General features: G+C 34.1%; 1 pseudogene; it reads right to left on the reverse strand.

Annotated features, from left to right (window-relative positions):
• Positions 1–30,951: 30,951 nt before the first annotated feature.
• LOC124986346 (high mobility group protein B1-like) lies at positions 30,952–95,485 on the reverse strand (annotated as a pseudogene).
• Positions 95,486–144,179: the final 48,694 nt, after the last annotated feature.

The raw sequence follows: 144,179 nt of genomic DNA on the forward strand, positions 1-144,179 counted from the left end.
GAGGAAGAATTTTTCTTACTCCAAATGAACAATAGGAGGCATTTCACACTTAGATATTTTCAGCACTCAGCAGAAAAACAAGCTACATAAAACAGGATTTCCAAAATCATTCCCAAAATGCAAAACTATTCTCTTTAGTGATAGCATTTGGATTCTGATGATGCATTTTAAAATTTATCTATTCTCAATGTCTTATGCACAATCTTTCATCATACACACATAATTATAAAACATGGATATTTCCACAAATAATTACAAAATAATAAAGCAAAAATATTTCAGGATGTTAGCAATAAACTAAAGAGACAAAATATAAGGACAAGAATTACAGGTAAGGGAAAATCTTCAGTATATTTAACACTTAAGAAAAATATCAGAAAATAAAACATCAACAAGATACAGCACAGTGGTGGTACTACACATAACAAGTGCCCTGAACATCAGAAATGACATTTTGACAGCTACTAGGTTCCCAAAGAACAGAAGTTATCGTTATCTTTGAACAACATTAGGTTTGAATCATATCTTCCTTGAAATACCATTGACTTAATACGGTGGCTACATTTATGAAGAAACTTCACAATTCAGCGTGCCTACACATTGCAGAAATAATAATGTCTGTGGGAAATCCAGTCAGCCTTAAACATGAAATTGCAAAGTAAGGATAATGATAAAATATTTGATGGAGAAAATGATACAAATTGAAAATTTTATGACAGTTACTGACAAGTTCAAAAACAGATCCACACCATGTTTCTTACATCTCCTGACATGGCCAGACACAGGACCTTTCCATTTTGCCCCTCACTGACTTTATATTCAGTACTCATGACTTCTTTACTAAGGTTAGAACTGCTTGCCCCTTCAAACTAGCTAGGCACAGATAAACATATCCTATTCAATTATCAGGCTTAGAAAACAACCCTGAGTGTAAAGCACAGCATCCACAACTAGTTTACCCTTCCCTATCAACGTGTCAAAGGCAAGAACCACTCTGCTGAGACACTTGAATCTTCACATCTGATCTGCTCCTTCCATTGCAATAACAATCATATACTTACAAATTATTTGATCCTTTTAGCACTAAAATCTGAGATTTATTGGGCAGAAACAGGATGGTACTCTTTGTAGAGATAATTCTTTCTCATTACTGAACCAGAACTGTCTCAGGACTCTTCAAATGACTTGTGAGATTTTCCCGCCGTGCTGCTAGGAAGAGGTTCTAATTCTGACTCGGTGCTATCTTCAGTGTTCCTTCAACCGGATCCAGGTGTTCTTTCCCAACCTAGGGTATTTTCCTTACACTTGTGTACAGATCATTCCCCGGTTAAATACCTGAGGGGAATCCTAGGCAGCTCTTTGGAATTCTCCTTGAAGATTTCTTCTTTCAGTATTTTCTCTGCAACCCCTCGCTTATCTCCATGGATTCTGTCTGTTTCACTCAGGAAGACTCCAGGCTCTGCTTCATTTTCTTCTACTTGAACCCCAGCCTGGAAACTCTTTCAAGGCAAAAAGCTGGGCAATTGTAAGGCTTACCTTGTATGTTTCTCACCACCAAGGAATCACTGGTCTTTTTGCCTGAAATTCAATGTCTTGAAATCATTGTACAATGCATGTTGCCTGTTTTTTATTAAATTGTTCCACGTGGATAGGTAAATCTAATCTCTGTTACTGAGAATATTTCAATCAGTTTTCCTTTTCAGGTACACACAAAAAAGTTTTAGGAATCAATATTCTTTTGGATATTAGCAAGTCCATTCTGCCTTGGTATTTTTTTCATACACTCAATTAGATGTTTTTAGTATATTTTTTCAGGATTTCTATTGTTATTCATGAGTTTTGTAATTAGTTCACCATTACTGGAAGCAGAATTCTACTGGAAGCAGAATTCCTACTGTGCAGTGAATATTTCACCTTTTCTTTTTTTGTACTGGGGATTGAACTCAGGGTCACTCAACTACTGAGCCATATCCCCATCCCTTTTTTGTATTTTCTTTAAAGACAGGGTCTCAATGAGTTGCTTAGGCCCTCACTATGTTGCTGAGGATGGACTTTTTTTTTAAATTTATTTTTATTGTAAACAAATGGGACACATGTTGTTTCTGTTTGTACATGGAGTAACAGCATACCATTTGTGTAATCATACATTTACATAGGGTAATGTTGTTTGATTCATTCTGTTATTTTTTCCTTCCCCCCACCCCTCCCACCCCTCTTTTCCCTCTATACAGTCCCTCCTTCCTCCATTCTTGCCCCCCTCCCATCCCCCATTATGTGTCATCATCCGCTTATCAGTGAGATCATTCTTCCTTTGTTTTTTTGAGATTGGCTTATCTCACTTAGCATGATATTCTCCAATTACATCCATTTGCCTGCAAATGCCATAATTTTATCTTTCTTTATAGCTGAGTAATATTCCATTGTATATATATACCACAGTTTCTTTATCCATTCATCAATTGAAGGACTATCTAGGTTGGTTCCACAGTCTTGCTATTGTGAATTGAGCAGCTATGAACATTGATGTGGCTGTATCTCTGTAGTATGCTGATTTTAAGTCCTTTGGGTATAGGCCGAGGAGTGGGATAGCTGGGTCAAATGGTGGGTCCATTCCAAGTTTTCTAAGGAATCTCCACACTGCTTTCCAGAGTGACTGTACTAATTTACATCCCCACCAGCAATGTATGAGTGTACCTTTTCCCCACATCCTCTCCAACACCTATTGTTGCTTGTATTCTTGATAATTGCCATTCTAATTGGGGTGAGATGGAATCTTAGTGTAGTTTTGATTTGCATTTCTCTTATTACTAAAGATGGTGAACATTTTTTCATATGTTTATTGATTGCTTGTACATCTTCTTCTGTGAAGCGTCTGTTCATATCCTTAGCCCATTTGTTGGTTGGGTTGTTTGTATTCTTCGTGTAGAGTTTTTTGAGTTCTTTATATATTCTGGAAATTAGTGCTCGATGTGAAGTATGAGTGGCAAAGATATTCTCCCACTCTGTAGGCTCTTTCTTTGCATTGCTGATAGTTTCCTTTGCTGAGAGAAAGCTATTTAGTTTGAATCTACCCCAGTTATTGATTCTTGCTTTTATTTCTTGTGCTATGGGAGTCCTGTTAAGGAAGTCTGATCCTAAGCCAACAAGTTGAAGATTTGGACCTACTTTTTCTTCTATAAGATGCAGGGTCTCTGGTCTGCTTTCAAGGTCCTTGATCCATTGTGAGTTGATTTTTGTGCAGGGTGAAAGATAGGGGTTTAGTTTCATTCTGTTGCATATGGATTTCCAGTTTTCCCAGCACCATTTGTTGAAGAGGCTATCTTTTCTCCATTGCATATTTTTGGCACCTTTGTCTAGTACGAGAAAATTGTATTTATTTGGGTTTGTGTCCGTGTCCTCTATTCTGCACCATTGATCTTCCTGTCTATTTTGGTGCCAATACCATGCCATTTTTGTTACTATTGCTTTGTAGTATAGTTGAAGTTCTGGTATTGCAATACCCCCTGTTTCATTGTTCCTGCTAAGGATTGTTTTAGCTATTCTGGGTTTCTTATTCTTCCAGATGAATTTCATGATTGCTTGCTCTATTTCTGTAAGGTACATCATTGGGATTTTAATTGGAATTGCATTGAATCTGTATAGCCCTTTTGGTAGTATGACCATTTTGACAATATTAACTCTGCCTATCCAAGGACATGGGAGATCTTTCCATCTTCTAAGGTCTTCCTCAATTTCTTTCTTCAATGTTTTGTAGTTTTCATTGTAGAGATCTTTTACCTCTTTGGTTAGATTGATTCCCAAGTATTTTATTTTTTTTTGAGGCTATTGCAAATGGAGTTGTTTTCCTCATTTCCCTTTCAGCTGTTTCGTCGCTTGCGTATAAAAGTCCTTTAGATTTATGCGTGTTGATTTTATAGCCTGCTATTTTGCTGAATTCATTGATGAGGTCTAGAAGTTTTCTGGAGGAGTTTTTTGATCCTCTAAATATAGAATCATGTCATCCAGCAAATAGTGACAGCTTAAGTTCCTCTTTTCCTATTCGTATCCCTTTAATTTCTTTAGTCTGCCTAATTGCTCTGGCTAGAGTTTCGAGGACAATGTTGAATAGAAGTGGTGAAAGAGGACATTCCTGTCTTGTTCCCATTTTTAAAGGGAATGGTTTCAGTTTTTCTCCATTAAGAATGATGTTGTCATCGGCTTAGCATAAATAGCCTTTACAATGTTCAGGTATGTTACTACTATCTCTATTTTTTCTAGTGTTTTGAGCATGAAGGGGTGTTGTATTTTGTCAAACGCTTTTTCTGTGTCAATTGAAATAACCATATGATTCTTATCCTTAAGTCTATTGACATGATGGATTATGTTCATTGATCTACGGATGTTAAACCATCCTTGCATTCCAGGGATGAACCCCACTTGATCATGGTGCACAGTTTTCTTAATATGTTTTTGGATATGGTTTGCCAATATTTTGTTAAGGATCTTTGCATGTATATTCATCAAGGATATTGGTCTAAAATTTTCTTTCCTTGATGTGTCTTTTCCTGGTTTGGGTATAAGGGTGATATTAGCTTCATGATATTGTTTTTGAGAACAAAACTCAAGAATATTTGTAAATGTTCAAACATATCCAACAAGGTAATGTTTACAATGACAAGTATCCAATCAAAAATTACCAGGCATATACAACCCTAAATATATGCCTAAATTAGAAGCAAGGTTTAAAATCAACAGCCCCAGCTTCCACCTAAAAAAAAAAGTAGAAAAAGAAGATCAATGTAAGCAGAAAATAGGAACAGGAAACAATAAAGGTCAGGGAAGAAGTCAATGAAGAAGTAAACAGTTGGGAAAAAAATCAATGAAGCCCAAAGTTTGCTCATTGAGAACATCAATAAAATTGATAAACTTCTAGCCAGACTGATAGGAAAAGGAAAGAAGTTATAAATAATGATGTCTAGGAGAGAGGTGACATCACTACAGATTTTACAGATATTGAAAAGGTAATAAGAGTTGTTTGGAACCATTTTATTCTCCAAATTTGAAAATGAAAAATTCTTTAATGCCACAAGTAAAGCTTCTCTAAAAAATAAATTGCCTTACTAGCCTATATCATTAAAGAAATTTAAGTTTTAATTAAAAACTCAAAGAAATTTCCAGTTCTAGATGGTGTCATTTATAAGTTCTACCAATTCCCATTTAAGGAAGACGTGATACCAATATTTAAGCAAAATATGATACTAATTGTTTTTCAGTTTTTCCAGGAAATGGAAAAGAACTCAACTCCTTTTATGAGGGTTTCATTACCCTGATATCACCAGTGTAAAGTACACTACAAGAAAAACATATGTCACTTATGAAAAGAGATACAAATGTTCTGAACAAAATTTTAGCAAATCAAACCTGTTAATATATGTGTATAATACATTATAACCAAACATGGTTTATTTTGGGAATAAAGGTTTGCTGCACATTAAAAAAACTGGTCGATATGATTTACCATATTAACAGACTGGTAAGAGGGGGAGGACACCAAATAATGTTTTTGCAAATTACCTACTTTTAAATTGGATGGAGATCAATTTATCAATTTGCTTTTTATAAATTGCAATGCTTATGCTATGTCATATCTTAAAAATTTTGCCTAACTCAAGGTCAGTACTCTATTTTTTTCCCCAAAACTTTATAGTTTTAAATTTTATATTTATAAATGTAAATCTACGCTCCATATCAAGTTCAAATTTTACAGTGTTAGGAAAGAGCTGTGATTAATTTTTCTTGCAAATGTCTATTCAATTGTTCTATCACAACTTGTGGATAAGACTTTTGTTGTTCAGCTCTAGATATTTTTCAATATATCTGTGACTCTGTTTCTGAAGTCTCCTGTGTTTCACTGTTCTGTCTACCTGGGCCCCTACACCAGTTATCAGAACGTAACTTTATAATGAGTCTGTAAAATAAGACCATTTTGCTCTTTTCAACATTTTTTTGACTATTCTGTCTTTTGCATTTTCACACAAATTTCAGAATTTACTTGTCAATTTTTTTCAAAAAAAGCTAAGATTTTGATTTTGATTATTTGTAGATAAATTTTATTTAATCGACATCATGAGAATATTGAAACTTCCTAATGATGAGCATGGTGTATCTTTACCTTTATTTAAGTCTCATTTAATTTCCTCATCAATATTTTATTATTTTCAATGTTCAAATGTGTCATGTTTTTTTCCATATTAATGCTTAAGTATTTCATCTGTTTTGCTGTTGCAAGTGGTGCTATTTTTAATTTCAGTTTCTGATTGTTTGTTGTCAGTGCATAGAAATACAATTGATTTTTGTATATTGATCTTGGATTATGCAACATGGCTAAATTTGCTTTTTTTCCTGTTAACCATTTTCTTATTTAATTAAATTTTCTATTTCGATGTTGCTTGAAAAAAGTCAAACTTCTTCCATTCTAATAAGAAAGTCTTTTACTATTACATATGATGCTAGCCACTGATTTTTTTTATCAGTTTGAAGACAATCTCATCTATTGCTTTTTTGTGAGTTTTTGTCACAAAATATGTTGGATTTTGTCAAATTCCCCTTCTGCATCTATTAAGATAATTTGATTTTTGATTTTTTGTTCTATTTGTTTGTTCTATTCTGATGAATAATAGTAACTGAATTTCAAATAATAAACCACAACTTTCATTCCTGCAATAAAAAAAAATCATATACTTAATTGTTCTGTGAGTTTTGTCTTCAGCAGTTTCATATATTTCCATCAACTCATAAAGCACATAAAAGAACAGAAAATGACATTTAAATTGAGGCAAGTGACTTAAAGAATAAATACAATATGGAAGAAATAGGTGAATGCAAAATATGTTTTCATTGTATATTAGCACCTGGAAGATGATATAATATTCTGGGTTAAAACCATCAGAGTTTCCACTATTTCTGCTCAATTTCAAAAAATAGTGTCTAGAAGGATTATCCCTAGAAAAAAGGAATGTTTTCACATGTAGAGATAAAGAGGTAAGTTCTTACCTTTTCTTTTCCTTTCTTTTCTTTTCTTTTTTTCTTGGTATTTTTTAATTTGTTCTTTTCAGTTATATATGACAGTAGAATGCAGATGCTGACTCACAACAGGCAGTGGCAGGGGAGGGAAGGGGGATCTCACCCTTTCTTGAGTGCTACATAGTCATAAATTTTCTTTAAACAAGTCTATTTTTTGCCATCTACTCTATTTTATTGTCACCATTTAAAATATGTCTACTATGTAGAAGAGATATAAAATATACCCAAACTCTCAATATGATGTAACATAAAAAATACAGAAAGTGCCTAACTCAATTTAGAATGACAAAAGATACTTCAAAATATTCTAGCATTAAATCTGATGTCTTTGATTTTCTTTTTTTTTACAGAGACTTGCATTGTTCATGGTTTTTCTCTCATTTTAAAACATTCTTGTCCTGTTATTATTCATAGCAGCAAGTAAGACACTAGCCACATTTTCCCAATTGTCCTCCCTTAAACATTGACTTAGGGGTAGAATGTACCATCAGTTTTTTGTCACCGTGACCAAGAGAGTTGACACCAACAACTTAAAGGAGGAAAGGTTTATATGGGCTCGTGGTTTTAGAGATTCATTACATGGTCAGCTAACTCCATTGCTCTGGGCCTGAGATGAGGCATAACATGGTGACAGAAACACATGAAGTGGGAAAGCTACTCACCCCATGGCAGACAAAAGCAGAGAGAGAGATTGTGAAGAGTCAGGGCAGAATGTAATCCCAAAGGACATATCTCCAGTGACCTACTTCTTCCAATAATGCCTCACCTGCTTATAGTTATCACCCAGTAAACCATTCAAGTTATTAATACATCAAATGGATTAATCCACTGATTAGATTTTAGTTCTCATAGTTTAACAATTTCACCTTTGAACATTCCTGTATTAACTAACACAGGAGCTTTTGGAGGGACACTGCATACCAAAACCCCAACATAGACCTTGATAATAATTTCTAATTTGCAACATATAATACTCTCTATATAATAGCCATTGAATTCTTAAGTGTTTGCAAAATTCTCTATGTCATAAAAAATAAAGGAAGATTTAAACACTGTGACTGGAAGGGCTAAAGAAAGAAATAGTTGAGATTAAATTGATAGTAATACATAAATTTTGGTTTCTCAGTCTTGACAAATTTTCCAGGGTTATACAAGATGTTAATAGTAGCAAAATTCAAATAGAGGACATATAGGAATTTTCTGTGTTATTTCTGCGAGCTTTCCATAATCTAACATTACTACAAAAATCAAAATCAAACCAAAACCAGTATTAAAGCACCTATCATGTGTCTCTTTCCAAGTCAGACCTCTACCAAGTAGCTTCTTGTGAGAGACTGTATGAATGTGTCTGATTATGCTCATTGGGAGGATTCTGAGTTGGAGTGAATGGTGCCTCTCAGTGCTTCCAAAACATTGGAGCATTTGTCCATATCCACCACTGTGATTATCATTGCAGTTAGGGGTGACGCTGCTTACCTGTGGCTCCCACTGTGGTTATTACTCTGTTCAAGGGTAATGTATGACCAGTCTCCTACTCTGATGAACACTCAGCTCCTAATGTAGATGCTGTGGTATGACTATTGAACCAAAAAAAAAAAAAACATAAAAAATTTTACTGTAGGGATCAAGAGTTTCATTACCACCATTACCTGTTTCCATTCTGTATTTGACCACCTTTCATAGTTTCTCATGATTAACCTCCAGCCTTAGGATGATAAAGTCTTTTCTCACAGGCCTTGATGTCATCCAAAAATGTTTGTTTCACACATATTCAAGCTAACCAAAATTTAAGAGTCAGATGTGATTGGAAAGCCTTTAAAGCAGTTGAAAACACATTCATAGTATTGTATGATTCATGGGACATGAAAATTAATATGTTATTTATGTGGTACATAGCTCCTTTTGATTCTGTAAGTTAAAGACATTGGAGAGGGAGGAAACATTTAGAAGAATTATTTTTTTCCAAGTTGGAAGAAAAATAGCATGCAATGAAGCATTAACAATTCATTGATATACAAAGTGCTTTTGAATTTGCTAATTGTTTTCAAAGATTTACATAGTATCTAGAGAAGTATGAAGTTATGAGTAATAATAAATTTTTATGTAATTTAAAAAATTGATTTGGATCAGTGGCGCTTATTCACCAGTATGGATGTTATTGACTTTATGTAAGAGCAATAAATATTTTGTGTTTAAATTAAAATGGTGCATTATATTAATTATATATGCATTTACCCACAAACCTACTGATGCATGACATTTTGCTTACAAGAAAAGAGATGGGAGCAAGCTATGCCAGAAGCAATTATTTCTGTTGCCCTATTTCTGAAAATTTAAAAATTGTTTCAAATATAACTTAGGTCACATCAAAATTTAATTCAAATAAAGTTGTTAAGAAACCAGAAAACAGAAAATATCTTTTATCTTTTTCTTTTTTTCTTTTGTGGTTATGGGTGGTACTAAGGATTGAACCCAGGAGAGTCTACTATTGAGTTACTTCCCCACCCCCTTTTACTTTTTATTTTGAGACACGGTCTGTAAGTAACCCAAACTGGTCTGGAACTTGCAATCGTCCTGCCTCCCAAATAATTGATGTTATAAGCATACACCACCAAGACCAGCTCAGAAAATTTCTTCTCAGTATGTATGTATGAACTGCTTTGCTTCAATACCCAACATAACTGTTCACATTGATGTTGTTTTCATGAACCATAATCTCCCTTTTAAAAGGTGTATCTATATGTCATCTGTTAGAATATAGTCTTCACATATTAGAATTCAAACATTGCAGAACTCTTCAAATACAAATTAATACTTATTTTTTTCTGATTATTAATGAATAACAATCACTAAAGAAACTAAAGACTTAAAAATATTATCCCTCTCTTAATTGTTTATAAAAGAAAGAACTAATCATTGGAATGATAACAGAGGTGCCCGCAGATTACAAGGCTTTTCTGATAAAGGATAATACAATTTTGAATTGAGAGTGATAGAACCTCTACATTTTGGGACAAACCTATTAGAATATTTTTGTCAGATGTTTATCCAAAAACTGATTCTTCATAAAGTTTAATCTTTGGTCCTTACTCCTCTAGAGAGCAACCAAAGGTAAGACAAAAGTTTTTATTAGTTCAAGAGACATTTGAGAATATGTGTAATGTTCCCTTTATTGATTGAGGATTTTTTAACACATTTTCTTTGGAGGCTATCTTTTTTATTTGCAGGTATTCTATAACTCTTCATAAGTTCTGGATTTCTCAAATACACATAAGATAGAGTTCAACCAAGTCTATAGAATGGATCCATCCTTTGTTCTGAATTATGATAACAAATTCCAAAATTTAGTAGCTTTTTGGTATGCAGATTATTTAACTGACTTCCAGTCTTGACAGAAATAATTATTCCTTAGTGTTTGCTTCTGCATCTTATAGTTTGAATCAACCAATCCCGAGTTTCTCTAGCAAAGAGAAATTGTTGGAAGACTGCTACATATATGATAAAGTCTGGTATTTGTATATCTAAAGCATACCTATCAACCAAATATTCTGTGTAACTGGAGCTGAAGACCAATTTTCAAGTCTTTGTAATGAGGCACCTCCTGAAAAGATTGCAACAAATATTTATTCATTGCCTTCTATTTGATTTATATTGAGATAGGCACCATAGATATAATAATAAATAAAACTATGGAAAATTCCATATGCCTTAGTGGGTTTTACTGTTACTTGGTTAGAAATAACATTACTAAGTTATCACAAAAATCTTAAGTGTTATAAATATATGGAAAGAGTGAAAGATAGTTTCAAACAATGTAATTAGGGAAAGTTTAAAAAATATATACAACTATTTCAGTAGCAACAAAAGTATCGAATTTAAGAATCAATCCAACAAAACATTGTCAAGCCCTAGACACAGAAAAATATAAAGTAAATAAGCATGTAAATGAATAGAAAGTTTGCCAAGTTCATGGTTTCAATACTGAATATTTTAAAGATTTGTTTCTTCCCATAATAATCAACCAATTTAACATTTCTGTGTATTTTAGTATATTTTGACCAAAGCCAAGGTAAGACTATATAATAGTGGAGAAAGAACAAATTTTTCCATAAATTACCTTAATTGTTCTAGCACAATGGCATATCTATTTGAATTTTAAAAAAGCATGAAAATTGACTATTGAAAATTCACAACAGAAATGAAAGACACCTAATCCAAGAGAACATGTATTTAAAAGTGAAAATGCTAACAAAGAACTTTTGGAAGATAACATAATAGAATAATTTATTGACCAGAGAGGTTTACTTTTAATTTTTTGCTCTATATATTTTTTTAAATTTTCATGTAGAGTTGTCAAATTTAGTGAATAAAAATAATTGCATAGCCACGTGCAGTGAATACACTCTAATTCCAGCTACACTAGAGGCGAAGGCAGAAGGACCACAAGTTTGACCCAACTTGTTCCCTCCAATCCTTTCATAAGGCTCTAGTGGATTAATGAAAACTCTCATGAAATAATTCCCAAAAGACTCCATCTCTTATAATCACCAAAAATGGGACTTGAGTTTCAACACATGAATCAGGAGGACATTCAGATCATAATATGTTCCTTCTCCATTTTATATAATAAAATGCAAATCTTCAGTCATTATATTAGATCTGTTATTCTGGGCTGGAGGAGTAGCTCAGTGACAGAATATTTGCCTAACATGGACAAGATCCTGGGTTTAATTCTCAGCACCATAAAAGCAAACAATAAAACAAACCACCACAAAAACAGAAACAATCTTTTTATCCTGAAAAATATTCTGGTAAACATTTTCTAAATTTAAAGGGGCTTCCTATCATATCTTTTACATTTAAAATAAGTGACTTAGTACTGATACTCAACAGGTTAATTTTTGGGTTCTTTTAAAATTAATTGCATCTAAAATATTAATTCAATTTGATTATACATTCAAATCCCTTTAAAAGTAAATTATTTTATTCATTGAATCATTGATTTTGTTCCACATTAATTTTTCCTGAATTTTTCAGAAAATTCATTCCTTGTATTTTGATTGCTAATTCTTTAGACACTTTTTAAAATTGCATTCTGTAGTTTTCATCTGATTTTTCCTTACACACATATATGACTAGGTATAAGATTTGTCCTTGTCACATTCTGATCTGTTTTTTCTTCATTTATATCTTTCTTTATGAAAACAAATGTAAATATTTATTCTAACACTCACTTTTGATTCATTTTATTTGTTCTCTATATGATCGTACTTCCTTCTAATCCCCCTGCATGTTTTATTTTGTCATGGCTTTCAACATACTTTTATGCACTGAACTTATTTTATAAGGGAAAAAAAGGACACATTAAAACAAAATAGACATATTCTAAGATTTATTTCTAGCAAATATTTGTCAAAAAATTTTTCTTTGTTAAATTGAAATCATGTTCTGATTTCCAAGTGTTTCAAACATTTTTCATAAAGTTAAGGTCTGGGATTCTGCTTCTGTTCTTTCAACATTCAGTAAAAAGTTATATAGCAAGGACCAAGATTCACCATTATATACATTAAATGATCTCAGTTTGTTTTGGTTGTTGGGAAAATAAACCATTTCAGAGGACATAGTGTCAATGATGAGTGTCTGTCTCACTTAAATTAAGGCTCTTATTTCCATTTATCTAATAAGATTCCCAGGGAAACGTTCTGCATGATGATTGGGTTCACTCCCTGAACATGTTACAAATAAATTTCAAACTAGTTTACATAGGAATCATAATTTAAAATCTACTCTTATCTCAATAGGCTTAGAGCTTATACCAATAGGCTTAGAACTCTTAATGTCTCTAAGAACTAACTGGTTTAGTGACCTAATAAATCTGTATCCCAAAAAGTAATGGCTTCCATAACCTGTCTTTATCACTCTATTCATATTGCTTACTAATAGTGAAATTATTGAGTGGGTATGGAAAGAGAGAATCCTATTTGAAATGGTGACAAATAGGAATTTTTGTAGTATAGTTCTAGTATAACATTGGCCAATGAAATTTTCTGAATTGCAGGTAATGTGGAGAACAATGAGAGGAATTAAAATTTATTTTTACTGCATTTTACAAATTAACCAACTTTGTTTTGAGTGTAGGAAATTTTCAATGCAGGAAAATCATTGTCACTTCATTTGTATTTTCCATGAAATTGAGATGAGATTGATGCCAATATGTTAGGCTCAAGCATCATTATGAGGACCTAGTTGTTATTGGGGAAACTAAATCAAAACTTCTAGTCTGTTCCTACGATACTAGGAAAAATTTGTTCATTGGCATTTAATCAACATTGGATATCCAACATTATATTTATATTCAATTTGCTGACTTAAAAATATAAACTAATTGATTGCAGTCTTAAATTTCTAAATTGTCTTATATCTGAGACTTACCCATCATCTACTCTTTAGTTTCTCGTTCAGACATGATACGTTAGCCACCACTGTTCACATTGACTGTACAATAAAAGACCAGCTTGAACTCTCAACAGATATTCCTTTAGGAAGACATAAACTGACCATTATGGTTTATATGAACTTTTCAAACATAATTTTATTAGTAATTAAAAATATCTTATTTAACAATGTTTATGATATTTTTATAGTAAAAAATTACATAGTCAATTTCATCTGGCAAATGGAAATTAATAAATTAGTCATTTGATATATATTAGTTATATATTATATATATTAGTTATATTGATATATATTAGTTATCAAATGACTAATCGTGAATCACAGCAAAGCCTACCTAATGTGATTTAAATTCTTCTTGTCATTTTTAAAAGCCCATTTGAAAAATAATAGCTAAGGAAATAATAGAAGGAATAAAATTATGCTAGACAAAAGAAAGACTCTCCTTAGAAATACATAAGCAGCCCAAGAGCTTGTCAATCTATCACTGCAACATTAATACTACTAAAACTATGTAAATACAGCCTTCTACATTCCATCAGCCTTCTGATTACTCCTTATACTTTTCTTTAAAGTTGTTATTTAATATATTCAGTTGTCCAAATTCCCCTCAGGAACAGCAATTTTACACTTGTTTATTTTCCTGTAATATTTAGCTCATGTGTATAAGTTCAGTGACAATTTTTGTTTTGTTTATAGACAAAAGCTTTTCCATGAGATATAGCTAACTACCAACTACCTATTGCCACAAAAAGAAATGCAGTCATGGATTCACTGGAATAAATTCATGTCTTGAGGGTTTACTGACTAATGTTTAATCAAGTTTTCTTACAAATACCTGTTAAGTCTTATACACTATACTGAACCAGGTCTTTTGCTATAGATTAGTTTAGAGTAAATTGCCAAAGGTTTGTAAATAACTATTGTTATTCTCATGAGCGATTTCTATTCAGAAAAGTATTTGATTTGTGCCAAAATTTATAGAAAATGTTTTTACATAGACATTTCATGCCTATTTTGAGTACCCAGAACTGTAGTGGTCTTTTTAAAATAGGAAAATAATTGATTTCATGCTGTTGTGTGTCTATTATTGTCTGATATTAGAGTCTTTAGAAAAATAAGCAACTGATTTATAGCATATAACATTATTTCTAATGTAATTTCTCCCACTGGTGCCAATTTTAAGTCACTGATATTATGTCACTGAATAAGGAGCTCAAAAGGAAAATCACCCACTTTGGAGAGCCTATGACAGATGATAATTATAACATGCACACTATCAACTACAACAAAGTCACCAACCTAATGTTCATAATGAATGAATATGTTAAAATCTTATAAATATTTTTAAATATATGGTTTGTGTGATTAAGAATCAAAAATAGTTTTCTGTTGATAAACCCTTAGCCACGCTAATGAAGAGAAAAAGAGAGAAAACTCAAATTACTAAAATTCATTATGAAAAAGGAAATATCACAATGGACACCAATGAAAGACAGAAGATAAATAGAAACAGTTTTGCAAACTTATACTTCAATGAGACAGAAAATCTCAAAAACATTGACAAATTTCTAGAGACATATGACTGAACCCAAACTGAAGCAGGTGGACATACACAATTTAAAGAGATCAATTTCAAGCAATGAAACAAAAGACACCATCAAAAGGCTACCAGTCAAGAAAATCCAGGAACCATACAAATTCTCAGCCAAGTTCCACAAACCCTCCAAATAAGAATTAACACCAATACTCCTCAATTATTCCATGAAATAGAAAAGCAGAGAACCCTTCCGAACTCATTCTGTGAGGCTAATATCACCCTGATAACCAAAACCATCAAAGAAAGAAAGCATCAAACCAATAACTATGATAAACGTAGATGCAAAAGTTCTCAATAAAATTCTGGAAAATCACATAAAAGCATATTAAAAAGGCAGTGCAACATGATCAAGTGGGGTTCATCCCAGGGATGAAAGGTTTGTTCAACATACTGAAATCAATAAATGTAATTCATCCTATCTATAGACTTAAAGACAAGAATCATGTGACCATCTCAATAGATGCAAAAAAGCATTTGACAAAATACAGCACCCCTTCATGTTTGAAACACTAGAAAAACTAAGGATAGTAGGAACATACCTCGATATTGTAAAAACAATTGATGCTAAACTCAAGGCCAATATCATTTTAAATAGAGACAAATTGAAAGCATTCCTTCTAAAAACTGGAACAAGACAGGATGCCCTCTTTCACCTTCTATTCAACATCATCTTTGAAACTCCAGTCAGAGCAATTAAACAAAAGAAAGAAATTAAAGGAATGCAAATAGGAAAAGAAGAACTCTATCACTATCTGCCTATGACATGATTCTATACTTAGAAGACCCAAAAATTCCACCAGAAAACTTCTAGAACTAATAAGTGAATTCAGCAAAGTAGCAAGATATAAAATCAATACTCATAAATCAAATGCATTCCTATACATCAGTGATGAATCCACTGCAAAAGAAATTAGGAAAACTACCCCATTCACAACACCCTCAAAAGATTAAAACACTTGGGAATCAATCTAACAAAGTAGGTGAAAGACCACTACAATGAAAACTACAGAACACTAAAGAAAGAAATCAAAGAAGACCTTGGAAGATGGAAAGGTCTCCATGTTCTTGGATTGACAGAATTAACATTGTCAAAATGGCTGTACTACCAAAAGTGCTATATAGATTTAATACAATTCTTATTAAATCCCAATGAGAAATTACACTACATTTATGTTTGATCTATCAAAATATATAAATGCATTACACTGTCATGTAAAACATAAACAAATTTTTAAAAACCAAAAAATAAAAATAAAAATAAAAATAACACTCCCAATGACATTCTTCATAGAATTAGAAAAAGCAATCATGAAATTCATTTGGAAAAATAAGAGACCCAAAATAGTCAAAGCAATTCTTAGAAGAATTAGAAGAAGAGAAGAGTGAAACATGAGGCATCACAATACCAGATCTCAAACTATACTACAGAACCATAGTAACAAAAATGGCATGGTATTGGCACCAAAATAGACAGTAGATCAATGGTAGAGAATAGAAGAGACAGAGACAAACCCACATAAATACAGTTATCACTACTAGACAAAGTGACAAAAACATTCACTGGATAAAGGATAACCTCTGTGACAAATGGTGCTGGGAAAATTGGAAATCCACATGTAACAAACAAAATTAAACCCCTCTCAACCCTGCACAAAACTCAACTCAAAGTGGATCAAGGACTTAGGCACTAGAACAGAGATCTTTCACCTAATAGTAGTAGAGCCAAATCTTCACCATGTGGGCCTAGGATCTGACTTCCTTAACAAGACTCCCAAACTGCAAGAAGTAAAATCAAGAATCAATAAATGGTGTGGATTCAAACTAAAAAGTTTTTTCTCAGCAAAGGAAATAATCAATACTGGGAAGAGAGAACCTAGAGAATGGGAGAAAATCTTTACCACATGCACCTCAGATAGAGCACTAATCTCCAGGATATATAAAGAACTCAAAAAACTTAATATCAAAGAAAAAAACAAATAACCTGATCAATAAATGGGCCAAGGAAATGAACAGACACTTCACAGAAGAAGACATACAATCAATCGACAAATATATTTTAAAATTTTCAACATCTCTAACAGAGTAATGCAAATCAAAATGACTTTTAAGATTTCATCTTACTCTAGTCAGAATGGCAATTATTAATAATATAAGCAACAATAAATGGTAGTGAGGATGTTTTGTGGCCTGATCGACTCCACCCGAAGTTTCTCCTAAGACTCTGCTCCTGCTGTTCTCACTGCATTTCATCGTTCCAGTTTCACCATGCTGTTTCAAGTGGCAGCTGAACTTTATCTTCTATTCCACACATCCTTAGGTTGACATAAAATGGTGACATAATCTCAAAATATAGATGTTCAGAGGCGGGTTTGCTGAGGGTGAGGACAAATGATGCCTACCCTACTTAGCCTTACCCAGTGTGCTTACCCAGGCATCGGAGATCGAGCTCTGAAGGCATGGATCTAATTTTATTTAGGGTTGCACAGGACATATGTAGGCACATTATCCAATCAGGGTAACATGCTTGTTAAAGTATCAGAGTCAGCCTATAGGTGAACTATACATGGAGAGTCCAGGTAGTGTAAACAAACAAGCATGCCTAAGCAATTCTGCCCAGCAACAGGTCTGAGACAAAGGACTGGGAATGGCAAGCTCCTGCACACAGCATGAGGCAAGGCAGCGTGGGAGAGCTCACATCACAGCTTTCTGAGATGCTTGACAGAATGAGGCCTCCCCTCAGTTCAAACTCAGCCGCAGCAACTGCAAAGACCTTCATTCCATGGCGAGTCTTCACCATTACCTCAGTTTCTCTGTTCAGATTGTTTGGCTTACTTAGACCACGGTGTCAGTGACTGCTGTCAGATAAGATTGAAATGTTCCCTACAACAAAACTGACAGTACCCTAAAATCTAGTGACAGGTGAACACTGAGATCCACAGTCAAAAGATCCTGACCTGGGGCTGCAGCCAAAGGAGAAATACCAAAATGGTCTTTCTGATGAATTGCTGGAGTGAAATTCCAGCAAAACAATTGTGTGAAAAGTAGAATGAGTGTGGCAAACTCCTGGGGTTCAATGCTAGAGGGCTTTAGGGGGACCCCACACTCTTGTGTTGTTCCTCTACAAACCACCAGGTTCTCAAAGTGAAGAGCCATGACAGACTCCCTAACAGTTTTTCTAGGGGAGGAAAGAAGCAAATATTTTAAAAATGTGTCCAGACTGCTACCCCTAATCAAATCTTACTGACAACTAAAAGCCTTCACCAGAGTCTTATCCTACCTGGAGTTGGACATGTACCCAACTCCAGCTCCCTCTGTCCTTCCCACTTCACTTAAGAGAGAGGGCAAAGGGAATTGAGAAATTTTCATAGAGAACATGACCTAGGGCCACAAGTCCAATAAGAGATTGAGATTTAATTATAAGGTTGCATAAAGCTTGCCGTTACCATCACAGTAACAAGGTTAAAAGAGTTGGAAGTTACCGACCCTAGAAAAGGAGAATATCTTAGGAAACCCAAAGACAAAGGGAAAAAAGTTCAAAATAGAAGTTCACATGGAATACTTAATTACTTCAGACTCTATTAATCAATACATCAAGTCTGGCTTTCAAAACTCCAAAAAATTACATTAGACAAAGAAAAAAAAAAAAAAACACAGTTTATAAAGAAAAATGCAAATATCAAAACCAGACTTACATATAACATATTTTACTATCATTTGACAAACTATTGAAAAGAATAATGATTGATATGTTAAGAGTTCTGAAGGAAAAGCTAGACAATATGGAATAACAGGTAAATAATGAATAAGGATTGAAGGAAAAATAAAAAATAACCTAAGAAATAATTTAAAGGAAAAGGTTCTATATTCACACACTATACCTCAGTGAAGAAGGTTTAGATGGGGTCATGAGTGGATTGAGTGTGGTTGAGAAAAGAATCATGAAGGCTGGGGTTGTAGTTCAGGTAGAGTGCTTGAGGTTCCATCCTCAACACCACATACAAATAAATAAATTAAATTAAATATTACATCAAAAAAAATATTGTGTCCACCTACAACTTAAAAAAATTTTAAAAAAGAGAATCATGAGTCAGAAGATATGTCAAAAGAAACACTCCACACTGAATTAAAAGACAATAAGAAATTAGGTCAAATTATACTCAAAGATTATAATAAAAATATGATCAAATCCTACTCGCATTTTTTCATAATATGTATGCTCGAGAAAGAATATAAACTCCCCAAATTGTGAGGTAATTATAAGAGACATGATGCATATGTGTAATTATCATAACAGAAGCAAATGAGACAGGGAAGTGGAACACATGAATTATTAGGAGCAAAATTGAGCTCTTACTATTCCTTCAACGCAAACTGAAACAAAAAAAAATGAAACCAAACTAAAAGTATGGTAAGAAGCAAATTAAGTTACACTTCATTATAGTACTTAAACAAGGAACACTGACAAAATGGAAAATACAATATACTCTATCTTTCATTCTCCAACTTCTTCTTTAGAGTAGAATAGCTCTTAAAATCATCTGATTTCTTCAACACTGGAAATATCATCAAATTGCCTTTTAGAATCACTGCTGAATGTCAGAGCCCTGTTATTACTCAAACATATGCATTTTGTAAGAAATATAAATAGGATTTAATCATATTTTTATTATTATAATCTTTGCTTATTTATGAGGGCAATTAATTTCATAATGGTCAATGCCTAGCCTAGAAAAAGTGTAAAAGATAGAGTCAAACCAACCTGTTCCACCATTGAGTGTCCCCTGGACTTATTTATATTAGTTCCAAACATGCTACATCTCACATTCGTTTTGGTAGAACATTTGACCTTCCTTAGTAATCTTCACACATGCTATTTGCTGAAAGGCCTTGCAAAGTCTGGTTTATATACAAGTTTAATATTTCACTGAGATTTCCCAGTATGTATTTCAATTTCAAAATAGTTTAGATAGTCTTTAAATGCTCCTTTCCAGTCACAATGAAGCAACTTGCATCAGATCAACCTTTGTGAAAGAAGCATTAGAATTGTTAAAATAATTTTTTAAAATCAGTTGTTTCTGAAGGCACAGAAGAGCTGCAAAGAGGCCAGGTTTGAGGTACCAATATCCTAGAAATAAGGGGAACACATTGACTTGAGAATAACCTTCTAATGTCATAGAGAAGAATACATTGGATATGACTTGTGCATCCTATCTCAACCTAAGCAGCTTAGGCCAAGATGCCAAGAAAACAAGAAGAAAGTGATAGTTTGGAGGCAGTGAAGCTGAGTTGAGAGTTCAGCATTCTTATGTAGACTGGGCAAATAAAACAAAAGGAGTTCAGATCTTAAGGTACTGAGTTGAGTCCAATATCTAGGATTTGAGGGGATATTATCACAAAGAAAGGCAAAAAGGACCACAAAACAAAACAAAAAAACTTTGATGGGATTCAATATTGAGTGTTTCATTTCACCACAAGGAACTTGATAGTTTGAAAACAGTGGAAAAGAGGCTGAGGAGTCATTCAGAGGAAGCTTATTAGAAGCTGAAAAGTTAGAACTTTATCTGTCTTGTAGCTGAAGATAATGTATCAGTACAGAAGGGCTCTGGTAAACCCCAGAGCTTTCATAGAGCTGAGTAAAGGACTACATCCATGGTGAAAAAGTAAGTTAAGATTAGAACAATATCACAAAGAATGAAAGAGGTTTTGTTGTTGTTTTACTGAACTTAATTTACATATAGTAAAATTCACCTTTTTTTTATATGCACAGTTTCAGGACTTTAGATAAACATATGTGTTATATAATCCCACTTTCATCAAAATACTTTTCATCACCCCAGTTTACTCTTCCATTTTAGTCCCTCACCTGGTCAGCCCTGGGCAACCACTGATCTATTTCCTTTATTATTTCTGCCTCTTCCAGAGTTTAATGGGAGAGCAATTATGGAGGTTTTCCAGTCAAGTCTGGCTTCATTGACATGATATTTTTCTTTTGAGACTCATTCATGCTGCTGGGCTGGGGATTTAGCTAATTGGTAGAGTGCTTGCCTAGTGGGTTTGATTCAAAGCACCGCAAAAAAAAAAAAGTCCTAAATAAGAGAGGTTTAGGTGTAGCTCAGCATAAGAGCACTAAAGCACCTTTCTGGCCTGTGAAATTTTGAGTTTGACTCTAGCATTGGAAAGAAAGGAGAGAAACACATCCACGTAGATACTTGTGTCAGCGGTCTCCTTCCTTTAGTCACTGCTTGAGTGTATCAACATTTTATTATTTAATCATGTTGATGAAAACTAATGTTTTTGAGGAAACATTATTAAAATGACCCCTAAATATGATTTCATACAGGCCTTTGTGCAGATATTTAGTAACAGTTCTCTTGGGAATATATCAAGCATTGAGTTTACTAGGGTCATGTAGCAGGTATTCATGTTCTAAGAAATTTGCCAAGTATGGTGGTACACTGCTGTAATGCCAGATACTCAGAAGGCTGAGGCAGGAGGATCACAATTTGGAGGTGAATCTGGATAACTAAATGAGACCCTGTCTTAAAATGTCAAATAAAATAGCAGGGAATGTAGATGTAATTTGGTGGTACAGTGTTCCTGGATTCAACTCCCAGAAGAAAAAGAAGGAAGGAAGGGAGAAAGGAGACAGAGAGAGAGAGAGAGAGAGAGAGAGAGAGAGAGAGAGAGGAAGAAAGGAAGGAAGGAAGGAAGGAAAGACAGAAAGGTAGGAAGGAAGGAAGGAAGGAAGGAGGGAAAGAAGGAAGGAAGGAAGGAAAGACAGGAAGGAAGGAAAGACTGGAAGGAAGGAAGGAAAGGAAAAGAAAAGGAGAGAAGAGAAGAGGAGGTGAAGGGAGGAGAGAGGAGGGGAGGAGACTGGTGGCAAGAGGAGAAAGAAGAAGAGGAGGAGGAGGAGGCAGAAGAAGAGGAAGATGAGGGAGGGAGGGAGGGAAGGAAGATGGCAACTCAGGTTTTTTCCCAAAGTGGGTGTACATGGTTATGCCATTTTGCATTTGACCAGCTTTTTACTTAGCTCTTCAGTTACTTGAAAGTCTGCATTTCTCATCTTCTCAAACATTTGGTGGTGTCAGTCTCTCCAATTCAGCAAATCTAGTGAGCACATTTCAATAGCCATCATGCCTTAAATTTACCTTTTCCAAATAACTAATAGTGTTTGGATCTTATCATGGACTCACTGGTCATGATAAATATGCATTGGTGAAGTTTTTATTCATTTATAGAAAAAAGTCAAATGTTTTATTGGGTTGTTTTGCTACTGAGTTATAAAAGAATTGTATGTATTTTGGAATCCAGCCACTTGCCAGATAAGTGTTTTGCAAATATTTTTTTCTGTCTCCTTATATTTTCATTTTCTTAATATTATCACCCAAAGATAACTTTAAATTTTGGTGAATTTCAGTATACTGATTTTTCCCTTTAATGTTTGTGACTTTAGCTAAGAAATAGAGTTAAAGAAGTATTATTTCCTTGTATTGAATTCCAAAGGTTTTTTTTTAAACCTATGATAAAACTTACGTTAACTTTTGTATAACAAAAAATAACAATGGAGGTTCATTTGTTTGTCAGAGGATGCTCAAAGGTCCCAGCACTATTTGTTGAAAATATTATCTTTACTGAATTGTGCTTTATTTAAATATTAGTTGAAAATTGACTATAATATGTCAGGGTTTAATTTTAGACTTCCTAATCTATTCTCCTGATCTACGTCAAAATGTACAATAGTGCATTATCATGATTATTACAGCTTTGTATTAAAATTTGAAATCAAATAGTTGAGTCCTCCCACTATGTTCAAAGGAAAACTATAATTAAAACTACAGTTAGATTTCTCTCCACACCTACACAAATAGTTGCTTTTTAAATCATCAATTTCAAACATTGGTGAGAATTTCAAGTAACTAAATGTCTTAAAACTTCCAATAGAATTGCATATTTACTCAACAGCTTATAAAATTGTATAGAAGTAGCTGTTAAGGATAAACATGCATAAATCACATGCCTTAGCAATTATACTTCCATGTGATAACACTTAACTTGATACAAAGCAATATTTTATGAACAGTAGGTCATAATTGCTGATGAAAACTATAGATTAATATTAATAAATGCACTCAATCTAGATAACTTGAATCACATCAATATAATATTACTCAAATAAGCAAGATGCAAAGGAAAATATACAATTATAAAAGCTTGTCTATCATTTTAGAGGTCAAGGTAAGACCTAGTATGGATAGGAGGTAAAATAGTGACCAGGGAGGTACTGAGGAATTTCTGAGTTAGTATTATATTTCTAGGTACAAATGCTAATTACATGAGTGTATTTATCTTTTAAATATGTATTGAAATATAGGCTTATGATTCATGTACTTTTCTGTATATATGTGAATTTCATAAGTTTTATTATATAAAAAATTTCAGCCTTAATTTAACAGAATATAAAACCATCATAATAAATGTAGTACCTGAGAAACATAAAAAGTTTCTATAATAATATCCTTTTGCATTTTCAAAATAAAACAATTCTTGAATTATATGCTTCTGTATGAAATAAAATTTTCAAAAACTTTGTTTTTTTAGATTCAATCATTAGAAACAAGGCAATCATTCCACATGATTTAATGGAAGTTGAGAGTCACCTTTACATTGATGTTACAAAATACCTGAGAAAAGCAACTTAAAGAAGGAGAGATTTATTTGGACTCTTAGTTTCAGAGATTTTAGTCCATAGTTAGTTGGTTTCATTGTTTCTGGACCTGTGACAAGGCACACCATCATGGTAGAAGTATGTGGTAGAAAAAAGTTACTCACTTCATGGCAGCTGGAAATCATAGCATAAAGAAGGAGGGAATTAGGGACAAGATATTCTTTTTCAGGGTTTGTCCTCAGTGACCCACTTTGTTCAACTAGTATCCACCACCTGCAAAGAGTGCCATCAAATTATGAGTGCATCAGTGAATTAATTCACCGATGAGGTTATAGCTCTCATGACCCCATAACTTCCCAAGTGTCTCACCACTGGAGATTCCTGAATTGGGGACCAAGACTTCAATACCTGAGTCTTTGGTGGACAATCCAGATCTAAACCATAACAGGAATGTAATATTGAAAATAAGGGCAAACTTTACAATATCCTGTTTATGGAAACCTACCATCCTAATTTAGATGTCATTACTTGATGTACATGTAAGTTAAATCAATATTTAGAAAACTTTACCTATAAAGGACAGATGAATATTTTAGACTTTCCAGGTCATATGGTCTCTACCACAATTACTCAGTTCTGCTGTCATAGAGTCACTGTATCCAGAAATGTCAGGTAAATAGTTGAGCATGACTGACTTCCAATAAAACTTTATTATAGACACAGAAATTTGAATTTTCTGTCACAAAATATTATTCTGCTGTTATAAAATAATGACTCTTTTTAAAGGAAATAATAAAAGTTTATTCTGAGTTAAATAAGAATAACTACAGCCTGAAACAGATTAAAGTTACTGTAGTAACCTGTTTTACTGTAGAAAAGTTTTCATAAACCTTTATAGTAAAAAAAAAGTCATAAATGAATTCATTTTACTAATCACATTGGTGGAAGCATCAGGTAGGTGGGTCACAGTGAGGTGCAGAAAGCTGTCTATAGGTTCCACATGTTGTCTATAGTATTCTTAGCCTTAGGGTTAGTGGGGGCATTAGGTCTGATAAGCTTAGCAATACATTTTGATAAGCTTATATCTTAGTAATCAGAATGTTAATTTAGGTACAAAAGTTAAAGCAAATGGTTAATAAAGGACTTAAGATAGCCAAAGATAATTCTGGCTCTCAACCTATAGTATTCTGCCTCTCCATAATCATGATATATTAGTCAGCCAAGGTTAAGCAGTCTGCAAGACTTTAATATAGAAGGAGATTGTTCAGAGAGATTTATTTCACAGTTCCCTCTGTTAGCCAAGCATCATGCTCTCTGCATATTGAGACCAAATAGTCTTTTAGGTTGCACCAAGCTAGGAATGTCATCTTTTGCACTCAAAAAAGATGAGGCTGAGTAGGAAGAAAAGTAGTCTTCTTCTTAAGGAAGAAGTATGTGGATCTAATTAATGCCATTGTCCATCATGATTATGTTCTGAGTTTCCTCTTTTTCTATTCTTTGCATCTGATATAATATTTACATACAAAATATTATGGCAGTATTAGGCCTAAATGTATGATAATCAACTACACAGGATATCCTAGAGAAGAAAATGTAGTAGGAGAGGGAAATGAACATCCTAACCAATCAATATATCATGGGCATATATTATCAAACTCTTTGAGCAGATTGACAGTATATTTTCCCTCTTTATCTATAGTTATCTGTACTTATAAAATATTTTGTTGGCATTTGCTTTAGCCAACTTTTTCCCTGCTGTGACTAAATGACCTGACCATCACAACTGTAGAGGAATTAAGAGTTTCTTTGAGGGTTCACGGTTTCAGAGATCTAAATCCATAGAAAGACGGTTCCATTCCTTGGGGCCCAAGGTGAGGCAGAACATCACCACAGAAGAGCATGGCATAGGGAAGCAGCTCACATCTTTAGGAAGCAGAGAGAATCTCCACTCGCTAGACACAAATATATATACCCCCAAAGTCATGCTCCAATTCCTACTTCCTCCAGTCACACCCTACCTGCCTCCAGTTACCATTCAGTTAATCAGGGATCAAGTCACTGACTAGATTAAGACTCTCAAAATCTAATCATTTCTCCTCTGAACCTTCTTACATTGTCTCACACATGAGCTTTTGGGGGAGACCTCACATCCAAACCATAATAGCATTCAATTCTAATTATTTTCTCCATAGATAAAGCTTCATGTGATGTGCCTAATTTTAATTCCAAGAAAGTTTTGGTCTTTAATACAAAAATTATTATCACTCTGATCTGCAAACAATTTGATTCACCATATTATTTTGTTCTTATACCAGATTCTAGTCTGGGGAAGTACATGAGTGGTCACGTTACGGAAAAGTCAGGTAATAAAAGTGTCATTTTGCATTATTTCCCAACAAAATTGTTTTCTCACCATGTACCTATTATTAGTAATAAGGATGGAGACAAAAGGACAGACTTTGAGAAATTCCACAGATGTTTGGGCATAATGAAACCTCATTTCTAAGTTCACAATCAGACAAGGAAATGTTACTCTAATAGAAGTCATTTTCCAATACTGTCTATCTGCTGTCCTTGGCAAAATATGAGTATGGCTTAGTATTTTTTCCAGTTCTGGCTAGCTGTATTACAGGTTTATTAAAGACTCTATTAATCTGGGAATATGGACCCTTCAGAGTCCAGGGATAAAAGTTCCATGAATCATTTTCCATGATTGATGCTTTCTGTAAAATTCCCATAGGTCATTAGCCCTAGTCTGTGCACTAAGAAGTCTGGCCATTGTCCAGACTAGTTTAGATTCCATCTATATTAATATTGTTAATAATTCTTGTTAAAGTTCAATCTCCTTTTAACATTTTAGTTCTGAAGTAGTACTCCATGGTTTGTCTAGTGGTTTACTTCCTCCATTTATGTGATACATAATCTTTTAAAAGTGTTTGCTATTCTTTTCTCTCTTTTTAACAAAAAATTACCTTTAATATGTCCTTCTATTTGAAAGTGAATTCTTTCAAAGAAATATCTTGTTTTATTTATAGCAAATTCTGCATGTTCTAAAATTTCCAGTCTAGTACTTTTAGCTCCAATGAGGTCTCTTTTTATTCTAGTATTTGGCTAATTTTGAAAAATGCACCATAGATGTTGTTGACACTGGAAAATTAAATCAGGTTTTGTCAGTCTAAATCTTGGAATTTTCTTTGTCTAAATGTACCAAAGAATGAGAGAATTATTTTCTGGGAATGGTGTAAAATCCAAATATTTTCCAATTTAAAGAATCAGTTTCATTGAGGTAAGAGGTTTGGATAAGCAGTCACAGCAAAATCATGTTTAATGAGAAACAATCATTATTTGTAGTTTCACTAAAATCATCAAGTATAACACTGTTCTAATTATTTAAGAAAATATACCAAGGCAAATTTCAAATATCTAAAAATTTTAGATAAAGGTTTAGAATCTAAAAGGTCAATACAAAGGTATTCAAGGTATAAAAAATATGTTCTGACATAATGAGTATCAGGAGAAGAGTTGTTAGAAGCATTTATAAGTTCATTTAATTGTGGTTATTGATTGCTGCTATACTCAATGATGAGTATCACCCAATTTTTCTAAAGTCCAAGAGGGTATGTCCTGTGAAGTTGTTGTCACAAATTTAACATGAAAAATATAAATACAAGAGTTTATACCTTGAAGTTTTCTGGCATAGGAGGTATTTAGTAGTACCTGATATGGTTCTTTTTGCTGATGTTGAAGCGAGTCTTGGATGTGGTATGTATGATTTCCAATACATAAATTCACCTGGTTTTCATTCCCATTTATTCAATCTTTTGTCTTCTGGAAGCTAGTGACTGAAAGAATCTGGATTTCATTGTTAAAATGAGTTTTATCTCTTCCATAGGCAATGGGTATCAACTGAAAGCACTGGTTCAGTTTTATTGTTAGGAGTTGTATATATACAGAATTTTGACTGGTACCAGGTACAAAGTTAAAAAGTTGAAAAATACATGAATAAAAAGAAAGGAAAATACAAGACAAGAACCCAAGAAGAACAAACTTCCAGTTTGTATAATAGCTTTTAACCCAAAACAATTAGTGTTCTATACTAATACCATTTTCTCCCCCAAGGTAATCAAAGGAAAAGCCAGTTGTTAATGAGCTTAGTTTTATAGGGAAACTGTATTTAAGGGAAGAAACTTGTGGATGGCAAAATAAAAACTTAGAATAGCCAGAGTTAAGGACCTGATAAACTTTCACAAATGACAAAGAAATTTTTTTTAGTTCATAATAATTTAACATTAGAGTTATAACTGATAACATATTCTGAGACATAAGATTTCTAGGATCTCATAAAACTGTGGAACATATACCAATAGTGCATTTATATAAAAATAGGTCTAATAAGTGTCTTTTGGACTTCTAGGGATACTCTGGAAATCCCAAAGCTGGACAAAAAAGGTTTAATTATGAAACATATCAAATGTATCAAAACTTTAAAACATTTAATTGAACAAGATCATTATAAAACAAAACTAAGGTGATAAAGCAAAAAAAAATATGCTTTTAAGACATGAAGCAAAAGAAACAATAGAATCTCTGTTTTTTAACCAAATTACCTAAAAAACTGAAGAAAAAACTATTACAATTAGGAGCAGACCAATGAAACTCTTCTGTCTGTTAAACATGGGGTCAAACTTCAGTTTTGCACCAACTTATCTTTGATATCTCTTCAGTCTTTAGAAAAATCTGTAAATAATTTTGATCAACTTGATTTCACATAAAATCTTCCCCTAGTTCCATTCCTTTATTAAACCCTTTTATAATGTTCTCAAAATTTTCACAGCTTGTCCAAACCTTTAGTTATAACTCTTTTCTATTTTAGAACCACAGTTATCTTAAGGACAAAAAAAGTAACCAGCTTTTTCAACACATTCTCACATTCTTTGTGTATGAAGCACATCTAATTTGTCTAATTTTGCTCACATATAGAATATTTTCCTTTATATTGTTAATTTTGATTAGCGACCCTTAAAAATATTGTAGACTGATAATTTTTACAAGCATGCACTTTCTTATAACACTCTTGTTAGGTGTGGAGATAGATTTCAATAATTTAACTTTTTTTCCTTTTATGTCATATAAAAGTAAAATGTCTAATTACATAGACCTTAAACTGAAGAATTGATAATTTAATATTCAAGTTAATTGAAAATAATCTAGACAGCCAACAAATACTGCTGAATTTTATATAACTTAAGATTGCAAGTTACTGAAAAATACTTTTGAAGCTCTGAGGAACTCATTTAGAAATGTTTACATTTACCTTGCTTATCCTTTTTTAAACAATTGTCTGAGTTGCTCACAGAAATTTTGAGACTTTAAACAAAGCTAGCCATCAATCAACTTGTCACTGAATGAAACTCCAAGGCAGTCCTGGAGAGGGGAATCTGCAACTCAGGATACGTGGAGATCTTGACAAACATCGCAGAATTTAAGGACACGAAAGATAGAAGAGCAAACAGGGATCTGGTTAGGAAAGCACAGGTTATCCTGAGTGAGAAGTGTCACCTCAAAAAGACTGTTGATCAGGTTACTTTTTCCATAACCCTAAGTAATCTTCAATACAACATTTGTACTTCCTAAAGTTTGATTCTCAGTGAAAACAAAGTAGAAATTCACATTTCAAAGACACAGAACTTAACTTGAACACCATTGAGAAGGGCATAAATAAAGGCTTAGTGCAAGGTAAAAAGTTAAAATGTGAAGCTTGTTATACAGACTCCCCTTCCTATCTTTCCTTTTAGTTAGTTTAAAAACTAACCAGCAGAGAGGGAGACACCCTTATATGGAAATTGATTTTATAAAGGGTCAGTAAGTCATGTGATGGGGAACTGTGTCCTTTGATAAGTCCTTCAAACCTAACTTATTTTCTAATCAGATGAAGCTGTCAATGAGAAGAGCAACAAGCATCTTCTGTGCTCACCCAACCTGGGGAAAGCCTCCTTGAGCTTTCTCATACTTTCCCTTCCTGCAGGTTCCAGTAATTATAGGTCTTGCTGTAGGCTTTGAAACATTTCTCCTTGTTGAGAGAAGGAAATCTGTGCATTGAATTTTTAAGAAACCCCTATCAAGAAGATGGGACAAACAAAAAGGCAGAATAAAACCCTCTTAAAATATTATGCAAGTGGATAAAGAAAATGTGGTATATATACACAATGGAGTTCTACTCAGTCAAAAAGAATGATATGTGGCACTTGCTGGTAACTGGATGGAACTGGAGAACATGACAGCAAGTGAAATACACCAGACTTAGAGAGTCAAGGTTGCAATATTACTAATATATTGGAAGCTAAAGAGTATATGTGGAAGCTAAAGAGCAAAAATAAGGAATAAAAAAAAGAAGGATTTCATGAGAATGGAAGAGAAATCAACGGAGTAGATGGGGAAGGAGGGAAAGACGCCTTGAGGAAGTACTGTGGAACAAAATTGATCAAATCATGCTTTGTTCATATATGAACATAACATAATGAATCACACTTTCACATATAATTAAATGCAGTAATTAAAAAAATAATAATAGAAGGAAGACTAGTAAAGTAGATGAAAGGGACCCATGGGGGAAGAAGGGAGTTACTGGGGATAAGATTATGTTATGTGTAGGTGTAACCAAGTCACAATGAATCCAACTATTATGTACAGAACTATTAGGTAGCTAGTCAGTCACAAACGAGTGGGTGGGTGATGGACAACACAGGGGGTAATGTACAGGGAATTCATCACACATGTACACCAAAGAGAATCCATAGGTCACAGGAGTGGGGATCACAGGGAACCTTATCAAACCAGACAAACACCTGGAAAATGGGAGCTCGCACACCAAACCTCCCCCATTCATAATTAATTATAACCTCTTAAGGGAACTATTGTCTAAAGATCCTGTCCCACCCACTCCTTGTGACCAGGTTATCACCAAAACCATGTCACATACACCCCTTATGACTGGGTTGTCACAATTCTCCAAAGGAACATTTGCTGAAGACTCAAGGGGGTAATATACCACTTAAGGGGATATGAGAGAATACAGTAAGAACAAAAGAACTAAAATTTCTTAGAAACATCAGACTCTAAAAGGGCCACATTGTTGTTCCCGGAGTTGGCCTGTTTGGTGAACATCAGATTCTCACTCTGCTAAACACCTGCTGACTCCTCTGTGCAAGTCATCTACAATCCTTCTTACAGGATTGCAAGAACTGGTGACTGTGATCCCTGTGGCCACTGCAGCTTTGTACTCGGGTCTCCTCTACAACAAAACCATTAACTATTACAGTCCCCATGGGAGGTTAAACAGGTTATCCTGATAAGATTAAAAGGAGGACATAAACAGGAGGTGGGTAGGGGGAGCTGCAGTTTTCTATTTAGGTCACCAAAATTTTGAGAGTTGTTTTGCCAGAAATCAAATTCAGAGCATATCACATAAGCACCAAATTCTAACTGCAAGATCATCAGGGAGCTAGAGTGGCCATAGTAGATTGAAAATGTTAGCAATTTGAAAATAAATGCATATATTTTCCCAACAAATTGACAAAATAGAACAATAGTAATATAAAAAGAGCTGTACATAAATTACATTTATAACAAAGGGAATAAATTAAGGCCACCTATTTATGTAGCTATCTTTTAAATTTTTCACTTGCAAGTCTTACATGGGTTGTGGACCAATTCTTTCAGGTAAAGCAGTTCATATAGCAGCTTGGGTTTTAAAAGTCTCTTTTTTTTCCTTTTTATTTTTAAAGATCTTTTCTTTGACTCAAATGTGTTTAGGAGTGTTAACTCTTGGATATTTTCTTTTAACTATGTATGACTGGATACAGTAACAAACTTGCAAGCAAACTTGAATAATCAGCAATTTATAGAGAGAAAAAAATTAGATAGCTATAAGTTCTTACATGTTAATTCTACGACTTCAGTTTTAGGAAATATCTTGAAGGCATCTATAAGAAATTTTGAAATTGGAAATACAAAACAACCAAAATATTAAACTAGGCACTCAGAGGCAAAAGCAATTTCACCAGAAAGGTCATAAGATGTTACCCTGAGTTCAACTGCATTAAAGAGAGTGGGAGAAATCCCTTCCAAGCAAGCGTGGAGTGGACATGGGAATTTACACCAAAACTGTCCCTAGGAATTTCATGGCAGTTTATCTTGATGGGCTTGAATTAAATTCCATCACTACTGTCTCCTGGACCTATTTTCAGATCACTTCTCTTCTGATTCCAAATAATACTGAGACTAGGCAGACTTATATAAAAAAAAAAAAAACTGTGTGTTTTTTTTTGTTTGTTTGTTTTGTTTGTTTTGTTTTTTTTTTTTTCATGAAATCACTATTAGGAATGCCCAGTTTTAGAGAATATAATACAGTGGAGATCAATTAACATTTCCCACTGCATCAAAATTTTAGACATGGCTATTCAGAAGTTGTTATATATTTTATCCTTTTGTTTTATGGTCTAAGACCTTTAGTTTAAAAAAAAAAAAAAAAACAGCTTAGAAGTATCAGTTGTTGGGTGGGAGGGAGGTAAGAATGGAGGAAGGAGGGACTGTATAGAGGGGAAAGGAGGGGTGGGAGGGGTGGGAAACATAAATCCAAGTTCTCCATTTCCTTAAATACTTGCAAGTTAAGGCACTGTCATCATCAAACATAAATCCAGTTAGGGTAACAAGTGGAATTTTTCTCCAAATATTTGATCCTCATAATGGAAATGTCAGGAGAAACTAAATGTTAGCAAAAGAATGTTCTGACAGAAGGTCTGTATTTACAAAATTATCCAGCTCAGAATAAACCAAGGACTATCAACCTGAAAAGGAAGGTCCAGGTCCCAAGAAAGACTTGCCAACGACAATCCAAAGTGGCATTCCACTCAATGGGCACTAATGCCTAGCTAGCTCAACTGGTAGAAATAGACTGGTAATCTCAGTGTTGTAGAATCTAGCCCGTCTTTGGACACCAAAATTGTTTACATAAAATAATTCTGCTTTAACATAAAAAAGAAAAAAAAATTATTCAGAGCCTAATATGAGTGGCCAGGAGCCAGAAAAATGGATTCAAATTATCCTGAATGATACATTCCACAGTAAGAAGTTACATGAACTTTTATAGTAACAGAAAAAAAAGAAAGTCATACATCAATACATTTGCTATTTATATTGGTAGGAACCTCAGGCAGGTGGATTACATCAAAATGATGAAATCTCTAGGTTTCATATATTTTCTTATGGAATTCTTAGCTTTAGGGTTAATGGGGTCTAGAGTTAAGCTTAGAAATTCATTTTGAGAATATTATTAGTCACCAACATGTCATTTTGGAAGTAGAAATGAAGGTAAATGGATATTACAGGACCTAAGATAAAGATAATTTTAGCTGTCAACTTATAACATTCTATCTCAACACAGTCATGAAGTTCTAGTTAACCAAGATTAAACCATCTGCAGAATCTTTAGCATAGATGTTGGCTTTTTCAAAGTCCTTCATTTCTTAATTATATTTTGATTTTTCAAAACTGTAAAACATGTAAATTACATTATCAGCTGTGGGACAGGCAGAAACAGAAAATAGGCTGGGTCTGACCTATGAGACTTAGTTTGGTGATCCTGGATATAAATTGGCATTTTGGACCCCTTTTCTGTTGTCTATAGTGTTTTAGTGAATAAAGTGTTACAATTAACGTGATTTGGTTTTTCTCTATTCTGAGAACTTAAGTTCCATTGCCTTTAGTCAGCAAACACAAACTCAACAGAAAAAAAATCCATCCATTATTCATGTGGAGATGCTCTTATTTGAAGGTCTGCTTCCAGTCAAGAAGCTATGCATACATGATTCACTGTTCACTCAGTTATAAACCCTAAGCCAATCTCCTCTGCTGTAGTGGATGTGATTTTGATTCTGGAAACAACAAAGAACAGTTAAAATATATCTTCTCTGAAGTAAGGACTTTTAACTTTGCTCCTAAGAGGTTCTAAAATTGTTTTCATATTTTCCTATGCATGAATGCCCATTTTTTAGGAAGAGCAGATTCATCATTTTCATCAGATTTTAAGAAGGCTTATGGCTCAAGCCTATAATGTGGGAAGTGACAACTGTGAGAGCAAATGTTTTTAGAAACAGATGATAAAAAGTCGAAATTAGAGAAAAAGTATATGGATTCCAAACAATACACACAATAATGAAATTTTGCTTGTTGAGAATATGAGGGACTATAACATCTTATTAAATATCTTTTAAATGTTATCATAAAAATATTTAGTACTGTAGACATAACTAGGAATATGATTTTTCTTTTAACAGAACATCTGATTTTATCTCCCAATAGTCTATCATGGTAATAATATGAAGATCTTCTCTAGAACTTTTATTTTTAAAGCCAGATACTGTGACTTCTCATGGTAATTCCCATGGTAATTGTCTCGATGTTCATGGTAACTGTCACTGCTCTGGTTAACTCCACTGAACTAGAAATGCAGAAGCTTTAGGCAAGAACCTTGAGACTTCTATGCTCTTTCTCAAAACTATTGCATTTTTACCACAGATGGTATTTGTTTAACACACTGAAATACAACTATTGACCTCTGTTTCTTTGTCATAAGGTCGAAATCATGTTTACCGAAACACTAGGATAAGTGCACTGTAACTTTCCTCTTTCTGACTGTCTCCTCTTCCAATCAGCTGCATCTCCCATGTGTCTTCCTGATGTTGGAAATATGACTTCCCTTCATGTCCATTGCCTGCTGGCAGTGTTAGCTCTTGTGATATTTTCCCTTTCCTTTTACTTCAAAGACTCTTGGCTAGAAAGTTATAAACAAATTACAGGATGTTATCTGTTCATCCTCCAACTCAGATTTATTTTCTTAGAGAAAATTCTTTAAATGGAAAATCTTTCTTTAAATATAATTGCTTACATTAAATGTAACTATCAAGGAGATAAACTTTGAAATGCAGCTTCAAGATTACTTGTTTAGAGTAAGAAAGTCATTCTCATGATTAAAGATAAAATTCTGAGCTAGAAAGTTTTCCCTTGGCATAGCGTATCAGTGTTGCTAACATACCTCAGATTCTCCTCTATTTAATGTAATATAGAAGAAGACTTGCTTTTGAATGAAAAGTTTTTAGTTATTTCTAGTCTATCTGTTCAAATATCATACACATTTATTTTTATTTAAGTATTTCATACCACACTGATCTTCCTTTTCCTCACAGAACAGCACATAGTAGGCATCTCTCTTCAAACCACTCACTTGCAGTATAGTGTACATTATTCCATTGTGTGTGCATGCCACAAATTAGTTTACTGAGGATAATTTACATTTTTTAAAAAATTATTATGACCTGAAGGTCAATAAATAGAAACGTACAAAGTTTGGGGATTTGAGGAATTTCTTTTTATTATTAGTTTTATTTTCCTCAATTCCAGGAAATGTTGTTCTGGTTTTTGGTTAGTTTGTTTGCTTATTTCACTTTTTTTTTTTTTTTTTTGGTAAATGATCTCTTCCATTTCCTCTACTTTAGATATTAAAAACTGTCAGATTTTTAGATTCAAATTTCCATATCTTTCATTTTAATGTCCAGATCTTTTTATACTTCATTTTACAATTAAGTTATTTATTTCTGAATTCTTATGATTATTCTTGTTATTATGAAGTATTCTTAACTGATTTAAATGAAAGGGCAAAAACAGCTTTATGAAGTAGTTAGAACAATAACCTTTGTTTTACATAAAAGGAAAACTACAAAAGTATAATGCTTCCAGTGACATTTTTGTGCTTTACACTAGTTTTGGGAATCATTCTTTTGCATTCTATTTATTGTAACAATATTTTCATAGCTTTACATAAGTATGACAGGTAGCAAAGTACTGCACGTATATAATATGTGTAATGTGATGATTTTTAACACGTGCAATTGAGATGTTGCCATCATCACAATCAAGGTGGTAAAAAATAGATATGTCTAACAACTCCTGGGCCTCTTTGTGTTTTTTATTACAGAATTTGTTAATTTTTTGTTAAGAACACCAACGTGAGATCTACCTTTTTAACATTGAATAAACTTTTTTTTAGATATACATGACAGTAGAGTATATTTTGACATATTTATACAAACATGGAGTACATCTTATTCAAATTAGAATCCCAGTCTTTTGGTTGCACATGATGTGGAGATTCACTGTGGTGTATTCATATATGCATAGGAAAGTTGCGTCAAGTTCATTTCACTATCTTTCCTCTTCCTATCTGCCTCTTCCTTCATTACCCTTTGTCTACTCTACTGAACTTCTGTTCTCCCTCAGCGCTTGTTGTGTGTTAGCATCCACATATCAGAGAGAACATTGACCTTTGGATTTAGGATTAGCTTGGTTCACATAATATAATAGTCTTCCTATCTAGGCATTTTTTGGCAAATGTCATAAAGTAATTCTTTTTTATGGCTGAGTCATGTTCCATTGTGTACATATACCACATTTTCTTTATCCATTCATCTGTTGAAGGGCACCTAGGTTGTTACCATAGCTTAGCTATTGTGAATTGAGCTGCTATAAACATGGATGTGGCAGGTGTCATTATAGTATGTGGATTTGAAGTCTTTTGAACATATAACAGGGTCAAATAGTGGTTCCATTCCTAGTTTTTTGAGGAATCTTTATACTGCTTTAAAGAGTGGTTGTACCAATTTTCGGTCCCATCAGCAATGTATGAGTGTACCCTATTCACCACATCCTCACCAACATATATTGTTACTTGTATTCTTGTTTGCTGCCATTCTGATTGGAGTGAGATGAAATCTCATTTTAGTTTTAATTTGTATTTCTCTAGTTGCTAGAGATGTTGAACATTTTTTTCATATATTTGTTAACCATTTCTATTTCTTCTTCTGTGGCATCCCTGTTCAGTTCCTTTACCATTTATTTTTGATTGGGTTATTATGTTTTTATTTTTTGATGTTAAGTTTTTTGAGTTCTTTTTGCATCCTGGATATTGATGATCTATCTGACGTGCAGGTGGCAAAGATTTTCTGCCATTCCGTAGGTTCTATCTTAGTGTTTGTTTGTTTCCTTTGCTGTGAAGAAGCTTATTAGTTTGCTACCATTCCATCTATTGATTCTTGATTTTACTTCTAGCACCTTAGGAGTTTTCTTGAGGAATTCAGTTCCTAAACCAACATGATGGAGTGTTGGACCTACATTTTCTTCTAATAGGTGCACAACAAATTTGAAGTGTACAAAATTCAATTGTTAACTTTAAGTAGAACTCTAGAATATTACTGTAGCATAACTAAGTATTTAAACCTATTGAAAACTCCCTATTTCTCTTGCCCTCTAGTCCCCACTGCTACCATGAGTTTGACTATTAAAGATAATAATTTTAAGTGAAATCATGCAGTGTTTTCCCTTGTGTGACTAATTTATTTCACTTAGCATGGTGTTCTTCAGTTTCATCCATGTTGTAGCAAATTGTAAGCCTTCCTCATTAAGACTTGATAATGTCCTGTTGTATTCATATAACACATCATCTCTCTTCATTCATCCATTTATGGACACTTACTATTTCTACATCTTGAATACTGTGAATGAAGATGGGAGTGTAGATGCTTTTAGATAAATACTCAGCAGTAGGAATGTTGTATCATACAGTTTTTTAAAAATTTTTCTGAGAGACCTCTGTCTTCCACAGCTGCCACACTGACTTATTTTCCCAACAACAGTATACAGGGGTTCCAATATCTCTACTTAACTCACTCTGTATCTTTTTACTGGCCATCTAACATGTGAGGTGATATCTCGTTGGGGTTGTTTGTTTATTTTAGTGGTGCTTGGGATCGAATCTAAGGCCCAGTTCCTTCCAGGCAAGGACTCTAACACTAAGCTGTACTGCCAGTCTCATTGTAGTTTTGATTTGCATTTCCCTGACAATTCCGAATACTAGATATCTTTCCATGGAACTATTGACATCTGTATGTCTTCTTTTGAAAAATGCTGCCATTTCTTATTTCTTCTTTATTTGTTTATTTATTTTGAGTGCTAGGCATTCCTTGTGTTTTCTGTATGGTTTGCAAGTATTTTCTCCTATTCAGTAGGCTCCTTTTTATTCTGCTGGTTGTTCCTTTGCTGTTCAGAAGCTTTTCAGTTAGAAGTAGGCTTTCTTAGTTATTTTTACTTTTGGTGTCTTGTCCAAGAAACCACTGCCAAGATTGATGTCATGAAGCATTTCTATCATGGTTTCTTCTGGGAGAGTGACATTATAAGTATTATATTCTAATTCTCTAATCAATTTTGAATTGATTTTTTAGTATGGTGTGAAGTAAGGGTCTGTTTTTTTTTTTTTTTTTTTCCTACATATGGATATTCAGTTTCCCCAACATTGGTTGCAGACACTGTCCTTTCCCTATGGTATATTGGCTCCCTTCTTTAAGATCAATTAAGGAGATAACATGGATTATTTCCTGACTTTCTTTTCTGTTCCATGGCTTAGGTATACTGGTTCAATTGTAGCTTTATAATATATTTTGAAATCCTGAAGTAAAATGCTTCCAGTTTTTGTCTTCTTTCTCAAAATTGCTTCGGCTATTCTGGAGTCTTTAGAAAGATCCTGAATTTGAGGATTATTTGCCATTGGGAAAACATTCAGCCTTTGGTTTTTTTGGGATTGGCTCATTTCAATAGTGTGATATCCTCCAATTCCATCCATTAATCTGCAAATGCCATAATATTGTTCTTCTTTATGGCTGAATAATATTCCATTGTGTATATATACCACAGTTTCTTTATCCATTCATCTGTTAAAGGGCATCTAGGTTGATTTTACAATCTAGTTATTGTGAATTGAGCTGCTATAAACTTTGATGTGGCTGTGTTACAAAGATGATGATACATAATGGTGGTGGGGGTGTGGAGGGTGACAGAAGAATGGAGGAACTTTAGATTACAGTAGAGGAAAATGAGAGGGAGGAGGGGGCAGGGGTATGAAAATGGCAGAATGAGACAGATTTCATTACCCTATGTACATGTATGATTACACGAATGGTATTAATCTACATCATGCACAACCATAGCAAAGAAAAGTTGTACCCCATTTGTGTACAATGAATCAAAATGCACTCTGTAAAAATTTTTAAAAAATAATAAAAATGCCATTGGAATTTAGATAGGGATTGCATTGAATCTTTAGATCACTTTGGATGGTACATTTTTAACAATGTTTAGTCTTCAAATGTATGATCATGTGATGACTTTCCTCTTATTAGTGTATCCTTTAATTTATTTCAACAATGTCTTATAGTTTTCAGGGTACAAGTGTTTTACCTCCTGGCTAAGTTTATTGCAAATTATTTTATTTTTTTTGATTATTGTATTATTTTTTCTGCATGAGATTACTCTATTTTATGTTTTTAATTAATTCATTATGAATATATATATGTATATAATGATATTTCTTTCTGAGCTTCCTTTTTGTATATTTTATTTTTAGCATATGATAAAAGCACTGAATTTTGTATTAATTTTATATCCTTATATCCTTTATATTTTTTCATGTGTGTGTTTATTTTCTACATGCAGGATCAGGTCATCTACAAATAGAAATGTTATTTGGATTCCTTTTATCAGCCGAGTGAATTTAACTATTTTAAAGGGTCATAAACCAATGAGATTTTTACCTTGGATTCAAGGATGGTTCAACCTTCACAAGTCAATATGTGACAATACCATATTGACAAAATGAACACTAACATCACATAGTCATCTCAAAAAAGCATGTAGTCATCTGCAAAATGCAGAATAAAACACTTGAAAAATTCAGTACTCTTTAATTAAAACTAGGTGTAGAAGGAGGATAACTCAACATAATAAAGGTTTTATATGATAATTCCATCACAAGTATCATACAGAGAGAAATCGAAAACTTTTTCTTCCAGATCAGGAATAAAACAAATATATCGTTAACACTTTTATACCACAGCAATAGGTAAGTAACAGGTATAAAAGAACTTAACATTATCATTTATTCAAAATTTTATTCAGATTTTTAAAAATTTTTAATTTTCTATTTATTTGTTTACTTAATTAGAATTGCTGACACAGATATCTTAAGACTGTAAGTTTGGTATTAGGTTTATATATTTTTAAAAATGACAGTGTTTTATTCTGTTTTATAGCCATATTTGATTTAATATAGGTATTATTCTTAACTTTATGATTATCAGTTTATTTGTTCATTTATTTGTAAGAGAGAATATATAAATATTATGTATATAATACATAATATGTAATGTTTATATGAATGTCATGTTCATTTAGATATCTGATAATTTCTATTTTTTATATGAATGACATTATGATATAGATGACTATGTAATTCTCAATATATAATTTTACACTCTCACTGGCATCTTGCATTTTAATATGTGGAACCATAGTGAAAGAAGAAATTCAATTATTTTTATGCTTGATAGGTATTTTTGTAGAATTCATTGATTAAGCAATTTAAATTTGACATAGACTGTCAGAGTCGATTCCTTCTATTTTACTTTATTAGGTTGTTCTCTTAGTCTTATCTTTCTTTCCTTTTCCTTTCTCTTCTTTCTTCCCTTCTTCCTTCCAGCCTTCTTTCCCTTGCTCCTTCTTTCCTTCCTTTCTTTTTCTGAAACTGGGTTTCCCTGTGTCATCTTGACTGATCTTGAATTTCTGAGATCAAGGGAACCTCCTGCCTCAGTCTCCTAAGTACCTGCATGACTGCTATGAACTACACTGTCTTTATCTCTATGTCGTTGCTGTTGTTGTTATCATTATTTTGATATTTGTGGTACTGGGGATTGAACTCTGGGGCAGTTTAATACTGATTTACATCCCAATCCTTTCTTTTTATTATTGTTATTTTTTATAACAGACTCCTTTTTGATTCATTGTACACATATGGGGTACATCATTTCGTTTCTATGATTGTACACCATGTAGATTCATACCATTCATGTAATCATACATGTACATAAGGTAATGAAGTCTGTCTCATTCCACCATTTTTCATACCCCTGCCCCCTCTTCCCTCTCATTTCCCGCTAAGTAATCTAAAGTTCCTCCATTCTTCTGTCACCCCCACATTCCTACCCCCATTATATATCAGCATCCAATTATCAGGGAAAACATTCCACCTTAGGTTTTTTGGGATTGGTTCATTTCACTTAACATGATATTCTCCAATTTCATCCATTTATTTGCAAATGCCATAATATTATTCTTCTTTATGGCTCAATAATATTCCATTGTGTATATGTACCACAGGTTCTTTATCCATTCATTTCTGAAAGGCATACAGGTTGGTTCCACTTCTATCTATTGTGAGTTGAGCTGCTATAAACATTGATGTGGCTGTGTTACTGTAGTATGCTAATTTTAAGTCCTTTGTGTATAAACCAAAGAGTGGGATAACTGGGTCAAAAGGTAGATCCATTCCAAGTTTTCTGAGGAATCTCCACACTACTTTCCAGAGTGGCTGCACCAACTTGCAATTCCACCAGCAATGTAAAAGTGTGCCTTTTTCCCCACATCCACGCCAATATCTATTATAGTTTGAGTTCTTGATAATAGCCATTCTAATTGGAGTAAATGGAATCTTCAAGTATTTTAATTTACATTTCTCTAATTACTAGAGATGTCTAACACTTTTTCATATATTTATTAATTGCCTGTGTGTCTTCTTCTGTAAAGTGTCTGTCCAGTTCCTTGGCCCATTTATTGCTTGGGTTCTTTGTATTTTTGGTGTAAAGTTTTGTAAGTTCTTTATAAATTTTGGAGATTAGTACTCTATCTGAATTACCTGTGGAAAAGATTTTCTCCCACTCTGTGGGCTCTCTTTTCACATTATTAATTGTATCCTTTGTTGAGAAAAAGCTTTCAAGTTTGAATCTATCCCATTTATTGATTCTTGCTTTTATTTCTTGTGCTTTGGGAGTAGAGGATCCAAAAAACTCCACTAGAAAACTTCTAGAACTAATAAATAAATTCAGCAAATTAGCAGGATATAAAATCAATACATATAAATCTAATGCATTTCTATTCATAAGTGATGAATCCTCTGAAACAGAAACTAGGAAAACCACTCCATTAACAATAGCATCAAAAAAATAAAATAGTTGGGAATCAATCTAACAAAAGAGGTGAAAGACCTCTACAATGAAAACTACAGAACACTAAAGAAAGAAATTGAAGAAAACCTTAGAAGATGGAAAGATCTCCCTTATTTTTGGATAGGCAAAATTAATCTTGTCAAAATGACTATTCCACCAAAGGTGCTATACAGATTCAACGCAATTCCAATTAAAACCCCAATGACATTCCTCATAGAAATAGATAAATCAATCATGAAATTCATCTGGAAGAATAAAAGACCTCAAATATCCAAAACATCCTGAGCAGAAAAAGTGAAGTAGGAGGTAACACAATACCAGGCCTTAACTATACTACAGAGCAATAGTAACAAAAACAGCATGGTATTGGCACCAAAATAGACAGGCAGACCAATGGTAAAGAATAGAAGACACAGAGACGAACCCACCTAAATACAGTCACCTCATACTAGACAAAGGAGCCAAAAACATACAAAGGAGAAAAGATAGCCTCTTCAACAAATGGTGCTGGCAAAACTGGAAATCCATATGCAGTAAAATGTAATTAAACCTCTATTTCCCACCCTGCACAAAACTCGACTCAAAAATGGATCAAGGACTTAGGAATTAGACCAGAGACCCTGCACCAAATAGAAGACAAAGTAGGCCTGAACCTTCATCATGTTGGCTTAGGATCAGACTTCCTTAGCAAGACTCCCAGTCCTTTCTATTTCTTAATTTTTGAGATGCGACCTTCTTAAATCACTTACGGCTTCATTCAATTGCAGAGGTTGGCTTGAAACTTATGATCCTCCAGCCTTCCAATTTGCTGGAATTATAGTTGTAGACCACCTCACCCAGCTATTTTTTTTTTTATGAATTTTTTTATGATTTTTATTTAGCTTTTAATTTTTTATAGATTGCATTTTGATTCATTGTACACAAATGGGGTACATAATTTCATTTCTATGGTTGTACACAATGCAGATTCATACCATTTGTGTAATCATATATGTACATAGGGTAATGATGTCTGTCTCATTCCATCATTTTTCATACCCCCTCCCTCTCATTTTCTTCTACATATTCTAAAGTTCCCCCATTATTCTCTCATTCCCCACCCCACCCCCATTATATATTATCCTCCACTTATCAGAGAAAGCATTCGGTCTTTGGTTTTTTGGGCTTGGCTTATTTCACTTAGCGTGATATTCTCCAATTCCGTCCATTTATTTGCATATGCCATGATATTATTCTTCTTTATGGTTGAATACTATTCCATTGTGTATATATACCAGAGTTTCTTTATCCATTCATCTGTTGAAGGGCATCTAGGTTGGTTCCACAATCTAGCTATTGTGAACTGAGCTGCTATAAACATTGATGTGGCTGTGTTACTGTAGTTTGCTGATTTTAGGTCCTTTGTGTATAAACCAAGGAGTGGGATGACTGGGTCAAAAGGTGAGTCCATTCCAAGTTTTCTTAGGATTCTCCATACTGTTCCAGAGCGGCTGCTTTTTTTAAAATAATAATATTCAATACTACTTTTGTTTCCCAGGTTGTGCTTTCTTCTCTAGAAATATAATTATCCATGGTGTATTTTTTCCCCATCTTTAGGAGTATATTTCCTTCCCTCTGTTTCTTATTTTGTATACTTATATTTGTTTTATCAGTTGATTGAAACATAATGTGTTCTTGCACCACGTATGTGTGTCTGTAATCCCAGAAACGCCAAAGCCTGAGGCAGGAGAATTGCAAGTTCAAGGTCAGCCTCAGGAAGACCCTATCTCAAAATTTAAAAAATTAAAAGGACTGGGGATATAACTCAGTGGTAAATCGCCCCTGGGTTCAATTTTCTGTACCAAAACAGACAGACATATTTTCATTTTTTGAGATTCTCTTTCATTCATAGTTTTGTATATCTTATTGTTTGCAAAGAACTCATAGGTGTTTGCAAAAATATATTCTCATCTTTACTCTTTTCTTTAGTATTAAAATTATTTAAGAAACTGTTTGATATAATTTAAATGACCCACTTTTTACATTATAGTACAACAGACCTTCTGGTGAGGCGACATGGATTTCTCTACTGAACATTCACTATTTATACTCCTTCCAAGGCTATTAACATGATGATACTATTTATTTTCATTGCCACCATTCTAATATTGTTCCATTGCACGGTAGTTTTCATCTCCACACATTCATCCATCACAGGATAAATGAAGGGGTCAAATTCCCACAATATTCCTTGGGCACATCTGCCACCTTTAATTTCATTTTTCAGTTCAGGAGGGTGAGCTTAGCTCATGTTGTGTTCTTGATAGGCACAGAGTTTTTGTTCTCTGGCCTTTACTCTGAATAATGATGTTTAAACATGCCCTCACTTATTGATAATAACAATAATTTCTGAATCAACTATCCTAGGTTGCTGTCATTTTTAGTCTGAATGCATGTAATGAAATTCTTGAAAGTACAAATATTTTGTGCTATAGTAAGTTTTCATTTGTTATTTCATGAAACAAATGCTTTGAAATACATGAATAATTTAATGTACTTTATAAATTAGAGAGAATCTTACTTACTGATCATCTGTATTTATGTTGACATTTTGTTAATTTCTTCTTCTAATTTTGCATTCTTCTCTGAGAACGTAACTTGAAATTCCTGCTGTTACATAGGTTTCATGCTGTCAGGTTTTGGAAGATGTGACATTAGACATGAAGGAACTCAAGGCATCTACTTGATTCAGACATCTTTGTTCCAACTCATCAGCAAATAATTTAACTGTCATTTGTGGTACTGGTTGCCACCTCACAGTTAATTTTCATAAATATGGTCCTTTGTGTACAAAATCAAAATTCCTATAACTATTAAAATTCATATGAATTTCCCTTACTATTTCATCAAATGTTGTCAAACAGTTACAGTAACAAATGTAGTCACACGCATATGTTCACTTAGTATAATTAAGAGGATCCTGTAAGATATGCAGCCTGCTAACGATATAAAATTGTTGGAAATATGTTAGATGTATGATTGAAGGGTATGCAATTATAAATAAAAAGGAAAAATGGAATTTTTTTTTTTTACCCATGGTAGGTACTAGATCCAGGGCCTCATGCATGCTAGACAAGCACCACATGAGTTACACCCCAGTCCCAAAGAATAAAATTAAATAATACATATTAAACCCTAGAAATATAATATTAATTCCGATTCTATAAAAGAAAGTAAATCTGAAATTTTTATAATTTATTTTTAGGATTACTTTGGTAGCAATACTCTCCCCTTTATTATGTATATATATTATATATATACACATATAGTTTGTTTATTTGTTTGTTTTAGTATTGGGATTGAACTCAGGAACACTCAACCACTGAGACACATCCCTAATCCTGTTTTGTATTTTATTTAGACTCTCTCTCACTGAGCTGCTTAGCACCTTGCCTTTGATGAAGCTGTCTTTGAACTTGCGATCCTTCTGCCTCAGCCTTCAGAGCACTAGCATTAAAGGTGTGCGCTACTGCACCAGGCTTCCTTTAGTATATACATTAATTAGTTGATTTTCACATAAGAAATACTACATAGTTCCTGAGTGATTCAGAACATGATGAAAGCTAGACCCAAGAACAAATTCCTTAAAGTAATATTTGCTTTTCAAATTGTGTGTGTGTGTGTGTGTGTGTGTGTGTGTGAAAACATCACTGTCGGCTTCTACTCACAACTTTCTACATCTCTTTTTCAGCACAGTTGGCCTTTCTTCTACAAATCCATAATCCTATACTTGGACCCCATTTTTTATGTTTGCTAGCCTAATTTGATGAGAACTCTAGACTTAGATGGAAAAAGATGGGTGGTGAAAATTATGTTCCTTCATAGATATTGCTTTTCAAAAATATAGTGCATGGTGAGAATAAGTAGCATTATATATTTAAAGTCATGAAAGTATACTCTCTGAAACAATAGAAACTTGATCCTAATTTTAAATAAATGTTTTTGAAATGAAAGTCCCTCTTACTGGGAACATCTATCTCCACATTTGATTTCCCTTTTTCTTTCTTTTTTGGTCTTTTGGTCTTATTTTATTTTTTCATATTACAATTTAGTTAATCAATTAGTTGTTTTTGTTATTGTTCCCAAAAGGATAGAAACTTTTAAAGTTAGCAGGAAATTTAGTGGACAGTATGCAAACACCCTGGATTTGCTATTTGCATCCAGGGAGCCTTTATTACTAGTAGGCTGAGTGCTGATCATCCTCCTGGAGAAATTACTCCTTTTTGAAAGAATTAAGGATAATTTATGAAATGCATCTTGCTTTATTTTAAAGATTTATCCTTGACAATTTAATTCAATAAGATCTTCTTCTTGTTGTTGTCGGCAGGTTTTATCTAGCCCTACTCCATAATGCAGCTGATCTGAACTTTCAGGGTAATCAGGTAAACACATTTAAATGATAAAAGTCTCAGGTAGGATAAATACTCCTTATCAGAACTATTTATCCATGGGCGGTACTCTACCATGAGCTGTACTCACAATTTTACAGCTGTGAACTTGTCCCAAGGGATAAATGCATTGAAATTTCCAGTTAAAGATTAAATACTAATCTCCCAAGAGGACAACATCTATTCAGCTATTTACAACAAGGCTGTGAGTCAACACCAAACAGCTGTTCTATTTATTTTCTCATACAAGGATTCTTAACTTCATAGTCTAATGAATCAAGCTGCAGTTGATTTAGCCTTCCATTTGTGCCAAGAGTTATGCAGTTTATTTGTAACTTAGTAATTTCAGAGGACCTTGCTATTTCTTATAATACAAGTGATAAATCAATCAAAAAACAAAGTCATGATGGATGTGGATAAATTAGTCAGAGAATAACCTTAGAAAAACATGTTATTTATTCTTAAAGTAATACAAATTATTTATGAATTAATTCAGGTTAGAAGCAAAAAAATCAAATTGTGTATTTTGTGTGTGTGTGTGCGTGTGTAAAAGGTGAATGGACTCCACAGAACATCTGTTTCAATTGCTGAGCATGTCGACAGGAACTGTCTCAAGTATAACAATGTATAAAAAGACAGAAAATCACATTGGATAAGAGCAATATGACAAATACATAATGTTGAAGTCATTAGGAATGTTTCTGTGGCCTTAGAGCAATAGATGACTATGTGAACATACCTGGTAATCTTGAAATAGGTGGTCTCAGACCCACCAAATTATAGGTTTGGGTAGACCCAACAGCAATTTATTATACCATGGGTCGTATATTGGGATTTGGACAATCAGAGTCAGAAGGTAAATGCAAGCCATAGGTGCAGATGACTCGATTCCCTGCCATTCACAAGTACTTTATCAGAGTCTCTGCATGAACTCATGTCGATGACTGTTAGAATACCATGTGATCTCTGATAAAAGAGGAAAAGTGTAAGTTTGTTTAAAGGTAGAGTCAGCTCAAAGTAAGTGCAAGCTGAGAATGGTTGTTGGCTGTGTCGTTTTATTGTGGCTTTAAAAAGAATGATGATGTGAAGTCCTGATGGGCAGAGTTGTTTCACACTCAGTCTTTCACTGTATATGGGACCCATGGTTAGGAAATATATGAATTTATGGATTAGGTTGTTATGGCCTGAATTGGTGTTGCCCCCTCAAATATCTATGAGGATGTACTGACTCATGATACATCAAAATGTAACCTTATTAAGAGGTAAGTTTTTTAAAAAGGTGAGTAACAAAAATGAGACTGTTGGAGTAGGTCTAAATTCAATATGACTAGGTTCCTTAAATGAAGAGGAAGAGCCGAGTGTGGTGGTGCAGGCCTGTAATCCCAGTGACTCAGGAGGCTGAAGCAGCAGGATCACAAGTTCCACGCCAACCTCAGCGACTTGGTGAAAGCCCTGTCTTACAATAAAAAATACAAAGGGCTGAAGACCGTAAAGTGCCTCAGGGTTCAACCACCAGTACAAAACAAAACAAAACCTAACAACAACCAACTACAAAATAAAAATAAAGAGTAAGAAACACTAGGAGGTCTGTAGACACAGAGATAGATCATGTGATAAAATTAAGATGGAAGAAATCTGTAAGCCAAGGAAAGAGATTTCAGGAAAAACTAATGTATTTGCACCTTGATCTTGGATTATGTGAATGGAAAGCAAGAATGAAATTATTTCACTGCAGGTTAGAACCCACTAGTGAGTATTCATCAGAGAAGGAACACTAAACAATGAGGTTCACAATTGAAATACATTATTTTTGGGGCTGGGGAGATAGCTCAGTTGGTAGAGTGCTTGCCTTGCAAGCACAAGGCCCTGGGTTCAATCCCCAGCACCGCAAGAAATTATATCTCCATTCTTGCTTCACCAAGTTTCTTTAGATTTCTCCTTTCTTCTTACCCTCATTGAAACCTTTCTACCTTGGTAACATGTCCATTATTTCATTACTTTTCATTGCTTACATGGTATCACCCTGGCCCAAAGCATCACCCTGGCCCAAGGCATCATACAGTTTAGTCTTTACTACTTCGATCACATTAAAAATATTGATTCCATTCCTGTCTCTCTGTGGTCTTTTATTTTCCCCCTTTTTAAAAGACTCAGCAGAACCTTCTCCCTAGGGCTGCAGTAGATCTCTGCTTCCTTTCCCTGGTGAATGCATTTTTTAGGTTCATTTTGTTTGTTTTTGTTTTCTTTCACTGTACTTTCAATTCTGCACATTTTACTTTGTTCTTCCTATTACATTTTTAATGTATGTTTTGGTATTTCTTTTACCTGATGGCTCTGTGACATTCTTTCATATCTTTTTTAAATTTCTATTAATTGGGAGGTTTAGCTTTGTATCATGCCCAGTAGATATTATATTTTGGTCCTGAATGTATTATTTTCCCCTTCTTTTATTCCCAGAAAATTATACCATAACTATTTATCATATCATTTTGAAAGTTTTATTTTATTCTTTACTTTGTAAAGGTGGAATTATATATAGCAAATTTGGTAAAATTTCTAATATTTGAAATTTCTAGGGAAAAAAGAGGATAGATCTTTATTATTAATTTTTAGTTTGTTTATGATGATGTTCAAGTAAATTTTGAATTATGGTTTATAGAGGTTCTTTTCTGTTTTTTTGTTTGTTATGGGGTAATTCTTATGACTATTTTTTAAGGATAGTGGCTCCTCATTAATTTAAATTTGTTTAATTCAACATTAGTTAAGTTCATATTGATTTAAATTTGAATATTATATATACATAATTAATGGACAGACCTGTAATAGTAGTCCAAGTTAGTCTCTAAAGTTTCAGCTTTAAAAGGGGAAATAATTGAACTGCACATGTATAATTTCACTTCTCTGTAAACTGAAAATATGTTATTTTCCCAAATTATTTTACTTGCTGCTGATTTAGGATAGACTCCACCGAAACTTTGGCTTTGATATGGAGACAGATGATGGCACATACTCACCAAATAGGTGTGGGAAAATGATCACTAAGATGATGATGTTTTCTGTGGAAAATAGAGCACCTCTCAAATACAAAAGTGGCTTGAGAGAGCAGAGGAAGGATGTTGGATTTGAGTTTTGTTTGATGGGATGGGGCTGAAGAGAGGGGTTCCAACATGGCCTACCCTACCAGTCCCACTAGAAGGAGCACCTGGCCTTTTCAAATTGACTTTCCTGAATATGGGGTAGAAGGGGAAGAAGAGGATGGAATTTAACAATGTCAACATCAAGCATTAAAACAGCCAGATTCTTTATTAGTTAAGTATTTTACAAAATGATGTACACAAACTGCTTAGCTACTGGTTTTTATTGTTGTTGTTGTTGTTAATAGTATTGCATATAAAAGACTTCTTACCTCAAATTACTTGTACAAGCCATGGGAGAAAAATAAAATCTACTAGTTCAATGCATCTCAAGCCTGTTTTAGTTATAGCTGAATTGCAATTGGATAATGACAGCAACAACAAAAGAATTTTGGTTATTTCTTTGCTCTTTTCATGTTTTCTCCTGTTTCCTTCTTTGGAGATACACTATCAAAAATTCTCTTACTTAGAAAATATTAGCATAGTAGTACATGGGAAAGAAACTGTCTTAACATATAGATACAGCAAAGAGTAATTAGAAACAACAAAAATTTGAAATTCCTTAGAAATAGTCTTTAAAGACTGCATTACATCAGACCAGTTCTCCTTTTTACCTATCACATGAACTTGGAGGAAGTTTAATGAGGAAGTGTAAGTGAACTGAGTTTTTCACAGTTTTAACTAACTAGTTATATAGTTGTGACATTTTTCTACCCTTGTTCGCTACAGATATGTAGCAACCCAGAGCTAGTGGTAGTGCTAGAATGTTTTGTAAAGTTTTTCTTTCATAAATAAGACATTTCACTGCCATGTGATTAAATCCTATTATTTTCTTTTTTCTAATTTTTATTTTTACAGACTACATTTTGATTCATTGTACACAAATGGGGTACAACTTTTCATTTCTGTGATTGTACACAATGTAGTTTCACACTATTCATGTAGTCATACATGTACATAGGGTAATACTGTCTGTCTCAGTCTACTATCTTTCCTGCCCTCACTAAATCCTATTATTTTCAACACTGTTTTCATTGAAAAATCAAAAGGATGGCTAGACATTGTAAGGTTTAAAATAAATATTAACAGATTTATTCTTTTTTCATTTTCATTGTGGGTCTGATTATACTCGAATTTATTTCTTCTTCTCTCTAATGGTGCTTTGGGCTACTAATTTTAAATTCTGTGTTGCTAAATGTACTGTGGTCGCTTTCTCATCTCCAAGTTACTCTACCAAAGTATCAACCATCCCATCACTGGGAGGGTGGGTTGGGGACAAGTATTTTCTTCTGCTGCCTAATTTTCTACTACTGTTCAGTCCCCTTGAGTCCCTCTCCTCTTCACCTCTGAAAGGTGGAGTGTTCCCAGCTTCTTACTGGGTCTTCTCTCCTCTATCGATTTCATTTCTCTTGTTTAAATGTCAACTATATGCTGACATCTTCCAATATTAAAACTTAGATCACTGAAACATGATGATAAAAATACTGTTACATAAATATTTTTACAGATTTATATCATTTATTTAGTTATGGAATGCTGAATTTTTAATTGATTAGGGTTAATTTGATTGAAACTGTTTATGAATTAGCTTTAATTATGAAGTAAGTTTTTCCACCTATCTAAATACTACCAGCATAATGCATTAATATAATTTTAGCACATTTTCAATTTTGAAGATATGTCCAGTGACAAATCCCATTACTGCTGTTTAAATCAAAGAAAGACATTGAAAGGTAAATATATCAGAAGATCCAAGTAAAAAGTAGTATTTTTCTTCATTAAAATAGAACTGATATATTTAAAAAGAAATTTTTTGCCCTATTTTACATTCCCAGACAATTTGCAAAATATTTAGGGGTTCTAGTGAAATGATTAAATTTATGCCATACTAAAAGTAACTTGATTAGTGCAATTGAATAAAAGGAGATTATTAATTATAGAGTGAATTTTGATCTACAAATTTAACACAGGAATTAAGCAGTATCTTTCATTATTATTACTGTGCTTACCACAAGATATTGGATATTTATTTGGGAATACTAATTCTGTTAATATTGATTTATCAAGCTCTCCCATAAAAATTAGAATATTTGATTTTCATTTCATAATCTTTCACTGATATCAAGATAGGCTTTTAACAAATTTGATACATTAATGAATTTTAGAAAGTTTGGAGATATAGATGTAGAATTACTAAAATCATAATTTTCTTCATCATAGGAAATCAGAAATATTTTTCCTTCTAGCTAAGATGAATATTTTCATTTTGGTTTGAAATCATGAAACAAGCTGGAAATTTCCATGTGGTTTTAAAGACTGTATGAACAATGTAGAAGGAGTACATTTATTTTATAAGAAACTTTATTTTCTGGATTCCCCCTTTTCTTTGTTTGGTGCTATTATTGCTCTTAAAATTTTAGTAATGTCTTGTTAAATAATAGAATAAATACATTTTAATGTGCTATTAAATTGTATGCTTAATAATTAAATCCTGATTAACAGAGCTCATTTATGTAAAACAATTCTCAATCTCTTGTGATAATCACAATCTTTTGTGATTGGTGAGCCTACCAGGAGACAGGTGTTGGTTCCCTTTATTAGGCTGTGGTCTGTGACCAATGCAATATTTTATGCTAATTATCAAGAGATTTAGACTTCAATTGTTGATGTGACTCCTGCCCATTTTAGATCATAATTTTTCATTTAAACAACATTCTTTGGTATGGATTAAAATATTAGTTGATATGTGAATTGTGATAAACCAATCATTTTGTTGTGAAGAGCAAATAATGAAAACGTGAGCATGACACAAATTGATAAACATCATTAGTTTAAAAAAAAAAAGAAATAGTGTGCACCACAATTATCCACAATTATCAAGCTATGGAACTGGCCTAGGTTCCCTTCAAAGATGAATAAACAAAATGTGGTATAGTTACATAATGGAGTTTTATTAGGTCATAAAGAAGAATATAATTATGGTGTTTGCTGGTTAAAAGATGGAACTAGAGAACATTATACCAAGTGAAGTAAACCAGACTCAGAAAGTCAAAGGTAGAATGTTTTCTCTGATATGCAGAAACTAGTCCAAAATAAGGGTGGAAGGGAGATAGAATGTTTTGAGAAAGGGGGATTCTATCAAAATTGAAGAAAGATCAGTGGAGTACATGAAGGTGAGTGAAGGGAAGGGAAGAGGAATGGGATAAGAAAGACAGTGTAATGAATCTGACTTAAGATTCCTGTGTACATGTATGAATAGACCATAGTCAATCCCACCATTATATACATCCGCAAGACACTAAGAAACAATTATTAGTAAGTAGCAGAAAGATCAGTAGAGTAGAGGAAAGGGAACAGGGGAAGCGGGAGGGAGAACAGGAGGAAAGGGAAAGTATTAGGAACTGAATTAGAGCAAATTATAATTCATGCTTTTATAATTATGTCAAAAAGAACTCCACTGTCATGTATAACTGAAAAGAGTCAATAAAAATAAACAGTGTGCACCAAGACCTAGTTAGAGGTCTTCAATCTTAGGTCCTTTCTCACTATAATGATATTTGTCAACCGGGCATTCATAGTGAGCAATACGCATGTTCACATATAAAAGGTAATGAAATAATTCCAGCCAGAAGAGAAAGCTCTTAATTTGGAAATATTTTTACCTAAATTATTTCTTTAAAGACATTCACACACACACACACACACACACACACACACACACACACACACACGCTTCTCTTATCTTGGAGTTGAGTAGCACAAAGCCCCTTTTAGGGTTAAACCACAAACTACTGCCTGATTTCCATGCTTCTGCCTTTAAATCTCAGCACCAGATTCTCAGGCTGGACAAGGCTATTCTGTGGAATTGTTCACCTGCACATTGCACAATTGAAAGATGCTGTTGCTCTTTCTTTGTCCTGCTATGGGTTTAGACAGATGTTTCTCCAACAGGCAGTAAATTCGTAAACAAAAAAAAAAAAAAAAAAAAAAAAACACTGCCTTCTGGAGAGCGTTGTTAACAACACAGAAAGAATTAATTCAGCTTTCACTGTCAATGTAATAATAACTCAGTCTATTTTCTTTTTTTTTTGCCTAAATTCTCTTCAGTTACATTTCTGTGGATAATGGTCTTAATTACTTCCTACAATAAAAATCCTTTAGTGTACATGATCATAATGATGAAAATAATTATATAATGCATATTTCTGGTGTCATTGTACTATGTTTTATGCAACTCTGTTATATTGAAGTAATTAGAATAAACAGGTGTAATTAAATAGGGTTATAGGTAAACTATTGAATTTTTACTCTAGGCCTCTCTGAGCTTTTCAGAAAGGTCAGTTAAAATGTCCATATGCTCCTACCCATTGTTTTCAAATATTGGCACTGATGAAAAGGTGGTACAATCACTAAATTTCATGGTAAATAACAAATGTAGTGCTAATTCACATTTAACTAAAATTAAAATTAGTCTGTTCCTTCTCTGTGATGACCCACCAGGCATCAATGTAGACCTTTACCCCATAGTGGGATCCATAGTTAAGGAAGTCAGTTTTAGGGTATTCTTTTTGTGTGCAAAATAGCTGAAAGCACAATCCCTGGAATCATACTGAACTAGTTCAAACTCTAGCTTCTGCCACTTTAGGAATGTCACCACATTATCTGACCCTGGTGTTCCTTGTTTGTGAAGCTGACGTAAATAGCAGAATTTTAAGATTGTTGTATGGTTGAAATGAAATGCTGCATCCAGTCTTTTATCATTCACTGTTCCTAGTGCAAAGTAATCATTCAATTCATAGTACATGAGAGGTATTTCTTGGGCATAGGATCTTACCAACCATATTAAAGCTGTTTTATCATGTGGTGTGCATCCTCCATATGTATGGTTTCCTCAATGACTTTGGATCATAATCTTTTTCTATACCTCTGTATTTCATTAATCTTTTATCCTGTAGAAATATATTTAATATCTTCTGCATATTTCCATAGTTTTCTGTATTTTGTATTTTAGTTATCACCTCCCTGTTGGTTAATTTTCTCTCTCTTATGATATTTTGAAAAATTTTGATCAAAATGATGGTTTATGTTTTCTCTGTAAGCACACTAATCACAGGAACACATATTGTCTGAATGTATTATAAAAGTAACTAAGAATATGCTTATTGAGATGCTTAATCATTTTTATAGGGAAAATATTCTATATACTCTAATAAAAATGAGACTTTCATTCATAAGAAATGATCTAGGGTACAGATTAACTAATCATTGTGTTAGGTTTTCTGGATCTCTGGTAAATAATGTTACATAACTTATGTTCCTTTTACCCTTCTATAGATACATTGTTCATGTCTTATGATTTAGCTTATTGTCTTTTTTTCTAAAAAGAAAAAGAATATAATAAATGATACCAATATTTAAATGAGAAAGCTCACAGTCTTTCTTAATATTTTGGACTAGAAAGTACAGATCTCTGTAAAATATGTATTTGTTTAGAAGTTAGTATTTCTTGATTGACTAATGACAAAAATTGACTCATTTTTTTTCTTTTCTTCTTAGTACTACCTTGATGCAGATTCTCTTAATATGTATTTTAGAGAAACTGAGCTCTGTCCCAGCCTGTGCAGGGGGCCTTCTTGATCAAAACTAGCTCTGTCCAACAGAAATATGATGTGAATTGTTATCAATTTTAAAATTTCTCATAGACAATTTGAAAGTTAGGAAAAATTCATTTAATATTTATACTGTATTTTATTTTAAAATGATATAGTTTCATAATATATTTTACATATGAAAGGATAATTGTTCATTAGGCATTTTGTATCTTGTGTTCTAAGTCCTGGTAATGGTCAATTTGTATTGTCACCTTGATTGGAATAAGAGACGCCAATGATTAAGAGACTTTTGGGTATGTCAATGAGGTCCTGTCTAGGAATGATTGGAATGTGAGATAGTGAACTGGAGACCCTCCCTAAGTATGGGCAGCACTGCCCAAAAGGATGAAATAAAGGTAGGAGAACAAGGAAGCAGATGCAGATGCAAGCTTGGCTCTTCTTGAAAGGGTTCTTGATTGCTGCTTCCATCATCTGAGGATATCGAACTCTTGCTTCTTCACTCTTCCAAAGTGAACTCTGCTAGTGATTCTCCAGGTAGTTTCTAGAAGCCTTGTTCTTGGACTGTTGATCTTTCTTGTTCTGAGGCTTCCACCTCTCGGACTGCACAACTGCTGGTTCTTCCAACTCTCCAGCTGCAGATGACTATTGTGAGCTATCCAGCTTCTGGTCGTGTAAGCCAATCTAATAAATCTCCTTTTATAATCATACTTCCTATTGATTCTGTTCCTCTAGAGAACCCTGACTAATATAGTCCTTGAGCTCGAATGCATATTTTATGCTTAAGACATATCTTTTTTAAAAAAATTGTATTTGTTTTAATTAGTTATACATGACAGTAGAATGTACTTCGATACATCATATATAATGGAGTATAATTTCTCCTTCTTCTGTTACTGCATAGTGTAGAATCCCACTGGTCATATAGTTATATATCTGCATAGGGTAATAATTTCTTTCACTCTACTATCCTTCCTATTCCCATGCCCCTCCCCTCCTTTTAATCCCTTCTACCTAATCTAAACTAATTCTATTCTTCCCTAGTACTCCCAATCATTGTAAATTAGCATTTGCATATCAGAGAAAACATTTGGCTTTTGGTTTTTTGGTATTGACTTATTTCACTTAGCATGATATACTCCCACTCCAAACATTTACCTGCAAGTGCCATAATTTCATTCCTTTTTAAGACTGACCAATATTCTATTGTATGAACACACACACACACACACACACACACACACACACACACACACATATATATATATATATATATATATACACTATTTTTTTAATCATTCATCTGTTAAAGGGCATCTAGATTGGTTCCATAGTTTAGCTATTGTGAATTGAGCAGCTATAAACATTGATGTGGCTGCATCACTGTAGTATACTGATTTTGAGTGCTTTGGGTATAAACTGAGATGGGATAACTGGGTCAAATGGTGTTTCCATTCCAAGTTTTCTGAGGAATTTCCATACTGCTTTCCATAATGGTTGCACCAATTTGCAGTGCCACTAGCAATGTATGAGTGTACCTTTTCCCCCACATCCTTACCAACATTTATTGTTTCTTGTATTCTTGATAATTGCCATTCTGACTGGAGTGAGATGGAATCTTAGAGTGGTCTTGATTCGTATTTCTCTAATTGCTAGAGATGTTGAATATTTTTTTCTTACATTTGTTGATCCATTGTATTTTTCCTTCTGTGAAGTGTCTGTTCAGTTCCTTCGCCCATTTATTGATTGGGTTATTTGGGTCTTTTTGATAATAAGTTTTTTGAGTTCTTTGTGTATCCTGGAGATTAATGCTCTGAGGTACATGTGGTAAAGATTTTCTCCCATTCTAGGGACTCTCTCTTCACATTATTGTTTCCTTTGCTTTTTTGATTTGAATCCATTCCATTTATTAATTATTGATTTTACTTCTTGTGTTTTGTGAGTCTGGTTAAGGAAGTCTGATCCTAGGCTGACATGGTGAATATTTGGGCCCACTTTTTCTTCTGTTAGGTGCAGGGTCTCTGATTGAGTGTTTAAATAGAATACTGAATGCATTTTCACTAGGTGTGTTTGCTCTATATTTAGATTTCAAAATGCTGCAGTTGAACACATAAATTTAATTACTCAACTCTTTCCAAACATGAACAGAATTGTTCAATATCCATTCATCTTAAACTTAAATGAAATTAAAAATACTGTTTCTCAGTAACAATGACCATATCACAGCAGCTCAACAACCAAATGTGTCTAGTGGCTACCTTCTGGGCTGTACGTTTCTAGTTAAATCAATCATTAATGGGTTTAGACTATATGCCTAATACCCTGTAAAACTTGAAAAATATTTCCCTGGGTTGTTTTAGTTAAAGGTTTCTTCACTCTTAGACGGACTCATAGGTTAAACAAGTTTCTCCTAAGTATATATGATGTATACAGTAGTTTATACCTGAAAATTTTATTGCAAAATGTTGACATATTTTATCATTAAGATGTTTAAATTGTATTTCTATACCCATAGTCAAAAGAGTTATGAGAGAAATAGTTTTTCTTTAGGTTTAGTTTCTCTTTAACAAAGAAAACTGAATACTGTATTATTTTCTTTCTTTTTTCTTTCCTTTCTTCCTCCTTTATTAAATGTATTTTTGATGACTGCATAAGAGTACATAGAGAAGGTTGTCTGCATTTTTCACCTTTACCATACTCTGTTTTTTTCAATATACTGTCCAGTTTTTTTTTTCTTTTTTTAACCTTCTCTTCTCCCTCTTCCTCAACCAGCTTGTGCAGCACTCAGATTTTTGATGTTACATATGGTGCCACAATGAATAATTGCATGCATGTCTTTTTGTGTTTTTCTCAGAGTACCTTCAGTGTAATTTCCTGTATAGGGATTGCTTAGTCTAAGTGGAAATGTGAATGGAAGTTTGCTTGCTATTGCTCTTTCTTCATTAGGATTGCAACATTTTATATTCCCTTGAATTGTATAAAATCATTTGCTCACCACAAATCTAACCAAAGAACATGTTGTCAAACCTTGAGACTTTTGCCACTTTAAAGAGGAATGGTATTTCAGCGTAATTTTGCTCTTTAGTTCTCTAGTTATGAGCAGGGATAAGCATCTTTTCTTATGGTAAGTGCCACTTGCATTTCTTTTTCTGTGAAGTATCTGTCCTCTAGTCCATTTTTTAAATAGAGCTTCTAGACTTTTTCGTTAATTCCTTATAAAATAGGATTGTAAAACTTTGTGTGACCTTCTTTTTATATTGACCTTCTTCACTTATTGACAGTGTAACTCTCTTTATTGTATTTTCATCTACACGCATTTTTACACTAGAAATATTTCTACTGACATACTATAGAAGCTGGACAGAAAAGACATTGCTGCAGAATTTTTGAAGAAAAACAAAAAGGTCATCTATCAGATGTTCAGTCTCTTAGTGAACAAGATTTCTAAATAAGGGAACACAGTATCTGAAACCTTTTATTTGATTATCCTGTGATTTTGTTTTATGATACCTACAAAGGATAAGTTAACACATAGACAATGCAGGTGCGGAGTATGCTATACAGAGAAGTGACTGTTACGGTGAAGTCCCCTTCATTTTGTTTCATGTTTCACAAGAGTCTGAGCCATAACACACCCAGCAATGCCATATTCTGATACCACATGGCCTCGTGACCATGGCACAATGGGTGGATTCTTACACCTAGTAGGAGATTGGAGACTATGCAAAATTTTACATACTCAACAAATATCAATGGACATATACTGTAATTCAGGTGCTCCTCATTTCTAAATGAGAAAAATGAGACCCCAAATAACTATGCAGTTAACCAGCAACAGACTGTAGGTTCAAAGCCCTTCTATGTTTATTTCCCTATTACTTATCTGACTTATTTTAGAAATATGTTATTAGGTGATTTTTTAAGTTATTAGGCAGGGGATGGGTACAGGGGATTGAACTCGGGGACTCTCAAATACTGAACCACATCCCCAGCCCTATTTTGTATTTTATTTAGAGACAGGGTCTCACTGAGTTGCTTAGCACCTTGCCTTTGCTGAGGCTGACTTTGAATTCGTGATCCTCCAGCCTCAGCCTCCAGAGCCACTTGAATTACAGGTGTTTGCCACCGTGCCTGTTTTATTAGGTGATTTTTTTGTCATTGTGAGTATATCACACACTGTACTTTCACAAACCTAAATGCTATAGCTTACTAAAGATCCAGCATATTTTGGATGATTCATTTTTAAGATTTTTTTTCCCCAACTAATTTTTCAAAACTAGCCTAGACCTTCACAGCATCAGGATCATCTGGATTTTTGCTTACCATCTTCACATAGTGTCCTACTGCAAAGACTTCAGGAGCAATAACACATGGAACTTTCGATCACAATTCCTTCTGGAACACTTGTGAAGAACCTACCTGAGGATATTTTCTAGTTTTAAAAAATGTGTCATTTTTTTTAATTCATTTGGGAATACATCCTAAACAGCAATAAAAATGTGATATGTTAAATAGACCCAAAACATAATTGTTTATTATCACTATCAAGTATTTTGTACTGTACATAATTATATTGCTAAACTTTTATATGGCAGGCAGCACAAGAGGTTGGTTACACAGCATCACCACAAATATGTGAGAGACATGCTGTGTCATTCCTAGCCACAGGAATAAAAATAAAAAATAGCTAATAATAAAAATGAATCTAGTTTTTAGCTATTCATCTTCTACTACTCATTTTTCTTTTCTATCTTGTCCTCACTATTTTCTGGTTCAGACTATCTTTAAGCTCAAATACATGAAGAACTTTTAAAATAATAGTATTTTCAGGTAGTTTAAGCTAATTTTCATTTAAAAGGAATTTTCACTAATTTATTAAATTATAATATCAGAAAATGAATAAATCCATTGGAACAATTTACATATGTATTTATTTATTTGCTTTCAACCATATTTGTAGTCATCTTTGGGCATAAAAGATATATCTAAACATAATAAAAATAACAAGTACCACATTAAAAGTAATAATGTGAAAACACATTAACTTTACTAGTAACCTATAATTTTAAACAATATTTTCTTTAAATTACTGAATTTTTAAAAATCATCAATATGAATGAATCCTTTTTTGGTTAAATGGAAGAAAATAGGTATTGTGAAAGTTGATATTGGGAATGTAAATCATTCTTCAGTTTTTGAAGAGCAACTTAACATAGTATACCATAAATATTTGTACACCTATCCTTCAAACATATATTAATATTAGGGAGTTAATTGTACATGTCAGCTAGCATCTGTCTTCATGGATTTTTACTATACTATTCATAATACAGTGGAAAATGAAATTGTCCTAAAAGCCATAATTAAGTTAGTGTATAAATAACTTAGTGGAATCTTAGGCATGATTACAATGATAATATACATTTAAATTATTAACATGGAAAGAAATGTATGAAATATTTTCACTGAATAAAGCAGGTCTATAACATGAAGAACTTGTGCAATTAAAAACTATATTACATTTGCAAGATTATATGTGTATAGTTTGATATGTGGAATATCAACGATTGCAAGCAATTGTTTTTCTTTAGTTGGATTCCAGGAAATATTATTTTTGATATTTATTTTGTTTAGTGTTTGGGGGAACTCTTGAAAACTGTTTTATTATTAAGCTACTGTGTCTGAAATTCTAAACCATCTCCTACATTCTGCTTTGTGATGCTAGAGTTGACACTTGAAAAATCATTCTTTCTGCCAGATTCCAGCATTTCTCTGTAATCACAGAACTGACTTCATCTTGTCCTCCATCAGTAAAGCTGGCTGACATCTCTCCCTAGGAAACCTGGGTACATACTTCATGAGGATTATCTAAATTTCTAGACTCTAATAACTACAATTCCTCTCATTATTTACCCTTCAGGCCTAGGGTATATTACTTAGTGGTTATCATTTTTCACATTTGTGGCCCTTCAATGTCTTTCTACATAATTCTGCTAAATATAGTCAGTGATGTGTATGTTCTCTGCTTTTCTGTCGGGACCCTGAAAGATCAAAGAATTAATCATGTTTATAATCATAATAAAAAAACTTTTTTAAAAAAAGTTACCAGTGTGATTCCAACAAAGCATAATAAGAGAACATGGCTTAAAATCCTCCTTATCTAATAAGGCTCTACTAGGTATGAAATTTGGCAGCAGTTATTGGTGTCTGTCTCTATCACTGTGCTTTCCAAATTGCATGAACTCTCTGCTTGCCTGAGTGACTGAGGACTCTGCCTCCTTATCATGGTCCTCCCCACCCTCATTCACCACCTGTGATGTGTGTTAGGAGACATTTCACACTCAGTTGAATATCAATTGAGAAAAAAGTAAGAAATTAAGATGTAGAATATACAGCTTTGGGTGCACAGCAACATAATGGAAAGAGATATTTTCAACTTGAATGATAAAATGCCACTAATCAATGAGAAAAGTTAAGGATCTGGCAAATTAACTTTTGTAATAGAAATAATAGAAGTGTCTATACAATTTCTTTTTCAGTAAAATTAGACTTAGTTTCTATAAGGAAGTAAATATACTTGAGGTATATATGTTAAAAAAATATGCAGCCAGGCACATCATTCATATATCACTCATGTAATACCAGTGATTCAGAAGGTGGAGGCAGGAGTATCACAAGTTCGAGGTCAGCCTCAGCAATTTAACAAGGCCCTAAGCAATTCACTGAGACCGTGTCTTAAAATAAAAATAAAAAATGCTGTATGCGACTCAGTGGTAAAGCACCACTGGGTTAATCTCCAGTACCAAAGCAAACCAAACAAATAAAAAAAAATGTATTTGAACTTGTAACACAAAAGAATTTAGTAACTTTTTTCTGTATAATTATGCCATTTATTTGCTTGTTATAAAGGTGTTTGATTTTTTTTTCACAGCAATTTATTCTACCAACATTTTTTCATTGTTTATTTAGTAATAAAAATTTTTGCATGTCTCCTATATGTCGGATCCTATAACAGTCACTAAGGATTAAATCATGGACAGAAAAGGAGTGTCTGCCTCATAAGACTTAGGAATTTAATAGAAGAGACAGATATCGAGTTGTATAGTTTAGTTCAAATATAGAAGAGACAGATATCGAGTTGTATTATATTAGTTTAGTCAAAATGAATTAGATTTTCAGGATTTCTTTCCCTGATATTTTTTAGTTGAGTGTCACAAGAAATATTTTGCCTGAGCACTGCAGTCTGAGAATAAAAAGAAAATGTCTCAATCTGCTGAAGAATGTGTCTGAAATCCTACAATGAACATCATCCTACAATGAATATCACAAAATATTGATCTCTGAGGCCTAGAATGAGATAAGGATATCCACTATCAATATTCCTTTCCACAACATGTTACCATTATGTACCAGGAAAACCCATAATAATATACAGAGAAATTATTAGAATTATTCAATAGACTTAGCATAGTAATTGAATGTACAGGGAATATACAAACATTTCTCCAATTTATGTACAGCAGCAACAAATGGGAAATGAAATTTAAAATATAATATAAATTTAATATTTAAGAATCAATAGATAAAAATAAATCTAGTAAGGTATCAAGATGACTATAGTAAAACTTTAAAACTTTTGAGAAAAATCACTAAACATCTAAATAAATAGAGGAATATAACAATTGGAAGAAAATGTTTTAAGAAGTTTTCATTTTCTCAATCATACTTTTTAATTCAAGGAAAAATTTATGCAAATGCCAAGGTTTTTTAGTTCAAATTGATAAGCAGAATCTAAATGTGCATAGAATATGTAATTGTAAAGGACTGAGGCTAATAGTGAAAGTCAAAGGAAAGAGGAACAAAAGAGAAGGCAGACAAGGGAGATCAATATTCCTAAATATAAGATATGAAGCTTAGAATAAAGAAAACAGTATGATATGGGCACGAAGTTTGACAAATTGATCATTTATCAATATAAATGATCGTATAAGGTCCATTAACAGACACACATATGCACAACATCACATGATTTATGACATGGTAACAATGAATAAACTGGGGTCACTGTGAGGATCGAGATAAATAAGGGAGGGTCAAACTCACTTCTAAATACATTGTATACATCAATAGAAGCTAGTCATCAAATTATTGCAGTAACAAATTAGTCTTCTGGAATTGTGGTCATTTTGCTATTTCATTCAAAGTTATTGCTCCTATATAATGATTTTTATTTTTGAAATATAACCAACTTCTGCATTGTGACCACAGATTTCTTTTTCCAATTCTAAATTTGTTTTCACTGCCTTCAGTCCTACCTTCTCACTTTTCTCCCTGCAATACATCCTCAAGTAGCATTTTTGTACTTAAAATTTGTATTATGAAATATATGATTGCTTCTCATGCTTCTCATCCTTTGAACCAATTTCATTATCCTGTGGGTTAACTGGACCCTTATTTCTTTTGATACCGTAGGTTAACCATTTTGACAGAATCTTCTAGACACTTTATACAAGTTTGAAAATTATCTGTAGTCACAGGAATTGCTAAATTCACTGGTTAGAATATTGTGTGATCTACCTAGAGGCTCCAGATTTTAGTGGTATACAAAAGGAAACAGTCAACTTCAAGTGACAAAAACACTATCCTTAAAATATTGGAGAAGGCAAATTTGCTTTCAGATGAAGACATTGACTATGCTAATCTTTTAAACAGTTGTACTGAGCTCAAAATGCTTTTTCAATGTGGGTAAACACTGAATGCTATGTACAATGATCCAAGTTGAGCTTTATCTGCCTTCCTATATTTTAGATTGTATTTTCCTTGAGACACTTAATAATATCTAATGCATGAAATAGCAATATCAGTAGACAGTCTCTCACTGATGTAGGAATGGCCTATTCTAGTGGTTACCATGGCCACTTCAAACCATAGAAATGTAAGAAAGTGCTACTTAAAGCTCATTTCCTGCCAAGCCTGAGAATGATCATCAGAGCTGATGACTGGGCCTAAAAACAGTTCGTGAGCAAAAAGCTTTATTTTCACTCCCTGATTTCCATGACAACTAAACTGATACACATATTGATTTATCTGTTTCTCATACCTAGATGCATATAAAAATCAAATCATCTTTAAATTGGATTTAGATCTATTTCAAGATTAGTACAGTGCACATATTTCAGCACATGTATATAACTTCGAGTTTGATTTTACGTGACCAAGTATCACAACAGTGAACCTGAAAATCAGAGGGTATTGTGAAAAAAAAACACATAATTTAAGCAAGTCTTTCAGTTCACAGCATACATGATAGTTAATGCATCCAATTGATTTCTATTTTCCTTCAACCAAATTACTATTTTGTTTTACTACCCACTGAGACTGGAAATTTGAAAAGAATATATTTAAAGCAACATTCTCTTCTAACAATAGCATATTAAATACACTGCTGAAAATTAGTCTTTTATCAAAATTTCTAGTTCATTTAAGGTTTTATACTAATATTGAAATTTGACTATTTTTCCCCAAGATATATAACTTGTTTAACAAACAGTTTGGTGTTCCATTTTGTAAAAGTAATGATAGTATGATATTAATTAATTATTTGCCTCTTCTATAAGTATTCATGAATATATTTATTTGATTGTAGCTGCTAAAAATATAGAATCGTACAATTTATTCTTGAATAAATAAACCAAATAATGTTTTCAAAGAAAATCAGCTATCTGTGCTATATATTTAAGGGAGATCACATCTACACACAAACAAGATTATTTTAGTGTGAAAATGATGTTATGGTTTGGATCTGGAATATACCCCAATCTCATGTGGTAAAGATTTTGTCATTAATGCAACAATGTTCAGAAGTGACAGATCATGAGGGCTGTAGTATCATCAGTGGAATTATCCATTAATGGTTCATAATTGAATGAAATTAGTCAGAGGTGATGGAAAATGTAGTAGGTGGAATCTAGTTGAAGGAAGAGGTGGGGGCATGGTCTAGAAGGGTATGTATTGTCCAGACCCCTTCTCCCCAGTCCACTCTCTTTCTCTCTCCCTCCACTTCCTTTCTTTCATAAGGTGAGCAGCTTTGCTCCACATTGCCCTTCTTCCATGATGTTTCTGCAATGGAGTCAGCCAACCATGGAACTAAACCATGAGCCTAAACAAACCTTTCCTTTCCTAAGGTGCTTTTCTCAGGTATTTGCCACAGAGATGAAAAGGTAACATAAGTAGATAGGAAAGAAATAGTGTCAAAAAATCCCCTTTGGGTAGGCTGCCTTCCTCAGATGTTTAATCTTATCATTAGATTTTAAACACAACTATAAACCTCCCCCACTTTAATACAGGTGTAATAATATTTTGAGAGATAATATTTTGAGAAGCAATTTAAATTCTATAGAAAATAAGATAATTTATATACATTTCACGAATATTTTAATTTTAAAGTTATTTAATATTTCTCAAGTAGCAAATAATCAAATTTCTAGGAATCATAAATGACAAAGATATTTATATATAGTTATTCTTATGGGGGCATTGTGAAATCTTTGTTGATTAATGAATGCATAGTTGATAGCACTAAATAAATTAGTTCTGATTCTAGAACTTCTCTTATGAAGTCTACTAATCATTTTTCATTCTATAGTGAATGGTCACTTGAGTATTTGAGTTAAGTTTTAATATTATTTTAGTCATCATTTCATCACTGTGATCAAAATACACAATAAGAACAAATTAGAGAAGAAAAAGTTTATTTGCTCATGGTTTCAGAATTTCAGTCCATGGATGACTGACTTGGTTGCTTTGGGCCTGAGATGAGACAGAACATCATGGCAGAAAGGTGCAGTGGAGGAAAGCTGCTCAGCTCATGGCAGTCAGGAAGAAGAGAGAGAAAGAGAGGGAGGGAGAGAGAGAGAGAGAGAGAGAGAGAGAGAGAGAGAGAGAGAGAGAGAGAGAGAGAAAGTACAATTCTCAAAGGACAGGTACCCTGTAACCTGCTTTCTTTCTCCAGCTATGTCCCACCCAACATTTACTTAATACAGTAGTTCTTCTAAATTATTAATCCATCAAATGGATTTTGTTTGCAGCACTATGATCTAACCATGTCATCTTTAAACATTGCTCCATTGCCCAATGTTGACTTTTTAGGCAATACCTTGTTTCATTCTATCACAAGCGTGTGCCATCTTTACACTGATTCTAAATTTTTTGTTATTTAATATGTATCATCATTTAATTTATAGTTCATGTTCAAGAGTTGATATGAGGAATGCTATTTTCTCCATCTGTGGATCTTTGTATCTTCCTGCTTCATATTTGACTTTCTCTTTATTGTGAGAACTGTGATATCAGATTACTTTTTTCACTTTTGTCACCTCAAAGGTCCTCCCCAACACATAATTATACACTGTCTGTACATGCTCTTAAATGGGCTTTGTTAACACCATAATATGAGACATCATAGTTTAGTAACTTCTTTATGTCAATCATGTAGGCTATTCAAGTACATTATAATTAAAATGTGCACAACCTAAGTAAATTTACCTTATTTTTATCTGGGACAGCAATGTGTACAATTATAAATGTCAGTAAGAGAGGAGAGTCTTCTCATTTTTTACAAAATGCACAGATACTGTCACTGCTAGTTGTGCAGTCACTTGTGGGAGGGAATAGATTATGACTGTATCTAAAATTTCTATTCAAGCTACAAATGTTAAATTTATTCAGATGATTTAATACCTTTAGGTCATCATTACTTAAATGACAATGACTATGGTAGTAATGTTTATATTGAATTCTGCACTAATAACTATACATGAAATTTTATATTCATACAATAGAGATTCTACTGTGTCCTCTTTATTAATTCAGGCATATCACACAACTACAGTATCACATGTGGAAATTAAACAAAGACAAAACTATCATTTGCTTATTTTGATACCAGCAATTACATATTGGGAGGTTTGCTAAGTAATTGATGAATATGAGTATTCTATAACCTCTTAGCAGTAATGCCTTTTAGGAATGAGTTCACCTTGATATAGTGCCAAGATATGATGGGATTTTGAATTTGATATAGCAAAATGATTGACACTAAGATGTCCTTTATTCTAGGCTTCTTTGACTAGTTCCAGGACAATGTTAGACTTGTAAGACTAGATCACAATACCAAAGAGCCCCTAATTGTACTCCTGTATTCTCTGTGAAAATACAGAAGTATAAGGTATGTCCAGTGATTTTTCATTATAATATAATGCTGTTGAAAAAGGATCTTTTCCTGTAATTTCAGATTATGGAGGACACTGGAACAGAATTGAAATGAAGAGGCCCTTATCAAATTAGATAAGAGGGAAGCATTTAAAAGAGATGAGTGTTTTTTTTTATTTTTTTCAGATAGAGGTGGTTATACAGACCAACTATATTTCTAATTACTGCAGCTGCAGTTGGTGAAGTAAAACACATGTTTAAACTCTCCCTTAAGACAGATGAAGAATTTGGATGGGCTGTGAATACCATTTTAACCATGGAAACATTATCTCTGGCTGCCAATGGAACCTTCCTGTTTCCTAAAATTGTGAGAATAGAAAGTATAATAGAAACGCATGCTATTAAGAAGCAGATATAAATAAATGGCAAAAAATCTTCTAAAAGTACTTGAAACTCAATTTGTCTACAAGCAAATTTATAAATGCCATTCAAAATAGAAAATAAATGAATTTGAACTCCTTATTTTCACATCAAACTTTCAAAATCAAATATCCAAAAAATAAGTACATAATATAATAAATATAATCAATAAACTATTATCATTTTGAAAATACCAAACTGGTTTCCAGTCATACTTCACAGAATTAATGAATATATACTACATACATAAAGTGTAGATGTTACTATGGTAAACGCCTGGTACTTCTGTTAATTCTGAATTTTGGAAGAGTTGCAGTGCTTCCTCCAGGTTGGTAAGCAGTAAAACTATATTAAATGACAAAGCTGGGATTTGGACCCAAGCAATTTAAGTTCAGAGTATGTGTGATAAATAACAACATATAATTTTAATGGTTCCCTTCATCATTGTTATAATTGCTGTTTATCAATTTTATGTATTTTTCACCTAAGACCATTGAGCTTTGCTTAGATCTGTTTTACATATGATGAAACTATCATAGAGAGGTTAACTAATTTCACAGCTGTTCCAGGGATACCAGATGGTAGAATAATTCAGATATCAAGGAGTATCCTTCCTTTATTTCATCCTGTTTTGGATCTTTAATTTTTTCTTTCTGTTTCTACTGAAATTTTCTTTTCCTTAGATGAAGATAAAAGATAGTCCTAGGTAGGAATATCATTTATTAAAAAAACAGTAACATATATGTATGTGTATATAAATATTTTTTAACATTTTATGTATCATGATTAATATAATAAAGTGATGATTTGGGAAACATTTAAAATTTTGTTTCACTAGAATATAGAACACATTTTACATACATATTTAGTAAAATTACTTCCTGCTTAATTATTTGACTAGCATTATAAATATGTTAATATACTTACAATTAAATAACAGGAAAGTACTGCATAGGCAGAGAGTATGACAAGGAGACGGCTGACTTTTTTTTGTCTGTTTTTTGTTTTGATGATATCATGTTTTCATGTTCTGTCTTTCACTTTGTTGTCTTGATCTCACTGTGAAATTCAGAAATATTTTATTTCCATTGTAAAAAAAACACATCAAACTTTCATAAGTTCAGTGATGTCACTGAACATTTGAGTTGGAGAATCTTGGTCTAGGCTGTGGATGCAGAATAGAGGTATTCCCATAAAATCAGGGATTTGTGTTTTTTGTGCTTTTTTTTTTTTTGTAAAATTGCCACTCATTCAAGTCAATGACTCACACTTAAATAACAAAACAGTATGACTTCAATTATTGTCAGTAAGAGGTGCCTGTTTTTGAAATTTATACAAATGGAACTACACATCTTATGTACTTTAGTGTAAAACAATTTCATGAATAAGTAATTCATTCTTTTTCATTGTTGTGTAGGAACATATCACCAGGTTGCAAATTATTTAGTCGTTTCCTTGATAATGAAAATTTAAAGTGCTTTGAGTGTTGGCTATTTCGAAGGAGCTGATGTGACTATTATTGCACATACATTTTATGGGCTATTAAAAGGTTTTATGAAAGAATATTTAAAAGTTATGGCTAGAGAGGCATATGTATGTATTCTGGAGTCAGTAGACTGAGATTTTAACCCAAGTTCCTCCATTTTCCAGTTGAGTGATCTTGGGAAAGTCATCTAAACTTCCTGTGTCAATTTCTCCATCTGTAAAACTAAGGTTAAAATAGTATTGAATCTATATTTTGATAGAAAAGGAATTATTACATAATTCATATATATGTATATGAATTATGCAACATAATGTTTACTACATAAGGACATTTGGGACAGAAATGTCAGGAAAGTCAATGTAAAAAGAGTTAGTATTCATAAAAAATTCCAGTGGTAGAAGTTCAGTGAAGTTGACAAAGGGGATAAAGAGAAGAGAGGGGGATAGGAGAAGGAAAGACAGTGGAATGAATCTGACACAACTTTCCCATGCACATATATGAACACACCACAGTGAATCTCACCATGTGTCCATCCATGAGAAATTAATTAAAAACAGAACCATGGGTAAATACAGAAAGATTAATAGAGGGAAGATAGTGGGGGTTGGGGAGAGGAAAGGGAAGAAGTACTGGGGTCTGACGAGAACAAGATATATTCCAAGCTTGTATGATTATGTCAAAATAGATTCTACTGTCATGTGTAACTTTAGTTCTTTTTAAACTTTAGTTCTTTTTAAAGAACCAAAAAATGAATGAATAAATAAAATTCCAGTGGCCATGACAAAATTGCTTTTTAAAAAATCTGTAATTATAAAAAGAGGAAGATGCCGCATGCCATGGCACACTCCTGTAATCCCAGCAACTAGGGAGGCTGAGGCAGAAGGATCACAAGTTCAGTGCCAGCCTGAGCAATTTACAAGATCCTGTCCCAAAATTTAAAAATATAAAAAAATGATATTACTCAGTGTAGAGAGCCCTGTATTCTACCTCCTGTAGCGAGAAGAAAATAAAATCAAACAAAAAGCCCAGTTAACTCATTATTGCTACTTATTTCAATAGGCAATGCATTTAAAGTAAAGATGTAAATAACTATTGTTAATTAAGAATAACCTAAAACCAAGGCAGATGTTTCATTTATACATTCTACTGTGGCCATATTTGTTGTTATGTTTCAATTTCTACTCCAATTGGTTAAGTATTTTATTAGTTGTATGTAAAGAGACACAGAGAGAGCAGTTGGCCATGTTATGTGACTTCACATTTCTAGGTTCTGACAAATTGTATTCAGGATATTGGACACATTTCAAATGCAATATTTAGATGGCATACTCTTAGTGACATAAAATAGGAAAGAAACCAGATGATAATTTTTAAAGAGAGCAAATTGCATTTTGAAAGGTACTTACCAGTGGCTTACATATTGAATGGTAATTAAAGTCTGGATACTGTGCCAGACAATGGATACAAAATGATAAAAATTAGACTTGTTTGTTATGTTTAAGGAACTTACATTTTATTCTGTAAAAGAGTAAATTAACAGGTAAAATATCAGTTATCTAAGACTACTAAATAAATGTCCATGTATATTGAAAACAAAAAGAAAGTCAACATTAGAGTGTACCCTGGTTTGGATAACTCATGTTCAACTGATTTTGATAGGTAGTTAGATCTGACCACTGAAAATTCTCACCAAGATTTACAATAAGATGTCTTTAAGGCAACAAATATAATTGCTAACTGGGACATACTGTATTATAATATAGCTTGAAAACTGTGTCTGATTTTAATAATTGTGTATAGTGCAAAACAAGGAGTGAAAATTTATTGCAGCATAAATTGGATGATAAGATTTCTGTCCTCAATTGAAAAATCTAAAATGAATTATATCTATTAGAATACGTGTGCATTCTAGAAAATATTTAATAGCTGTCAGTCTTGCTTAGGTTCTAAGTCAAACTATAGTATCTGATTTCTCCTTCATTAATTCCCTACCTATGTGCAATAATAACTTAAATGAAAACAATTCCAAAAGGAAATTTAGATTATATTTTCACTTTTAAAACTCATGGAGGCACATGGTATAATGGAACATACCTGTAATCCCAGCAGCTCAGAAGGCTGAGGCAGGAGGATCACAAGTTCAAGGCCAGCCTCAGCAATTTAGAGATACCCTAAGCAACTCAGCAAGATCCTTTCTCAAAATTTAAAAAATACATAAAAAAGGGCTGAGGGTGTGGCTCAGTGACAGAGCACAAGTACCAAACAAACAAACAAAACCCTAAAAACAAAAGTTCATGGAGTTTTTTACAGAACCACAAAATTATTATAAAAATTGATTTTATGGATAATCTATCCTATTTCTTCATTTTTCAGCTGAGATTTGGGTTTCATGGAATTGGAAAAGTTGCAAGGAAGAGTGGTAATAAATCCTGAGGATTTGCAGAAGTTCCTATCAGGCGAAGGAGAGGGGAACAAGAGAAAATTTTAAAATGTCAAAATATCGCAATGCTTAAAACTACTTTAGTGATAAAACAGAGGAGACCAATTATTCTCCTTAATACATTCATAATGTCAATCTATTCTGATTCTGAAAAATGTTTTCTGGTTAGTTTAAAACAATGAAAATGTTTAAAAGATATGAACTGACACTATAAAAACACAATATAAATTTCAAATAAACATATGAAAAAGGCCTAGCATTAATTTTCTTAGTAGAAAACAATGAAAATGTGTAAAAGATATGAACTAGCACTTCAACAAAAGAATATAAATGGCAAATAATATTATGAAAAAATGTCTAGCATTATTAGTCACTAGGGAAATAGGAATTAAAACCAAAATTAGAAACTACCACCCCCCAGTTAGAATGGTTAAAACACTGGCAATATCAAATATTGAAAAAGAGGTAGAGCAATAGTAACTCTAAATCAATGTAGGGCAGGAGTGCAAGATGGTACAGTTACTTCGGGAATGGTGTAGAAGTTTCCTATGAAGTTGAACCTACACACACTGCTTAACCTAGCAGTCCCACTACTTGAAGTTCACTCAAGACTGAAAACACATGTTGCCACTAGAATTTGTACTTAAATGTTTATATCTTATACCTGCATTATGAGCCTCCAAGTGTTAAAAACTAGAAGTTCTTCAACAGATGAATGAACAAGCACACTGCTACAACCCTTCAACAGGAACACCTTGATGCTGTCTAAAAGATCATGCTGATGACTCCACGTATTGACATGAATGAATTTTAAAGTAGATTTTGTTTAGGTGAAAGAAATCAGATATAAAAGGAAAAGAAAATATTATGGATAGAAAATAGCTCAGTGATTACAGGGGTTTGTGAAGGAAGGACAGTTATCACTATAAGTGGGGCAAAAATTTAAGGATTCTCGGACTGTTCCACGTTACTAGGTAATGACTAACGATATTCGTCAAACCCTATATAATAAATAAGAAAAAAAAGGTAAAATTTAACAAATGCAAGTAAAAACTAAATCAATGAGAGCTGAGAATTCAAGGATCAATGATAGTCTGGAGAAAGTAAATGTGACTACTACAAATATGTGACATAACCTTATTGAAGGTGGTCAGATAAATAAGAAATGTCCTAAATAGCCACAGGATAATGTTTGGAAAGGAAAGTATAACAATAAAAACAAAAATGCCTGAACATAAATATTACTGTGGTAACTTTGGTTCTTCTATAAGTACGGCTTATGAATTCTTAGAATATGTTATGATACTAGGGCTGAATTAAATAAATAATTTATAGCTAATGGGAGACAAGTTTCTTATTCTCAGTTAAGAAGTCATAAACAACCAAAGGGCAAAATCAATGGGAAACTCCTAGTGTTGAGTTAGGATCTGAGATATTAGTATAAACCCATGTTTACTTTAGTATATATAGATAAGCATAAAGATAATTATAGATAATTGTGTATGCATGCATTGCAAAATGCTCATGTATTTTTAGCACTCTGCACAAAGAAGGCCTAGAAATACATGTAGCATCAACCACATCAGGAGCCTGGAACTGAGTTTCTAATTCCATCCTACAGTAAAGGAAAGTTAGAGGTTTAATTTCATTTTACTGCATATGGAGTTCCAGTTTTGCCAGCACCATTTGTTGAACAGGCTATCTTTTCTCCATTGTATGTTTTTGGCTCCTTTGTCTAGTATGAGTTGACTGTATTTAGGTGGTTTTGTCTCTGTGTCTTCTATTCTTTACCATTGGTCTACCTGTCTATTTTGGTGCCAATACCATGCTGTTTTTATTACTATTGCTCTGTAGTATAGTTTAATGTCTGGTATTGTGATACCTCCTGTTTCACTTTTTCTATTCAGGATTGTTTTGGCTATTCAAAGTCTCTTGTTCTTCCAGATGAAGTTCATGATCGCTTTCTCTATTTCTATGAGGACTGTCATTGGGATTTTAATTGGAATTGCATTGAATCTGTATAGTGCCTTTAGTAGAATGACCATTTTGACAATGTTAATTCTGCTTATCCAAGAACATGGGAGAACTTTCCATCTTCTAAGGTTTTCTTCAATTTCTTTCTTTAATGTTCTGCAGTTTTCATTGTAGAGGTCTTTCTCCTCTTTTGTTAGATTAATTCCCAAGTATTTTTTTTTTGTGGCTACTATGAATGAACTGGTTTTCCTAATTTCTCTTTCAGAGGATTCATCACTTATGAATAGAAATGCATGAAGTTAAACTTCTACCTCTCACCTTGCACAAACTCAACACAAAATGGATCAAAGAAATAGGAATTAGACCAGAGACCCTACACCTAATAGAAGACAAAGTAGGCCCAAATCTTCATCATGTTGGCTTAGGATCAAACTTCCTCAATAAGACTCCCAAAGCACAAGAAATCAAAGCAAGAATCAATAAATGGGATGGACTCAAACTGAAAAGCTTTTTCTCAGCAAAGGATACAATCAAGAATGTGAAGAGAGAGCCTACAGAGTGGGAGAAAATCTTTTCCACACACACTTCAGATAGAGCACTTATCTTCAAAATTTATAAAGAACTTACAAAACTTTACAACAAGAATACAAAGAACCGAAGCAATAAATGGGCCAAGGAACTGGACAGACACTTTACAGAAGAGGACACACAGGCAATTAATAAATATATGAAAAAATGTTCAACATCTCTAGTATTTAGAGAAATGCAAATTAAAACAACTTTAAGATTTCATCTTACTCCAATTAGAATGGCTTTTATTAAGAACACAAACAATAATAGATGTTGGCATGGATGTGGGGAAAAAGGCACATATTTATATTGCTGGTGGAGTTGCAAATTGGTGCAGCCACTCTGAAAAGCAGTGTGGAGAATCCTCAGAATACTTGGAATGGACCCACCTTGTGACCCAGTTATTCCACTCCTCGGTTTACACCCAAAGGACCTAAAATCAGCAAACTACAGTAACACAGCCACATCAATGTTTATAGCAGCTCAGTTCATAATAGCTAGATTGTGGAACCAACCTAGATGCCCTTCAAAAGATGAATGGAATAAGAAACACTGGTATATATACACAATGGAATACTATTCAGTCATAAAGAAGAATAATATTATGGTATTTGCAGATAAATGGATGGAATTGGAGAATATCATTCTAAGTGATATAAGCCAAGTCCAAAAAAACCAAAGGCCGAATGTTTTCCCTGATAAGTGGAGGATGATATATAATGGGGGTGGGGGTGGGGAATGAGAGAGTAACAGGGGAACTTTAGAATATGTAGAATAAAATGAGAGGGAGCGGGTATGAAAAATGGTGGAATGAGTCTGACATCATTGCCCTATGTACATGTATGATTACACAAATGGTATGAGTCTGCATTGTGTACAACCATAGAAACAAAATTATGTACCCCATTTGTGTACAATGAATCAAAATGCAATCTATAAAAAATTAAAAGCTAAATAAAAATTTAAAAAAAGGAAAGACAATTTTTTAGAACTCAACTGATTTGAGTACTTAGGTGAAAGAAATCCAGCATGAACCCATAATATCTTATAGTACCAATGAATGTGTCCAGGGGAAATAGATGCCAACTTGATTAAAAAAATGACCAAAACTCAAAAAATTTGAGCAAAAAATAAATAATGAAAAAAATTTATTATAACACAAAGCTGAAAATGAATTTATGTAGATCTTCATTTATGTACATGAATTATTGAATATATAAATAGAGTTGAAATACAAATCTTTCTAGAAAAATTACCATTTTTTGAGAAATAAATTACATTCTAGGAGATAGAGCTTAGTTTCTCTCTTCCTTGAGTATTGCCTGAACTTGGTAACTTGATTTGCTAGAATATAGAGTGGAATATGGAAAATAACTTCACTTTAGAGAAACTTTGACCTTAACCAGGTAATCACAGTGGTAAGTCATGTTGGTATCTTCTGATCTGATGAACTGAGAAGCACAACTCATTTCTGAGATTCTTTTCAAACATTCTTACTGCAGTTTAATCGTGAAAAAATATCAGACAAATTCAATTTATGTGCCTGATCAGTACTCCAAAACCCTCAAAGTCACACACACACACACACACACACACACACACACACAGAATTAAAAAATTCCCACACAGATCAGAGGAAACTATGGAGAAAAGATGAAGAAATACAATGTAATATCCTCAATTAAAACCTAGAATGAAAGTGGAAAGTGGAGAAATAAAAATAAAATCTATAATTTAGATATGAGAGATGTACTGATGTTAATATCTGAATTTGTTCAATTGAACCATGGCTTTGTTTACATTAGGGGACACTGTATGAAAGGCATGCAGGGATTGTCTGTACTTTCTTTACAATATTTTCATAAATCTAAAATCATTCAAAATGTTTCTTGAAAGTTCATTTAAAACAAAAGTAGAACAGAGAAGTTCATGGTGGTTGGGTTGGGGGAGGAATTTGGAATAATCGTGTAAAAGTAAAGATTAAAAAGCAAGGAGAAATCTCATTTCATTTATCATCTACCACATTTTTCCTGTGCCTTATTGTTCATCTCACCTTCCTCGTCATGATAGATGTCCAGGTTTTTGACCACAAATTTAAAAAAATATAGTTTTCTGAATCATTGCTATTAACAAATTCGGTATATTTTATATTGTTCTGAATTACTGTTCAAAAATATCATTTAAGTTATTAATTTTAAAGATGAAAATTGGCAAACCTGGCAATTCTGTTGGATAGCGTGATTTGTATTTTTGTTATGTAATACACTTTGATGTAATCAGCTGGCCAAACCATGCCATTGTATCATCAGTGGCGGAGTTAGACCAATAAATCATAGCAATTCCGTTTCTGCAGTTCTCTAACTTTGTAAATTTATTTTGTTTTTCCTTCTTTTCCTGCACCATCACTCTGGCTGTAAACATGGTAGGTTTTGTTTGTTAGTTGGTTTCACCAGAAAACAATTTAATGTGTGCTTCACAGATGTTTCCTTTCATTGGCCTGAGGAGGTACAAATGTCTAACTCTGCCTATTTCCAACAGGGCAGAAATAGTCTGAACACTCTTCTGCTGCTGTTTTCTGGCAAAATTCTTAGTTAACACTTCTTGAAACCTAAATACATACTGTTGAACATTAAATATTTATCACAGTAATTGAGGAAGTTGAAAAACAAGGGTTGAATTTTTGAAAATTCTTAATTTAATATCATATTGTACTGACACATGTTAGGGATAGTAAGCATCTTATGTGTTGCAGATTAAAGCCTAAATATGAATAATAATCTCCTTAATGGAGTACAGAGTCTAGTTTAAAAGGAGACATGTGAGCTGGGGATATAGTTCAGTGATAGAATGCTTGCCTAGCATGTGCAAGGCCTAGAATTCAATCCCCAGAACTTAAAAATAAAAGGAGACAAGTGAGCAATTACTTAAGTTTTTGTCACAATTAGAATAATTGCCTGGCACAGTGGCACATACTTGTAATTCCAGCAGCTCAGGAGGCTAAGGAAGGAGGATCTTGAGTTCAAAGTCAGCATCAGCAATGGGAGGTACTAAGCAACTCATGGAAACCTTGTCTCTGAATAAAATACAAAATAGGACTGGGGATGTGGTTCAGTGTTTGAGTGTCCCTGAGTTCAATTCCTGGTACCAAAAAAAAAGACAAACAAACAAACAAAAAAATAGAATACCTGTGTATGGTTAATATTGTGGCAGAATAAAATAAGTGCCACTATTGTAAGATAGGTAGTAGAACCTCCTTGAGATTACAGTCATGCAGGATCTTAATGGATGTGTAGGTATTTGTTAAATATTCTTTACCTTATTTAAATTTCAATATTTTGAAACCATGAGATAATACCTCTTAAGGCAGCATTGTTTAAAATTTGATTTTTTTAGATTACATAACAAAGTGTTTTGGAAGTGTGTCCTTATATATGCTCATCACCTATGACAAAAAAAGATCAAGTCTATATATATATATATATATATATATATATATATACGGACTGAACATACATACACATATACATACATAAATATATGCATATATGTATGAGAGAGAAAATATGACCTGTGACTTCCTGAGTTAAGCTTAGGAACTAAGCTAATTGATGGTCACCTAAGCTGGTTCCATAATTTAGCTGTTGTGATTTCTGTTGCTACACACCTATGTAACATACCTGATTTTGAATGAATCATGGTTTTGAAACTTACTAGCTGTGCTACATTATGCAATTTGGAAGTTGTGTAATTCTGTCACTCACTTTTTTCTTATCTGTAAAATAAGACATTAAGATTAACTCCTTTAGAGTGTCCTGTCTACTTAGATATTATACATTTATTTTGACAAACAAAACATCCATTTCTATTAGTTTCAGAATCTAGACATGCGATGTAATAGCCAGAAATCAATTTTTTTGAAGATTCTTTTTGTTTCAGATGGACACAATACCTTTATATTATTTATTTGTTTTTTTTTAATGTGGTGCTGAGGATTGAACTCATGGCCTCACATGTGCTAGACAAGTGCTCCACCACTGAACCACAACCCCAGCTCAGAAATCAATTTTTACTATGTCTTGTAATTCAGTCAGTCAAGAAAACATTCTATATGATAAAGGAAGCTTAATAGCAAGATTGTTTTTTAATTCTCAAAGAAAGATTATTATTTAAACTTTCTTTACTTGAGGATAAGCTAGAAAAGCAAATGGATGCCTCAATAGTATAAGAAAGCTTGGTCAAATAAAGTTTCCAGGATTATTTTTCAAATTCATGAGGTTTAGAAAACTCAGATGAGTTTAAAAATCCAATCTCCGAAACCCTTAACTGCTGACCTAAGTTAAATTATGATTCATTTTTCTTCCGTGCAAGACCTAAAAGAGACTCTACACCTTGCTTTTCAATTCTTAATCTTTTTATTTGTTTTTTTGTTGGTCAGTACATCTTAAAAATAAATCAAACTACCATAGACTGAAAAACCCATTAGAGCTTATTAAAGAAGTCATGGCACAAATATATTTTCAATCACGTCTGGAAATAAAAACCTGGGAATATTCAGTGCTTTGACACTATGAACTTAATGGGACTTCTGCTGTTGGACATGATAGAGTAACAGTGACCAGATTTACCATTAAAAAAGACTAAAATATCCTAAAAAAAATACTGAACATGTAACTATTTTTCAGAGAGTAGACAACTTTAAAATTAGGCCTCAGGAAAAAATATTTGGAAAGCAATTATGCACTATTTTTCAGAGAGTAGACAACTTTAAAATTAGGCCTCAGGAAAAAATATTTGGAAAGCAATTATGCAGATACTATTAAATATAATATACAAATATACATATGCATGAATATTTATTTTATATCTTTATAACCCTGAGTAAGATAATGCCTCATAGCTGTATATGTTTTAGGGCAAGTATGCAATAACATTGAAACCATACACCAATGCTATCACAGGAACTTAGGAGAATTTATTGATCTCATGAAGCCTAAAATTATTTTTATAATGAAACATCACTTTAAATGCTTCAAATTGTCTCAATTATTTCATCACATGAAAAGCATTAGAAATTATCAGGAGGGATGAGGAGAACAAGCTTGTAAATGACTCTGGCTCCTCAATATGAGGGTTTTACCTGTGGTCCTCTACCCAGTGAATTCCTTTCTGATTTCTGAGCTTTTGTTGCTGGGGTATTCAGCATTGTGCAATCAGTACCAAAAGTTCATCTGTGGAACACAGATTTCCATGTTTCATGACGATGGATATAACAAACAAAACATGACACAAATTCTACAGAGGATTTGTAAGGAAGGACAAAAATTCAAGCCCCAACCATCAATTACAAAGTAACATGTAAATGTTTAAACTTAAAGGGAAAGAGATGGATACCAAGAGGTGCTAAGCATGATCACCATAATAGGTGGTATGCGTGGACCATAAAGAAATTCCAGTAGGTAGAGACTAAAATTTCTACATTTTTCCATCTGACTCAATAATTTCCAAGTTTTTTCTATATGCAACTCATGGAGCATTTCTGTACTCATATATTGATAAAATGCAGACTGAAAAAATGCATTATAGTAAAATAATATTAATCTTCCAGGTATTCTTAGTTAAAAATATTAAGACACTGCTTACAGATATAAATATTGTGGAAAGTTTTATAGTATGATTTTCCCTCTATATTAACACTGTGTTCTTGCAATTTAAGTCATTCGTTTATGGTTCAAAATCATTTTCAAATGAACAACATTGTATATAAGTACCTATAATATAGATCCTAGTAAGATAGCTGGGTAATCAGAAAAGAAGGATATTTTTCTAAAAGAGAAATAAAATACTCTGAATTTCATAATTAGACATCGAGGAGTTCATGTCTGAAGGACTATTGTTACTTCTTTTTTGTCTTGTCCAGTTTGTTAACTTTTAGCAAATATTTGTTCAAATTTTCATTAAGATAATTTTGTTATTCTCCCTTCCAAGTCTTTTGACAAACTGGATAACATGTGCAGAAACACCTGTTTTCTTCTTTCACTAGACCCATTTTTTTTTATCAGACATATGTTAAAATTTCATACTGATTTAGACACATCATATTTTAATCAGGAGAGGGACACCAGCTATCTCTAAACTGAACTTGCCGGAAGGAAGTTTTCACAAAGTGGTTTCCCAGACATTTCATTCAAATAAGTGTTTTTCATGTTCTCCCTGCTAACATGCACTTCAACATATAGCTTATTTTGCTATATTTGCACCATGTTTCATTCTATTCTTTAACTTGCACTAGTGGTTTCTTTCTTAGAATTATTGGATTACTAGAAGCCAGGGAGCCTGTCTCTGACTCAAGAAAGGTTCTCCTATGTGATCTGTTTGTGTCTTTCCCCAATTCCCATGCTGAAATGTAACCTGAACAAGATGGTATTAAGAGGTATGGCCTTCCAGAATGGGTTAGCTCATGGGGATGGAGCCCAAGTAGAAGTGAAGTGCCCTTATGAAAGAAGCCCCAGAGGAGCCTCTTTGTACTTTTCAGCACAGGAAGACAAATCTAGAAGGTACCATTTCTGAGAAATTGGATTCTTATCAGACATAGAATATGCCTCACCCTTGGTCTTGGACTTCCTAGACTTTGAAACTGTGAGAAAGAAATACTTGTTATTTATAAGCTACTGAATCTACAGTATTATAGTGTCCTGAACTGACTGACAGAATCTGTTTTCATCTAGTCCTCAAGAAGATGCTCATGCACTGTCACTTTGATATAGAATAGGATGCATCCATATTATACATCAGTGGAGAGCACTGTGTATAATGTCCAGGGAAACAAGTCTCAAAGAAAAATGTTTCATAGATTTTTCAATATTTTGCAGAAATAGAAATGAAATAAACTGTTTTTTAAAAGTAAGCCAATTAAGTTTGCTCCAAAATGTACACTGTTAGTAGCTTTAGATGTTATTTTACATTTTTTTTAATTGTATACAAATGGGATACATGTTGTTTCTCTATTTGTACATAGAGTCAAGACATACCATTTGTGTAATCATATGTTTACATAGGGCAATGATGTTTATTTTTTTCCCTTCCCCCCACCCCTCCCACCCCTCTTTTCCCTCTATACAGTCCTTCTTTCCTTCATTCTTACCGCTCTCCTTATCCCTAACCCTAAACCTAACCCTAAACCTAATGCTAACCCCTCCCACCACCCATTATATGTCCTCATCCGCTTATCAGCGAGATCATTTGTCCTTTAGTTTTTTGAGATTGGCTTATCTCACTTAGCATGATATTCTCCAATTTCGTCCATTTGCCTGCAAATGCCATAATTTTATCATTCTTCATTGCGGAGTAATATTCCATTGCATAAATATGCCACAGTTTCTTTATCCATTCATCAACTGAAGGGCATCTAGGTTGGTTCCACAATCTGGCTATGGTGAATTGAGCAGCAATGAACATTGATGTGGCTGTATCTCTGTAGTATGCTGATTTTAAGTCCTTTGGGTATAGGCCAAGGAGTGGAATAGCTGGGTCAAATGGTGTTTCCATTCCAAGCTTTCTGAGGAATCTCCATACTGCTTTCCAGAGTGGCTGCACTAATTTGCAACCCCACCAGCAATGTATGAGTGTTCCTTTTTCACCACATCCTCGCCAACACCTACTGTTGCTTGTATTCTTGATAATCGCCATTCTAATTGGGGTGAGATGAAATCTTAGGGTAGTTTTGATTTGCATTTCCATTATTACTAGGGATGTTGAACATTTCTTCATATATCTGTTGATTACTTGTACATCTTCTTCTGTGAAGTGCCTGTTCATTTCCTTAGACCATTTGTTGATTGGATTATTTGTATTCTTCGTGTAGAGTTTTTTGAGTTCTTTATATATTCTGGAAATTAGCGCTCTATCTGAGGTATGGTTGGCAAAGATATTCTCCCACTCTGTAGGCTCTCTCTTCACATTTCTGATAGTTTCCTTTGCTGAGAGAAAGCTTTTTAGTTTGAATCTATCCCAGTTGTTGATTCTTGCTTTTATTTCTTGTGCTATGGGAGTCCTGTTAAGGAAGTCTGATCCTAAGCCAACAAGTTGAAGATTTGGACCTACTTTTTCTTCTATAAGATGCAGGGTCTCTGGTCTGATTCCGAGGTCCTTGATCCATTTTGAGTTGAGTTTTGTGTAGGGTGAGAGATAGGGGTTTAATTTCATTCTATTGCATATGGTTTTCCAGTTTTCCCAGCACCATTTGTTGAAGAGGCTATCTTTTCTCCATTGCATATTGTTGGAACCTTTGTCTAGTATGAGAAAATTGTATTTATTTGGGTTTGTGTCCATGTCCTCTATTCTGTACCATTGATCTACCTGTCTATTTTGGTACCAATACCATGCCGTTTTTGTTACTATTGCTTTGTAGTAGAGTTGAAGATCTGGTATTGCAATACCCCCTACTTCGCTCTTGCTACTGAGGATTGCTTTAGCTATTCTAGATTTTTATTCTTCGAGATGAATTTCATAATTGCTTGCTCTATTTCTGCAAGGTACATCATTGGGATTTTAATTGGAATTGCATTTGAATCTGTATAGCACTTTAGGTAGTATAGCCATTTTGACAATATTAATTCTGCCTATCCAGGAACATGGGAGATCTTTCCATCTTCTAAGGTTTTCTTTAATTTCTTTCTTTAGTGTTCTGTAGTTCTCATTGTAGAGGTCTTTCACCTCTTTTGTGAGATTGATTCCCAAGTATTTTATTTTTTTCAATGCTATTGTGAATGGGGTAGTTTTCCTAATTTCTCTTTCTGAAGATTCATCACATATGTATAAAAATGCTTTGGATTTATGAGCATTGATCTTGTAACCTGCTACTTTACTGAATTCACTTATGAGTTCTAAAAGTTTTCTGGTGGAATTTCCAGGTTCCTCTAAATATATAATCATGTCATCAGCGAACAGGGATAGTTTGAGTTCTTCTTTTCCTATTTGTATCCCTTTTATTTCTTTGGTTTGTCTGATTGCTCTGGCTAGAGTCTCAAGGACGATGTTGAATAGAAGCGGTGAAAGAGGGCATCCCTGCCTTGTTCCAGATTTTAGGGGGAACGCTTTCAGTTTTTCACCATTTAGAATGATATTAGCCATGTGCTTAGCGTAGATTGCCTTTATAATGTTAAGGAATGTTCCCACTATCCCAATTTTTTCTAGTGTTTTGAGCATGAAGGGGTGCTGTATTTTATCGAATGCTTTTTCTGCATCTATTGAAATAATCATGAGATTCTTAACTTTAAGTCTGTTGATATGGTGAATGACATTTATTGATTTCCGAATGTTGAACCAACCTTGCATCCATGGGATAAAACCCACTTGATCGTGGTGCACTATCTTTTTAATATATTTTTGTATGCGATTTGCTAAAATTTTGTTGAGAATTTTTGCGTCGATGTTCATTAAGGATATTCGTCTGAAATTTTCTTTCCTCGATGTGTCTCTGTCTGGTTTAGGTATCAGGGTGATATTGGCTTCATAGAACGAGTTTGGGAGGGTTCCCTCCTCTTCTATTTCATGGAATAGTTTGAGGAGTATTGGAATGAGCTCTTCTTTAAAGGTTTTGTAGAACTCGGCTGAGAACCCATCTGGTCCTGGACTTTTCTTTGTTGGTAGGCTTTTGATGACCTCTTCTATTTCATTGCTTGAAATTGGTTTATTTAAGTTGTGTATGTCCTCCTCGTTCAGTTTAGGTAGTTCATATGTCTCTAGAAATTTGTTGATGTCTTCGAGGTTTTCTGTTTTGTTGGAGTATAGATTTTTGAAATAGCTTCTAATTATGTTTTGTATTTCACTCGTGTCTGTTGTGATGTTTCCTTGTTCATTCCGAATTTTAGTAATTTGAGTTTTCTCCCTTTTTCACTTTGTTAGTGTGGCTAAGGGTTTATCAATTTTATTTTTTTTTCAAAGAACCAACTATTTATTTTGTTAATTTTTCCAATTGTTTCTTTTGTTTTGATTTCCTTGATTTTGGCTCTGATTTTAACTATTTCCTGTCTTCTACTACTTTTGGTATTGGTCTGCTCTTCTTTTTCTAGCGCTTTGAGCTGTAGTGTTAAGTCGTTTATTTGTTGATTTCTACTTCTTTTTTTGAATGCACCCCATGAAATAAATCTTCCTCTAAGTACTGCTTTCATAGTGTCCCAGAGATTTTGATATGATTAGTATTTGTTCTCGTTTACTTCTAAGAATTTTTTTATTTCCCTCCTGATGTCTTCTGTTATCCATTCATCATATAATAGTGTATTATTTAGTCTCCAGGTATTGGAGAAGTTTCTGTTTTTTATTCTGTCATTTATTTCTAATTTCAATCCATTATGATCTGATAGAGTACAAGGTAGTATCTCTATCTTCTTGTATTTGCTAACAGTAGCTTTGTCGCATAAAATATGGTCTATTTTAGAGAAGGATCCATATGCTGCTGAGAAGAAAGTGTATTCATTCTTTGTTGGATGGTATATTCTATATATGTCCGTTAAGTATAAATTGTTGATTGTGTTGTTGAGATCTATAGTTTCTTTATTCAATTTTTGTTTGGATGATCTATCCAGTGGTGAGAGAGGTGTGTTAAAATCGCCTAGTATTATTGTGTTGTGGTCTATTTGATTTCTGTAATTGAGAAGGATTTGTTTGACGTACGTGGATGAGCCAATGTTAGGGGCATAGATATTTATGATTGTTATGTCTTGCTGATTTATGCTTCCCTTAAGCAGCATGTAATGTCCTTCTTTATCCCTTCTTACTAGTTTTGGTTTGAAGTCCACATTATCTGAAATGAGGATGGATACTCCAGTTTTTTTGCTGTGTCCGTGTGCATGGTATGTTTTTCCCCATCCTTTCACCTTTCGTCTATGGGTATCTCTTTCTATGAGATGAGTCTCTTTCAGGAAGCATATTGTTGGATTTTTCTTTTTAATCCAATCTGCCAGTCTGTGTCATTTGATTGATGAATTCAGGCCATTGACATTCAGGGTTATTATTGTGATATGATTTGTATTCCCAGTCAATTGACTCATATTTGTTTTTGACATGATTTGGTTTCTCCTTTATTTGGCTATTACTTTAGGCTAGTGCCTCCTGTTGCTGATTTGCATCGTTGTTTTTCATCTCTTCCTCATTGAATATTTTGCTGAGAATGTTCTGTAATGCTGGCTTTCTTTTTGTAAATTCCTTTAGCTTTTGTTTATCATGGAAGGATCTTATTTCATCGTCAAATTTGAAGGTAAGTTTTGCTGGGTATAAGATTCTTGGTTGGCATCCGTTTTCTTTCAGGGCTTGGTATATGTTGTTCCAGGCCCTTCTAGCTTTTAGGGTCTGGATTGAAAAATCTTCTGATATTCTTATTGGTTTCCCTCTGAATGTAATTTCATTCTTTTCTCTCGTGGCCTTTAAAATTCTGTCTTTATTTTGTATGTTAGGTATTTTCATAATAATGTGCCTTGGTGTGGGTCTGTTGTAATTTTGTATGTTTGGAGTTCTATAAGCCTCTTGTACTTGGTTTTCCATTTCATTCTTCAGATTTGGGAAATTTTCTGTTATTATTTCATTGAATAGATTGTTCATTCCTTTGGTTTGTTTCTCTAAGCCTTCCTCAATCCCAATAATTCTTAAATTTGGCCTTTTCATGATATCCCATAATTCTTGTAGATTCTGTTCATGATTTCTTACCATCTTTTCTGTTTGGAGAACTTTGCTTTCAAGATTAAATACTTTGTCTTCAATGTCTGAGGTTCTGTCTTCCAGGTGTTCTATCCTATTGGTTATGCTTTCTATGGAGTTTTTAACTTGGTTTATTGTTTCCTTCATTTCAAGGATTTCAGTTTGGTTTTTTTTCAGTATCTCTAACTCTTTATTGAAATGATCTCTTGCTTCCCGTGTTTGGTCTTTTATTTGTTGATTGGTGCGATCATTTAATGCCTGCATTTGCTCTTTCATCTCCTCCTTCAATGCCTGCATTTGCTCTTTCATCTCCTCATTAGCTTCCGTGATCGTTTTAATTACGTACATTCTGAACTCCCTTTTATACATTTCTTCTGCTGTGCTGTCATTGGGTTTTATTGATGTAGTATCTAGGTTTGCTTGGGACATTTTCTTCCCTTGTTTTCTCATATTGGTCAGCTGTCAGTGGGACCCTGAGATATTGCAGTTTTCCGCTATTGGCTTATAGTGTCCCGGTAGATTTCCAGTGTATCACCTCCCAGCCTTCAGTAGCCTGATGTCTTGGAGGAAACTGATAAAGCTGTGCATCCGAAGAAAACTGCCCCTAGCCCCCTACTGGTTCCACGGTTTGGAACTGGTTCCGTGCGGAAATGCTCTCACTGTGGGCCTGCACCGTGCAGCTGGCCATGTGGGAGGAGCCCACTGCCAGAGTGTGGAAAGCTACCTTGGGAAGACTCTAGCTGCCCTGCCCGGCTCCAATAAGCCACCTCTATCTGGGCCTGCCACCCGGGCTGAGCTTTACCCAGTGGGCAGACTCACCTGTGGCTCTATTTCAGTCTGAGTCTCTCAATGCCTCCCCTTCTTAACTCCTGGGTTCTGGAGTGACTGGGGGTGCAGTCTCCCTCTAGGCCGCCATCTTGGATCGCCTATTTTACATTTCTTATTCCCGATAGGTTGCTTTTAAAATGTAAGTCACTGTCGCTTATTATCAGTTATAATGTTGAATTTAAAGATTTTATCCATAATTTTATCTGAAATAGCTCTCTTTTAAAATTGAAACTTGAGTCATTTTACTCATTTTCTGTTTGTTTTTCTCTTTTGGTAGCAAGTGAAGCCTGGTTGCTACAGCAACAGACTTATTCTCCAGGTACATTTGGATTCTCATCAGATGTTCTTTCTGACGGTGAGTTCTGCCTTCTGAATGTCTGACTTTTACAACCACTGCTAATTACAAAACCTGTAACAATTTCATTCTTCTGCCCTAAAGCTTAATACAAAACTTGTAGCACTGAAGAAAATGTGAATCGTGAAATCAATTCTTAGGAAGAACAGAGGAAAACAACCCAATTACATTTAAAAATCTGTAGTCAAAAGTATTAAACTGTAAATTATCTATAGTTTGAAGATTTGTAAAATACCTTTGAGGAATGAGGAAAAATGTCAGTTTTTTCTCATTTTTCTTCAACCAAGTTTCTTTACAAATACTCAGAACTATAATATAATACAGGTTTTCAATTACTTGGCTTTCCAACTACAGAATTTAACTCTTGAATTAAGAAAGGAAGTTATAACCACAATGTTTAGATTTTGTACTATATTAACTAAATTTTTATATCTTTGACTGAAAACTTTCTAGAAACTCAATATAGTTTTAAAGCTGCAAGATATGTTTATTATATCAGAAAGTAAACTGGAATGTTCAAATGTTTTGTCAATTTTTACAAAGAACAAAGATGTAGCATATGTTCAAATTCGAACACGCAAATATAAGAAAACTGAGACTATGGAATGATGACAGCTAGGTTCTTTTAGAACTCAAAGTTGTTTGAAGTTATACTCATATGTTATAATGAAGTTCCTGGAAAGTTTTTGAAATTGGAATGTATGTGAAATTCCTTAGGCACGTATTTGGGAGTACTATGTAAATATTTTTTACTTTGTATTTCGATTTTGTGTCATATTTATGACTGATTATTAACTAAATTTTCAGAATTAAATTATGTATTTATGTAAACATATAATTATGATCTTAGCATTTTAATTAGTTTTACACTTTCACTAAGTAGTAAATCATGGGATTTTTTCCAAGTCACTAGGAGCAATTTTAAAAATTATTTTTAAGGCTGTCTATGTTTGTCATATGCCCTAATTTATTTAGCTATTTTAATATTCATTATGTTTTATATATGCTTAGGCAGTAGAGGTTATAGTTTTAGGGAACAGATTTGTAAGAGAAAGATAACTGGCTTCAAAAGTACTGGGTTTAGAGCTAGGGGTGGTGGCATGCCTCTAATCTCAGCAAACCAGGAGGCTAATGCAGCAGGATCATGAATTCAAGTTCACCCTAGGCAATTTAGAGACATCTTATTTCAAACAATAAAAAAAAAAATAAGAGGTGAGGGTATAACTTGGTGGCAGAGCAAACCCATGAGTTCAATCCCAGTACTGAAAAAAAATTACAGGGTTTCCACATAAGTTTTCTAAAATAGAAATAAAAACAAAGAACAAACAATATGGCTAAGAGTCAAATTTTCTCCAATTTTATATGATTCTGCTCATTTCTTCATGTGAACAGATGAATAAATATTACCAGATAAAGATGATGATAATGATTATGATATAGGGATGGATTATTTGCAAGATAAATATAAAGTAATATGTTGTTATTATTTACTTTCATTTACTCTTCTTTGGTTTTTATCATCATTTCATGTTTATTGGTCATTCAGTTTTAATTTTCAATAACTTACTTTTCTTTGTATTTGCTCAATTCTCTTAATTTGCATTTGCTTTTCTTGTTGATATATGAAAAGTCTTGGCAAATTGTTAATATTGAATTCTTAACATTCATTCTACAGTATTATTAGCTAATAGTTTAATTAATTAATATCAAACATTAATTATGAAAAAACAATTATTTTGTGGATATTTAGGAACACATATATCAAAAATTCTATTACTCTGTATTTTCATACTTTCAGAATTGCAGTTTATCTCTTGAGTTTATTAATTGCATATTTGCAACAAATGCAGCATTTTAATCTAATCAAATGTGTCATTTTTAATGCTCTGTTTTATTTATTTATTTATTTATTTATTTAATAAATAGAGTGCATTTTGATTCATTGTACATGAAAGGAGTACAAATTTTCATTCATCATTATGCACAATGTAGATGCACACCATTTGTGTAATCATACATGTACATAGGCTAATGATGTCTGTCTCAGTCCACTATCTTTCTTCCCTCCCCATTTCCCTCTACACAGTCCAAACTTCCTCCATTCTTCTCTCCTCCCTCCCCCATTATGTATCATCATCCACTTATCAGAGAAAACATTCAACCTTTGTTTTATTGGGATTAGTTTATTTCTCTTAATATGATATTCTACAACTCCATCCATCTAGCTACAAATGCCATAATTTTATTCTTCTTTAAACTTGAATAATATCCATTGTGTATATATACCAAAGTCTCTTTATCCATTCATCTATTGAAGAGCATCTAGGATGATTTCACATTCCAGCTATTGTGAAGTAAATAGCTATCAACATTGATTTGGCTGCATCACTCTAGTATTTTAAGTATTTTAAGTCCTTTGGGTATAAACTGAGAAGTGGGATAGCTGGGTCAAATGGTGGGTCCATTCCAAGATTTTTACAGAATCTCCATACTGCTTTCTAAAGTAGCTGCACCAATTCGAAACTCCACCAGCAACATATGAGTGTGCCTTTTTCCCCACATCCAAGACAACACTTATTATTGCTTGTGTTCTTGATAATAGCCATTCTAATTGAAGTTAACTGAAATCTTACAGTGGTTTTGATTTGCATTTCTCTAATTACTAGAGATGATGAGTACTTTTCCATATATTTGTTGATAACCTGTACATCTTTTTTGAAGTGTCTGTGCAGCTCCTTAGCCCATTTATTGATTGAATTCTTTATATTTTTGGTGTAAAGTTTTTAAGTTCTTTATAAATTTTGGAGATTAGTGCTCTATATGAAGTGTATTTGGAAAAGATTTTCTCCCACTCTGTTGGCTCTCTTTTCACATTATTGATTGTATCCTTTGCTGAGAAGAAGCCTTTTAGTTTGAATCCATCCCATTTATTGATTCTTGCTTTTATTTCTTGCATTCTGGAAGTCTTGTTAAGGAAGTCTGATCCTAAGCTAACATGATGAAGATTTGGGCCTACTTTATCTTCTATTTGGTGAAGGGTCTCTGCTCTAATTTCTAAGTCCTTGATCCATTTTGAGCTGAGTTTTGTGCAGGGTGAGAGATAGTGCTTTAATTTCATTTTACTGCATATGGATTTCCAGTTTTCCCAGCACCATTTGTTGAACAGGCTATCTTTTCTCCATTGTATGTTTTTGGCACCTTTGTGTGGTATGAGATAACTGTACTTATGAGGGTTGGTCTCTGCGTCTTGTATTCTGTACCATTGGTCTACCAGTCTATTTTGGTGACAATACCATGCCGTTTTTGTTATGATTGCTCTGTAGTAGAGCTTAAGGTCTGGTATTGTGCATCACTTTTCCTGTTCAGGATTGCTTTGGCTATCCTGGTTTGCTTGTTCTTCCAGATAGATTTCAGGATTGCTTTCTCTATTTGTATGAGAAACAACATTGGGATTTTATTTGGAATTGCATTGAATCTGTACAGCACCTTTGGTAGGATGACCATTTTGACAATATTAATTATGCCTGTCCAAGAACGTGGGAGATCTTTCCATCTTCAAAGGTTTTCTTTAATTACTTTCTTTAATGTTCTGTGGTTTTAATTGTAGAGGTCTTTCATCTCTTTTGTTAGATTGATTCCCAAGTATTTTATTTATTTATTTATTTTTTGAGGCTACTGTGAATGAAGTAGTTTTTGTAATTTCTCTTGGTGTGGATTAGTTACTTATGTATAGAAATATGTTCAATTCATGGCTATTGATTTCATATCCTGTTACTTTGCTGAATTCATTTATTAGTTCTAGAAGTTTTCTGGTGGAGTTTTTGGATCTTCTAAATATAGAATCATGTCGTTGGCAAATAGTTTGATTTCTTCTTTTCCTATTAATACCATTTAATTTCTTTGAACTGTGTAATTTCTGTTGTTAGTGTTTAAAGGACGATGTTGAATAAAAGTGGTAAAAGAGTGCATCCCCATCTTGTTCCAGTTTTTAGAGGGAATGTTTTCAATTTTTCTCTATTTAGAATTATGTTGACTGTGGACTTAGCATAGATAGTCTTTACAATGTTGAGATATATTCCTACTTTACCTATTTTTTCTAGTGTTTTGAGCATGAAGGGGTGCTGAATTTTATCAAACACTTTTTCTTCATCTATTTAAATAATCTTATAATTCTTAACCTTAAGTCTATTGATGTGATGAATTTTATTTATTGATTTCTGGATGTGGAACCAATCTTGCACCCCTGGGATGAACCTCCCTTGATCATGGTGCACTCTCTTTTTAATGTTTTTGTATGAGATTTGACAGAATTTTGTTAAGGGTTTTTGTGTCTATGTTCATCAGGGATATTGGTCTAAAATTTTCTTTCCTTGATGCATGTTTTCTGGTTTTAGTATCAGAGTTATACTAGCTTCATAGAAGGAGTTTGGAAGGGTTCCCTCCCTCCCTTTTTCATGGAATATTGTGAGGAATATTGGAATTAGTCAGTCATTCTTTGAAGGTCTTGTAGAACTAGGCAGAGAATCCATCTTGTCCTGGGCTATTCTTGGTTGTAGAATTTTGATGACTTCTTCTATTCATTGCTTGGAATTCATCTGTTTAAATTGTGTATGTTCTCCTGATTCAGTTTGGGAGGATCATATGTCTCTAAAAAAATTGTCGATGTCTTTGAGATTTTCCATTTTGTTGGAGTATAGATTTTCAAAGTAGCTCCTAATTATAGTATGTATTTCAATGGTGTCTGTCTTTATATTTCTATTTTTCATCATGAATTTTAGTAATTTGAGTTTTCTCTCTCCTTCTCTTTGTTAGTGTGGCTAAGGGCTTATCAATTTTGTTTACTTTTTCAAAGAACCAATTTCTTGTTTTGTCAATTTTTTGAAATTTCTTTTGTTTTAATTTTGTTTATTTCAGCTGTGATTTCAATTATTTCCTGTCTTCTACTACTTTTGGTGTTATTCTGTTCTTCTTTTTCTAGGGCTTTGAGATGTAATGTCAGGTTATTTTGTTGTTGACTTTTTATTCTTTTCTTGAATGTGCTTCATGCAATCAATTTTCCTCTTAGTCTGCTTTCATAGCATCCCAGAGATTTTGATAGGTTGTATTGTTGTTCTCATTTACCTCTAAGAATTTTTTAATATCCTCCCTATGTCTTCTGTTATTCATGCTTAATTCAGTAGCATATTATTTAGTCTCCAGGTATTGGAGCAGTTTATGTTTTTTATTTTATCATTAATTTCCTATTTCATTCCATTATGATCTGATGAATACAATGTAGTAACTCTGTTTTTTATTTACTAAGAGATACTTTGTGGCATAACATATGGTCTATTTTAGAGAAGGATCCATGTGCTGCTGAGAAGAAAGTGTATTTGCTCATTGATGGATGGAATATTCTATATATGTCTGTTAAGTCTCAGTTATTGATTGCATTATTGAGTTCTATGGTTTCTTTGTTCAGTTTTTGTTTGGAAGGTCTATCCAGTGGTGAGAGCATGTGTGTTAAAGTCACCTAGTGTTATTGTCTTGTGGTCTATTTGATTCCTGATACTGAGAAGGGTTTGTTTGATGTACATAGATGCTCCATTGTTTGGGACATAAATATTTTTGATTGTTATATCTTTTTGATGTATGGTTCCCTTAAGCAGTATGAAATTTCCTACTTTGGCTAACTTTGGCTTAAAGATCACTTTATCTGATATGATATTTTATTTCATCATCAAATCTGGAAATTAGTTTTGCTGGGTATAAGATTTTTGGCAACCATGTTCTTTCAGAACTGCAGTATGTTGTTCCAGACCCTTCTAGCTTCTAGAGTCTGGGCTGAGAAATGTGCTGATATCCATGTGGGTTTTCCACTATATGTAATCTGATGCTTTTCTCTCACAGTTTTTAAAATTCTATCTTTATTTTGTATGTTAGGCATTTTCATTATAATGTTCCTTGGTGTGGATCTGCTGTAATTTTGTACATTTGGTGTTCTCTAGGTCTCTTGTATTTGATTTTCCATTTCATTCTTGAGGTTTGGGAAATTTTATGATATTATTTCATTGAATAGGTTGTTCATTCCTTGGTTTGTTTCTCTGTGCCTCCCTCAATCCAAATAATTCTTAAATTTGGTCTTTTCATTCTATCCCTTAGTTCCTGGAGGTTCTGTTCATGATTTCTTAACATCTTGTCTGTTTGGTGAACTTTATTTTCAAGATTAAATACTTTGTCTTCATTGTGTGAAGTTCTGTCTTCCAAGTGATTTAGTCTTTTGGTGATGCTTTCTATTAAGTTTTTAATTTGATTTATCTCTTATCTCATCCTTTGCTTCCCAAATTATTTTAATTATGTATATTCTGAACTCCTTTTCTGACATTTCTTTCATGTTGTCATTGGTTTCTATTAACATAGCATCTTGGTTTGTTTGGGACACTTTCTTGCCTTATTTTTTGTTTGTTTGTTTGTTTGTGTATCCTCCCCTCTAGCAGTGTGAATATGAGGTATTGCAGTTTCCCCCCTATAATCTTATAGTGACCCTGCAGGTTTCCAATACTTCTCCTTGAAGGTGCAATCAATATTAGTAGTACACAGTACATGCAATATGTAGCGCTAAACCAAATAGCCCCTATGAAGATGTTAACAGTATCATCATAATAAACAGGGTGAATTTGATTATTATCTACAGTATAACCAGTAGGTTTGCAATGAGGTCTACAATTTCTAGTGGTCAACAAATAGGATGGGGAAGGATGTAGGATGTAACTGTTAATGGGACAGAGAGAGAGATATAGAGGTAGTAGATCATAAGAAGGGTGAAAGTGGAATTAAATGAAGTTGGTAGTTAGCATGAGAAAAATGAGGTAGAGACTCAGGAAACAAATAAAAGGAAAATAGAGTGAGAAAAATAAAGAAATAAAAACTTAAACATTTTAAGAAGAAAGAAAAAAGAAAAAATCTACAATATAACAGTTATATACTATTCAGAACTCCAGTCTTCAGTAGCCTGATGCATGAGAGATACCTGACAATGAGCTTCCAGGCTCCAGCAGGCGTCTCAGGATGGGAGTTGCCCCACCTTATGTGGCAGCAAACAAGTTTGTAGACAGGAGCTGCAGTGTGGGCGGGCGGGTGACCTCAAGCAGTGGGGCCAGTGCTTCTTTTTTTGTAATGAAGATTTTAGCTTGATTTTTTAAATTGAACAAATTACCTCCACACTTAAGGGTTTTTTTTTTTTTTTAAACGTTTTAATTTTTTTTTTTTTTCTTTAAAAGGAGCAAGCTGTGTACAGGGGGTTTAAATGCTTAATAGATAAGAAAAAACAACAACAACAAAAAAAAACCTGCTCTAGAACCAAATTATTTGACACCATCCAGCAGAGTCAATTTGGCACAGGAGACAAACCAGTAGTGTGGCTCTTGAATTCAGAACACTTTATTGTTGATTCAGGTAACCCGGGAATGCCAGCGCTCGAGGAGAGTCGGCTTATATCCCCTCCAGGAGGTGAAGGGTAGGGCTGACGCCAATTATGTGAAGATTAGGCGAGGAGCCAGCTGTCTAATCATGGTAAAGGTCAAAACAAGCAGGCATGATCAGGAGCACTCGGGAACACCTGTGCACACGTTGTGGGCGTGGACTTAATTGAATATGGCCAATGATAAATCACCTGGGTGTGCTTATGTTAATCAACCTCCTCACCACCGATGTTATCAAAACAACCTCTGGCTGGCTGCCAGGCACCATCTTGGTGTAGTCCACATGGCATAGCCCCCAACAATTATTCACCATAATTTCCTCTTCATGTTCATCTTCTTCATCTTTCTCTTCTTCCTCATCCTCTTCATCTTCCTTATCTTCTTCCTCTTCATTCTTTTTCTTCCTTTTTCAACCTTGACAAATCTCTTTTTTGCCCTATCAGGTTTCCCTTTAGCTCGGTAGGCAGCAATATTCTTTTTGTATTTTTCCTTCAGCTTAGCAGCTTTCCTTTCATAAGGCTGCTTATCATCTGCAGCGGTGTTATTCCACATCTCTCCCAGTTTCATTGCAACATCACCAATGGATAGTCCAGGATGTTCTTGGATTTTTGAGTGATACTAAAAAAAGAACAAGAAGAAGGCCAATGGAGGCCTCTTGGGTGCATTGGAATCCTTTAATTTCTTTTTTGTTTCCCCTTTAGGAGGGATATAGGTTTTCATTTCTCTTTCATAACAGGCCTGTCTACCTTTGCCATGTCTTGAAATTTTCCTTTTTGTTTATCAGACATGGTCTTCCACTTCTCTAAGGACTTCTTAGAAAACTCTGAGAAGGTGACTGAAACATCTGAGTGCTTCTTTTGGGCTCTTCCCAGCATGTTTGCACAAAGAATGCATATGATGACATTTTGCCTCTTGGCTTCTTAGAATCTCCTTTGCCCATGTTTTTCTGTTTTACCTCAGTGAGGCACAGAGTCACCCAGTGCACATCTAGATCTCACTTGCCTGGATGCTGTCTCTATGGAGCTCAATGTACTGCCCACACTTAGGTTTTCCATGTGTGTCTCTTAAAATTCTTTCATGTCACTTATAATAATATTCCTTACTTCAGAACATAATATGTGTGGAATTGATTTTATGTTTATTGTATTGGATTATCTAATAAGAAAATTAATGGTAACTAAATTTTCAATACACAGCAGGCATTTGTCTAAATCTTTTATAGGCGTAATTCATTTTAACCTGTGAAAGACTCTGTAAGGTAATTGTTTTATCTTCATTTACTTTTACATATAATCAATAGTATCAGCAAAAGAGCCTTTAACAACTTATTTAGTCTTTCTGAAGACAATGAACTTCTGTAGTTTTCCCATGTTTTGGGAGACTTTTTAATTTTAATTTTATTTTTGACAAGGTTTCTCTGTATGTTGCCCAGTTTGGTCTCAAACTCCCAATCCTGCTGCCTCAACCTCTAGACTACCTAGGATTATAGGTAATAATCACTGTAATTACAGGTAGTAATTAATTCATTTTTAGTTATTTGCATTTTAAGATGGAATCTAAGACTACATTGCATGATATTTCATAGATTCTGATAAAAGGTATTCTCATTTCCAATGTGTTTTGACATTTAGGATCTCATTTTAAATTTCTGCATTAATCCAAAGGCCATATACATTTCAAAGTATTTAGGGTTTTGTATTTTACTATTTATTTTTGTTTCATCATTGTCCCAGAACCTGTTTTTCTTGTGAATAGTACATGCTCAATTTTTATAATTTTTTTCACAACAGACTGGACTCAGAATTTGTGAATTCAGTAGTGGTTATGAACTTGGAAACACCATGCATCTGGTAAAAATGATTCAATCATAGGAAGATAAAAGAGATGCAACTAAGATATCCAGACTCTTGCAGTATCTATCCATTTTTCTATTGGTTTTTGGTATCCTAGAGTATAAACTGAGACCTATGAATCCTTTCAGCAATCCACATTTAAGATAGTACTAGGTAATTGAAGCAGAATGATATGTAGAAAGAAGATGAAAATTTCAGTTAAGGACCTCTGAATAAATTAGTTTGGATGTGTGGGAAGATTCAGAGTGTATGGGGTAGGCAGTAGAAAATATCTGGCTATGATTTATCCTGTTTCTGTAGCAACATTGGGTAACACTTTTACCACTGAGCATGATTATTGTTCAGTATCACTGCCTAAATGAACTTATTATTTGCTTCAATACTGTATTTCTCTTTCAGGATTGGAAATTATTTGGGATTGGAATAGCCAGTTCTTGGTATTACTAAAGCACAGTTTGACATGTTGGCCGGTAGTTAGAATGAGGTTGATTTAGTTGGTCACCTCACAGAGATAAACATAATTTTCTCTGGAGGCAGGTAACTTGGATAGTAGTCTTCATCCTTCCATAGGAGGTATCTTCCAGGACTCTATTCTTTTGCCTGAAACCCTAGGTAGACTCAAACCTTTTAGATGATATGTTTTTAATATAAATTACCTATGATAAAGTTTATTTCATAAATTTTTCATAATGAGATTAACAATAATATATTACGAAGGATCTTAGCCACTTCATTGTCTGATTTTGTATTTCACACTAAGTCAAGAACTTCCACCTTTTCACTTAAGGAAGAACTTCGTGCATTTTTGTTGGTGTATTGAATTGCCCGGATCACTATTCTTTGTGCTTTGGTGTTATTAATTAAAATAAGGGCTATTTGAACACAAGCACTTAATACTCTTGACAGTTAATCTGATAACTGAGACAGGTATTAAGTGACTAAGGGGAAGGTAGCATATACAGCATAGACACACTGAAAGAAGGAAAATTGGTTTTCTAGGCAGGACTGAGTTGAGACAGTGTGAGATTCCTTGCACTATTCAAAACAGTGAACAATGAATAGCCTATGGAAAGAAAAAAAAACCTATAAATTCTTTATGTTTGGAATTTACAATTTGATATATATATTTTTTATTGTAAACAAATGGGATACATGTTGTTTCTCTATTTGTACATGGAGTCAAGGCATACCATTTGTGTAATCATAAATTGAAATAGGGAATGTAGTTTGATTCATTCTGTTATTTTTTTCCCTTCCCCCCCACCCCTCCTACCCCTCTTTTCCCTCTATACAGTGATATTTTTGAATCATGGTTGTTTGCAGTGAAAGGCCCCAACTCCATGCCTTGAACTCTGAGTTGGGGCTAAGCCCCACTCCTGTCCTTGATGGATAAGGTCTCCAGGCAACCGCACATTTCTCGGACAAATATCTCTTAACAACCTTGGTAAGCACAGGGTCCCAGCAGTCTTGTTTGTCCTTGAGACAGTTAGCAGCACAGATACCACCCTGCTCTCAACAGCACGCTCTGCCCGGAGGCCGTTACACTGATAAGCAGGAAACCATGAAGATGTCAAGCAAAAATTTGAAAAACAACCTTACCCTTTAGGTGACCTATGTGCTGGATTCAAAATAGCCAATAAGAAACCTGTTGCTTACCACGCGCGCGAAACCTGCCCCTTCACCCTATAAAAACCCTGTGCCCCAAAGCCCGGTGTGCCAGTTCACCGAAGCTCCAGCTGAGGTTTTGCTGAGCACCCACAGGCGCCTGTGTACCAATAAACAGCCTCTTGCTTTTGCAGCCAGTGTCTTTGCGCGATCTTCCTTGGACAGGGGGACGGAGGGTCTTTCATCTGGAGGTTCCACGGAGATTTGTGTTCTTGCTGCCCCGAATCCCTGCCCGAGGAACTTCTGGAAGAACTACTGGGAGGTAAGCTGGCCAGCTCGAGCTCATTGTCGTGTTGTCATATTTCTTGAATCTCTTCATGTCTGTTTCCACGTCTCTTGAGCGCAGCATTAGTATGATCACGTGTGGTCACTTTGTACTTTGGGCAGCCCGAGAAGGAGTTGATGGACTCAGACTTCTCCCTTGCCACCCTGGGAGACATCCCAGGGGACCTAGTACCCGATTCTTCGGGATTTGTTTTTTGGCCGGAGGGACTTACGCTCTCCGACACCACTTGGTACTTTCGGTTTGGTACTTTCGGTTTGTGCCAAAGACGCGCAGCGTTTGTGATCTGTTGTCTTGTCTTTGTTCTCTTGTGCCTGTTCCTTAACTTCCTTTCCACTAGCGAGACTGAAATGGGGCAATCCATGGTAACCCCCCTGAGTCTCACCCTCGACCATTGGCAAGACGTCCGGAACCGTGCCAGCAACTTGTCGGTCGAGGTCAAAAAGAAGAAGTGGGTAACCCTCTGCACCTCTGAATGGCCAACCTTCAACGTAGGCTGGCCCAAAGAAGGGTCTTTGCGACTCTGTCGCATTTGAGTGACTCTCATATCTGGGCACTTTGCACTGCATCTGAGCAGATCTGTGCTGCATTCGGGTGACTTGTCACATCTGGTTAACTCTTGGCCCCATTTGGGCATTGTGTTGCACCTGGGCAACTCTTTGATATAATTGGAAATTGTTTGTTTTTATTGACAAAGTACCAGCTAGCCAATTTTTGATTTAGCGCACTACATGTCTGTCTGTTTGTGTATTGTACTATATGGTCTTTACCCTTGCCTTCTATTAAATTCTTCATTGTGTTAATCCGATCTTAGGCTTAGGGATACTCATTGCAGGGTACTTTACAGTCCTTCTCCTTGTTCCTGAGAGATTTGTTTACTCCAATCCCCCTAGGCAGAGAGCTCAGCAGCTCCATTCCTCAAAAGTAGTAAGAAATAATGTTTTGTGATTTTCTGCATTCAAACCTAACCTGATTTCTCAACAAGGAAGAAAAAGGGTTAAAAAGTCCTGGGTGATCCTCCCTCCCCCTTGCCTGGCCTTGCTGAAGCCTGCATTGGAATGTAGGCTGCAGCGGTCTCAGCGGGAAAGGGAGGTAACCTGAAGATAAGAAAAAAAGAAAAAAACAAAGGTGTCCGTTTTAAACTTCTGGGCTGCTACACAGAACTAACTTATTCTCTAGGATTCTTGTTTTGTTTTGTTTTTCTCTAATGCTGTATTTTTGAGCTCATAATTTTGATCCTGCATACCTAGGTTAATGATTTTTTTTTTCTTTTGATCAGTTCTATTTTATTCAACTAGAGTTTTTAAATATCTGTTACATTACAATGGAGATTCACCTATAAAGTTACAAGACCTTTGATTTTGTGTTATTTGTATGTCGTGTTGTCTGATGTCATGTTTTGTCTGTATCAAAACTGAGCGCTCCTAAAATTAAAATTTAAAAATGAATCCAGATACTTTTAATTCACGTGATTTAAAGGTTCAATTCAAATTGGTAAACTAATGAAAGTAAAATGTCTTTGAAAATAACTCACAAGTCTCTAGGTGGTCAAGCAAATAAAATATTGATGTTAATAAAATGTCTAGTATCAATTGTTCCTAGGACTTTTCTTCAACAGGAAAGAGACAGCAAATACTGTTCAGGACACTTGTCTGCTTTCTTGGTTTTTACAGAATAAGTGAACTAGAGTTAACATGTATGGGATTACTCAAATGTGTTTGTTGGTGACATCTGATTAATTTGCAAAATTAAAATGCTCATTGTTAAATAACATCAAGTACTCTTAATTCCTCAAATTCCATGGGGTATCATACTTAAACATTATTGGTGTTTTCATAGGTTGGTAAATAAAAAGGTTTAAACTTGCTTTGTGTCATCACTAAACTAAAAGCAAGGTTACTAAGAATTATGTCCTAACAAGTGGAATTCTATATACAAAGGGTCCCAAAAGTTTCAACTGTGTTTCAATTAGAGTACTATAAACAACAAAATATTTAATCTTATTAAAATAGAGCAATTTATCTAAATTCAGAAATTTCATAAGAGTTGTTTCAGAATGTGAACAAAAAGGGATCAACAGATAGGAAAGAGAGAATAAAAGGTTCTGGGTTTGGAAATATATTTAATAAAAAGGAAAAGAAAATGTTTCTGGGTAAGAAAGTGCCTGTGTGATGGAATACATGAGGGTCTAAGTAAGTGCTAAGAAAGTCTGTGTGTAAGTAAAGGGCAAGTTTAAACAAGTCTGTGTAACTAAGTTGGTTGTGTGTATGTGAGACAGCTAAAGCTATTAAAGGTTTTTCCTAAGGTGAAATACTAATGTGTTGATATAAACCAAAGCTTAATCTATATGGTAAAATGACAAGTATTTCTTAGAAACACTAATTTACTCTTAACTTTGTGTCTATTAAGTTTTTTTTCTTTAGAACAATTAATCTTAAAAATTGGGGTTTATCCAATTATGGTTAAACAACTGTTAAGAGTATGTACTATGTTACAGAGTCTAAATTTTTCTTTAAAGACTAAATTGGTAAAGATAAAAGTGTCAAGGTAATTGTGAAATGGTCACTAGTTGTATATTAAATGTGTTCATATTTTTCAGGTATACAAGTTTGTAAAGCAGGAATTTATTAAGCTAGCTGTGCTATTCTCCAGATTAAACTTGTCTGTAATGGTAATCTAAACTTATAAAGAGTAATTGTAATTGGGGATTTATTTCTATCATTTAATGTTCTATTATAGGACCTGCTATCAATGGGGTATGTGTAAAATTTGTTACTTTTACACTGAGATAAAGACTTTCAATATACATGTATTATAAAAGTTAGAGCCTGACTGTTTAAAGGTTAATTTTGTGAACATGAAGGTATTTTGCCACTTATCACACAAAAGGAGAGTTAAAAACTCTCTCAGCCTTTCTTTGATTCATGTTTTAGATACAATGTTAAATTGTGTTAATTATAAAGTTTATATAGACTCAGGAAACAGTATATGTAGACTACTTAATGATATTTAAGGAAGAAGCAAAGATCAACATCAGAATTAAAACACTTAAGATTTGTAAGGAGCCACGCCTTACCTGAGATAAGGCTCTGCCTCCCACCTTACTGCATGTTAGAGTGACTCCAAAATAAGTCAGACTCAGCTTATTTAAAGTTATAATCAAAAGATTGGTTTTTTTTGTTGTAAAATTACTATGATCTCAAATAGGGAATATAATGTGGTTCCTCAGTCAAAATTCAAGATAGCTATTATACAAGCAGAATATATTTTTACTCTTACTAATTTCATTTTGTAAAACTGTTACCTATTAATGTTTTGCAGAAGTAGCTGCTTCAAGAACACGCAACCTAGGTAACTTCTGATAATAAGCCATCACCTAACAGATAGTGGTAACAGATACCAGAACAGATAGTGGTAACTTCCAGAACTAATGCAGACTCCAGTTAGATAAAAGGGTAAATAACTGTAAAGTTATGGACATTAAAGTTAAAGCCCAGTACTCTTACTTTATGACTGGTGAGACTGGCTTGCTGGATGATTAAGATCAACTTAGAGATTGGAATTAAATACAGAAGGTAAGATAGACCAGTATTTGGATCTTTGCCCTCAGTCAGCCTGAACCCAGGGAATAAGAGGGAGTTCTCTAAGGAGTGCTGCAACTCTGGGTCACACAACCTCCTGATCAAGGAGATTGTTGAGACTAGAGGATGAAAAATCACTCAGTGCATCTGCTGCAGAGGAGGGTCATGAGAAAAAGGGAGACATCCCTTAATGCTTCCAAAGGAAGTCCACCTCATCAAGGATCCTGCCTAACCAATGACACTGGTGGAGCTAAGAAGCTGCCCTTAAGTTCTCTACAAATGGCCCCTGGTGGAACTCAGCTGACTCTTTAACAAGACAGGAACCAGGTCAATTTGACCACTGATCTTAGGACACACCCAGCACAACAGTTAAAACCAAAATATAACCATTCTTGGGCATTTAAAAGAAATAATAGTTAAATGTAACTTAAGATGTACACTTGTATTAACCCACTAGAATAAAGACTGGAAGCTACAAATGAAGATTCTTCAGCAAATGTGCATGATAACTATCAAGAGAAACTGGCAGAGTCAGAAGATTTTAGTCAGTTTAAGGCCTGCAGACCTTCCTAAGCTACACAGGTAGACTTAATCTATGTTTGCTCGTATGATTACCTAGCCCTAAGTAACAGAAGTATAGAAATCTCTACTAAACACAGGTTATACCAATAAAGGGATATTTTACAAAATCAGATGACTTAAGTAGCTTTACTATATTTTCTGGGGACATCTATGACATTAAGAGTTAAATGTTGTGTTTACATTCCTGATAACCTGGACAATGTTAAAGTTCCCAAATAAAGGCCTTGTCCTTTCCAGCCTTTTGCTAGGCCTAGTTATGGGAACAATTTCTCAGTTCTTCCACATCCTGGTGAGAGATTGACTTCTGTCATTTTCATGATTTCTCAGTGGCATGTTTCCAGATGCTGCAACATTTACTTTGTACTAATCTCATTTCAGTACTCATTTCTTTTGTTCTTCTATCATAGACACCCACCCCCAGATGAGTTTACAGCCTGCTTTTCCCCAACCAGACTTCTACCTTCCCCTCATTGACCCGATTTCTAAAAAGGGAACTCCAAACTGCTTGACCCACACTGCCCACTTCCAGCTTGAAGAAGTCAGATTGGTCATCGCCCATTTTCCCTACAGCAGTGAAGGAGTTCCTATAGCTAAAGGGGGGAATGAAGCCAGAATTAAGGACAGGTAGTTAGTGTAGAAATAGGGAATCGGGTCAATTCGAGGAAATGAAGCCATGAAGCCATCTGCCTTTGGAAATTGGAGACTGCCCCTGGAAGAATGGAATGTCAAGGATCTCCGGAGCCCATTGATTACCAAATTTACCTGCCTTTATCAAGGACTGCAAGCAAGGAGATGCTAATTAATGCCCCTGGGCCCTTACCTGCCTGAATCACCTTGGCCCTCCGCCTGCCCATGGTTTCTCACTTAATGCAAAAACAGGCCTAGTCAATGGCAGGAGGAGGAGAGAGGTAAGGGGGGAGAGAACTGAGAACAAAGAGACTTTAACCTATAAAAGATGTAGGGTGCGCTCACTTCTTGGGACTTTTAGAATATCAGCCATGGCCCCCTTCTCCTGCTGGGAGAAGTCTGTATTATTCCCTTTAAACAATACAGACTATGGGTCCTTACTCAAACAGTACCAATGATTAAGCAAACTGATAAACCGAGGCAGGATGGACAAATGGATATAGGATTCTATCCATGATAAAGAAAAAGGGGGAAGGAAAGGCCCCACTCCATGCCTTGACCCCTGAGTCGGGGCTAAGTCCTGCTCCCCGTCCTTGACGGATAAGGTCTCCAGGCAACCACACATTCCTCGGACAATAGCTCTTAACAACCTTAGTAAGCACAGGGTCACAGCAGTCCTGTTTGTCCTTGAGACAGTTAGCAGCAACAGATACCACCCTGCTCTCAACAGCACGCCCTGCCCGGAGGCCGTTACACTGATAAGCAGGAACCATGAGATGTCAAGCAAATAATTTGAAAACAACCTTACCCTTTAGGTGACCTATGTGCTGGATTCAAAATAGCCAATAAGAAACCTGTTGCTTACCACGCGCACGAAACCTGCCCCTTCACCCTATAAAAACCCTGTGCCCCAAAGCCCGGTGTGCCAGTTCACCGAAGCTCCGGCTGAGGTTTTGCTGAGCACCCGCAGGTGCCTGTGTACCAATAAACAGCCTCTTGCTTTTGCAGCCAGTGTCTTCATGCGATCTTCCTTGGACAGGGGGACGGAGGGTCTTTCAGCAGGTAACTGAAACCAGAGAAAGTGAAACCATAGATAAGGAGGACTGCTGTAACTAAAGTCAACAAAATAAGTGTTTTTAAGGACACTATTTTTCTTGACAGTTATTCTTTATGGCATACTTTCCGCAATGTTCTTAGAATTAATAAAAAATCTTTTAAATGCACTTTCGAATTAAATAACTTTAAATATATTGTAGAACAAAATCAAAGAGTGCTTTTTTCTACTAGGAATATTTACTGAGTAGCAATTAATTTATAAGAAAACTAACACTCTGGATTGAACAAGTAGAAAATATACAGGTCTTTGGTCACACAGTATATAGAAGATAAGTCTTTACTCACTAATAGCACATTCACAAAATAATTCACATCAAATAATCAGAGCTTTCTATGTACTTACAAAACATCCCCTGCTGAGTGTCGTGGTTCACACCTGTAATTTTAGTGACTCAAATCTAAGGCAGGAGAATCAGAAGTTCTAGGCCAGTCTCAGCAACTTATCAGTAAGGTGGAAAAGAGTCCTTGGGTTCCAATCCCCAGAACCTAATGATAACAATAATAGAATCTCTACCTTGTGTGGAAGACACAGCCTCAGATGAATCCCAATCAGCCACAGCCTTTTAAAATGCCTTAACCTTGATTGCGAGCAACACCTTGAGGACTGCCATCTGCTTCTAGCCCATAAAACATAATAAGCTCATGGATAATCACTCTCTTAAGTTATTTTCATAAGGCTCCACCTTAGCAGACTGAGGAGGAGATTTTCGAAGCAGTATACTGCTAGTTATTTCTTTGAAAGTGTATTATAGAATGATGTGCTAGATAAATGATTACTAATAGCTCGACACAGTAAATGCTGAATCAATTTGCTATTGAATGACATATCAAAGTAAGATGAGAAGAGTATTCAAGAGGAGACTAGAAATTTACTCCGTGTTGTTTTAACTTACAAGGTAACAGGAACTCAGTACACTTTAACATTTAATAAAATAATGATCAAAAGTAGAAGGCGAAAATTTTGTCCAGAATTTTACGTGAAGAAAAATCATAATACTTTAGGTAATATAAATTTTCACAGATTAAATTTTATTATGAAAAATAAATACTTGGGGATATTTTGGTAGTGTGTATTCACAATGATTTTTTATCACTGTATTGTGGGTTTTGTAAAATTTTTATTTTACTTTTTAATCAGAAAGAAAAATTATAGAAGAGCTGCAGAGTAATTTATAATTAATACTATGTGTATTATTGTGATTATTTAAAGACAACTTGATGTCCTTAAATATCTTGTGTTTATTGTTGGACATTTTATTCATGAAAGCAAATTTGAAATTTAAGTATATTATTTTTCTTGATGTAGCATTAAAAATGATGAATACTAATTAAGTAAAATATCACTGAGATCATTGGAATAACATATCATTATTATAGTGCAATGCAAGGTTTTATCATCCTAATAAGACTATAATACTCTGTATAATGTGGCAAAAGCAAGATTTACAAAAAGACTTTACGATTTCAATTTTAGTACAAGTTCCATTGACTTAATTGTTTTCCCCAGGCAGAAGGTAAATTTTTTGACATTTAAAGAATTCTCCTAGCAACGTGTTTTCAAATGCATTGTGCTCTGTCAATTATGATTATTCCAGTTCGTTAGATACTGTCTGGAAACAAAAGGAACAGAGCAAAAACACTCCCTACTGATACATTATTTTTGGAGGATTGGCATTATACAATTAGCAAATGTTATTAAATGCCTTTAAGTATCATTAGTAAAGAAGAATGAAAAACTGTTTAATGGTTACCCCTCTCTGTGCTTCAAATGGATTGATTGTGCATGAAACCATTTAAAGATATAAAATACAAGAAGACAGGCAAGACCATCTGTTTTATAAATTCATTATCCTATACATTTTATTTTGCATAATTTTTCATTAAAAAACAATTCATTGAACTAATGTGGGATTCATAAAAGGAGGTGAAATGTGTACACATACCTCTAAATAAAAATTTAACTTTAATAACATCTTGGCAATATTTATGTAAGTTAAAATTCATAACTTTTATTTCATGTTAAAATGTCATTAGAAAATCTGATTTATAATATATAATAATTTATTACTATGCAAATGATAGTGTGCTATTGTTGAATAATCTTTTCTGTATCCATGAAAAGACAGGTTTGCACAAATATGCAAATTTTGCCTGAAAATTGCCATGTATATAATATTTAGACTATATCTCACTTTTAACATTTAAATATTAAGGATTAAACAAGTTGAAAATAATTATTTTTATTTGCAAAGAAATATTCTCTTGACTCTAGATTGGAACTTCTGTAGATTGTCTTCTGACGTATATATACTGAGAAAGATGTAAAAATTGAAACTTGAGCTACAATCTTGAAACCTTAAATCTCCTAAGCAATAGGCAGGTTATAAAGCTGGTTAGCTTAGGATCTCCAGGAAATTAAGAAAATATACTGCATAATTCAATTTTCCAGAAAGAATATTGTAATTTATGAAATGAAAATGTTTTAGTTATCAAAACCTAACCAGCATCTTCTGGAAGTATTAAAATATTTTTAAAGAGCATGCCAACAAATAGCAATAACAAATTAACAAAGTACTATTTTGCCTGAATCTGTTTATTATGTTGAGTATTTCAGCAACATATAAAGAAATTTTATGAGTAAATATCAACTTTTTATAAATATTTTAAATAAAAATGAACATGAAAGAGAAAGAGTGTATGAAGCACATTCATCATCCATATGACCCTGTTGAGTTTAGTTACAATAATAAGTATAAGGTTCTATCTGCAAACATCATGAAAGCAGTCTCAGAATCTGTCTTAAAGTTAATTAAAAAAAATGTAACTGAAAAATAATATATAGGGCCCTAATGTATTCCAAACATATGGGATTTATTTATTACATTAATTTTAAACCATTTATCATGTTTTCCACTGCAGTTGCAGATCTGGAGGGGCAAAAATGATCTATAAAAACAGAAATTTCCTTACCAAATGTTGATAATATTTAACTTCCCTGATGGCAAGGAATGATACAATGACTGTTCTTATGACAGACATCTACTGCCACTCTCTTTCTTAGTGCCAAGACACTAGCCGTTTTACCCAACACTGATTTATACCATCAGTACAATGTCTACCAATATAAAAGGCAAACAGAGTCTTGGAAGTGTCATGGTAATGACTTTCAGTTTGCAAACCCCTGAAATAACAGAATGTTCTAAAGTCTATGGAACACATTTTGTGAACCATTTATCTAAAAGACAATATACTACTTAGTGCAGTAAGTGCAAAGTGTATATTACTTATAAAATAGCTTATTATTTGGGGGAAATATTCTATATTTATCTTCATTTTTAGATCCATAGAGAGTTTAAGTAGATCAATGATTAAGCGTATAAATTTTTGTGATTAGTGTGCTATGCTGAGACTAACCCATGTAGATGATACTTTATAAAATTAACAATTTATAATAATTTAAACCCCAAATAATGCATCCTCATTGTTTCCATATCTTAGAACATATATAGCAGTTATGGTGAATTCCTAGGTGTTTTAGAGCATGCAGTACAGAAGCCAAATCTAGGTCATCTGGGTCACAATTCTCCTGTTTTTGTATCCTTGTGAAGTTCCCTGCAGTAACTTGTAGGTTTTCTCTTAAAATAGTGAATTTAATGTTAATAATTATTTCAAAGAATTGTGAAAAGTAGATGGAAAGCAAATATAATATCACATAAATACAGTGAACATTAAATATTATGATTAACATATAGAAATTTAAAATGGATCATAGTTTTAGGGTGTAAGTTTTTGAGAAACAAAGTAAAAAATATTGGAGTTTCAAATATTCACCTTTCAATACATTTAGAGTGAGTACTTTTAGAAGATAGAGGACTCAAGAAATTAAATGAATATTTTATTTTATTTTATTTTATATTTTGTGATGCTGGGGATTGAACCCAGGATTAAGCTACATACGTAGCCCAAGAAATTAAATAAATATTGATGAAAAGGAAAAAATTCATTTGTTTTTAAACTTCTAAAGTTTTTGAATGTAGTTGATGACTTCTAAGAAATACTCTGAGTGGTCATATAGCTTATATATCTTATGCAATTTATTTTCACTTTAAGACCCAATTTGGCAATTTATCTTTCATAGCTAATTGACTAGAAAGAGAAGCAAGTTTAATGGAATAATAATACATATTCAATTAAGTTAGTAACCTCTTAGAACAATGTGGGATGTGTGGAGCGCAACTAATGTTTAATGGAAACAGAATCCTCACCACAAAACATTTTATTTACTTCTTACTTTCTTATATATCTGTATACTTGCTGTTCCCCAGAAGCATTTACAGTGTTTTTGTGCCAAAAAAAAAAAAAAGTGCTAAAGGAGTGCTTTACCACTGAGCTACATCCCCAGTTCTTTTTATTTTTTTTATTTTTTAATTAAATTATAAGACATGTTCTCACTTATTTGCTGAGACTGATCTCAAACTTTAGATTCTCCTGCCTCAGCTTGATGTGATTATAGATGTGCATGACCTTGCCTGGCTTTTAAAGGGATTTTAATGGAGACATAACATATGAAAAACTATAAATTAAGTTTAGGTAATCAAAAGCATAGCAAAACAAAGACAAAAAAAGTATTGTCAGTTTTTACACTTGTAATAAATGGTCCAAGAAAGGATTACCACGTGGGCTATTCCTGACTGGAACTAAGTGTGCTAAGCCCTGTCCATGGAGCCAGCAGGACGGACTCCTAACACATCTCTAATTTAACTCAGATAATTAAGAACCACTGCTTGCTCTTAGCATCTGGGAGACAATTAGATGTGGATTGATGAAAAGATAGCATATTAGCACAAAAAACATAAGAAAGCATAGACTATAATATGTATAATCAGAAAAATGAGAAATTATACTCCATTTGTAGATGATCTATCAAAATGTATGAATGCATTCTGCTGTTGTGTACAACTGAATAGAACAAATAAAAAAATTAAAAAGAAAGTAGCTTGGAGGAGAGAGGTAGTATAGGAAACCAAACTATATACTTAAAAGAAATATGTGACATTGGAGTAATATAATTAAAATCAAAGAAACTCCTAACTCTGAAAATCCTCTGCAAAGGGAGAAAAGAAATGATATTAGTATTGAATAAACATCCAATTAGAATCTGATGCATTCCACACGTGATCAGAAAAGACACTGCAAAGGCAGAAATTGTACCCTTTTATATATCTAAGCACATACACAGCCCAGGACATGCTTGCAAGAAAAAGATGTACAACAACAATTGTCATACAATTGTTCATCTCAAATTCACTTCACATTTCGGTTGACCATATTTGTTAACCAATTGACTTTAGCCAAAGGGAAAAAAATCACTCATCTGTTTATGGCAACTTAAATATAGTTTTGCAACTTGGAGGGAAACAGTCATAGAAGTTAGGCTTCAACATTCCAGAAACTGGGAAATAAGGGTGCTATATTCCTTGATGGCAGCATTCCAGAAGAAGGATTCTCAAGAGCTTGAGAATGACACACTTACGGATAATTCTAGAAGAGGCTTATATCGTATAAACTATACTATTCAAAGATACAGAGATAGAAGTTAAAATCACAAATTTTCTTAAGGTAAATGCTCTTAGCAAAGGAAAGGATGGGAGACTTATCTTTATTCTTATCAGATGTATTTAGCCTTTTATTTTTAATTTGTATTTTTTTCTTACAATAGTGAACATTGTTTTGAGTTATTTGATTTAAAGTTCACAGAGTTAGATATTAGTAAATGTTTCTTTATTACACCTAATGATAGTAATTGATAAAGGTAGTTTGAGGTTTGGCTGTGATACTACTACATTTTCAAATTATCCATTGGGGATTTCAAGGCACTTGATGCTGGTGACCCCATGGAATCTGATACATATTGATCCTCTAAGTTGCCCTTAGTGATATTTTTCTATCAGCTTATTTTTTTCTCTAGAAATTAGATGATGTTTATTATCCTTTGTCTTTAATTTGAAATGTTTTACCCTACCAGCAAAAGCAGAAGTCAGAATTCTATACCTATCCCAAGTGGCAATGTTATCTTAATTAGCTCTCCCAATGACAATTGGTTGCTTAAGTTTAATTTGAAACAGACATCTGAATTTTTTTAAAAAAATAATTCAGAACCTGTATTTTCGTTAATATAAAAAGGCATATGAACAATATGGTACTATAATACGGTGAAAATTAAATTAAAAATATACACTGACCCTTTTAAAATTTTACAGGTTTTTTTATGACTTACAAAGAACCTACTATCAAAGTGATACTGGAATCATGGATGGAAAATTATAATTGGAGGAAAAGCAGTGACTGTTGAGTTTTGCTAAAGATAGATAATATTTATGATTCAGTTAATTTAATAACCCCAAGAAAAGCAATATGCTATTAATGAATGTAGATAACACTAAAGACTGCCAAAATTACGATGAATGCCTATAATGTAAAATACCTTAACTTTTAATTGCTGACAGCCTACATCAGAAATTTTCTTCTTTCTTTTCTTTTTGGTACTAGGGATTGAACATTGAACCCAGAGGCACTTTACCACTGAGTCACTTTCCTGGCCTTTTTAAAAAGTTTTTAAATTTTTATGTATGTATATATTTATTTATTTTACAGGGTCTTTCAAAATTCCTGAGGCTGGCCACAAACTTGGAATCCTCCTGCCTCAGTCTCTCGAGTTGCGGAAATGATCCACCACCATGCCCAGCTTAGAAATTATATTCTTAATTGAAATAATATTTTTTTTATTTTAAAGTTGTTTTGCATATTCTATTCTTGCCTTTAAATTATTTTAAATACATTATATATTTACTTAAAATTTTAAAGCTCTCCCATGACAAGAGCAGTATGGAGAGAGAATATGTAATTGAGAGTTGAAGAGCCAAATTAAACATCATCTCAAACCCCAGAACTAAGAAATATGAGGCAATGTCATAAGTGAAATGAAAGATGTGATAATATCTACCACACACTTGGTTTCCTCAGTAACTAGTGATTCTATTCAAGTCATTATAGAGAAAGCTACATGAGGACTATTTGGACTTAAGTCTTGTCCTTCCAAATCTAAACAAATTATAAAATTTTTCATAGAAAGGAAATAAACTTAACTTCCTGTTGCATCTTCCTGGTTCTACACTAAAGGAAAATTTGAGGATTAGGGTCATTCTAATTGAGTGACCTATGGTTCACTTAATTAATGCTTCATTAGTTAGTTATTCCTTCCAATAAACTGACAAATTATTTCCCCATCTATGCTGATATTTTCACATCAGAGATACAATGAAGATTTTTAATTTTTTTATTTGTTCTAATTAGTTATACATGTCAGTAGAATGCATTTATATATTTTGATAGATTACACATAAATGGAGTGTAATTTCTCATTTTTCTGGTTGTATACATTGTAGGATCACATTAGTCAGGCAGTCATATATGTACATGAGGTAATAATGTCTGTTTCACTCTATTCTCCTTCTTACCCCATATTCCTATCCCTCCCTTCACTCCCCTCTACCAAATATGAAGTAACTCTATTCTTCCCTAGCCTCTCCTTATTGTGCAATGGAGAGACGTATTAACGAAGAATTTCAAATGTATATGTCATATGGGCTTGATGGTATGTTGAAACCCCATCACTCAGTTAAACAAACTGAGTCAATTCAAGGTTAATCCTGATCTACTTTGAACCCATCTATATCTCACAATCTGAAACAAATCATAAACATAATTATTATTTAATTTTTAAGTATTGCAGCTTATATTCACAAAAATAAGGACTACTTCGATGACCACAAACAATGATTTGACACAAAATTTACACACACACACTCTACTAATTGGCATCAACTATCTACTTACTTGACTCACATGTTCAATTCCAAAAGAAGGCATTTTTTAACAGTTTAAATTCAAATTCAAATAACTTCATATTTGGCAGATGACTGATTGGCATATATCCTATATTTACTTTAATCTACAGGTTTCTGCCATCTAATTTTTCCTTTAATTAATTTGGTAAAAATAGACTTGCCTCTTGTCCTATAGAAAATACCACTGTTTAATATTTCTTGGTACTTCATTTATGTTCTGTTTGCCAGGCTCAAGTCTAATTCATTGTTTATCTTGAGTACTTCCATAAATATGCAGATAAAGCCTTGTTTCTTTAAAGAGATCTATGAAGATATATCTGTTATTGCAAAACAAATACACATGGTTTCATATACACTGTCGAAGTGGTGGAAGGAAGATAGTAGGATGGGATTAGAAAAGGCAGTAAAATGAATTGGACATAACTTTCACACATAACCCTTGAAACTCCACATCATGTACAACCACAGGAATGGGATTCTAATTTGGAATAAGTTATACTCCATGTGTACATAATATTGCCAAAATACACTGTACTGCCATGTACATCTAAACAGAACAAATTAAAGGAAAAAGAGCTGCTGAACATTAACACTAAAATTATTAGATTATGAATTTGATTAGGAAAATTTGAAAGTGGTTTGTAGATTTTTAAAAATTGAATACGGCAAATTTTATTTAAGGTTCAGCAGGAACTCCTTGATAGCAGTTACACATTGCATAAGTTCAGAATGAAAGATTTTTGAAGTTTCCCGATCCACTATGAATATGAACCAGACAGAAAAATTACCCATTGACTTACAGTAAATGTCAGTGCTAAAAAACCAAAACTTATTTCCAATTATAAGAGATGCATATTCTTTAATTATAAGAGAACTTCAAGCATTTAAATATGTTGTCCAGAATATCTTTTAGTTGCTATGGGGACTTCTGTTATTTGCCAATGTAGGGTTTCCTGCTTGGGAACATCATGTATTTATGATGGCATCTGTTTTTGCTGGTTGTTGCATTTGCTGTGGCATTTGCATTTTGGCCAGTTGAAGAGAGAGGGAAAAGAAAACCAATTAAACTTGACTTTTTGGCAAAAGAAAAAAAAAAGGTTGACTGCTCCCAAAATAATAGAGTAAACACTTAAGTGTAAGTGTAAGAAGTTCAGGGAACTTCTAGATATTTTTTCTTTTGTCAAAACCATAGTGAAAATGCAAGCATATGCCTTATTCATATAGTCAGTATTCCAGCCCAGCCCTTTTCTTTTTTTTTTTTTCTTTTTCTTTTCTTTTCTTTTTTTTTTTTTTTTTTTTTTTTTTTTTTTGAGGAGGTTCTCTCTAAATTGCTTAGGGTTTAGACAAATTGCTGAGGTTGCCTTTGAATTTGCAATGCTGCTTCAGCCTCCAGAGCTGCTGGGATTATATGCATGCATCACTTCACATAGCAGTAGTTTTATTTTTTAATTTTTTTTTTGAAAATTGATACCAGTATCTCAGGTTCCTGATGCAGATCCAGTCATGAGAACAATTTTTTGAGAAAAAGAAAAAAGAAGTTTATTGTTTTATTAACAAAGAATACATAGTGGACTCCTGTCCCAAAGGCTATGATTCTAATTGCCACTGGGAACTTTGGGTTTTTAAAGAAGGGCTATATAGGCTTCACTCCAGCTGTGCCCTGTGAGGACTCATAAGTCATTTATAGCCTTGGTAGATAGTCATTTCTTAGGTCCTCTCCTACCAGCCCTGGAACCTGTTTCCTTTCATTCCTGTGGTCTGGAGCCCTGTGGTCTGGGAGCCAAAGGACAGGTAATTTGCCCTAGGATGGAAATGTGAATCTTGCTCCCCCTCTGGTTAGGGACTAGGAGAATGAAAAGAGGAAGAAAAAAGATATACATTGGTTTTAAAGTAAGCTGCAGGGATCCAAGATGGTGGAATAGAGGGGGACTGCATCTCCCGTCGCTCCAGAACCCAGGATTCAAGAAGAGAAGGCATTGAGAGACTTGGACTAACATAGAGCTGCAGGATGAGTCTCTCCCACCGGGGGAAACTTGGCCCGGGCAGCAGGCCCGGACAGGGATAGTTTCTTGAGGCAGGGCAGGGCAGCCAGAGATTTCCCCAAGTGGCCCTGCTCCCTCCGGTGGCAGGCACAATCTACAACCAGCTCCTCAGAGCAGACCCACCCAGTAAGAGCTTTTCCGCACAAAGCCAGCACCCAGTCCTGGACCCAGTAGCGGGCTAGGGGCAGCTTTCTTCAGAAGCACTGCATTATCAAGTTCCTCCAAGACTTCAGGCTACTGAAGGCTGGGAGGTAATACACTGGAAATCTACAGAAACACTATAAGCCAAAGAGGAAATCTGCAATATCTCAGAGTCCCACTAATATGTGACCAATATGAGAAAACAAGGGACGAAAATGCCCCAAACAAACCTAGATACTATATCAATAAAACCCGATGACACCACAGCAGAAGAAATGAAAGAAAGGGATTTCATAATGTACATAACTAAAACAATCAGAGAAGCAAACAAGGAGATAAATGAGCAAATACACTCATTGAAGGAAGAGATGAAAGAGCAAATGCAGGCATTAAATGATCGCACCAATCAACAGTTAAAAGACCAAATACGGGAAGCAACAGATCATTTCAATAAAGAGTTAGAGATACTGAAAACAAACAAACAAACAGAAATCCTTGAAATGAAGGAAACAATAAACCAAGTTAAAAACTCCATAGAAAGCATAACCAATAGGATAGAACACCTGGAAGATAGAACATAAGACACTGAAGACAAAATATTTAAGCTTGAAAACAAAGTTGACCAAACAGAAAAGATGGTAAGAAATCATGAACAGAATCTACAAGAATTATGGGACATCATGAAAAGGCCAAATTTAAGAATTATTGGGATTGAGGAAGGCACAGAGAAACAAACCAAAGGAATGAACAACCTATTCAATGAAATAATATCAGAAAATTTCCCAAATCTGAAGAATGAAATGGAAAACCAGGTACAAGAGGCTTATAGGACTCCAAATATACAAAATTATAACAGATTCAAACCAAGGCACATTATTATGAAAATACCTAACATACAAAATAAAGACAGAATTTTAAAGGCCACAAGAGAAAAGAATCAAATTACACTCAGAGGAAACCAAAAAGAATATTAGCAGATTTTTCAATCCAAACCCTAAAAGCTAGAAGGGCCTGGAACAACATTTACCAAGCCCTGAAAGAAAATGGATGCCAACCAAGAATTTTATACCCAGCAAAACTTACTTTCAGATTTGATAATGAAATAAAATCTTTCCATGATAAACAAAAGCTAAAAGAATTTACAAAAACAAAGCCAGCATTACAGAACATTCTCAGCAAAATATTCCATGAGGAAGAGATGAAAAACAACGATGCAAATCAGCAACGGAAGGAACTACCCGAAAGAAATAGCCAGATAAAGGAGAAACCAAATCATGTCAAAAAACAAAAAATGAGTCAAATGACTGGGAATACAAATCATATTACAATAATAACCCTGAATGTTAATGGCCTGAACTCATCAATCAAAAGACATGGACTAGCAGATTGAATTAAAAAGAAAAATCCAACAACATGCTGCCTGTAAGAGACTCATCTCATAGAAAGAGATATACATAGACTAATGGTGAAAGGATGGGAAAAACATACCATGCACACGGACACAGAAAAAAAGCTGGAGTATCCATCCTCATTTCAGATAATGTGGACTTCAAGCCAAAGTTAGTCAGAAGGGATAAAGAAGGACATTGCATACAGCTTAAGGGAAGCATAAATCAGCAGACATAACAATCATAAATATCTATGCCCCGAACATTGGCTTATCCATGTACGTCAAACAAATCCTTCTCAATTCCAGAAATCAAATAGACCACAACACAATAATACTAGGCGATTTTATCACAACTCTCTCACCACTGGATAGATCTTCCAAACAAAAATTGAATAAAAAAACCATAGATCTCAATAACACAATCAACAATTTAGACTTAACAGACATATATAGAATATAGCATCCAACAAAGAACGAATACACTTTCTTCTCAGAAGCACATGGAACCTTCTCTAAAATAGACCATATTTTAGACCACAAAGCTACTGTTAGCAAATACAAGAAGACAGAGATTCTACCTTGTTTTCTATGAGATCATAATGGATTGAAATTAGAAATAAATGACAGAATAAAAAACAGAAACTTCTCCAACACCTGGACATTAAATAATACACTATTATATGATGAAGGGATAACAGAAGACATCAGGAGGGAAATAAAAAAATTCTTAGAAGTAAATGAGAACAAAGACACATCATAACAAAATCTCTGGGACACTAAGAAAACAGTACTTAGAGGAAGATTTATTTCATGGGGCGCATTCAACAAAAGAAATAGAAATCAACAAATAAACAACTTAACACTACAGCTCAAAGCCCTAGAAAAAGAAGAACAGATCAAAACCAAAAGTAGTAGTAGAAGGCAGGAAATAGTTAAAATCAGAGCCAAAATCAATGAAATTGAAACAAAAGAAACAATTGGAAAAATTAACAAAATAAATAGTTGGTTCTTTGAAAAAATAAACAAAATTGATAACACTAACACTCACACTTACCCACACTAACAAAGAGAAAGAGGGAGAAAACTCAAATTACTAAAATTCGAAATGAACAAGGAAATATCACAACAGATACGAGTGAAATACAAAACATAATTATAAGTTATTTTGAAAATCTATATTCCAACAAAACAGAAAAACCTCAAAGACATCAACAAGTTTCTAGAGACATATGAATTACCTAAACTGCATGAGGAGGACATACACAACTTAAATAAATCAATTTCAAGCAATGAAATAGAAGAGGTCATCAAAAGCCTACCAACAAAGAAAAGTACAGGAACAGATGGGTTCTCAGCCAAGTTCTACAAAACCTTTAAAGAAGAGCTCATTCCAATACTCCTCAAAGTATTCCATGAAATAGAAGAGGAGGGAACCCTCCCAAACTCATTATATGAAGCCCATATCACCCTGATACCTGAACCAGACAGGAAAACATCGAGGAAAGAAAATTTCAGACCAATATACTTAATGAACATCGACGCAAAAATTGTCAAAAAAATTTTAGCAAATCACATACAAAAATATATTAAAAAGATAGTGCACCACGATCAAGTGGGTTTTATCCCAGGGATGCAAGGTTGGTACAACATTCGGAAATCAATAAATGTCATTCACCATATCAACAAACTTAAAGTTAAGAATCACATGATTATTTTGATAGATGCAGAAAAAGCATTCCATAAAATATAGCATCCCTTCATGCTGAAAACACTAGAAAAAATAGGGAGAAAGGGAGCATTCCTTAACATTGTAAAGGTCATCTATGCTAAGCCCATGGCCAATGTCATTCTAAATGGTGAAAAACTGAACGAATTACCCCTAAAAACTGGAAGAAGGCAGGGATCTTTCACCACTATTCAACATCATCCTTGAAACTCTAGCCAGAGCAATTAGACAGACCAAAGAAATTAAAGGGATACGAATAGGAAAAGAAGAACTCAAACTATCCCTATTCACTGATGACATGATTATATATTTAGAGGAACCCGGAAATTCCACCAGAAAACTTTTAGATCTCATAAGTGAATTCAGTAAAGTAGCAGGTTACAAGATCAATGCTCATAAATCCAATGCATTTTTACACATAAGTGATGAATCTTCAGAAAGAGAAGTTAGGAGAACTACCCCATTCACAATAGTCTCGAAAAAAATAAAATACTTGGGAATCAATCTCACAAAAGTGTTGAAAGACCTCTACAATGAGAACTACAGAACACTTAAAAAGAAATTAAAGAAAACCTTAGAAGATGGAAAGATCTCCCATGTTCTTGGATAGGCAGAATTAATATTGTCAAAATGGCCATACTACCTAAAGTGCTATACAGATTCAATGCAATTCCAATTAAAATCCCAATGACGTACCTTACAGATATAGAGCAAGCAATCATGAAATTCATCTGGAAGAATAAGAAACCCAGAATAACTAAAGCAATCCTTAGCAGAAAGAGCGAAGCAGGGAGTATCACAATACCAGGTCTTCAACTCTATTACAAAGCAATAGTAACAAAAACGGCATGGTATTGGTACCAAAATAGACAGGTAGATCAATGGCACAGAATAGAGGACATGGATACAAACCCAAATAAATACAATTTTCTCATTCTCGACAAAGGGGCCAAAAATTTGCAATGGAAAAAAGATAGCCTCTTCAACAAATGGTGCTGGGAAAACTGGAAATCCATATGCAACAGAATGATATTAAACCCCTATCTTTCACCCTGCAAAAAACTCAACTCAAATTGGATCAAGGACCTCAAAATCAGACCAGAGACCCTGCATCTTATAGAAGAAAAAGTAGGTCCAAATCTTCAACATGTCAGCTTAGAATCAGATTTCCTTAACAGGATTCTCATAGCACAAGAAATAAAAGCAAGAATCAATAACTGTGATAGATTCAAACTAAAAAACTTTCTCTCAGCAAAGGAAACTATCAGCAATGTGAAGAGAGAGCCTACAGAGTAGGAGAATATCTTTGCCACTCATACTACAGAGAGAGCACTAATTTCCAGAATATATAAAGAACTCAAAAAACTCTACATGAAAAATACAAATAATCCAATCAACAAATGGGCTAAGGAAATGAACAGGCACTTCACAGAAGAAGATCTACAAGCAATCAACAGATACATGAAAAAATGTTCAACATCTCTAGTAATAAGAGAAATGCAAATCAAAACTACACTAAGATTCCATCTCACCCCAATTAGAATGGCGATTATCAAGAACACAAGCAACACTAGGTGTTGGCGATGATGTGGGGAAAAAGGTACACTCATACGTTGCTGGTGGGGTTGCAAATTAGTGCAGCCACTCTGGAAAGCAGTATGGAGATTCCTTAGAAAACTTGGAATGGAACCACCATTTGACCCAGCTATCCCACTCCTTGGCCTATACCCCAAGGATTTAAAATCAGCATACTACAGAGATATAGACACATCAAAGTTCATTGGTGCTCAATTCACCATAACCAGATTGTGGAACCAACCTAGATGTCCTCCAATTGACGAATGGATAAAGAAACTGTCTCGCATATATACAATGGAATATTACTCTGCCATAAAGAATGATAAAATAATGGCATTTGCAGGCAAATGGATGAAATTGGAGAATATCATGCTAAGTGAGATAAGCCAATCTCAGAAAAGTAAGGGATGAATGATCTCGCTGATAAGTGGATGGGAACATACAATGGGGGGTAGGAGGGGTTAGCATTAGGGTTAGGGTTAGGTTTAGGGTTAGAGTCAAGGAGGGTGGTAAGAATGAAGGAAGGAAGGACTGTATAGCGAGAAAAGGGGTGAGGGGGGTGGGAGGGAAGGGAAAAAATAACAGAATCAATCAAACAACATTACCCTATGTAAATTTATGATTACACAAATGGTATGCCTTTACTCCATGTACAAACAGAGAAACAACATGTATCCCATTTGTTTACAATAAAAATAAATAAATAAATACAGTAAGCTGCAGTGGCAGAGTAGGAAGGGTTATATTCAAAGCCTCTAGTGGAGCCCTATTATAAAACCTCCATGCTTTCTTTAAAAAATAACGTTATTAACTCAGACTTGAGGCTATTGCTACAGGCTGACTAGTTTACCTTCTTGAGTGGCTAATTAAGTCACAGCCCAAATACTTCCCTTATCAAGTTGCTACATTCAGAGATTCACTATTTATTTACTAGCCCTAATTACCCTAGAACCAGGTAACAGAAACCAAGGGATAGGCCTAGACCCAGGAGCCTGCAAAGTTATTCTAATTAATCATTCAGTGGCGAGCCCAGAAACCCAGCTAAACACAATTCATCTGCCATATATAAATTGCCTTCTACAGTAACAATTTGCCATTACCTTTTGTGTGGTCCTGTGTGGCAGCCTTCTCTGGTTTGGAGATATTAATGACAAAAAAGGAGTGCCTTGCATTTGCCTGCCTCTCGCCTGTCCATCGCCTGCCTTACTCCTATCCATCACCCAATGCTCGAGGTTCACCTCTGGATCATCCAACAACAGTCAGCAAACTGATCGCCAACTGCCAGTGGAGCACCAGCTGCCTGCTGTTGCCTGGAAGTTCACTGTTACAGTACCTGCAGGTTTGATTTCACGTGGCTGCCACCATTTTGAGACAACAGCCAGGCCCCTTAGTACCCCTGGCCGGATTGACTGAGCCCCGTCTCCAGGATCCCTCAGCCCGACTGATCGCTCCCTGCCTCTGGGGCCCTCACATCAACTGCTCCCTGCTGCCAGGACCCCCAGACCAACTGAGAGTGCCCTATCACCGGGACCCCAGACCGACTGTTTGCACCCGGCCTCTAGGATCCCACAAACACACCAAACACACCGGACCTCCAGGACCCTGCAGGACCAACTGCATCCCTTCTCCAGGACCTCGAGCTGACCACGTCCACCCCTGAGCTGCAGCTCCCCATTTGCCAACATATTTCGAAGCCAGAGCGGCCATCTTGGATAATCCTGGAAGCCATAGCTCTGATCTTTGGGTGGGGCAAATTCCATCCTGTGACGCCTGCTGGAGACTTGAAGCTCATTGTCAGGTAACTCTCATGCAGGAGGCTACTGAACACTGGGAGGTTTCATTAGTATATGACTGTTATACAGTAGATTTTCTTTTTTCTCCTTTTTTAAAAAAATTAAGTTTTTATTTCTTTACTTTTCTTGCTTTCTTTTCCTTTTGTTTACCTGTTCCCTCAGAGTCTCTTTCTCCCTTTTTTGCATGCTAACATCTGATTTCTTTTGATTACACTCTCACCCTTTCTATTTTCTAGAACTTCTGTATATTTTTTCTTATCCCATTAAGAGCCACATTCTACATCCCTCTGCATCCTCTTTGTCCTCCACTAGAAACTGCAGACCTTATTGCAGACCTGTTTGTTTTACCGAAGATAATATTTGAACTCATTTTGTTTATTATGACAATTTTGTTATTGTCCCCATAGGGGCTATTTGGTCTAGGATTGCATAGTGTCTGATTAGGGCACTGCTAATACTGATCTTCCCTTAAGGAAAGTGTTTTGGAAACCTATAGGGTCACTATAAGCCTACAGGGGGAAATCTGCAATACCCCAGATCTGCACTGCTAGAGGGGAAGATACATGAACAACATGAAAAAACAAGGGAAGAAAATGATCCAAACAAATCTAGATTCTATAGTAATAGAATCCAATGACAGTATGATAGAAGAAATGTCAGAAAAGGACTTCAGATTATACATGATTAAGATGATTTGCAAAGCAAAGGATGAGATAAGAGAGCAAATGCAGGCAATGAATGATAATACCAATAAGCTGAAAGAGCACCTGCAGGAAGCAAAAGATCATTTCAACAAAGAGATAGAGATTCTCAAAAAACAAAAAATCAAACGGAAATCCTTGAAATGAAGGAGAAAATAAACCAAATAAAAAACTCAATGGAAAGCATCACCAACAGACTAGACCACTTGGAAGACAGAACCTCAGACAATGAAGACAAAATATTTAATCTTGAAAATAAAGTTGCCCAAACAGAGAAGATGGTAAGAAATCATGAACAGAATCTCAAAGAACTATGGGACATCAGGAAAAGACCAAATTTAAGAATTACTGGGATTGAGGAAGGCACAGAGAAACAAACCAAAGGAATGAACAACCTATTCAATGAAATAATATCAGAAAATTTCCCAAACCTGAAGAATGAAATGGAAAATCAAATACAAGAGGCTTACAGAACACCAAATGCACAGACTCACAACAGATCCACACCAAGGCGCATTATAATGAAAATGCCTAACATTCAAAATAAAGATAGGATTTTGAAGGCCGCAAGAGAAAAGCATCAGATTACATATAGTGGGAGACCAATACGGATAGCAGCCGACTTCTCAACCCAGACTCTAAAAGCTAGAAGGGCCTGGAACAACATATTTCAAGCTCTGAAAGAACATGGTTGCCAACCAAGAATCCTATACCCAGTAAAACTAACCTTCAGATTTGAAGATGAAATAAAATCCTTCCATGATAAACAAAAGTTAAAAGAATTTACAAATAGAAAGCCTGCACTACAGAATGTTCTCAACAAAATATTCCATGAGGAGGAAATGAAAAACAACAATGTAGGTCAGCAAAGGAAGGAACTACCTTAGAGAAAAACCACTCAAAGGAGAAACCAAGCCAACTTAAAAACCAAAAATAAGCCAAATGACTGGGAGTACAAATCATTTCACAATAATAACCCTGAACGTTAATGGCCTACACTCATCAATCAAAAGACATAGACTGGCTGAATGGATTAAAAAGAAAGACCCAACAATATGCTGCCTGCAAGATAATCATCTCATAGAAAAAGACATCCACAGACTAACAGTGAAAGAATGGGACAAAACCTACCACACACATGGACTCAGTAAAAAAGTGGGGGTTTCCATTCTTATATCAGATAAAGTGGACTTCAAGCCAAAGTTAGTCAGAAGGGATAAAGAAGGACATTTCAAACTGCTTAAGGGAACCATAAATCAGGAAGGCATAACAATAGTAAATATTTATGCCCCAAACAATGGTGCATCACTGTACATCAAACAAATCCTTCTCAATTTCAAGAATCACATAGACCACAACACAATAATTCTGGGTGACTTTAATGCACCGCTGTCACCACTAGATAGATATTCCAAACAAAATCCAACCAAAGAAACCATAGAACTCAATAACACAATCAATAACCTAGAATTAATAGACATATATAGAATATTCCATCCATCAACAAGCAGATACACTTTCTTCTCAGCAGCACATGGAACCTTCTTGAAAATAGACCATGTGTTATGCCACAAAGCAGCCCTTAGGAAATGCAAAAAAATAGAGATACTGCCTTGTGTTCTATCAGATCATAATGGACTGAGAGTAGAAATCAATGACAAAATAAAAAAAGGGAAATTACTCCAACACTTGGAGACTAAATAATATGCTTTTGAATGAAACATGGATAACAAAAAACATCAGGGAGGAGATTAAAAAATTCTTAGAGGTCAATGAGAACGATGATACAACATATCAAAATCTCTGGGACACTAGGAAAGCGGTACTAAGAGGAAAATTCATTGCATAGAGCACACTCCAGAAAAGAATGAAAAGTCAACAACTAAATGACCTAACATTACAGCTCAAAGCCCTAGAAAAAGAACAGAATAAGAGCAAAAGTAGTAGAAGACAGGAAATAATTAAAATGAGAGCCGAAATCAATGAAATTGAAACAAAAGAAACTATTCAAGAAATTGACAAAACAAAAAGTTGGTTGAGAAAGTAAAGAAAATAGACAAACCCTTAGCCACACTAACAAACAGAAGGAGAGAGAAGACTCAAATTACTAAAATACATGATGCAAAAGGAAATATCACGACAGACACCACTGAGATACAGAACATAATGAGAAGCTACTTTGAAAATCTGTATTCCAACAAAATAGAAACTACCAAAGATATTGACAAATTTCTAAGACATATGCTCCTCCCAAACTGAACCAGGAGGACATACACGATTTAAACAGATCAATATCAAGCAATGAAATAGAAGAAGCCATTAAAAATCTACCATCCAAGAAAAGCCCAGGACCAGATGGATTCTCAGCCGAGTTCTACAAGACCTTCAAAGAAGATCTCATTCCTATACTTCTCAAAGTACTCCAGGAAATAGAAAAGGAGGGCACCCTACCAAACTCATTCTATGAAGTTAATATCACCCTCATACCCAAACCAGGAAAAGATACATTAAGGAAAGAAAATTTTAGACCAATATCCTTGATGAATATAGAAGCAAAGATCCTTAACAAAATATTGGCAAACCATATCCAAAAACATAGTAAGAAAATTGTGCACCACGATCAAGTGGGGTTCATTCCTGGAATGCAAGGATGGTTCAACATTTGTAAGTCAATAAACATAATCCATCATGTCAATAGACTTAAGGAAAAGAATCATATTAATTTCAATTGATGCAGAAAAAGCATTTGACAAAATACAACACCCCTTCATGCTCAAAACACTAGAAAAAATAGGGATAGTAGGAACATACCTGAACATTGTAAAGGCTATTCATGCTAAGCCCATGGACAACATCATTCTTAATGGAGAAAAACTGAAACCATTCCCTTTAAAAATGGGAATAAGACAGGAATGTCCTCTTTCACCACTTCTATTCAACATTGTCCTTGAAACTCTAGCCAGAGCAATTAGGCAGACTAAAGAAATTTAAGGGATACGAATAGGAAAAGAGGAACTTAATCTGTCACTACTTGTGGATGACATGATTCTATATTTAGAGGATCCAAAAAGCTCCTCCAGAAAACTTCTAGACCTCATCAATGAATGCAGCAAAATAGCAGGCTATAAAATCGACACGCATAAATCTAAAGCATTTTTATACACAAGCGACGAAACAGCTGAAAGGGAAATGAGGAAAACAACTCCATTTGCAATAGCCTCAAAAAAAAAAAAAAAAAAAAACTTGGGAATCAATCTAACCAAAGAGGTAAAAGATCTCTACAATGAAAACTACAAAACATTGAAGAAAGAAATTAAGTAAGACCTTAGAAGATGGAAAGATCTCCCATGTTCTTGGATAGGCAGAATTAATATAGTCAAAAAAGTCATATTACCAAAGTGCTATACAGATTAAATGCAATTCCAATAAAAATCCCAATGACATACCTTACAGAAATAGAGCAAGCAATCATGAAATTCATCTGGAAGAATAAGAAACCCAGAATAGCTAAAGCAATCCTTAGCAGGAAGAATGAAACAGGGGGTATCGCAATACCAGAACTTCAACTATACTACAAAGCAATAGTAACAAAAACAGCATGGTATTGGCACCAAAATAGGTAGATCAATGGTACAGAATAGAGGACATGGACACAAACCCAGATAAATACAATTTTCTAATACTAGACAAAGGTGCCAAAAATATGCAATGGAGAAAAGATAGCCTCTTCAACAAATGGTGCTGGGAAAACTGGAAATCCATATGCAACAGAATGAAACTAAACTCCTACCTCTCACCCTGCACAAAATTCAACTCACAATGGATCAAGGACCTTGAAATCAGACCAGAGACCCTGCATCTTATAGAAGAAAAAGTAGGTCCAAATTTTCACCTTGTTGGCTTAGGATCAGACTTCCTTAACAGGACTCCCATAGCACAAGAAATAAAAGCAAGAATCAATAACTGGGATAGATTCAAACTAAATAGCTTTCTCTCAGCAAAGGAAACTATCAGCAATGCAAAGAGAGAGCTTACAGAGTGGAAGAATATGTTTGCCACTGATACTTCAGATAGAGCGCTAATTTCCAGAATATATAAAGAACTCAAAAAATTCTACACCAAGAATACAAATAACCCAATCAACAAATGGGCTAAGGATATGAACAGACACTTCACAGAAGAAGATCTACAAGCAATCAACAAACATATGAAAGAATGTTCACCATCTTTAGTAATAAGAGAAATGCAAATTAAAACTACACTAAGATTCGATCTCAACCCAATTAGAATGGCGATTTTCAAGAATACAAGCAATAATAGGTGTTGGAGAGGATGTGGGGAAAAAGATCCACTCATACATTGCTGGTGGGACTGCAAATTAGTGCAGCCACTCTGGAAAGCAGTATGTAGATTCCTTAGAAAACTTGGAATGGACCTACCATTTGTCCCAGCTATCCCACTCCTCGGCCTATACCCAAAGGACTTAAAATCAGCATACTACAGAGATACAGTCACATCAATGTTCATTGCTGCTCAATTCACAATAGCCAGACTATGGAACCAACCTAGATGCCCTTCAATTGAGGAATGGATAAAGAAATTGTGGTACATATATACAGTGGAATATTATTCAGCTATAAAGAATAATAAAATTATGGCATTTGCAGGAAAATGGATGAAATTGGAGAATATCATGTTAAGTGAGATAAGCCAATCTCAAAAATCCAAAAGGCGAATGATCTCACCGATAAGCGGATGATGACACGTAATGGGGGGTGGGAGGTGGGCAAGAATGGAGGAAGGAGGGACTGTATAGAGGGAAAAGAGTGGTGGGAGGGGTGGGGGGGAAGGAAAAAATAACGGAATGAATCAAACATCATTACTCTATGTAAATGTATGAATATGCAAATGGTATGCTGTTACTCCAAGTACAAACAGAAACAACATGTATCCCATTTGTTTATAATAAAAATAAATTTTAAAAAAAGGTGTGCCTTTTATGTACCCCAGTGTTAGTATGTTTTACCCTACCATACAAAGAATCCTTAAATCTTAGAACACATCCAGTCTATTCCTGTTTCTACAGCTGTACTGATTTCAGTTCTGTTAAAAAATTATTTTTATTATAAATGCTTATGTTTGGTTAAAAAGTGAGAAAAAACAGAAATAAATTATAGTATATAAAAATATTTACAATGGATGGATGAGTAATATCCTAATTGTTGGTGTTCAGTCACTATCATAAGGAAATAAATTCCATATGATGTATTTATATAAGTAAAATATATTTTAGGCTTACTATAAATATTATCTTAGAATAATATTTATATAACTTGAAGATAAGTAGAAATACATACTCTAATGAAACAAACAAGTGAAAAATATAAATATATTTCTCATTTATAAAATATGTTTATTCCTTTTATAATTTTTAAATAAATATAATGAAGTTATTCCCATATATGTTAGCACATTTAGAAACTTGTAAAACTATTTCCATAGGTGAAATAGATATGTTATAACAGTTTTTATATAAGTTTCTATGAGATTTTTCCAAATTATAAAATTTGCTTGCACTATATAAACAGACAATAGAAAGTTTACTGATGCAATAGCTACATGTTATTCCATAAAATTGATAATTCATAAATGTAATAATGTAGCAATTGATTTTTCAAAATAACATTTGAGTGGTTTGCCTTTTATATAAATCTTTAAATGCTTTTGAATATTTATAAATAATTCCCAGAAATTGTATTTCTGAATCAAAAGGAAATGCATTTGATAATTACTACCATCTTTCCCTCCAGAGCACTTATCAATTACAAGTAAACTATTTGGATTTGAGAATGTGCATTCATTTCAGTTTTAATAACACTGAGTGATTTTTTGTTACTTTTTTAATGTAAACTTTGCATCTTATGTAGAATTACTCTTTCAGCCAGATAACTGATAATGTTGAGCATTATTTCATATAGTTATTAGACATTTAATCTAATCCAACTCTTTACCCAAGATTCTCAGAGCCCCATTGTATCCTATAAAAAGGGCCTTCCTCAACTTTCCAACTCATGCCACTCCTCACTCACTATCCTTTAACTCATTTAGCAACATTCTAGCAGTTTCAAGATTGTGTCAAGCATGCTCTCATCTGACGTCATTTGACTTACTGTTGTCTATTGCCATTTCCCAGGTCTTACAATCCCAGCCCCAATTTGTTTAATTCTCTTCTTTGAAAATCTCACTACAGTACTGAGAATGAGGATAAGTGATAGAGTGCTCACCTAGCCCGTGTGAGACCCTGGGTTCAATTTCCAGTACACAACACAATACCACACACACACACACACACACACACACATACATACACACACACACAAGAACCTCACCACAACCCATTATCTTCTATGATAGCACCCTGTGCCTTTTCTTCACAGTAGGTTTCATGACATGTGCTTAACTATTTGTTCAATTATTTACTGTCTATATATGTGGATAGTGACTAACACAACATGTTTTGGATAATTCCACTTGCACAGGCAGCAATCTAATTTATTTGCCTCTTATGCTGAAGAAATGCAAACCTAGACAGTACTCTCTTGAATTGCCTTTACATCACTTCCTGATACACTCTTACATGCATACTGAACTAACTTCAATTTTTCTAAAGCATCACAAAATTTCATGTTTTCATGCATTCACACAAGGTTTTCCCGGAAAGCCCCCACTGCAGCCTCCACCCTCCACCAGTAAGATTCTGCTTCTTATCTGTTTTCATCCTGTGCTTGCAGAACAACCAGTAGACAGCACATGCTTACAGATCTTTAGGTAGTGAATGCCTTGAAAATGAAACAGACTAAGTAAGGCTTTCCTCCTCTGAAATTAAGAAGATAGAGATGCTGGCACTAGAAAATCCCAGCTCCTTTTGATGTGATAGGGAAGCTCCAGGGACTCAGAAGGAGGCAAAACCTGTAAAATTCCTTTGGACCGCAAGGACTTCAAGGACATGAAGTTTCTGTCTTTTGTCCTTACATACCCTTTCCCCCTTTAGGAAGATTTTGTCATCCCAGAGCATTTCAGAGATAAAACAATCAAGTTTCTTCTTAGTTTTCTTTAAAACTGAATGTGGATAAGACCTATTTTCCTATCAATTTAACTCCAGGTTATTTCTGGAGTGGAGAGTATTATGGTCCAATCTCTTCCTATTCTAGAGGACTCTTGTGCAGCTCTGGGGCAAAAAGCAAGAACTCTAGGGTTGGTTGTTTGTTATACCAGACTAGCAGTATCTGTTGCACAGTAGGTGTTAAATAATTGTGAATTTAAGTACTTAGAGGCATTCTGAAATGTTGATGGCATTAATTTTTATATGGTAATACAGACTGTTCAATGATTATCACAAGTCTAAATGAATCATTAATATTAAGAATTCCTGGAAGTTGATCAAAACCAGTAGATACTGTGGTAGAATAGGGGCACATTCTTTGCTTGGAACAGTTGTGCATGCTGAGACAGGGAAAATATTTAGAAAAGTGTGTTATAAAAACATCTCATACATAAACATAGGAAAACAAGATCAAAACTGAGCAGGCATTAGCAGACAAGGGATTTCTCTGTTCCTTACTTTACAGAGAATTTTTAATCCATTGGGTAGTAAGAGCTCAAAACATTGTTAAGACACTGACAAAAATGTTAGATTTCATACATACATTTCTTTACATTTATATATGTAGGAAACCAACAACATTTTTTTTCATTCTATTGCATGAATTCAATTTTTCTCAGACAATTCATTTTTTTTTGTTTACTCATCAATTTTCAGGTAAAACAAATAATACAAATGACTATAGTGAACAAGATTTTAGTACGTTAGACTTTTTGCATCTTTGAAAAGAAATCAAAAACAAGAAGGAGAGAGCATTTTTCAATGCTTATGTTATGTTTAGCATAATTATTTAGTAGTAATGCATAAGTGAATTTAATAGCAATTTCATAAATTTAGAGGCATATTTTTTAAAATTCTTACTGAAATATTAGATTTAGAAAAATTATAATTTGTAAAATATTATTAGGACAAATACTAGTTTAAGTTTCACAATTTATGTTTTCAAATTTGCCATTTTATTTTGGGAAGTTGGGGATGGAAATCAAACTCAGGGCCTCATGAGTGCTAAACACACTCTACCACTGTACAAACCCAAATGCTTGCCTTTTGATTTTTGAGCTCTTTTCTCAATATCAAATGAGTTCTATAAACTCCTCACAAACTCTCTCTCCCTCACTCTCCCTCAGCATATTAACTATATGGATTATACTATTTTGGTAGCAAATTTAAAAACTGCTATCTGGATTTCTTTTCTTAATTTATATTATTTTGCATTGAATTTACATGCAAAATATTTTACCTATGATTAGTAAACTACAATGTATTCCATTGAACACAAAATATTTGGTTTTGCCTAAAATCCTAAGTTGCTTTCAAAAGGCATTACTACAGGATATGACATTGTTGTTGCAGAATACTCACCATGTAAATGCAATCTGTCATAAATGGAATTTAATGCTGCAAAGGATTATTAATTACTTTATAGGTCACAGGTAATGTCCTTATAACTTGATGTATATATGGTATTAAAAAGTGAAATCTAGAAAATAGTATGAATCTTTGGAATAAACATCCGTACTTTGCCCCTGATGAATTAGGGTAATGATGATATGCAGAGCATCCAAACATCTGTCTAAATTCCTTCATTAAGGGCATATTAGTACTTCTTGTAACAAATTGGAAATATATTCTAACAAATTACTTGACATAGTGAAATGGCAAATGTTAGCCTACTCATTTTCTTTTCTCTTTCTTTATCTCTTAGCCAAATATGTTTGGTTAAAATCTGTTCCAAATAATTGACATCTAATAAGTTTTCTAAATGAAATAAATGTCTTTCAATTTTTAATTAACTAAGTACTCAAAGGACATTCGCTGGAAATGCCACAAATTGAACAGGAAAAACTTTAATCGAACTATACGGATTAATTACTGTAGTTGGCCAACTCAAACCAGTATTCAGCATCATCCTGGCTCTTATGCTTCCAATAACAGCATGCCTTTCTTATGAGAGTGGAGTTGCAGTGTCCCATAGGACGGGACAGCAATCTCCTTTTCATGCTTTGCTAGTGAGAAAAACATATCTTTGAATCTTTTTCCGGATATAACGATGTATATGTATATGTAAGATACACAAACACACATATAACACACACACACACACACATATACATATGTATATACATATACATATGTATATATCTATCTATATATATATATATTTTTTTTTTGAAGAAGAAGAAGAACCAAAGATCAATACAGCATTACATACGGTAGTGAAGAATGGGAAACAAACTATGTTTAGGATGTAAAATGGTTAAATAAGTTTTAGCATTTATATATGCTAGAGTGCTAAACAGTTGTTGAAACACATTTATATAAGTTCAGGAAGTGCTTCTTGATTTTATGTTACTATATGAAAAATAATTTATAAAATGGCATCTTATTTCTATTGAGAACACATTAAAACTATTAGAAATTATTAACTTATGGGAATGGTACTCTGAAGAAAGATATTTTATTTCAATCTCACACTTTCTATACATTTCAGATACATTCAAATATTCATTTAAATATATACACATTCTGTACACAAATAAAACTGGAATTATGTTATTCATAATGAAAAATGGAGAGCATTAAGTTTCTTTACATTTTCATCTAACAAAAAAATTTATAACAATAACCATGTTTGATTTTAATATAATACCTTTACTCATTTAATTCTCATAAATATCCTAGAAGGGAAATAATGTAACTGTCTCTGATGAGGACAGGAGGGCATGAGATCGTGAACATTTTAACTTGTAACTGGTAGAATCGCACTTTTCATTCAGGTAGTCTGGATATAAAATCTAAAATTTTATCATATGAGCCCTGCTTCTTTTAACCTTATGATATTCTAAGGAAAATATAAAAGTTGCTAATTCAGAACAACAGCTGAGAATTGATACTGGAGGAATTCACCACTTGGACTGTCATACTGAGAGTCCATTCACACACTCTAGAGGTGCAGATAGACTGGTAGTGTGGATAAGGATGTAGATGTAGATGCAGATATCCATCAATGAGGAGTTCTTCACTGATGTAGTCTTTATGTTTTCTGCCTTTTCTTCGTAACAAAGCATATCACAATGATGTTATCCAAAGTTTGGGACAAGACCCCTTCACCTCCCAGAAAAGGACAATTAACAACTAAATAATAATCACACTACAAATCAGAAATTTGCTGCCTATCAAACTTCCTCCCAAATAGTACAATTCTCATACTAAAGTGTGTGGATGGTTTCAAAATGTATGACAAACAAAAAGTCTTAAAACTGGATGTGCCTGTTTATAAAGATTAAGCAAAATGAAAGGAAGCAAGATTTTGCTTTGTGCCTTGCCAAAGTTGGATTTTCTTTACAACTCCCTGAGGAACATCACAGTTTAGCTCTTTTCAACCTCCTTTCAATCACTACTAAATAATCGCGAATCTTTGTACTACTTTTGAAATGCCTTCTTCTATGACATATTCTAGAAATTTGGGTCTGACTTTACCTAATTAGCATCCTTGTGTTACATAAAAAGATTGGGATCTGATGATTCAGGAACTCATACCATGAAAATGAATATGTTTATTTATTTGTTATGGTGAGTAATCAGGCTACCAATTAGTTGGATTTTAAGAAGTTAATGACACATGCTAGTGCTTCCTGATATTAGTTTGGAAATTACAGTACTTTTTCTTTGCTATTAATGTGAGGCACATGAGTTTAAATGTTAACTATCGTTAGGGGCATATGTAGACTTTAATATGATGCTGCACAAACTCAGTGTGCTGTTAAAATATGAAGCAAATCCATTGATATTTGCTAAATTCATTTCATATGCTAAAATAAGTGAGTGTTTCTGTGAGAATTGTGAAAGTGTAAGAGATGATTTCAAGAGTGTTTAATATGCTGTACAAATCAAACATATAAAAAGAAAAAAAGTTTTGCATAATAAAATTAGCCATTCCATTTCCTAAATGAAGGCATAGTTTCTTCTATAAGAAGGATTGTGCAAAGACTCAAACTTGTAAATTTTCTTCATCAGTTTGTAGGATAAAATTATGCAAGATGGTATAACTAAAAGACTCATCTTTAACCAGCATGTAATAGAAAAGAATTTCCATTTTTGGAATTTCAGAAAACAGTTCAGAAAGTTGCACGTTATGTTATCAACAGAAAGTAGATGACTGCACTCAGCACTCTGTTTTATTTCCTTCTAAAATGTTCCTTCTTCAAATGATCTAAGGAAAGAAAGTTTAAGTAAATTAGGTGGAAATTGAAGTTTATGATTCAACCATGCTTAAATTTCAATGATTATAATAAGCTGACTATATAGTTTAGAATCTTCCTATGCTGTAAGATTCTTAAAATTTTTCAGAACATATTACACATACATTTCCCATATAACTATAGTTTTCCTCCCCCCCAATTCCCTAACTACAGTTGAACATAATACTGTTTATTTATTCCATACAAAACTAACTTATTGAAATTCGAAATGATCAAAATTCAAAGACCTCAAAATAAAGACAAGAGTTACTTTCAGGAAAATTAATAAGTTAAATTTAAATTAATTCAGTTAGACACATACATTACCAATGAGAAGATTGAAGCTCAAAGAGAATAAGTCATTTACTCAATATTATAATAATATCTTTAAGATGTATTTCTTCTTTAAGAGTTCATTATTTACAATATGTAAAAATCGTATCATGCTTAAAATTCAAAACTATTCTGAAAACTAAGTTAGATTTCTAGAAATCCTTGATATTTTAAAAATGAAATCAGAAAAATATTTAAAAATAAAAATGACTTTTATAAGGCAAATATATATATCTTTGATACTGATATGAGTTGGAGAAAAATATCTATATGACAATTTTTATTCTTTTGATTCACTGATTTTTTTCTATGCTGATTTCTCTATTGGGTCTAATTGCTGATAAAGAGACTGTTCAGTATGGTAGGAAGAAATCATCACTTTTTCAATTTAGCAGTGTACCTACCACTGTTCAAAATTAGTGTAGAACTACCATACAGAATTTTGTGAAGCATACTTTCTCAAGTACAAAAGACTTGATATTGGAGCAAGAAAAAAAAAACAATTCATTTCTATCCTCTTTAAATACTTTAATATAACATTGGTCAAGTGGCTTATCTGATCAGTAATTTGGGAGGAGGAGTGGTAATAAAGACCTGACAGTCATGGAAAATGTGCATGAAATATTACCTGAAATCTTTCAAAAGCTCTTTTGACCTTTGCTCAAAAGCAAAAAAAAAAAAAAAAAAAAAAAAAAAAAAAGAGAAAAAGGAAATCATTTTTAATTAAAAATTCATAATTATGTTTCTTAAACTTGCTTAAATCTTCATTTAAAATGTATTTAAATAATTTAAATCATACATTGTCAAAGAATCATGGATTATTCTCATTAAACACTTACCTCTGAGAGACAGTTGAAATTTTCAAAGATAATGGTTAAGTTCCCACATCCCAGGAAGTACAGTTTATTTGTAGGTAAAATGTACTTTTGAATGATAAAAATGAAAATTGAAAAATTCCCAACCATCACATTTAAATTTTAACCTGCTCTAAGAATAATTATTTTCATATGTGTTTTATCTTTGGATGTGGAAGAAAAATATTTATTTCAGACAAATAGTTCACAAAATAAGCATGAATCCTTAACTAAATTTCAAATTTAGTTACATTAGTCAACAAAAATATTTGCTTTCTACAATAGCTTAAGGTTTTGTTCACCAATCTTAACTCAATTTTCTAGCATAATTCAGTTAGTTCTTTGTATCCATTTATTTTGTATCCATGCATTCAAACAACTATGGATCAAAAATTTCAGAAAACAATTCCATCTATTTTAAAAATTCCCCTAACAAGATATTATAATACTGTTTTCATGACTTCTGTATTGTATTAAGCTGCAAGTAATCCAGAAGTGATTTTAACTGTATGAGATAGTGTGCATTGTTATAATGTTAATACTATGCCAATTTATATAACAGATTTAAGCATCTTCTGATTTTGATATCCCATAGGTAGTAAGGAACAACTGTATAAATTAATTAAATAATGAGGTCTTTAGTTTTTGGAGATCTGTCATCAATTATGCTGTTCAATAAAACAAGGAAAAGCTAGATAAATGCTTAGAAGGCAGAAATTATATGCAAATGGCAAAGAAGTTGAGCAAGCATTAGCTGGTAGTCTAGGGAACATGTACTACATCCCACTTGTCTAGCCTTTCTTTTTTAACAACAAGAAGAGGAGACAAGATGGGAAATCATAGGAGAATCCGTGTAAAATCTAGTACCACCTATATGCTATCTCCAAAAGTATATAAAAAAGAAAACCTGACACAGAGGAGAGGGAGGAGAGAAAATATGCTTGTTTTGGTAATAATATTGGGAGGATGAGAAACTCAGAAGCTCTGCTCAGAATCTGGAATCACAATACAGTTGAAATCAGTTTTCCAACTGGAAACTGACTACAATTCATAACATATGTATAATCAGATGCAACCCCCTAACCCCTGATCTTCCTCATTCAAATATTTATGGAAACTAATGAAAATTATTTAGGTAAGAATGATTTTATTATATTATTTTCTCCTGTAAAATCAGTCAATAACTCCAGGGATAACTCTAAGTCCCCTGAGTGCACTAGAGCTCCTACCTAATAAAATTCAAAGCACTTTAACTAGCAAAACAAAAGCAAAAGCACTTACAAACACTCAATCTCCGTCACTATCTGCGAACTTTAACTCTGTCGCTTATCCTGCGAACTTTAACTCCGTCTCTTATCCCGCGAACTTTAACTTGGCCAGACTGTACTTTATTTACCCTGTATTTACCTGATCAGTTCCTTCTTTGTAACTTGAGTTCCCGGGTTTTGGCACCACTTATGATCGCCCATCGCCCACGGGAACAATCACAACGCATACACTCTTCTTGATCACAGGAACCAAAAGCCATTTATTCTACAAGTCTCAGACTTATATGGAGAACATCAGCCTATCAGAGAGTAGACTACCAGGAAAGTAAGCCTATCAAGGAACAGTCTCCAGGCAGATACCAGGATCACCTCATGTACAACAGCCAACCAGAGTTACTTCCTAAAACTTGTTTATGAGTGCAGCTATGTCTGGCAAGCTGCCAGGCGCCATCTTAGAGATCAGGCCAGGGTGCGGCTCTGGGGCCCTCAGAGCCTGCCCCTGACATCTCCCCCTTATTCTTTAAAGAAAGAAAAGATGACTTGGGACCATGCCTGTCTTAGGTTGTCCATGGCAAATTACATCCTTACCCATCATTGGAATTCTGACCTCCAGGCGTCAGAACCCAGTATTAGGTTGGTATGCATTTCCACGGATCTTACCCGTCTTTGACTACTGGTCCAGCATGCTTAGCCATACTTGGGGGGGTGTGCCTGTCTCAATGACTGTCAAAGCCTGTAGTATAGACCATCGATGACTTCAGGCATCTTGGCGAGCTCTGATTTGGCTGCGTATAACATAGGCTATCCCTAAGCAGATAATAATCAGAACAGCTACTGTTCCAGCCCACTGTTTTGTCAATCCCAGGGCTTTAGATAACAAAGAGAACATCTCGGATACCTATGCAACTTGAACCCTGGTGGCATTGACTCTGAGTATTTCAGCTCGTAGCTGACTGGTTAAATTATCAAACGTAGATGACCAATTGCCAGTAAGGTAGACAGAGAGATTTTTAGATAACATAGCCACAGAGCTAAGGTTATCATAAGCAATAGGGGTGACACACACTGCTCTTAAAGGATAAACACATCCCAGTCCCAAAAGTTCTTGCAAGATATCCACTTGTTCTTGTAGTAAGTTCACTCTTTGATTTACAAGGAGTATGCCTGCTCTTAGATGTTGGTTTAGGGTCTCTTGAGTCTGTAAGGCTGCAACTGTATTTTCGGCCAAGTGATTGACTGTTGTTGCTGTCTGTATGATCCTGTCAATGTTGCTGCTGCGGTTGTGGCTGCTGCTGCAGAGACTGCTACCGTGGCGACCACGGCCGCTGTGATGCCAAAATCTCTCCTGTTTCTTGATAGTAACACTGGCAATTCCATATCTGTAACAGAGACTGGGACTGGTAGGAAGGTAGGAACACACATTAAGACTGCCAGCGGGAACCTAGAAGCATTCCAACATTGAGAGAGAGAGCAATTGCTTGAGGTGCAATTGAGAAGAGAAGTTGAATTTTGTTTATTAGCTAACAAAAACATAAAGAAAGGGGGGGACACACAAACTGGGGTAGGTGAAAAGGTAATATTTATGGTACACGTAGATTGTGAGGCAGCACCAGTGAGCCTAGAACTGTTTGTCCATGTAGAGGAGTTCCAAGTACATAGCCGAAATGTCCCTCCTAAGAGACTAAAAAAAGATTGTAAGTTAGTATATCCTGAAGCTGCAGTGAAAAGCATCCAATTGTCAAAGGGGTTGACACGTTTCATGCCTAATTGAACATCATTATTAGTCAAGTTATCATTAGCAGTGAAAGAAGTGAAATTAGGAGTGAAAAAAAATCCATTTTGTACAGGAGTCGCTGGTCCTGCATGTTGACAACCTGTCCATATAGGAGGTGTACTGTGTTTAGGATTACAAGGAGGGAAGATTCTAGGGGTTTTGAAAGTAGCTCCTGTAGCATTATGTCTGCGAGGTACCCATCCTGAAAGTAAAACAGCATCTCCTGTTAAATTTTTTATGTATTCTTGAAATGTAGAACCATTTTCACCTGGGCAAAAAGAAAGCGTGGCTAAGGGGTGAAAGACTGTCCACAGCATGATCGTCAGGAGTGTCTTTGGCGTCTTCATTTTGTTGATCCAAATTACTTGTTGGTAGCGTTGCCACTGGTCAAGTCAGCTGTTCAGGAACCCAAGTAGGTGACGTTTTATCCTGTGGAAACACACAAACCGAGCCGCGGCTCCAGTAAAGCACCGGGTCCGGGCCGTTCCATTGTCCAGAAAGAACATCCTTCCATTTTACTGTCGCTCTATCATGTTGTTTATGATTGCCATGTCTCTCAGCGGCAGAGCGACCCTCATTATCCAGAGTTAAAAAATTTAAAATAAAGAGGCAAAGAGAAAGTTTATCTTTAGGGGACCTGAAGGTCTCCCCTATTCCCCCTTTTTGTTTATATAGAGTATTTTTGAGGGTGAGATGTGCACGTTCAACAATACCTTGTCCTTGTGGGTTATAAGGTATACCTGTGGTTAGAGTTATTTCAAATTTAGTGAGAAATTGGTTAAAAGAGGTTGAAGTATAAGCAGAGCCATTGTCCATTTTAAGTTGTTTAGGAAGTCCCCAGGCTGCGAAAGTCTGGAGACAGTGGGAAATGACATCTTTGACTTTTTCTCCGCTGTGTAGCGATGCAAAGATGATACCTGAACATGTGTCTACAGATACATGTACATATTTAAGGTTACCAAATTCAGGAATGTGAGTAACATCCATTTGCCATAGATGATTAGGTAACAGTCCTTTAGGATTAACTCCTATAGAAGGTGGATCATGGAGGACTGTACACTGGCCACAAGATTTAACAATAGCACATGCAGTTTCTTTAGTAATGGGAAACTTCAGTTTTAATGTTGTAGAATTAACATGGAATTGTTGATGATAATTTTTTGCTGCCTCAAACGCAGAAAAAATGTGGGGATCCTTATTTGCTATGTCTGCTACATTATTCCCTAGAGCTAAAGGTCCAGGTAAATTGGTATGAGCTCTGATATGTCCAATAAAGAAAGAATTATAACGATCCCAAATCATTTGTTGTAAAGTCCGTAAAGGATGAAAAATAGTAGAGTTTGAGGCAATAAGACCTGCACATTCTAAGTTACTGAGAGCTTGAACTACATATAAACTATCTGAGTAAACATTGAATGGAATATTAGGGAACATTTTAAAAACTTCAAGAACTGTTAAGAGTTCTGTTTGTTGAGCAGAAGAGATAGGGAAAAGGAATGTTTGGACTTTATCTTGATAACAAATAGCTCCAGTCCCTGTTTTGGATCCATCAGTGAAAATCACAGGAGCCTTAGGAATAGGTTGTTGTCAGGTAACTCTTGGGAATATTACAGAATTATTACTACAAAATTGTATATAAGGATGTTTAGGATAGTGAATATCAAAGTTAGCTTGAGTGGAGCATCTAACAATGGTCCAAGAATCCATGAAATTACATAACCAAGAAAGTTGATGCTTATCATAGGGAATAATGATAGTAGCTGGATAAATTCCAAACACTGTGATAGATGATTTAAGTGCCTTTAAGATTACTTGAGCTACTGCTTCAGGATAGGGTAAGAGAGTTTTATTGGGTGAACAGGCTAGATGGACCCAAAACAAGGGACCCTCTTGCCAAAAGACTCCAGTGGGTAGTTTCTTGTTAGGAATAACAATGAATTGTAATGGCTGAGAGAGATCAATACGATCTACTTGGGCCTTATTTAATCTTTTTTGTATAATATTCAAAACCAGACGCACTTCAGGAGTGAGCTCTCTGGGAGATGTGGGATGGGGATCCCCTTGTAAGATATTAATTGGGCTCCTAAGAATTCTTGTGTAGTACCAACTTGAACCTTTTCAGGGGCTATAATGAGTCCCCATAATTTGAGTTGTTCTATTAATTCAGAGTAAATATCCTTTAAAATATCTTCCTCAGAGTGGCATAATAATTTATTTGGAGTATTAAAAATAGGGTATTCCAAGGAGAAGTTGAAGGTCTAATATGATTTGCTTCTAATTGTTGTTGTACCAGTTCTTGGGCCGCTTTAAGTTTTTCTAATGTCAGGGGCCACTGAGAGACCCACACTTGCGCATTGGATTTCCAAGTTATTTTTATATACTTTTGTTCAGTGTCCCCAAGGAAAAACCCAAGCCTTGGTGACCTTGATTGCCCTTAACACTAATTGGCTGGGTATTTCCCTGGCCATAGCAGCCAAGCCCCTTGTCCCATTTATGACCCTGTTTTACCATTAGATTTTGAGTCTTTTGGCTATAATGGCCTTCTGTAGTGAGTACTAAATCCATGTGCATGAGAATATCTCTGCCCCATAAATTAACAGGTAAATGGTCTAAGACATAAGGTTGAAATGTTCCCTGTTGGCCCTCATCATTTTTCCATGTCAATACAGCACTACTCCTTTGTGGGCTAGTAGCTACACCCAATCCCCTCAGGGTTTGTTCCGCTACTTGTAGAGGCCATTCTTTTGGCCAATCTTTTAGGGTAATAATGCTAGTATCAGCTCCTGTATCTAGGAGTCCCAAAAATTCTCTATTTTTAATCTTTATTTTAAGCATTGGCCTATTTTTTAAGTCCATGGTAAGGTAGGCAAAATCAACTCCAGAATATCCCAAACCTGCAGTTCCCCTGGTTGCTGTGGTTGATGGAAAATTATTATGAAGGCTGGGAATAATCAAGAGCTGAGTTATGCAGTCCCCAGGTGATATGGAGATAATTCCTTGAGGAGAATGTGCAAGAACCTTAATTTCTCCTGTAAAATCAGTCAATAACTCCAGGGATAACTCTAAGTCCCCTGAGTGCACTAGAGCTCCTACCTAATAAAATTCAAAGCACTTTAACTAGCAAAACAAAAGCAAAAGCACTTACAAACACTCAATCTCCGTCACTATCTGCGAACTTTAACTCTGTCGCTTATCCTGCGAACTTTAACTCCGTCTCTTATCCCGCGAACTTTAACTTGGCCAGACTGTACTTTATTTACCCTGTATTTACCTGATCAGTTCCTTCTTTGTAACTTGAGTTCCCGGGTTTTGGCACCACTTATGATCGCCCATCGCCCACGGGAACAATCACAACGCATACACTCTTCTTGATCACAGGAACCAAAAGCCATTTATTCTACAAGTCTCAGACTTATATGGAGAACATCAGCCTATCAGAGAGTAGACTACCAGGAAAGTAAGCCTATCAAGGAACAGTCTCCAGGCAGATACCAGGATCGCCTCATGTACAACAGCCAACCAGAGTTACTTCCTAAAACTTGTATATGAGTGCAGCTATTTCTGGCAAGCTGCCAGGCGCCATCTTAGAGATCAGGCCAGGGTGCAGCTCTGGGGCCCTCAAAGCCCGCCCCTGACAGACGATGGTGAACCATACACTTTTTTTGGTGTTGTTTTTAATTCTTAATTTTTTATTTCTTTTTTTTTTTTCTCACCCTATTTTTCTTTTATTTGCGTATTCCCTTGGAGTTTCCTCCTCACTTTTCTTATGGTAAAGACCAACTTATTTTGACCCTGCTCTCACTCTTCCCTTGATCAGTTACCTCTATTTTACTCATTTACAACACTTCTCCATCCTCATTGTTCACCACTAGAAATACTGTAGATGATAATAGAACTCATCCTGTTTATTACAATAATGTTAAAGTCTTTATAGGGGCTATCTGGTTCAGGGTTGTGTATTGTTTATACTGGATGCTGCAAATATTGAGCTCCCCTTCAAAGGAGAGGTACTGGAAACCTGCAGGGTCACAATAAGCCTGCAAGGGGAAACTTCAATCTCAGGTCTTCACTGCTAGAGGGGAATATACAGAAACAATGTGAAAAAACAGGGGAAGAAAGTGTCCCTAACAAAGCAAGATGGTATTTTGAAAGAATCCAATGACAGCATGGCAGTAGAAATGACAGAAAAAGATTTTAGAATCTGCATAATTAAAATGATTTGTGAAGCAAAAGATGAGATAAGGAGAGCAAATGCAGGCAATGGATGATCACTCCAATAAACAGTTAAAAGAGCAAATGCAGGAAGGTAAAGAGCCCTTCAATAAAAAGAGAATCTGGGAAAAAAAAAAAAAAACACAGAAATACTTGAAATGAAAGAAACAACCAAATTAAAAACTTAATAGAAAGCATAACCAACAGAATAGATCTTGTGGAAGACAGAATTTCACACAATGAAGACTAAATATTTAATCTTGAAAATAAAGTTGACCAAACTTAGAAGATGTTAAGAAATCATGAACGGAAACTCCAAGAATTATGGGATATCATGAAAAGACCAAATTTAAGAATTATTGGGTTGAGGAAGGCAAAGCGATACAAACCAAAGGAATGAGCAACCTGTTCAATGAAATAATATCAGAAAATTTACCAAACCTGAAGAATGAAATGGAAAATCAAATACAAGAGTCCTACAGAACACCAGGTGCACAAAATTACAACAGATCCACACCTAGGCACATTATAATGAAAATACCTCACATACGAAATAAAGATAGGATTTTTTAAAGGCTGCAAAAGAATAGCATCAGAGTACTTATATGGGGAAACAGCAGATTTCTCAAAAACAAGAAGGTCCTGGAACAAAATATTTCAAGCTCTGAAAGAACATGGATACAAACAAAGAATCCTGTACCCAGCAAAACTAAACTTCAGATTTGATGATGAAATAAAATCTTTCCACGAAAAACAAAAGTTAAAAGAATGTACAAATAGAAAGCCTGCACTACAGAACATTCTCAGCAAAATATTTTATGGGGAGAAAGTGAAAAACTGATACAAGTCAATAAAGGGAGGAACTACCCTAAAGGAAAAGCCAATCAAAGGAGAAACCAAGTTAAAAACCAAAACACACCAAAATGACCTGGAATACAAATCATATCTCAATAATAACCCTGAATGTTAATGGTCTTACCTCATTAATCAATGACATAGACTGGCAGATGGAATTAAAAAGAGAGACCCAACAATATGCGGCCTTCAAGAGATTCATCTCTTAGGAAAGGACATCCACAGACTAAAGGTGGAAGGACGGGAAAAAAACTACCATGTACATGGACTCAGTAAAAAAGTAGATCTCCATTCTCATATCAAACTTTAGAAGGGATAAAGAAGGACATTTCATACTGCTCCACGGAACCATAAACCAGCAAGATGTAACAATGTTAAATATCTATGCCCCAATCAATGGAACATCTATGTACATCAAACAAACCCTCTCAATTATAAGAATGAAATAAACCATAATATAATAATAGTGGGTGACATTAACACACTTCTCTCAACACTGGATAGATCCTCCAAACAAAAATTGAACAAAGAAACATTAGAACAAAATAATACAATCAATGATATAGACTTAATGGACATATACAGAGTATTTCATCCATCATTGAGCGGATATACTTTCTTCTCAGCAGCTCACCAAAATAGAAGCCATTGAAAACCTACCAACCAAGAAAAGACCAGGACCAGATAGTTACTCAGCTGAATTCTATAAGAACTTTGAAGAAGAATAATAACAATACACCTCAAAGTATTCTAGGACATAGAAAAGGAGGGAATCCTTCCACTCTCCTTCTATGAAACTAGTATCACTCTGATCCCAGAACTATAAAAAGATGCATCAAAAAAAGAAAACTATAGGCCAAAATCCCTGATGAACGCAGATGCAAAAATCCTTAACAAAATTGTATGCAAATTGCATACAAAAAATATTTAAAAGATAGTGCACCATGATCAAGTGGGGTTTATCCTAGGGATGCAAGGTTGTTTCAACAACCAGAAATCAATAAATATAACTCATCACATCAATAGACTTAAAGTTAAGAATCATGTGATTATTTCAATAGATGCTGAAAAAGCTTGTTATAAAATACAGCATCCCTTCATTCTTAAAACACTAGAAAAAACAGGGATAGTAGGAACATACCTCAACATTGTAAAGGCTATCTATGCTAAGACCATGTTCAATATCATTCTAAACAAAGAAAAACTGAAAGCTTTCCTTTTAAAAACTGAAACAAGACAGGGATGCCCTCTTTCATCACTTCTATTCAACATCATCCTTGAAACACTAACCAGAGCAATTAGACACATGTAAGAAATTAAAGGGATACAAATTGGAAAAGATGAACTTAAGCTATCACTATTTGGAGACGACATGATTCTGTAGAGGATCCAAAAGCTCCACTAGAAAACTTCGAGAACTAATAAATAAACTCAGCAAAGTAGCAGGATATAAAATTAATCTGCATAAATCTAATGCATTTCTATTCATAAGTGATGAATCCTCTGAAAGAGAAATTAGGAAAACCACTCCAGTCACAAGCGCCTCAAAAAAAAAAAAAAAAAAGTACTTGGAAATCACTCTAACAAAAGAGGTGAAAGACCTCTACAATGAAAACTACAGAACACTAAAGAAAGATATTGAAGAAATCCTTAGAAGATGGAAAGATCTTCCATGTTCTTGGATAGGTAGAATTAATATTGTCAAAATGGTCACTCTACCAAAGGTACTATACAGATTCAATGCAATTCCAATTAAAATCCCAATGACATACCTCATAGAAATAGAGAAAGCAATCATGAAGAATCTGGAAGAATAAGAGACCTTCAATAGCCAAAACAATCCTGAGCAGGAAAAGTGAAGCAGGAGGTATTACAATACCAGAACTTAAACTATACTACAGAGCAGTAGTAACAAAAATGGTATTGACACCAAAATAGACAGGAAGACCA

Source organism: Sciurus carolinensis, chromosome 6, assembly GCF_902686445.1.
Source record: "Sciurus carolinensis chromosome 6, mSciCar1.2, whole genome shotgun sequence".
Taxonomy (NCBI): domain Eukaryota; kingdom Metazoa; phylum Chordata; class Mammalia; order Rodentia; family Sciuridae; genus Sciurus; species Sciurus carolinensis.